The 121,896-nt window shown below is 42.9% G+C and overlaps 3 protein-coding genes and 1 non-coding gene across 6 annotated transcripts in view; 3 read left to right on the forward strand and 1 right to left on the reverse strand.

The window, feature by feature from the left end:
* LOC138975330 (putative transporter SVOPL) overlaps positions 1 to 58,040 on the reverse strand; it is a 62,989-nt gene extending 4,949 nt beyond the window's left edge. The window contains exons 1-12 of one of the 3 annotated variants that reach the window (XM_070347983.1): positions 57,673 to 58,040; positions 43,851 to 44,840; positions 31,671 to 31,879; positions 11,321 to 11,419; positions 10,045 to 10,116; positions 9,222 to 9,346; positions 7,196 to 7,259; positions 6,490 to 6,615; positions 5,555 to 5,686; positions 4,860 to 5,007; positions 4,020 to 4,097; positions 2,169 to 2,362 (exon numbers count right to left, since the gene is read on the reverse strand). In XM_070347983.1, coding sequence (XP_070204084.1) covers positions 2,169 to 2,362; positions 4,020 to 4,097; positions 4,860 to 5,007; positions 5,555 to 5,686; positions 6,490 to 6,615; positions 7,196 to 7,259; positions 9,222 to 9,346; positions 10,045 to 10,116; positions 11,321 to 11,419; positions 31,671 to 31,879; positions 43,851 to 43,923 — 1,320 coding nt within the window. In that variant the 5' untranslated portion in view covers positions 43,924 to 44,840; positions 57,673 to 58,040. Of the gene's footprint in view, positions 1 to 2,168; positions 2,363 to 4,019; positions 4,098 to 4,859; positions 5,008 to 5,554; positions 5,687 to 6,489; positions 6,616 to 7,195; positions 7,260 to 9,221; positions 9,347 to 10,044; positions 10,117 to 11,320; positions 11,420 to 31,670; positions 31,880 to 40,957; positions 41,340 to 43,850; positions 44,939 to 57,672 lie in introns of those variants that run through there. The other 2 variants (XM_070347984.1, XM_070347985.1) reach the window with 2 other exon arrangements.
* On the forward strand, positions 22,754 to 28,851 carry LOC138977377 (uncharacterized). The gene is made up of 3 exons (XM_070350273.1): positions 22,754 to 23,020; positions 27,230 to 27,381; positions 27,935 to 28,851. Exons 1-3 carry the CDS (start codon positions 22,858 to 22,860, stop codon positions 28,229 to 28,231), a joined length of 612 nt encoding a protein of 203 aa, XP_070206374.1. The 5' UTR covers positions 22,754 to 22,857; the 3' UTR covers positions 28,232 to 28,851.
* A 958-nt stretch (positions 58,041 to 58,998) lies between the features above and the next one.
* Trnad-guc (transfer RNA aspartic acid (anticodon GUC)) lies at positions 58,999 to 59,070 on the forward strand. Its single transcript has one exon. It is a non-coding gene; the product is annotated as a tRNA-Asp (tRNA).
* A 1,381-nt stretch (positions 59,071 to 60,451) lies between these two features.
* Positions 60,452 to 121,536, forward strand: LOC138975333 (uncharacterized). Its single transcript, XM_070347992.1, has 35 exons — positions 60,452 to 60,646; positions 62,294 to 62,503; positions 62,867 to 62,947; positions 63,504 to 63,656; positions 64,612 to 64,778; positions 65,863 to 66,120; positions 67,321 to 67,586; positions 68,364 to 68,556; positions 69,092 to 69,223; positions 70,092 to 70,431; positions 71,116 to 71,426; positions 71,625 to 71,768; positions 73,517 to 73,745; positions 75,464 to 75,852; positions 77,519 to 77,823; positions 78,489 to 78,627; positions 80,480 to 80,719; positions 81,621 to 81,824; positions 84,105 to 84,336; positions 85,354 to 85,664; positions 88,253 to 88,409; positions 96,803 to 97,059; positions 98,768 to 98,953; positions 99,505 to 99,930; positions 103,260 to 103,509; positions 105,111 to 105,313; positions 105,663 to 105,935; positions 107,492 to 107,829; positions 108,757 to 109,073; positions 111,433 to 111,682; positions 112,742 to 113,003; positions 115,214 to 115,728; positions 117,470 to 117,771; positions 119,501 to 119,671; positions 120,242 to 121,536. The coding sequence occupies exons 2-35, from the start codon at positions 62,302 to 62,304 to the stop codon at positions 120,355 to 120,357; spliced, it is 8,319 nt and encodes a 2,772-aa protein (XP_070204093.1). The 5' UTR covers positions 60,452 to 60,646; positions 62,294 to 62,301; the 3' UTR covers positions 120,358 to 121,536.
* Positions 121,537 to 121,896: the final 360 nt, after the last annotated feature.

Here is a 121,896-nt window from a genome sequence, read left to right on the forward strand (position 1 = left end):
ACGCATATATATGCACGGATCAACACTCACACACACACACACACACACTCACACTCACACACACACACACACACACACACACACAGCACGCAGGGGCGGATCCAGGGGGGGTTCTAGACACCCCCCCCCCCCACCCCGCATCCTAAAATGGAGAGAGAAAAAAGAAGAAAAAAATGAATATAAAGGAAAAATTATGGCTCAGATTGCACCAGATTGCTCCATTTTCCTTGTTTTTATTTTCCGTGGACCCCTATAGGAGCCGGCCTTCCTTGTCTAAATGACGGTTTTGGAAGGTAGTTGGGTAATTTGTTGGCTCAGGTTGCACCAGATCGGTCAATTTTCCTTGATTTGATCAACAACAACAAAACATTTAAATTAACTTTCTGGAAGGTGTACTGGGGAAGTTTCTTGGCTCAGAATGCACCAGATTGCTCCATTTTCCGGCGGGGCATGCCCCAGGATCCCCCAGGAGGTTCGGGCGATTCGCGCCCTCAACTTAACGCTTCGCGTCGTCGATCTGTCCATAAAAAAAATTGGAATCCCCCCAAAAATGATGTGATCCGCCCCTGGCACGTGTTGCGACAATAATCGCTGGCCTGCAGTGTTCGCTGACAACGTGTTTTGGTTGAGGTCACGTGGGTGTGGCTTGAAGTCGCGTGAGTTTAGAAAAACACACACGTGTGCTTTAGCGACCACTACAAGCATTCAACAGCGAATTGTGGCTCCGATGTGCGTATTTTCGAAAGAAAATGGTGTCATGCAAAGCGCACAATGCATAACAAACACTTCAGAGTTAGTTGTTCGTCAAGTGGGCCGGTAAAGTCGGTCAGCAGTGTGCACTATTTCCGCCTGACTATCGTGGGCGCTAACTCTGCCACACCGTTTGACAACCCTGACAGAGTTATTTCTGAACATTGTCTATTTTGTTTGTATGCCTATCCCTAGGGAACATTCAGGCAATTTGCGCGTGCGTGCGTGCGTGTGTGTGTGTGCGTGTGTGTCCAGGCATAGACAATGTTCGGAAATAACTCCGTCAGGTTTGTATGGGTTGTCAAAAAATTGAGTAGCCAACCTTGCCTTTTCAAGGACAAATACATTCACACGTGCTCCTATCCACCTGTTTCAGACACATCGTCTCGTTGCCGTGATTGGCAGCTCCAATGTTTGTCCCAGTAAAACCAAGAGTATTCACTCTTTCGCAACCCGTACAAAACCGACTGAGTTATTTTCGGAATTTGTCTATTCCGCCTCACTGAATAGGAAGCTAACTTTGCCACACCGTTTGAACATCCTCACAGAGTTATTTTCGGAATTTGTCTATTCCGCCTCACTGAATAGGAAGCTAACTTTGCCACACCGTTTGAACATCCTGACAGAGTTATTATCGGAATTTGTCTATTCCGCCTCACTGAATTGGAAGCTAACTTTGCCTCACCATTTGAACATCCTCACAGAGTTATTTCCGAACGTTGTCTATTTTGTTTTTATGCCTATCCCAAGGGAACAATCAGGCAAATGTATTGTTTGTGCCCAGCCCTTGATAAAACTCAGCCGAATTTGCTACACAAACGATAACAGCTCAGGCAACTCAACCCAGGAAAGAAAACACATATTGGAATCCTATCTTTTAAGTTTCTTGACGTATATGTTTTAAAGATTCCCATATCCCAGCCCTTTGGTGTGGCTGGGGGGGGGGGTGGGGGTGGATTGGTCCTGTGGTTTTTGATGGGTTTCTTTTCTCCATGTCATCGTATGCTTTTATCTAGTCCTTAATAGGCACTCCAACAAAGGCCTGTAGGACAGGAAGCTGCACCAAAAGAAAGAGAGAATGCTTACAGTCCTGTAGGCTAAATATTTCGCCTCTTAAGGACATGATATGGGTTATATAATAATTTGAGTTTTTACGCCCTCACGGCTTTTGATGAGATACACAAGTGTATGCGTGTTTATGTGGTATCAGCCACCTGCACTTATGGCAGAATGACCGAGGTCTTTTGTGTGCCATTGTGGTGACACGGGGGTGGGATATGGCTTCAGTCTCTGGGTCTTCGCATAAAGTTGACCCGTGTCCGTCCCCGGCCCGAATTCGAACCTGCGACCTTCCGATCACAATTCCAGTGCTCTACCAACTGAGCTACCGGAAGCTGCACCCATCTCTCACAACTCACCTCCAACGAGTAGAGGTAGACCCAGCTAAAAGTGGCAGCAGAGAAACCCCTGACCGCGAACATGAAGAAGGTGAGGACGCCGCGGCTGACAGGCAGCTGCATAAGGGCAAAGAAGAGGCCCGTAACGGACAGGTTGATGGTCCCCGTCAGTTTCCTCCCTACTGTGTCAATCAGTAGAACATTCAGTGGAATACCTGACAAGAGAAAAAGAATACAGTGAAACACCCTTTTTAAGACCCCCCCCCCCCCAATTTAAGACCCCACCCCCCCCCCCCAATTTAAGACCCCTTCCCTTGTAAGACCGTGTTTTCTCAGACTTTCTCCTCCTTTATAAGTTTTGATTTTTTTCTGATTTTTTAAGGTCTTAAAAGGGGGGGGGGGGTCCATTCGACCAAAGCGCGTTCAGTTTGATATCTCAAGTTAAAAAGAATACTTGACAATGATTGGTTCTGCGTAACTGTCACTTACTCTTGGTTTACATGTCGTATGCATTTAGAACGCTTACTTCCTGTAGAGATATATTGTGTGTCTTTACTTCACATAAGAAGACAGTGTCATGATGTCACACAAACACACGTACGACTTCCTCGTGTCGACCATGCTGCACGCCATGTGGTGTGTGTCACTTGTTTAATAACGCGCACATATCTCACCACAAGGAGACTCAAGGCGCACTCATACACGTTCTTTCGCATTAACAACTCAAGCACATTCATATACACTTACGCATAAATTACATGAAGATGACAAGGCAACAAACAAACAGAGACACGGCACTCAAAAGTAAGCATGAAAAAGAAAAGAAAATTTCAAATGTTAGCAATGGACAAACACAACGTTCCTTCTACAGGTTAGTGTGGACATTTGTATAATTGCCTGTTCTTGTTTCTCAGACATTTGTATTATTGCCTGTTCTTGTTTCTCAGACATTTGTATAATTGCCTGTTCTTGTTTCTCAGACATTTGTATAATTGCCTGTTCTTGTTTCTCAGACATTTGTATTATTGCCTGTTCTTGTTTCTCAGACATTTGTATAATTGCCTGTTCTTGTTTCTCAGACATTTGTATAATTGCCTGTTCTTGTTTCTCAGACATTTGTATAATTGCCTGTTCTTGTTTCTCAGACATTTGTATAATTGCCTGTTCTTGTTTCTCAGACATTTGTATAATTGCCTGTTCTTGTTTCTCAGATCTTAGAATAGTCCTTTGCCTTATTTGATTAAGATTATCAAGAGAATAGTATGCCAGCTCTTGACGCGTGTGATTTAAAACAGCATCTCGACAGACTGCATAAATAATCTCGTCGCACCAACTATACTTCAAGACAATGTTATAGACGCAGCACTTTCTAACTATCAACTTGAATCACATACTTACTGTTCAAAACATAATGTAAAAAAATGTATCTGTCTTTCAACGATCCCCCCCCCCCCTCCCTCCCTCTCCTGAAAAATGGAACATTAACTTACACATAAGATATAAAGTATTCTCACACAAGGAAGATCAAGTACAAACACACATTCGGAAAGTATACACACACTTGAAAGATACAATATACTCACACACAAAAGCTATACAAGGCTCACACATAAAAGATAAAAGTATGCTCACGCATTAAACATAAAGTATATTCACACATAACAGATAAAGCATAGTCACAAATATATGGTAAAGTATATTACACTTGAAAGATACAATATACTCACACGTAACAGATCAAGCATACTCACAACTAAATGGTAAAGTATATATTACACATAAAAGATACTGTATGCTCACACATAAAAGATACAGTATGCTCACACATAAAAGATACAGTATACTCACATATAAAAGTTAAAGTATACTCACACATAAATTCACCGAGTGTAGAAAAGATCATAGTATGGTAGTCATCACTTGTCAAGTATGCACATTTGCAATTGTTTTCTGAAATGCCACCATTTAGTAAGTTTCAAGCTTCGTAAACTCAATCACTATATTCAAAGATTAACCTTAGGAAGTTTAATCATCTTCTCTTGTTTTTGAAGATAAAAAAGATTGCTAGCTGAAAAAAATATGCTGCAGAAAAATAAATTTAAAATATCTTGTGTACATATGTTTTAACATTTTATGCATTAGAACTTTGACAACAGTAATTACATATACCCAAAACGAAATGATCCTGTTCCAATATTTTTAAAAGTTATGCTTTACAACAGAATTAAAGAAAGCATTACAAATTGTTACTGCAAAGAACTTTGGTACTTTACTTTTAGCAGATCACTGCCAACTGACAGCAAATTGTATGGTTACACGTAGATAACATAAAAGGGAGCACTTGAAAAATGCACCATGTTCAAGTCAAGGAAAGATCCACCAAAAATGTTTTCATGTCAACAGAACATTAAAAGATCCATTGCTTGTTGAACAGCTTATTAGGCCAAAACAAAAATATGTTGGTTAAGGGTAACCCGACCGACCCTATTTTTTCCCGCCGATCCTAACACTTTTTCATTTCTAAAAAAACCAAAAACTTTGGCACGTTTTGCGAACAACTATTATAAACGTTCAATACAATTCAAAAGCTTGAAACAATGGTGTTTGTGATGTTTTCATATTATTATGAGGTCAACGAAAAAAAAATCAAAAGCCTACCTACACATAATGTTTTGGTCACGTAACCCTAAACCACTTTTTTTGGTGTCTTACCTTTAGCGCTGTTGACAGTGAGGAGCTGTGAGCTGACTAGCACCATTCCATAGTAGGAGAAGGCCGTCCCAAACCATAACAGCCACAGTTGTAACGTGCTGCGTAGATATTCTCGAGAAAATAAGTCTAGGGGGCGCCCTAGCTGCTTCTGAAATTTCAACAGGGAGATATGATTGAACTATAAACGGTACAGGTGGCGTTGTTTGTGATTCCCTGGGTTTTGTCTCGGGCACGTGATAATTTTAAACCATTTCTGCTTCTGGGTTTTTTCTTTTTCTCTAATCTAACAAAGGAAGCATATTTACATAAAGTAAAGTTCAATTTTAGCGACCCAAATTGACTCTCCGTTTTTGCTCCGGCAACATGCACAGTTAGCCATGTGGTTACGTTCCTTGCACACGAAGCAAGATTTACTGAATGAATTGCAAGTATAATTTCTAGGTGCTAGGTCGAAATTATACCTTTTTAATACGATATTACTTCAGGAACAACAGTCTGACATAGCTCTCTTTGTCTGAAGAGTTTGGCGACTTGCTATATTTTCCTCGACTGCACCTTTCGCAATATCTTTTTACCGAAAACTTAGTGCTAAAGCTTCGTGCGGCCAGCTTCGCGAAGCATACTTTACGTAGTCGACTTCGCCCAAATAAGAACAGGCTTTAAGAGTAAGAAACAGAGAGGTGTAGTATTCTCACCTGCACGGGGGGCTCCAACAGACGACCTGGGGGTAAGATGGACTTGTTGATGACCGCTCCACGCTTCAAGATCTCAGCCGCCTCCTTCGTGCGCCCTGCCGCCACCAGGTAGCGCGTCGACTCCGGTACGCACTGCACGATGCATGTGTAGGTGTAATCTACTATTTCAAGAAATGATTCATATTATTAGATATTCATATTGATATTCATATTGATATTCATATTGATATTCATATTGATATTCATATTGATATTCATCTCTCTCTCTCTCTCTCTCTCTCTCTCTCTCTCTCATTCTCTCTCTCTCTCTCTCATTCTCTCACTCGCTTTCATTCTCTCTCTCACTCTCTCTCACTCTCTCTCTCTGTCTTTGTCCCTCTTTCCTCACTACAGACTGTGCAAACACAATGTTTAGACCCCTTTTATACACCAACTACACACACAAAATCATCAGTGTCATTTCCTCCCGACACTGTATACCTTCAAAGGGTACTTGTACTTGACGTGGCAATCTCGCAACGTCTTCGGACTGAAGACTTCTTTCGCAGGGGTCACGTGACAACTGCTCAAATGAAGGTACCCCCAGAATCGACCCGACAAAAATACATCCACAAAATTCAGAATAGACAAAATTCAGCAATTTCTACCTTCAGAAACAAAGTGCAGTCATAAAGGAAAGTCCTTCGAGAAAAAAAGTTATACGAAATAATGCTTCGATCGCTTGATGAATACGATTTTTAAGATTTTACTTCAGTAACAACGGTCTTTTAAATACGATTTTACTTCAGAAACATGAGTCTGACATGACTCGCTTTGTCTGAAGAGTTTGACGACTTGATATATATATATATCTTCCTCGACTGCACCTTCGTCCGTATCTATCTATATATATATATCTATCCAGGTACTTCAATGCAATCTCCTTCGCAACTTACCAGCAGAAAAGCGGCAGCCACAAGTACTGGTACTGAGGAGAAGACCATGAGCCAACGCCAGCCAAGCGTTGGGATGACAACCGACGCCATCAAGACCTCTATGGTAACGCCAGTTGCCCAGAATATCTGAAAAAGAGGGAGATCGATGATCATCTCTTTCTTTTCTTTGTCATTAATTTCGAGGATGTTAAAGTCTCGGGTGGTGTTTTTTTGGTGGGGAGAGAGGGAAAGAGAAAGAGAGAGAGAAAGAGAGAGAGAGAAAGAGAGAGAGAGAAAGAGAGAGAGAGAAAGAGAGAGAGAGAAAGAGAGAGAGGGAGGGAGAGAGAGAGAGAGGGAGGGAGGGAGGGAGGGAGGGAGAGAGAGAGAGAGAGAGAGAGAGACGGACAGAAAGACAGACGGACAAAAAGACAGACAGACAGACAGACAGACTGAATGACAGACAGACAGACAGACAAACAGACAGACAGGCAGACAGACAAAATACAGACACAGACAGAGAGACAGAGAAAGAGAGACAGGCAGTCGACAGACAGTGTGTGAGTGTGTGTGTGTGTGTGTGTGTGAGTGTGTGTGTGTGTGCGTGTGTGCGTGCGTGTGTGCGTGCGTGCGTGCGTGCGTGTTGGTGTGTGCGTGTGTGTGGGGGTGGGTGGAGGGAGGGGGGAGGGGTCGTAAAAGAGCGATTCCAATGTATCAACAGATCGTATACCTGTGTCGACAGCATGAGTTTGGCCCTGTACTTTGAAGGCAAATACTCAGCCAGCAAAGAAGACCTGAAAAAGTACACGACAATAGACTGATTAGACGATGATCGGAAACCACTGTCCGTGTCGGTTTGTTTGGTTTGTAAAATAGTTATTTTTCTTGGGAACATTGAGGGACACTTCCACACGTGACATTATAGGCCAATCACCAGCGAGGGTCGTGTCTCTACACTTGGTAGGCATCATAGGCCAATGCCTAGCGAGCCATACGTGGACGAGTAACAGGCGTGGGAAAAGTCATGTGCGAAAGCTTTCCTCAATGTTTCAGAGAGAAGCTACTCTTTAACTTTCTCAAACCCGACAGATTTATTTCCAGAATTCATCTATTCCGGGAATACCTCTGTCGAGGTTTTATTGGCCGTACGTGGAAGACTTGCGTCCCTTTGAAAAAGTAATTGAATTTGCTTGAGTTCGTGTCCTCAATAATTGTTTCATGTATTGTATTTTGAATAACATTTCGTTCAAACCAAAATGTGAGGCATCATATCGAGTGACCAATGCACATCGCAGATCATTATTTTCTGTGACTACTAGATCGCTTTCTTCGGCTGGTCAGCGGCCTGTGTTTGTCTCGCTTTTTCTTATAAGGGGCACAACTCTTCTACAGTCTGTACAAAATCAAAAACAAAAACAGAGTAATTATTCCTGAACATGGTATATTTAGCTGCTATGAATTGTAATTCGTACAGTACGTTATCATAACACATATATATCTGGATTCTTTTCTTTTCTTTACTTTTCTGTCCTTTTTATATTTAGTCAAGTTTTGACTAAATATTTTAACATCGAGGGGGAATCGAAACGAGGGTCGTGGTGTATGTGCGTGTGTCTGTCTGTCTGTCTGTCTGTGTGTGTGTGTGTGTGTAGAGCGATTCAGACTAAACTACTGGACCGATCTTTATGAAATTTGGCATGAGAGTTCCTGGGTATGAAATCCCCGAACGTTTTTTTCATTTTTTTGATAAATGTCTTTGATGACGTCATATCCGGCTTTTCGTGAAAGTTGAGGCGGCACTGTCACGCCCTCATTTTTCAACCAAATTGGTTGAAATTTTGGTCAAGTAATCTTCGACGAAGCCCGGACTTCGGTATTGCATTTCAGCTTGGTGGCTTAAAAATTAAATAATGACTTTGGTCATTAAAAATCTGAAAATTGTAAAAAAAAAATAAAAATTTATAAAACGATCCAAATTTACGTTTATCTTATTCTCCATCATTTGCTGATTCCAAAAACATATAAATATGTTATATTCGGATTAAAAACAAGCTCTGAAAATTAAATATATAAACATTATTTTCACAAAAAAAATTTCGAAATCAATTTAAAAACATCTTATTCCTTGTCGGTTCCTGATTCCAAAAATATATAGATATGATATGTTTGGATTAAAAACACGCTCAGAAAGTTAAAACGAAGAGAGGTACAGAAAAGCGTGCTATCCTTCTCAGCGCAACGAATACCCCGCTCTTCTTGTCAATTCCACGGGCACTGCCTTTGTCACGGGCGGTGGAGTGACGATGCTACGAGTATACGGTCTTGCTGCGTTGCGTTGCGTTCAGTTTCATTCTGTGAGTTCGACAGCTGCTTGACTAAATATTGTATTTTCGCCTTACGCGACTTGTTATATTTAGTCAAGTTTTCATTTTTTTTATCACACACACATGCACCCGCGCATGCACGTACGCACGGACATACTCTCTCTCTCTCTCTCTCTCTCTCTCTCTCTCTCTCTCTCTCTCTCTCTCTCTCTCTCTCTCTCTTATCTCTATCTCTATCTCTATCTTTATCTCTCTCTCTCTCTCTCTCTCTCTCTCTCTCTCTCTCTCTCTCTCTCTCTCTCTCTCTCTCTCTCTCTCTTACAACACCCATACACTGAAACACAACACGCGCGCACGCACACGCACGCACGCGCGCGCACGCACACACACGCACGCACACACACACACACACACACACACACACCGTCTCACCCCTGTGTGGATCCACCCATCCCACAGCCCACCAGGCCTCGCAGCAGCAGCATCCACACGTACGTGGGACTGAAGGTGGCCAGAAAACCGAAATATCCAATGGACAGCGTCACGATTAACAGCGCCTGGGTGGCAGAAAGGAAAGACCACATAACAAAGGGAAATAAGCGATGAAGGAGGACAGAAAACCGAAATATCCAATGGACAGCGTCCAACAAAGCTTGGGTGGCAGAAAGGAAAGACCACATAACAAAGGGAAATAAGCGATGAAGGAGGACAGAAAACCGAAAATGTCAAATGGACAGTGTCAGCAGGATAGTACAACAGCCAAGCCGGTTGCTCTCAATCTGACTTTTTTTTTTCACAAAGAGATTTTGCAACCAAACAGAGTGCCGTGTTCGGTTCTGTGGTTTTCTAATGAACAGATGTGACATGATTTCATTGTTGATGAAATTTCTCCTCTGTGACAACTCTTGCCCCTCCCCCCTCCCCCCCCCCCCCCCCCCCCCCCCCCGCCCACTCGAAGAAAATAAGGAGTAATTGTGTGTGTGTGTGTGTGTGTGTGTGTGTGTGTGTGTGTGTGTGTGTGTGTGTGTGTGTGTGTGTGTGTGTGTGTGTGTGTGTGTGTGTGCGTGTGTGTGCGTGTGTGTGTATCTGTGTCTGTGTGTGTGTGTCTGTGTGTGCGCGTGTGTCTCTGTGTTCCTGTGTCCGTCTGTCTGACTATCGGTCGGGTCGGTCTGTCTCTCTCTGTCTGTCTTTCTTTCAGTCTGTATTTTACCAAATCAATTAGTTAAAAAAAACAAAAGAATAAAATGAAACTCACAACTTTCCTTCCGTGTTTGTCCCCCACCAGACCAATCAGGGGGGAGCTTATCCCCATGCCTAGAAATACAACCTGCACACACACACACACACACACACACACACACACACACACACACACACACAATTATGTTCGTAATGTCATTCATGTTGCTGTCGTATGTACACGCAACAAGATCTCTTCTCAATCTGTCTGTTGCAAATACAAAATACATTATGCATGCAAACATCTGTGCAAATACAAACCCCATGCACTTACCTATACTCAAACATCAAAGAAAAGTCTATCTATACAGGATCGAAAACATGCACACTTGCATGTTAGGTGTCAAAAGAATATAGACATTTTATATCCACACTCGAGCTGTTACACAATCAAATCACACAACATCCATGACATTTCAAATAGCAGGGATGCCGTTCGGCGGTCGGCGAATTGGTACAAACAAATTCCAAATCGCCAAAAACGTGGGGTTTTTTTCTTTCGTAATTCAGCCGAATTCTTGTTGTTTTTGATGTTGTTGTTTTTGTGCGGGCTTGCGTGTGTATGTGTGTTTGCGTGCGTGCATGCGTGCGTTTGTGTGTGTGTTTTCACAATAGAAAAAAAGGTGACGTGAAGGACTGTCACTAAAACCTTAACCTGAAACGTGTACCAAAACCAAAGCAAAATATAACTTTTTTCAGAAACCCAGAAGTGGTCCACCATTCTTGTGAATTGTACACTCTAAAAGGAAGTTAGTGTTCCACTTTTGAAAGCATTTCTGTAGTGTGTTTTGCGACACATTAGGCACACACAAAAATAGTCTGTTTACGGTAACTCGACCGACCCTATTTTTTTCGCGCGACCCTAGACTTTTTTTTTGGCATTTGGGGAAAAAAAAAAAAAAAAGCAAAATAACGTAAAAATATGGTTTTTTGGAGAAAAAAAAAATCCCGACCTACCGACCCTAATTTTTGGGCCTATGTTACCGTAAACAGACCTATTTATTTTTTTGGCCTTACATAGTTCTACTCGCCAAAGAGGCACACGAAATAAACAGAGTATTCACAGATAAACACCATGCGAGCGTGCAACTTTTGCCAGGAGAACTATATATCATCATAATAGTTCTACTGGCCAAAGTTGCACGGGTAATGTTAACTTCTGAATACTATGTTTCTATTATGTGTGCCTCTTTTGCGAGTAGAACTATGTACTATTTCACAAAGTGTTCAAAACTTGTCACATAAAGGTGTTCAACAAGTGGAACACTTGTGTGCAGAGCGTGTGCACTGACCGTGGTGATGAAGGCCACTTTCCACTCGGATAGGTTCCACTCGCAACGCACCACTGGAGACAGTACGGACAGTAACATCATCTCTAAGGCGTCAGCAGCCTGCAACATGCAATCCGTGACAAGGTCAAATACCCAAAGGGAAGTAAGCGCTCTAAATGCATACGACATATCAAATAACCAAAGGGAAGTAATCGCTCTTAATGCATACGACATGTGTAATAGAGTAAGCGAGAGTTGTACGGAACCTTTTCTCCTGGCACCTGAGAGAATAACAAGCATTGAAATGAACAAGCGACTTTCATCCTCAAAAAAGGATGATCACCGCAAGCTCATATGTAATGGAGTAAGCGAGAGTTGTACGGAACCAATCTCCTGGCACCTGAGAGAAAAACATGCATTGAAATGAACAAGGGACTTTCATCCTAAAAAAATGATGATCGCCGCAAGCTCATATGTTCATCACATTCTCCAAGGCACTATAACTAACGCGGCTTACGTACCAGCTTTTATTCCTAACCGGACATAGTCCTTAGATCAAGACTGGCCGGTTTTGACAAGGTCGGTTAGTTGCTTGGATGGTGGCTTGCTTGCTGTTTCAACCCCTTCACCACCACCCACAGGAAGGAAGCGTACCGAATTTCACATAATTGGGGAAAATAGAGTAAATTAAACAAAATGAAAATGATATATGGAAGGACTTTGCTTGCTTATTGTCACGCTCATAAGATAAATGCCTATGTCATTTTGTTATGTTTTGAGAAAAACGCAAAACATTTATTTGGTTTCTGCCTATCTCATTATAGATATAAGTTGCAAACTGCCTATCTCGAGCTGTTACCACGGGATTCACGTGAGATAAAGAGCTGACAGCAACATTTTAAATCGGCACAACTGCAAAACAACCCCCCGAACGCTTTTGCATACCTTCGCAATTTCCAAACAAGTCATACCTGTATCCAAAAATTAGTGCCTTACTCAAAAAAGGACATCGGCAGTTTTGCTTACGTTACCGTGGCAATGGTTTCCGATGGTCTGCGAGTTTGTACTCTCTAACACATGACATATACCCTTCCAGTAGCTTCCCCTGTAGTCTCACTTCACAAATGCCTGACACTGAGTTAGGTATTTTTCTTATGAGCGTGACGTTATTGTCTTGTCATTGCTGCGACCATCTTGCAGACATTCTGAGAAAAGTCTGGACAGCATCATTACGTTTAGTCAAGTTTTGACTATATGTTTTAACATAGAGGGGGAATCGAGACGAGGGTTGTGGTGTTGGTGTATGTGTGTGTGTGCGTGTGTGTGTGTAGAGCGATTCAGACTAAACTACTGGACCGATCTTTATGAAATTTGACATGAGAGTTCCTGGGTATGATATCCCCGGACGTTTTTTTCTTTTTTTCGATAAATGTCTTTGATGACGTCATATCCGGCTTTTTGTAAAAGTTGAGGCGGCACTGTCACGCCCTCATATTTCAATCAAATTGATTAAAATTTTGGCCAAGCAATCTTCGACGAAGGCCGGACTTCGGTATTGCATTTCAGCTTGGTGGCTTAAAAATTAATTAATGACTTTGGTCATTAAAAATCTGAAAATTGTAAAAAAAAATTAATTTATAAAACGATCCAAATTTACGTTCATCTTATTCTTCATCATTTTCTGATTCCAAAAACATATAAATATGTTATTTGAATTAAAAACAAGCTCTGAAAATTAAAACAATTAAAAATTATGATCAAAATTAAATTTTCGAAATCAATTTAAAAACACTTCCATCTTATTCCTTGTCTGTTCCTGATTCCAAAAACATATAGATATGATATGTTTGGATTAAAAGCACGCTCAGAAAGTAAAGCGTGCTATGAAGCACAGCGCAACCGCTACCGCGCCAAACAGGCTCGTCACTCTCACTGCCTTTTGCACAAGCGGCGGACTACGTTCAATTTCATTCTGTGAGTTCCACAGCTTGACTAAATGTAGTAATTTCGCCTTACGCGACTTGTTTTGTTTATGTTGTTGTTGTTTTGTCTCTTGTTTTTGCACTTTTAAGGCCGTTAGGTCGAGGTTCTTGTGAACGTTTTGTTTGTCTTGAATTAAACGTTCCAAAATGATACCTTGCTTGGTTGTTTTTTAATTTTTTATTTTATTTCTTGATTTGGAACGTAAGCAGTCTGTTTGTTTGGGATTATTTGATACAACGAATAATGTAACAAAAACGAATAATGTAACAATTGTTACATTATTCGTGGCGGATGTAGCTTTTCCTTGAAATTGCTATCGAGATTATCTCTATAAATATAATTCACCAGGAAACACTAGACTGATAATTATTGTGATTCACACAAATTCGTGCGTAATGATGCGAATGACCCTTCACCCAGTGAGGTCAAGAACAAAGGGTTTATAAGAGTGTCCAGGAGAAATTATATTTGCTTTCTTACATTCGAGGTTTATCTTATCGGGAGACTCCGGATAAGAAATATTTTTCTCTTATCGGAGGAAAAACAAATGTCATCATATTTTTGGAAATGCATTGCATTATATGCCCGCAGGCAGGTGCATGAATGTGTATGTGATAGTGAATATTTATGTTTGTAAATGTGCGTGCGAATTAATATGTGTATTTTAATGTGTTATTCCCGACTTGTAGAAGGGTTTGGGACATAGCACATGGTGGCCGCCATTACTAGCCTCGGCTTTCCCATATATGTGTGTGGGGCTTCAAACCTCCTCTTAAAATACACGTGGAAAAAACATGTTTGGACAAGAATTAAGAGTTTTGTTTGCTTGTTTTGGGGTGTGTTTTTTTCCGACATCAGGTCCAATCTGTTTCGTTCTGGAACGTGTTCTTTTCTTTGAAGATATGTTCCTAAACCTTTATTCGTAACTAAAAATGTGTCTAGTTTTTAAAGGAGTTTCATATCGATACACACCGACACATTATTATTTTTGCAAGCACAAGAAGAGTAATTGCTATCTGAGTGTAAATATTCAGAATTATGTACAATACCAATGAATAATTATACAAATTAGATTGTTGTTTGCTTTTTTTAAGATATAATTTATTATTTGTTTGTTTTACCAATATTTTTGTTTGTTACAGGAATAGAACAAAAGGTCAATGAAATCTATTTCTCTAACACAATACGAGCAATGTTAAATCTGCACTATGGGATTTACCCATTCTAGCAACAGAATATTTATGGAATGTAGTACGAAGGCTACCACAACGCAACAGTCTTAATCTTGTTTCTTTCATTAAACAAGTAACATTGTTTTTTGTACAAGCTCGAAACCGAATTTATATTTCCAAAATAGTGCTGAAATAGGTTTGCCTACTGTGTTTTGTTAAGGATTATTCGGATCTGCAGGGAATTCATGAAAAACGTTTGACAGCAAATGTGTGTTGTTAACCTGTGATTTGGACCAAAAAAACATTTTACAAATCACGTCGAACCTAAAACCGCGATTTGTAAAAATGTAAAAATGTAATAATATCGCATTCCACAAAGTAATGCATGCCTTTTATTATTATTAATTTTTCTTGTTTAGAGCCTCTACGCTGAGTGGTGGGGGTGGTTTTAGATCCACATCCCATTTTGGTGCAATCCCATTTTGCCGCCGTCCCATTTTTTGCCCCATCCCATTTTCGCGACATTTCACAAGCCAAGCGTCATTTTACTAACATGTCATAACAATAGCGCGACATCCCATTTTGACACCATATCCCATTTGGCCGCCATGCCGTTTCACCGCCATTCCATTTCGCCCCCATCCCATTGTCGCGACATTTCACAAGCCAAGCGTCATTTTACTACCGTGTCATAACAATAGCACGACATCCCATTTTGACACCATCCCATTTGGCCGCCATCCCATTTTTGATTTATTGGTTTAAGCGTGTTTTTATTAATTTCTTGTATACATGTTATATACAGTAACAACATTAAGAACGTTAACAAGCAGACTGCTTATGGACACGTTCCAAAACTAATAATCAATACACATTCTGATAACAAGACATGGCGAACAAGTGATAACGTCAACCTTTTTCTTTCAAAATATTTCATAATATTTTATACAAATAAAGAGAGAGAGAGAGAGAGAGAGAGAGAGAGAGAGAGAGAGAGAGAGAGAGAGAGAGAGAGAGAGAGAGAGAGAGAGAGAGAGAGAGAGAGAGAGAGAGAGAGAGAGAGAGAGAGAGAGAGAGAATGCTTTGCTACATCTATTGCTGTCACTGTTAATATAATATCAGCCGAAGCGATCAGTTGACATAACGTAATCTTGTACAGCAGAAAATATTTTCATATTCAAAGATATAGTTAAATCAGTATTGCCAAACAAAAGTGTTTTGCAATCCAGAGCGTACGTTGGTAGACTATTGAATAAAATGGTTCTATGTTCGTTAAATTTTGGACAATGTAACAACAAGTCGCGTAAGGCGAAAATACAATATTTAGTCAAGTAGCTGTCGAACTCACAGAATGAAACTGAACGCAATGCAACGCAGCAAGACCGTATACTCGTGGTCCACCGCTCAGCTCACGGCATAGGCAGAGAAATTGACAAGAAGAGCGGGGTAGTGGTTACGCTATGCTGCATAGCACGCTTTTCTGTACCTCTCTTCGTTTTAACTTTCTGAGCGTGTTTTTAATCCAAACATATCATATCTATATGTTTTTGGAATCAGGAACCGACAAGGAATAAGATGAAACTGTTTTTAAATTGATTTGGAAAATTTCATTTTGATAATAATTTTTATATATTTAATTTTCAGAGCTTGTTTTTAATCCGAATATAACATATTTATATGTTTTTGGAATCAGCAAATGATGGAGAATAAGATAAACGTAAATTTGGATCGTTTTATAAATTTTTATTTTTTTTTACAATTTTCAGATTTTTAATGACCAAAGTCATTAATTAATTTTTAAGCCACCAAGCTGAAATGCAATACCGAAGTCCGGGCTTTGTCGAAGATTACTTGACCAAAATTTCAACCAATTTGGTTGAAAAATGAGGGCGTGACAGTGCCGCCTCAACTTTCACGAAAAGCCGGATATGACGTCATCAAAGACATTTATCAAAAAAATGAAAAAAAACGTCCGGGGATTTCATACCCAGGAACTCTCATGTCAAATTTCATAAAGATCGGTCCAGTAGTTTAGTCTGAATCGCTCTACACACACACACACACACACACGCACAGACAGACAGACACACGCACATACACCACGACCCTCGTTTCGATTCCCCCTCGATGTTAAAATATTTAGTCAAAACTTGACTAAATATAAAAAGTGTTCAGCATCTTCAGGGCGTACTCCACACGTGCATTCTAAATTATCAGAGTGGTGTTGGTTAACAAGGTATTGTTGCAAATCGCTCATATTTAATCTCAACCTGCTGTGAAATATGCCTTTTATTATTATTAATTTTTCTTGTTTAGAGCCTCTACGCTGAGTGGTGGGGGTGGTTTTAGATCCACATCCCATTTTGGTGCAATCCCATTTTGCCGCCGTCCCATTTTTTGCCCCATCCCATTTTTGCGACATTTCACAAGCCAAGCGTCATTTTACTAACATGTCATAACAATAGCACGACATCCCATTTTGACACCATATCCCATTTGGCCGCCATGCCGTTTCACCGCCATTCCATTTCGCCCCCATCCCATTGTCGCGACATTTCACAAGCCAAGCGTCATTTTACTACCGTGTCATAACAATAGCGCGACATCCCATTTTGACACCATCCCATTTGGCCGCCATCCCATTTTTGATTTATTCTTCTTGCCAAGCGTCACTATACTACGTTATTCAACTAGGAAGACATTCCGTTTACGCGAAATCCCATTTTTGCCACAATCCAAAATGTCGCGAAATAGGGATGGCGGCGAAATGGGATGACGGCAAAACGGCATGGCGACAAAATGGAATGTGGCGCTAGTGGTATGTCACGGTGGTAAAATGACACTTGGCCTGTGAAATGTCGCGAAAATGGGATGGGGGCAAAATGGGATAATGGCGAAAAGGGATTGCGCCAAAGTGGGACGTGGAGCTAATGGTACATGACATGGTGGTAAAATGACACTTGGCCTGTGAAGTGTCGCGAAAATGGGATGGGGGCGAAATGGGCTAACGGCGAAACGGGACTATTAGATTCCTTGACTTTGGGGTAGCGCGACTCTGTTACTGCTAGCTTTCCATTGGGAGGAAGCGACCCGAATTTCCAAGCGATGGAACAAAAAAGTAATGACTTTTTTTTTCTCAATAGATCCCTTCACTTTGGAGATGATGAGTTAAATATCGGGCGCATTTACGTGATTTGTAAAAGTTTTACATTTTTACAAAGCACGGGTTAACATGTGTGCCCAAAAGTGGGTATCCGATTGGCTGCGGACCTGGGTGCACGAAGCGGGCGTTCTGATGGGCTGTTATGACGGTTTGCCCGGAGAGAGAGAACGAGAGAGAAAGAGGGAGTGGGGGGTAGGGGTGGAGGGGGAGGGGGTAGAATCAGAGTATAACGGCGTGTGTCTATCTGTCTGTGCATGTGTGCGAGTGGCGTCACTGATTCTGCAAAAAGCGTGCATGCCATGTGAGTGACATGTGATTTTTGAGAGTGGATGCTAACCCTAACCCGAGACTGTATTATGAGCTATTTTACACTTTTTCTAATCTAAGTCTAACTTTTTCTAAGTTGAAAAAAGGGCTACCCCCGAATAATGTAACAATTGTTACATTATTCGCTTTTGTTACATTATTCGTTGTATCAATTATTGGCTATGTTTAAGTGACTTTTTTTTTCTCGCCTACCAGCCGGCCCGCCGCCCACACCACCGCCCACCAGACTCTTGCGGTACTTCCTTTGTTCGTTGCTTAGTTGATGTCCCTCCCTCCCAAAAGCAGTTCACCCCAGCAGTACCCAAGATTTTACAGCGTGTTGACAAACTACGCGCAAACCAATAACAGCAGTACCCAAGATTTTACAGCGTGTTGACAAACTACGCGCAAACCAATAACAGCAGTACCCAAGATTTTACAGCGTGTTGACAAACTACGCGCAAACCAATAACAGCAGTACCCAAGATTTTACAGCGTGTTGACAAACTACGCGCAAACCAATAACAGCAGTACCCAAGATTTTACAGCGTGTTGACAAACTACGCGCAAACCAATAACAGCAGTACCCAAGATTTTACAGCGTGTTGACAAACTACGCGCAAACCAATAACAGCAGTACCCAAGATTTTACAGCGTGTTGACAAACTACGCGCAAACCAATAACAGCAGTACCCAAGATTTTACAGCGTGTTGACAAACTACGCGCAAACCAATAACAGCAGTACCCAAGATTTTACAGCGTGTTGACAAACTACGCGCAAACCAATAACAGCAGTACCCAAGATTTTACAGCGTGTTGACAAACTACGCGCAAACCAATAACAGCAGTACAGGGCCGGATCAGTAGGGTTGTTGGGGTGGGGGGAGGGGCGGGGGGGGGGGGGTGTGAGGGTGTGCTAAGTAAAGCTAGCGAAGCGACCTAGACAAATGAGCGAAGCGACCGAGATTCCCAGGGGGTCCGGGGGCATGCCCGCCCCCCCCCCCCCCCGAAATTTGTTTAGTCCAAAGAAACCAAACAAGGCTATCTGAGCTTAGAAATTGCTCAATCTGTCTTTTTTTTCTCCCCCTTTTTTGGGGAAAGCAATTTCAACTTTTTTATGTTACCATTTTCTGGCATGAGAATAACATTTCAATAATATGCAACGGCTTTAAAACAAAACAAACAAAAAGGCAGGGGGGGGGGGGGGGATGAGCCCCCCTCGCCCGGTGTAACACGAAAAAATTACTCCCACGAGATATTTACTCCGGAGAAAAAATTTCGTACGAAAATGTTACTCCCCCGACGAGTAAATAACGAATAAATTACTTCTCCCTAACACGAGCAATTTAACTTCCCATGCCGGGCGTACGACATTTTTACTCCCTTGTCCCCTGTTTGACTTGGGACACCTCATGTCCCTAATAGGTTCTTATCCTGTGAGGACGTTAAAACTTAGGTAACTAACTGTTAGACTTGGTGGTGGAAGGGGTGGAGGGAGGGTAGCGCGACATTCGTTTGCGCGAGATCACATATTGGCGAAATTTTTACTCCGGAGTAAATTTTTCGTGGAGTAGAAATTTCGTGTTACACCGGCCCTGCAATATGAAGGTTAGTGCCTTGGTTGCTGCTCTCCCACACTCAAATCTTTCAGTGTATCGACCAAACTACTGTCCGTCAGTTGGTCTGCTACTTGCTTGCTTTGTGACTCCGTTGCGATAAAATGGTCAGAAAACGTGAACCTAATTCTTCGGTAATTTATTTCGAATATGTCCGCTCCTTTTATTTTTTTCATTCTCTTCATCTTTCTTTCTTTCTTGACTTGACTTGACTTGATCAGTGGTTGATCTGTTCACCGTTCCAAAGTTGATGAAAAAAATACACAAAAAGGTGGCAATGCGCGCCGGTGTAAAAAAGAAAACAAAAAGAAGCCTATGTCATGATCTGGCAATCTGGGTCATATTTTGAAGGAAGATGTTGCCAGTGTGCGTCCAATCTACTTTTGAGGCTGTTGACTGTGGGAGCAGTGACCACTGAGTCGGGCAGACTGTTCCCCACTTTCTTTCTCTCTTTCTTTTATTCTTCGCATTGGTTCTTTCTTTGCACTTGTCAATGTGAAGGAAATCACGAATAACACTGACAGGCAAAGTTTGACAGTGATATCCTCCACGCTTTTAGAGCGCTAACCAGAGATAATAACGTGACGTAGCGAAGTGTGTTGCAGTACTGTGAATTCAGCTCACTGACCGAGAGAGTTGATGTTGTAAATCGCAACGAAGATATCGTTACACTTAACCACTGTCCAGCGACAGGGAGGGGTTGCCACAGGAATCGACCGGGAGAAAGGAAGCCCGAGTAAACCACTTAACAGGTAAATGGAATAAGCATTTGAATATCGCTAATGTTTATCGCATAAGTTGAATCGACTAACACTGTAAACTTTAAACATAGCAGACCGATATCTAAGACAAGATGTCCGCTATTTATGTTGTGCAGTGCGTTGTGTAACCGGTCGGAAAGGAAGATAGTGTCCAGATGACAGCATGAAGGATCTGAGAAGCCGCCGGAATATCACGCCTATAGACCCGCATAGTTGAGATTCGACGGGATTTCTAGAAGCTAGTGCACGGTTATGGTTGTCCGTATAGTTGGACCATAGAGGTCACAGGGCGATAGAAACTGAGTAGACCGAGGTCGCCAGTAGAAGGAATGAGTAGTTAAATACATTTCCTATAGTAAACGGCCTTAGACGCTGTGTAATTCTGTGTATGAACAGAGTACAGATATGTATACAAGCTCTTAATTACTTAAGATAAGGAATGTTTAGTAGACAGAGCAGACGGTGATTTAAGTCTGCCGGAATAGGAACTATAACTGGGTTTTTTTACTACACACGACCCGTGAGTCGACACCCGTAAAATAGATATCGTGTGCCTATGAGTTCACGGACTGTTTGTGTTTTTCTCTACCTAAGTGAAGGATAGAGAGTTTTGATAGTGAAATTGTGTACGAGAGTGTGATCTCGAGTTGTTTTTGACTACAAAACTGTGAGTACCGGATTTTCGAATACCTAACATTTATGTTCATGATTGTGTGTATCTGTGTGTATGATGTCATAGCCATATAATACAGTGGAAAAAACTGTCCGGGGATATCATACCCAGGAACTCTCATGTCAAATTTCATAAAGATCGGTCCAGTAGTTTACTCTGAATCGCTCTACACACACACACACACACACATACACACACACACAGACACACATACACACACACACACACACACACACACACACACACACACACACACACACACACCACGACCCTCGTATCGATTCCCCCTCTATGTTAAAACATTTAGTCAAAACTTGACTAAATGCAAAAAGAGATTCCACGCAACTGGAAGAGTGCAGGAGCGACAACGTTCTGGTCGGCCCAGAGTCACCACACAAAGAGAGGATCGCTTCATTCAGAGGCAGGCCATGCAACAAAGAATGGCTACGGCAAACAACATTAGGCAACGCCTACAAGCTACCACCAACACTGTTGTTAGTGGTCAGACGATCCGAAACCGCTTACACAACTTTGGCTTGCGTGCAAGGCGTCCAGTCCGAGGAACAACCCTGACTGCTAATCACCGAGCTGCTCGCCGAGCCTGGTGCACTCAACATGTGAGGTGGCAACGTCAGCAGTGGGCTCAGGTGTTGTTTACAGATGAGTCCCGCTTTTGCTTGGAACCTGCTGATGGTCGCATCCGAGTGTGGAGGCGTCGCGGAGAGCGCTTCGCAGAAGGCGCTGTTCTGGAACGACAGCGTTTTAGCGGAGGCTCTGTGATGGTCTGGGGAGGGATCAGCACACGTCTAAGGACACCTCTGTACCATGTAGTGGGCAACTTGACCGGTGTCCGCTACCAGAATGAGATCCTGCAACCCCTGGTCGTTCCAGCCCTCCAAGCGATCGGCCCTCGTGCGATTCTTCAGGATGACAACGCACCTCCCCATCGCTCTGCAGCTGTCAACACCTTCATCCTGCAGGCCAGGGTCAACAGGATGCTGTGGCCAGCCAACAGCCCGGACCTGAACCCCATAGAGCACATGTGGGACGAGGTTTGTCGTCGGGCACAGCAACATCACCCTCCTCCTGCCAATCTGGGTCAACTGCTACAATGGCTCCAGCAGGAGTGGAATGGAGTTCCCAGAGCATGCATATGCAACCTGATCCACTCCATGCACCAACGATGTGTTGAATGCCTGACATACAACGGAGGGCACACGCGTTATTGACATTGATTCACATTGTTGTGAATTCCATTTTCGAGGGTTGTCACGTTTGACACACTCTAGCTAAATTGTCGCTACCGCGTTCGATCTTTGCTTTGTTTGTCATTACTCCTTGGTTGTTCAATTATATAATTTTTTTTAAATGAAAGAATTCGGTCTTGTCTGTTTTGTGTGGCGTGCTTGTAAAAAAGTGATCCTTAACTTTTTTTGAAGAGTGTACTTAACCCTTTCCGATTTTTCTTTTCGCAGAGACAGCGAGAGATTCACAATCACTTTCAGCTGTTGGAAAAAATGTGAAGCGATTACGGCCCTTTGTTTAAAAAAAAACCCATGGCGTAATGATACATTTGACGCGGTTGTAGACATACTCTTGATTCTTGTCAAAAAACACCGGAAGTTTGTTGTCCCCCCCCCCCCCCCCCCAACAAAGGGGTAAGCCGAGACTAATAATGGCGGCCACCATGCAGTAAGTCCCAAACCTTACTGCAAGTCGTGAATAGAAGTCGAAAATAGGGACAGCAGCACGATGTCATATGCCAGACGTCATTCGCATAATGACGTCAACGTACGGCGTCAAAGCTCCAAGCAACCCGTTGATCCAGTCAGGCCTTGGGTTTTTTCCACCCTTGTGTTTGATACACAGGAACTTTTGCCACGATGCCGAAGGGATCGAACAATCGACTCGGCGGTAGGTTGCCAAAGTTCTTGTCACGCTACAGCACTCCTAAGGCCAAGCAAGATATCAAGAAATTGTTCGCACAATGGATTTTGGTGGAGGTACGAGATGCGGGACACAAAAAGAATCTCATCTGCCCTTGCGGTAAGTTTCCAGAAAACCAATACGGTTGTACTAATTGTGTCCAACATGTTTGCAGAGGCAGACCGTTACATATTTAGGTCTTTTGTTTGCCTTATCTCATCCGTGCAGGGTGAAGCTATATACAAAGTGGAACTGTGTAGTACACGCAGTGACTGCCGCCCTATGCTGACTCATCTACAACAAATCTGAAAGTGAAAGAAAGAGAGAATGCTTTATGTCCTACAGGCTAAATATTTCGCCTCTTAAGGACAAGTTATGGGTTATATTATTGGAGTTTTACGCCCTCACGGCTTTTGACAAGTGTATGCGATTGCGTGTTTATGTAGTATCAGCCATCTGCAAGTAGGGCCTAAGCTTTATGGCAGAATGACCGAGATCTTGTTCGTGTCAGTGTTGTGACACGGGGGTGGGACATGGCTTCCGTCTGGGTCTGCACATAGAGTTTACCCGTGTCCGTCCCGGCCCGAATTCGAACATGCGACCTTCCGATCACAAGTCCAGTGCTCTACCAACTAAGCTACGGGGCCCCCTGATAATGAGATGGGACGCTTAAAAAGCCGCGAGGAAAAACTTGTTCCAGTCCCTACCACATGTAGTACTACTAGTAACTACTACATATTCACATCAGCTGTTGACTGTCTAAATAATGCTGCCTTATAACTGTAGACCTAGCAGCACCACTCGCTATTTTTACACCCCCGGTATAGGGGTGTGTATAGGATTCGGTCGATGTGTTTGTTTGTTTGTTTGTTTGTTTGTGTGTTTGTGTGTTTGTGTTCGCATATAGATCTCAAGAATGAACGGACCGATCGTCACCAAACTTGGTGAACAGGTTCTATACATTCCTGAGACGGTCCTTACAAAAATTGGGACCAGTCAAACACACGGTTAGGGAGTTATTGGTGGATTAAGATTCTACAAGGACTTATAGAGGGACATATTAATGGTCAAAGGGAAATAACCTTCTCAGTTGACGGGGGTGTTTTTCCTACCTCGGAGGAATTTCTTGTTCTAACTTGTTTTCAACAATCAACAAAACAGCAAGGGATTGTCAAAAAGAACTTTTTATTTTTATTTTAGAACACTTTGCTCGGACCTCTGTGCACTCTTTCCCGTTGCGACAACAGACTTTATTCCAGAATCACACACTGACATAGCGTCTGACGTCTGCTGATAAACCAACAGACAACGTTTAGGACGTCCAGGACAGTTTTTCCAAGATGTCTAGGGCTAATTAAAAACAATTGTCATCATTTTCACGAGTTTTCATTCACAAACACCTGGGAAATAAATCTCATGTTACCCATGCAATAAATCGAGGTGGTGAATGGGTTTGAGCTTTCAGGTGAAACGTGGATTGTCAAAGTAAAAGCCAATCAGGCTGATTGTTTGATGTGTGGAACCATCGCAGCTTTGGATTTGTGTTTCCGAGGACAACGATTGTAAGCATTCACTCTCAAAGACCCAATCAATGTTGATAATTACTGCGGCGACTCATGGTCAATTTGCAACTTATCTCTGTAATCGCAAAATCCACAACGAAAAGTCATAAACACTTAAAAAGAAAAGAAATATGCTCAACACTTACTGAACTCACACGTATGATCGCAGTTCTGTAAATTTTCAGACTGGAAGAAAAGCGTCAACAAGCTACGTTTGACGTCACATACAAGGTTGACGTGTTATCTCGAGCTACTGTGACGATGCTTTGTGGCCCGGAGTTGGATTCTAAAAATTCGTCTCCCTGTGGGTTATTGTGCATTTTGTTGCACAACCAAAATGATGACAAAAACGATGTTTGGTGGCTTGTCGTCAGACCAGCATTTTGTTGTTGGTCCTCGGGGAGCATATCGCCTTTTGTCTCATATTTATCAACCGCGGCCTTCGGCCTTGGTCGATAAAGATGAAACAAAAGACGATATGGTCCCCTTGGACCAACAAAAAAGCTGGTCTGTCAACAAGCCACCAAACATCTTATAATGTTCAACAATTGTACAAGACTTTTGAGAATACTTACGCCTCGCTTATATGTGGTTGGCAACTACCGAACGAAACCTGCATGTGTCTCCACACCAGATTCGTTCGACGGCTAAGCACGCATACAATGCGAGCTGTAGCGCATAAGCAAACTTTGCTCGTCTGTTGATTGATAAGACATGGAGAATAATGAAACAATTTAAGAAAAGAGAACAAATGAAGCAAGCAAGTTTTATGGCCAAATACAGGGTAGGGGTGATTCGATACCTCGCCGGTTTACTCGGACCAATCATAGTTTGTGTTTGTTTTTTAAATGCAGTGTAAATGAATGGTACGTTGTTGTTGTTGGTTGTTGGTTGTTGTTGTTGTTGTTGTTGTTGTTGTTGTTGTATTGGGGGGGGGGGTGTATGTGAATGGGATGTGGGGGGGGTATGTTTTTCCCTTTTTACATTTAGTCAAGTTTTGATTAAATGTTTTAACATAGAGGGGGAATCGAGACGAGGGTCGTGGTGTATGTGTGTGTGTGTGTCTGTCTGTCTGTGCGTGTGTGTGTGTGTGTAGAGCGATTCAGACCAAACTACTCGACCGATCTTTATGAAATTTGACATGAGAGTTCCTGGGTATGATATCCCCGGACGTGTTTTTCATTTTTTCGATAAATACTTTTGATGACGTCATATCAGGCTTTTTGTAAAAGTTGAGGCGGCACTGTCACACCCTCATTTTTCAATCAAATTGATTGAAATTTTTGTAAAGCAATCTTCGACGAAGGCCGGACTTCGGTATTGCATTTCAGCTTGGTGGCTTAAAAATTAATTAATGACTTTGGTCATTAAATTTAAAAATCTGAAAATTGTAATAATTTTTTTTATATATAAAACGATCCTAATTTACGTTCATCTTATTCTACATCATTTCTTGATTCCAACAACATATAAATATGTTATATTTGGATTAAAAACAAGCTCTGAAAATTAAAAATATAAAAATTATGATCAAAATTAAATTTCCGAAATCGATTTAAAAACAATTTCATCTTATTCCTTGTCGGTTCCTGATTCCAAAAACATATATATATGATATGTTTGGATTAAAAACACGCTCAGAAAGTTAAAACGAAGAGAGGTACAGAAAAGCGTGCTAACTGCTATGCAGCACAGCGAAACCACTACCGCGCTGAACAGGCTCGTATTCGTCAGTTTCACTCCGTTTTGCACAAGCGGCGGACTACGGTCATTGTGAAAAAATGCAGTGCGTTCAGTTTCATTCTGTGAGTTCCACAGCTTGACTAAATGTAGTAATTTCGCCTTACGCGACTTGTTCTTATTTCTTTTTGCATCGCCTCGTTTTGTTGTTCTCGCAAAATGTGATACAACTGTTAATACAAAAAGACTCTCTTCTTTAAAGGGATTATATCTAACTAAAAAACTGTCTCAAATCTAAGACCTATACAGTTCAGGTTAGGGGTTGTAATGATGTGACCACACACCAGGAATACCTTAAATAAAACGTTTGAGCGCTGATTTACTCAAATTGAAAACGGCTGTTTTCAGCAGGAATCCCAGACTGTAAGTGTAATTCTCATTGTGACGCACTTAGCGCGAGTCCTAATATTTGTCCTACCTTTCGTCCCTGAGTATTTTATGCGCTATTCCTAGATATACAGATTTGAAATTGAGACGAGAGCTACAAAGTTCGGTTTGGGAGTTGAATAGATGAAAACACACACGAGGAAGGTCTTAAAATTAGTGTTTGAGCGTTCTATATTTCAAATCTAAATGCTGTATTTGGTAGTCATAGCAGACCGTAATAATCTCCAACGGACAGTGTGTTTGTTTTTGTTATGCGAAGCGTTTTAGCCCTGTATGGCACGGAATGTGCATGCGTTGGCTAGACTGTAGGTTTGACTTTCTCAATCCAACAGTCTTAATCTGCTTTGACGAATGGGCATCTATAAAAACTAAATAAATAATGATGACGACCGGAAGTCCGGACTCCTGACAGGAGAGCTGGGCGAAACAACCCGCTCGCTGATTAAAATTCATTTCATTATTTGGCATGGATTCGGAGCAGTTTTGAGCAAATCAATGTTGGTGTTTCTAAATTACAGTACAGCAAATGTCCCTTGACCTTTTCAAGGTCCAAATCGTCAGAAAACTGTCCAACATGGCGCCTTCGGTATACTATCTTTAACGTTCAATGCCACCATGTGTCTTTTTTTTCCCCGGACAGGCCGCTCGGGTCTGCGCTACCTGTGCTTCATCCGCAACGTGGAGACCAAGATCCAGACGTACGTTGGCTCCACCTGCATCCGTCACTTCTGCAACAAGATGGTGCCCAAGCTGCTTAAGCTGCTCGAGTCGCTCTCCATGCAAGGGGTGACGGTGAGTGTTTTTCCCACATTAGGCACACACAAACATGTGTTCTTGTTCTTCTCACCTGTAGTCTCTTGTTCCTGTTGTGTTTCCCGAGACAAGGCCGAACAAAATAAAGGTCGGTTATTTTTTTCTTCTTTTTTACATTCAGTCAAGTTTTGACTAAATGTTTTAACGTAGAGGGGGGGATCGAGACGAGGGTCGTGGTTATATGTGTGTGTGTGTGTGTGTGTGTGTGTGTGTGTGTGTGTGTGTGTGTGTGTGTGTGTGTGTGTGTGTGCGTGTGTGTGTGTGTGTGTGTGTGTGTGTGTGCGTGCGTATAAAGCGATTCCGAGAAAACTACTGGACTAATCTTCATGAAACTTCACATGAGAGTTCCTGGGTATGATATCCCCAGCATTTTTTTCTTTTTTCGATAGCTGTCTTTGATGACGTCATATCCGGCTTTTTGTGAAAGTTGAGGCGGCACTGTCACACCCTCAATTTTCAACCAAATTAATATATATATAACAACCAACATACCTACATATCTATCTAACCCTGTCTCCTCCTCCCCCACCAGGGCAAGTACCTCGGCAAGGCGGGCAAATTCCACAAGTTCCAGCTCAAGGACAAGGCCAAGGTGGTGAAGTACTACAAGCTGCTGTCGTCATTCTTCAGCAAGCTGCCCGTCTACCGACAGAACGGGGTGTGGGAGATGCGGGTCGCCAGCTCCAAAAGCCGCGTCCCGAAGGACAAACTGCGTCCGGGCTACTGGTACAACCTCAAGCTGGGACCTGTCACACGCACGGGCATCAATAACAAGGGCAGGCCCGCACTCATGTTCTTCGCCGACGGGATCCGCAGCTCTCGCGGTTAGAGAAGAGCAGGTGGTGGAGCGAGAAAGAAAGGGGGTGGGGTGGGGGCTTAGAACTCGAAGGGTTAGCCCGAGGTTTTTTGAGTGGCAAGGAGGTAGTTGTAGATTCAGAACTTATTGGCCCTGCTTGGTGTCATCACTGAACAGGGAAGGAAGAGGTCTTTTGAGCGACTGTCAGCAACATTTTAACCTGCTTGCTGTCGTTCCAGACCCTGGGGAAACACGAGGTCAATTTTACAGCCCCGCTTGTTGTCATTCAATAACGAAAAAAAAAGTCTTGTTTGTGGCTGGACATTAGTAGTACTGTGGTCTGATGACCACAACTGACCTTCATTTCTAAGAAAACGGGAATGCATTACACGCATCACGCAAGAACCAATTTGTGAACTCACTTGAACAGAACCCTTTTAGATAATCCTTTTGACGCGACCCAGAAAAAGACATATTTATATTTATACATAAAAGACAAATCGTAGTCACAAATTGTTTTGAATATGTACTTACATATTTCTTCCCTGGTGCGGCTATAGGCTGCTGTTGAAGTCATATTTAAGAGCATTTTTTGAAATGCTCTTTTTTAAACATCTAGTTTTTAAAATTTAAATAAAGATATTTTGTTTGTATCCAAATGTTTGGTAAACAATGGTAAATATGCGTGTGTAAGTCCGCGCGTAAGTGTGCGTGTGTGTGTGTGCCTTTGCACGTGCGTGCGTGTGTGTGTGTGTGTGTGTGGTGTGTGTGTGTGTGTGTGTGTGTGTGCATGCATGCGTGCGTGCGTGTGTGTTAGGGTGTTTGCTTGTGTACGCGTGCGCTCACATTTCCAAATGTTCTTCCATACAAAAGCTTTGTTATCTATAAAAGAAAAACCAGACTAAGTCAACGACTTAAAGTTGCCACCTGGAGATACTGGCTCTATGTGTGTAGCAGTTTGCATACATGTCTTTTGGCTATTTGGGTGTTACAATCTATGACAATGTAAAAGGTTGATTAATAGTAAACTGTAGTTTCATGATATCCTAGCTTGCGTACATGTAGATAATAAATGTATCCTATTCTTCTACGTTCCCGATTGTATGGCCATGTTGGGTTTGATGCGTGCATGCCTGGTTTTCTCCTGTAGATGGGTGTCGGCACAGAAGGTCTGCCCGCTGTCCTCAGCCAACATGCTCCGTCTTCATGGCAGCTCAAATTTTTTATCGAGGTTCTCTCCTCTAGATCCGCCGTGTTTCGCCTAGGGGCTTGCGCTGCCTAGTTGATAGGGTCACCTCGTAGAGGATGTGGTCATAGACCACGCACGGTCGGTCTTGGGATAGGGAAACGTTATGCTAGTCCGGAGGGATTACGCCACAATGGCCACCTCGCGAAGACCCAGGGTCCTAGACTAGGGAGGTCCAAGGGGGAGCACCGGGAGGGCTACCCCTCTACCCGCACCTCCAACACAATCCCTTCCCCTGGTAGCTTCATCCCCAAGGAGGAAACAAAGCTACCTGCAACACCCCAAATGTATCCTATGACTTTGTCATTATCTTGCAAGAGGATTATTTGTTTCTGCAGCACTCCGTTAGTATAAAATGTAATTCATCGCCAATAAGCGTAATTTCAAACCATCTCGATCCCCAAGAACGTCCAAAAATGTTGTACTTCCATAAATTAAAAATAGCTTTCTCCCATATCTGAGATGTATAAGTTACAGCTCCGTCCATCCATGGTATCGCCTGATATTTTGTCGAGACTGGGTCAATGAATATGATGACGTCACTCGAGGCTCTGCCGAGAGTGACGTCATTATATTCTTTCACCCCGTCGAGACAAAATATCACGCGATACCATGGATGGACGGAGCTGTAACGTATATATGGCATGACCAAAGTAAAGAGAATTTGTCATGGGATGTGGAAACAAATCATTGGAAATTCACCATGGGCAATCAACCCAAGCCTAGAAGTTGTAGAACTATATTTTGTTTCAGTCTTGGCAAGGCCAGTTTTGTCCAGTTCCGGAAAAGACATCATGAATTCATTCACCCTGCCGAGACGAAAAAAACAATTCCATGGATGAAAACGTATAAGCTTGTTATCCCGTGACGCATAAAAGCTAAATTTTGTTTTGAAATGTCTTCACAACGTACAGATAACTTATAACGACATAATCGCCTTCACAAGACAGGAAAAACGCACACTTTGTTTTTCGTCTGCTACAAATCTAGTCTTGTTGGTTGACGGAGAGAATAAAGCTTCAATCGTACCTTCATCAACAGGAATAAATGCTCAATCCGCTGTCAGTTCGCAACTGAACCTTGTTTTTTTTTCTTTAACTTTTTGGTTAACATTGAAACGGCAATCCAAAAGAGTGTTTCAGCTGTTTCAAGACACAGGCTTAGCTCCTTCTTTTGAGTTGCTTTTCAGTCTAAAATGACACCGGAAGCGAACAAATTGTCGCGTATACTGTCGTCACAAAAAGACGTCATGACAAAGTTACACGCAAAGCGAAAGAGACTTTGACGTCATTTACTTTTGTTCGGAATTTTCCGTCTGTTCCTAGCTTGTCAGTGAAGACCTGACGTGAGTAAGCTTACCCAAAACGTCTTTGTTCTCTATTCACATTGCAGCTGTGAAATAATCAGTCTTGTGTCTCGGTCGTGTAGGTACAGAGTTTGCTTCTGCAATCATTGTGTTCGTGTTGATGACGGCTTCATAAGACAAATCAGCGAATCTATCGTAAGGAAGACGTTTATGTACAAATCACCGAACCCAACCCATTTTTTGTGTGCATTTTTCTGAAGAATAAACTGCATGTGGTTAATTTCATCCGTTTAATGCTTGTCGAAACGAGCCATAAGGCTTTAGAATAAAAGATTTCACGCATTGCTTGGCCATCTGATCACAGATGAGGTCGTAGTTTGTAGGTTGAATCTATGAATCGGCCAGAGATATATCTGCATTTCTGGTACGACCTTCCAGATTATCAACAGCAGGTTCATGGTCGGAATCAAGAGGTCAAATTTGCGTGGCTCCCAATCATTTCATAAAAGATTTCCATTTTCTTGTTTCTGCGGCTGCGCAAGTTATTTTGCCTAGGTCATGGCCGAACTTTAGGCCTACGGAGAAATATCGCTGGATATTTTCTCCCTGGATTAACAGAGACAAAGAAGGGAAGTCATGCTGTATAGAGTCATATAAAATGAAAGAACAGCGTCCCAAATTTATAGAAGCTGTTGCAAGGTACCAAACGTTACAACCGTGGTGGTGTGTTACTTAAATCCGAGGCAAAATCGTGGTGAAAAGAGATCATTTGTACTTTGAAATTCGACTCATTCCGTAAAGTTTGTTTGCACGTTGAATAATACAGCTAGCATTATCTGGGACATGGTTCTTGAATTTTATCTAAGATGGTTAGCTGAACTGTGATGACTATATGGACTGAGTCTTCAACAACAACTTACTGTAATTGTTCCTCCAACAAAGTACACAATGAGCTGAAATCTCCCGAAGCCTATGGCTTCCACTGCTTCTTCCACCGTGTACGTTTTCTCGTCATCTTCTTCCTTATTAGTTGACGTTTCGTCCGTGTACTTCATGACGTCATTCACAATGAGGTCATCCTCTCCAGAAACGCTTCCACCGCCTTCGTTGTCGCAGAGGCTGCCGACCCCTGAAAAAACGAAAATGAAAAAAATATTATACAAGTCGCGTAAGGCGAAAATACAACATTTAGTCAAGCTCAGTCGAACTCACAGAATGAAACTGAACGCATTGCATTTTTTTCCGCAAGACCGTTCACTCGTAGCATCGTCTGTCCACCGCTCGTGGCAAAGGCAGTGAAATTAACAATCCAGAAAAGCGCGGTAGCGGTTGCGCTGAGAAGGATAGCACGCTTTTCTCTCTATTCTTTTTAACTTTCTGAACGTGTTTTTAATCCAAGCATATCATATCTATATGTTTTTGGAATCAGGAACGGACAAGGAATAAGATGAAGTTGTTTTTAAATCGATTCCGGAAATTTAATTTTCATTATAATTTTTATATTTTTAATTTTCAGAGCTTGTTTTTAATCCGAATATAACATATTTATATCTTTTTGGAATAAAAAAAAATGATGAAGAATAAGATAAACGAAATGTTGGATCGTTTTATACAAAAATAATGTTCATTAATTACAATTTTCAGATTTTTAATGACCAAAGTCATTAATTAATTTTTAAGCCTCCAAGCTGAAATGCAATCCCAAAGTCCGGCCTTCGTCGAAGATTGCTTGGCCAAAATTTCAATCAATTTTATTGCAAAATGAGAGTGTGACAGTGCCGCCTCAACTTTTACAAAATGCCGGATATGACGTCATCTAAGACATTTATCAAAAAAAGAAAAAAAATCTGGGGATATCATACCCAGGAACTCTCATGTAAAATTTCATAAAGATCGGTCCAGTAGTTTACTCTGAATCGCTCTACACACACACACACACACACACACACATACACCACGACCCTCGTCTCGATTCCCCCTCTATGTTAAAACATTTAGTCAAAACTTGACTAAATGTAAAAACCAAAATCGACAGAAACTGGCCGCTAGAAATAGGCTAACCGTGATCTTGCAACCGGTGATTTCCAATATCACTGTAATTGCACCGATTAATATCTAAAAATACCGTAGACGCAATCAGCAGCCAGTCTAGCACCCCGGCTGATATTTTGTTGGATAGTAGCTGTTGCGTAATCACTGCATTGCTTGACCAGCATTGGCTGCTTTGCGTTTCAACCCGACCGGTTTTAGTAGAAGTCAGGACTCGTACTTGAAAACTAATATTGGTAAGGAAAAATCTTGGTGCAAACACTGGGAAGTTATCTGCCGTCGACTATTTCCAATAGACGATACATGTATAACTCTGTCGTGGTGCTTTTTTTTACTCACCTGAGTAATTGGTGAGTATTAGGATTCATATGTGTTCGGTTGTATGGCCGGCCGTGGACAAAAAACTTAACGTTGAGGTTATCTCGGAAGTTTTTCAAGCTAAACCTCTGAAACTCTGCACACTCTTTGAGTTTGATGATCTCACGAAGCGAACCTAATTTGGTTGACCCTCGTCAAATCTGGGGGTCACAGCGGGGTCATGTTCGTTTCATAAAAACTGAACGTTGAGGTTATCTGGTGTTTTTGAAGCTGGAGCTTTGATACTATGCACACATCTAGGGTTTCATAATCTACCAACTTGACGTAAGTTTGATTGACCCTCGTCAAGTTTTGGGGTCACAGGGGGTCATGTGCGATTCATAATAACTCAACATTGACAAAATTTCGGGCATTTTTAAACCTATAGCTTTAAAACTTCAGACACTTCAAGGGTTTGATAATCTACTGACGTGACCCTAGTGTGGTTGACCCCCGTCACATTTTATGGTCACAGCGGGGTCATTTTTGTAAAAGCTTTACATTGATGTTTTCTCAGTTATTGTGGGAGCAAACGCCTCCAAATTTCAGGATATTGTAGGTGTTAGTGATCATCAGACATGACCAAAATTTGGCTTGTTTTCATCAAATTTTAGAGTCCCAGCATGAAAATGTTTGCTGGAAAAGATTTTCACCACTGAAAATATCCACTGAGCTATCAAGGATATAAGTCTTGACCTCAGCAAGCTATGATGTCATTTGTTTGATTTGGTCACACTCTTGGCCAGACACTCTTGGTTATGACAATCATAATGTTTTTGATATCATAGTGCCAGAAATGAGGTCACTCACGTGTCTGAGTATTCATATTTTGTCTGGGTTAGCCAAAACTGAATTTGGGAAAGAAAAAGAGTAATCATAAAAAAAATCTCTTTTTTCAAAAATAGTTTGGTTGATGTTGCGAATATGGTTTGAATATATGTGAAATATTCTTAGGGTTGAATAGATTGATACAGGTCACATAAGGATCAATTTGTGTCAATCAGTCGGGCGTGAAAGTTCTCTTAAAAACAAATTTATGAAGCTGGAACAGCTTTTTTTTTTGGGGGGGGGTGGAATAGGTGGAATAGGTGGTGGAATCCTCTTTTTAAGACCTACAAAACCCTAATGGACATGACGAAGGAGAGTCGTATAAAGCATTTGCTTTTCTTGTTTTTATTAACTTGAACTACAAGGCTAATCAAACTGGCCTTAATACTGAACGGTCTTTCTTTCTTTCTTTATTTGGCGTTTAACGTCGTTTTCAACCATTCAAGGTTATATCGCGACGGAGATACTGAACGGTCAAGGGACGTTACCCAATAGTCTTAGTATGACAGGTGGACATTTAGAGCGTGAGAACTTCACAGTTTGGCTCAATTTTATGGACCAAGATGCTAGAAAACAGTCCCAACAAGAAATTCCTCCGAGGTAGGAAAAACAACCCCGTTGGTCAAATTCAAAGGGAAATAACCATTCTCGCTGCCACCAACTGAGAAGGTTATTTCCCTTTGACCATTAATATGTCCCTCTATAAGTCCTTGTAGAATCTTAATCCACCAATAACTCCCTAACCGTGTGTTTGACTGGTCCCAATTTTTGTAAGGACCGTCTCAGGAATGTATAGAACCTGTTCACCAAGTTTGGTGACGATCGGTCCGTTCATTCTTGAGATCTATATGCGAACACAAACAAACAAACAAACAAACAAACACATCGAGCGAAACCTATACACACCCCTATACCGGGGGTGTAAAAACAAAGTTTGGACCGTAACTAAGACCGAATGACTGAGACAGTTATATCTGAGCATCGTGTATTTTGTTTTCATTATTTACACTATCTCCTGAAACAGAAAACACTATACGTTATTTGTATTTTTGACCAAAACAAGTTATTTTACACACATCGAGACAATCAGTGTTCTACCGAAACCGCGCCGAAACAACGACTGTCGAGATCAGTGTAAAACGTCATATTTAGATCAAAAATACTAGTAACATGTATATATCGATCGATTTTAGTTAGAATTCCTTTTATCCCCGAGTACGCTAGTACTAGGGCTCAGCAGACTTTAATTGTCTGTGTGTGTGTGTGTGTGTGTGTGTGTGTGTGTGTGTGTGTGTGTGTGTGTGTGTGTGTGTGTGTGTGTGTGTGTGTGTCTCGACTTAACAGCTTATTGCTGGGAAACTACTGGGCGCAGCTCGTTCAAAAGTTGATACACTAACTTGATAATAGGTCCGATTGATCGTATTAAAACTTCATAATGTTACCTGGGACCTAAATGCGAAATAAACCACAAAAAAACGACTTGGCGGTGGGAGGAATTCGCGGTGCAACAGCCAGCCAGGCAGTCTGATAGAACGGTGCAAGGTCTCGGTGTGTGTGTGTGCGTGCATGAGTCTGTACTCGTGTGTGTGTGTGTGTGTGTGTGTAAGAAAGAAAGAGAGAGAGAGAGGGAGGGAGTGAGGGAGAGAGAGAGAGAGAGTGTGTGTGTGTGTGTGTGTGTGTGTGTGTGAATGTCTGAAGAGTACTCGGGTCCAGCGCGAGCGTTTTTTATTATGTACGACTGGCTGGACGCCCACAAACATGTAGTCTGGGCTAGCCGCCCATATGAGAACCTTGTCAAACTGATGCGCCTGTACCCAAAACGCCATCCGACACCCCAGACGATACAATCCCCTACCTGGGTGCGAGGACACACATTTTCGGTGATTTTTCGATTTCGCTGACATCTGTTTCGAAATAGCGGATTATCTGAGCTCCCTGGTAATCGATTTGCCAGACAGAAAGAAATAGCATGGACAGCAGTGTCTGTAACCACCCCCCTCCCCCTTTCTCTTTCTCTCTCTCCCCCTCTCTCTCTCTCTTTATCTCTCTCTCTCTCCCCCTCTCTCTCTCTCTCTATCTCTCTCTCTCTTTCTCTCTCTCTCTCTCTCCTCTCTTCTCTCTCTCTCTCTCTCTCTCTCTCTCTCTCTCCTACCTCTCTCTCTTTATCTCTCTCTTTTTATCTCTCTCCTATCTCTCTCTCTCTCTCCTATCTCTCTCTTTATCTATCTCTCTTTATCTCTCTCTCTCTCCTTATCTCTCTTTATCTCTCTCTCTCTCTTCATCTCGCTCACTCTTTATCTCTCTCTTTGCCTCTCTCTCTCCTATCTCTCTCTCTCTTTATCTCTCTCTCTCCAATCTCTCTCTTTATCTCTCTCTCTCCTATCTCTCTCTCTTTATCTCTCTCTCCTATCTCTTTCTCTCTTTCTCTCTATCTCTCTATCTTTACCTCTCTCTCTCCTATCACTCTCTTTATCTCTCTCTCTGTCTCTCTCTTTCCTATCTCTCTCTTTATCTCTCCTATCTCTCTCTCTTTACCTCTCTCTCTCTCCTATCTCTCTCTCTCTCTCTCTCTCTCTCTCTATCTCTTTCTCTCTCCTATCTCTCTCTCTCTATCTATCTTTCTCTCTCCTATCTCTCTTTATCTCTCTCTCCTATCTCTATCTCTTTCTCTCTCCTATCTCTCTCTCTTTATCTCTCTCTCTCTTTATCTCTCTCTCTAATCTCTCTCTTTATCTCTCTCTCATATCTCTCTCTTTTTATCTCTCTCTCCTGTCTCTTTCTCTCTGTATCTCTCTCTCCTATCTCTCTCTCTTTCCTATCTCTCTCTCTCTCTTTATCTCTCTCTCTCTCTCTCTCTCTCTCTCTCTCTCTCTCTCTCTCTCTCTCTCTCTCTCGTCAGGTATTGTGTGCACGCCGGATAAATAGATACAGCGTGTTTTGCACTCATAACACAAAAGATACGGTCCTCATAACATGAAGTAGGGTGGTAGGTCTTGAAATAACAGTGCCCGTATTCAAAAACTTCTTGAAAAGTGTTGCTGTTAGAAACCAAAACCTTGCATTTATTTTAAAGCTGTTTTATTGATATGATATGCATCCAAGCACACATTTCGTGTAACAGAGACGTGGACTAGCTTATGCTCAGTGCACCTTGTGATTTTGTTGACTCTGCATGTAAAAATGACGGAAATAGATATATAATTCAAAGTTACTAGTTCGAAAATACAAGGATACGACATGCATTACTTGCATGTTACAGCTCTCTTTAAAAACAAAAACAAAACTCGCTAATTATCATGAAAAAAAGATTTACTATAAAGCAGGATTGGAAGAAGAGACTGCAGGATCAATTTTATGTATGATTGTTGCACCCTTTACAAGCAAAAACACAGAAATACTCAAGAGCTCATAAAATCGGATCAATCACTTTTTTTTTTTATTTTTTGTTTTCATTTTCATTACTTTATTGTCCCATCCCTGGGAAATTCGGGTCGCTTCCTCCCAGTGGAAAGCTAGCAGCAACGGAGTCGCGCTACCCAAGTGTCTGCGTGTTTAGGTGTATTCAGCCACCTGCACTTATGGCAGAATGACCAAGGTCTTTTACGTGCCATTGTGATGACACGGGGGTGGGACATGGCTTCCGTCTCTGGGTCTGCACATAAAGTTGACCCGTGTCCGTCCCGGCCCGAATTCGAACCTGCGACCTTCCGATCACAAGTCCAGTGCTCTACCAACTGAGCTACCGGGCCCCACTTGTTCAGATATACGTCAAAAACGCCACAATAGTCCCTCATACACCTTTCAATTTCGCACAACTTCAGCTGTAGATGAACTCGCTAAATATCATGAGAAAAAAAAGATGCACTGCACTCAGCAGATTTTTGTTGCGCTCTGTACAAGGAAACAAAATGATACTCTTTCTTTTCTTAAACAAACACTGACTCAACCGCTGAGATAAGATCAGGCAACTGCTCATTGTAAACTATCAGGTGAGCGATCCAAGGTCACTTTTCATATGAAACCAAATTAACGCAAAGATTCATCCCAGCTAGGGGGGAAAATCAATAACACTTTCGACCCAAGCAACATCTGGCAATTCCCTGTATAAGCGTCCTAGATCTTCTTGGTCGGACGCTTAAAGAGACAAGAGTAGAGATATATTTCAAATGATGCAATCGAAACCCCTGAAAGTGCTTTAATCGCTCAGCTAAAGTGCGATTCAAATATTTAAGCCCATGACCTTAAAAATACATTCCTATACCTGAAACTTGGCAGATATACACCAAACACACACTCACAATCAAGTACTTTGACAAATTTAAAATGTGAAGACAAACGCGTGAGTATATAGTGACAAATTGGAATTTGCTCTACAAAACGAAATGTTTCACTCGCCATCCGAAAAGACGAAAAACTTAATGTTGAAAATGTCTCGGATGTTTCCTGTTGTTTTTGTTTTTTTGTGTTACTTTGTTTGTTGTTGTTGTTGTTGTTGTTTTCAAGTTTGAGCCTCCAAATTTCACATACTGGTAAGTTGTGATAATCTTCAACCACAAAAACAGTTTGGTGTTCTCTCTCCAAAATTCAAGGTCACAGCGGAGTCATGTTCGCGGTATAAAAAAAAATATTTAAAGGAACATTACCATTTAAAAAATGTTTTTGGAGAAACATCTTGGAAGCTTCACACACTTCCGAGGTTGGATAAATTTCAAATATGACTAAAGTTTGATTGATCCTTGTCAAATTCCAAGGTCACAGAGGGGTCATGTTTGGGTAAAAACTGAGAGGAAAATTACGATGTGAAAATAAGTATAATTACACAAAACCATTTGTATGTGGGCTGACTCAAGCCTGAAGAGTCAAAAACAGCTCCAACGGAAATAAAATATGTAAGTTTGTACCTGCCGACGGTTTGCAGCCCGTAACTCGACAGTTTAATACGACTTAATATGTCACTTGTTCCCCAACGCTGTGACATGTGCCAACAGCTGGCGAGATCAGAGATAGAAATAATTTCTTATATCATGCTCAGCTGGATACTATATGTGTACTTTGCTTTATAAATGGGCAACACTATAAGCACTAATTAGCAATTCAAGCTTTGATTCAGGGTTAATTATCTTCGTGATTGGTGTCAAAACATACCTAGGAGTTCATCTAAAGGGATATAAATTACAGTACTAAACTTCTTTTTTTGGTGCATAATGAACTCCGCCGCACGGCCAGCTTTGCGGCATCCCTCGGAGAGAGACTCTAAATCGTGCAGTCTGTCGAACACAGAAGAAGAAGAAGATGCCGCAAAATAGTTTCCACTATGGTCAGGCTTCTTTAATGTTAGAACAGACAATGTTCGGAGATAACTGCGGAAGAGCTGACCACCCCCACCCCCGTGTCCATAAGCATTTTGCCTGTTATCGTTCTATAACATGTTTTTGTATGAAACGTACGATTGTATATATAGCAAAAGTGATAAAACACGCTTAACCCAAATGATAAGACTTGTATCGAACGGTGTCACTAAAACTCGAAAAGACACGAAAAGACGCGAAAAGACACGAAAAGACGCGAAAAGTCACGAAAAGACGCGAAAAGACACGAAAAGACACGAAAAGTCCTGGTACATGTAACTGTTTTTAGTCTAGTGTTTGTAGTTTATGTTGCCGATCGCTTTTATGTTTTGTGTAATCCCATTATTTCTTAACTAACAGTGTTGGTATTCGCTAGCCGTGTCCAGCCAGCTGCACACAATTCACAGTCTCCTTTGGGTGAAGGAAGTCCTTATCTGTTTGAAGTGGGCGGTCATTTGTGAGACGCTCGCCATAAACGGATAGCTTGGGCCCCGGGTGTTCGTACTGTAATGTGCCGCCAGCTTGACTGGGTATGTTGGGGGAACTTGATCGGCGTTTTGTCAAGTAGATGTTAATTCCTTTGTCGGATCGGATGGATCGAATACCAGCTCAGCTGGCGTGTGGTCAGTTGCGTAACTTTTATGAGTTACCCGGGGTAGCCGCTGATAACACGTTCGTGTGGGAATGTTTGATGCGCTCAGATCAAAGCCTCATTTAAGAGATAGCGAATTCCTTTGAATTTGATACGAGAAGCGTGTCAACTGGGCTCGAATGTTTTAGTCTTTACCCCCCCTCCCCCTCCCTCCTTTCTTCTTGTCTTTAACCAATGGAATGGCTTATCATCTTAGAATGTTGTGTTACTAATAGTTACTGAGATTTGTAATTGGATGTGTGTGACTAGCTAAAGTTTAATAATGTATGTGCATGCTAGGGTGTGAAAGAGAACGGAGAGAACTTTGAGAACTTCGGAATAGTTTGGACGTATTTGGTTGTGAGATCCACTCCAATAAAGTGACACCAACATCAGCATCAAACAGGTGTGATTGTGAGCTGTGAGGAGGTGATTGTTACAAGAAGGTGTGAATGCACTGTGTGAGTGTCAGTGGTGAAAGGGTCAAAGGTGTGTTTTCGTGTATTTGTGCGTCTTTTCGTATCTATTTGCTGTCTTTTCGTGTCTTTTCGCGTCTTTTCGCGTTTTTCGTGTCTTTTCGCGTCTTTTCGTGTCTATTCGAGTTTTAGTGACACCCGTATCGAAAACGGTATTTTTTCTGAACATGATTGACACAGTGACACAGTTATCTTATAACTCAAAATGTAAGGTGATATGGCTTTAAATGCGTAAAGAGTGGACCGCACCCCCCCCCTCTCCACCGCCACCACAACCAACTGTTAAGACCCTCTTTTCAGATGTTATTTCGCATTGTCTGTAAATTTATCTCCGTTTTGATATATATATATATACCTCCTCTCCGCATTTAAAGACCTGATTTTCTAAGATTTCATTTGATCTTAAAAGGGCAGAACACTTTAATTCCCAAAGCAACACCTGACACCTGTAATGGCAAGAGCTCTGTCATTGAGGTTTTCCAATTAGAGACTGACAAAAGAATACAAATCAAACTCACCACGCGAAGAACACAAGCTGTCGTAAAAAGTTCTGTTCCGTCACAACATTGATTCGCACACGACAGCTGTCCAGAGTCCGAGTCGATTTAGAAATGGAAACCAGCACTGACAAGCTGAACACACACGGGCAGGTTCAACCCTGGACTGAGCTATACTATACACACATGTATAGCCAGCGGCCAATGCAATCACACACACACATGTAATTCACTGGTAGACTGGTAACGGTACACTTGGTCAAACTCAACACTACAGCTATACTAAGCACTCAGAGGTACACAAACTTGGTCAACTGAACAACTTTGTGTCAGAAGAAAAAGTGTGCCACGTCACGCGTCCTCAACTTTCGAGCCTTTACAAAAACACACGCATCTCACCCACTGAGTTACATGCCTTGTATGGAGAAAGTCAGCGGTTACGCCCCACCCCTAGCCGCAAGGCACATAAATGTACACACGGCGCAACGCAGAGGTTTTAAAGATACCGTCCGTCCCGTAATAAATCATTCACTGAGAGAGGAGAGAGATAAAGAGAGAGAGAGAGAGAGAGAGAGAGAGAGAGAGAGAGAGAGAGAGAGAGAGAAAGAGAGAGAGAGAACAAAAGAAAGAAAGAGAGAGAGAGAGAAAGAGTGAGAGAGAGATAAAAAGACAAAGAGAGACAAAGAGAGAGAGAGAGAGAGAGAGAGATAGAGAGAGAAAAAAAGACAAAGAGAGAGAGAGACAAAGAGAGAGACAAAGAGAGAGAGAGGCGGACGGACGAACAGACAGGCAATCAGACAGAGAAATCAGAGCGACAGATAAAATAATCTTTGCTGTCGTGGTTCATGGACTAAAAAGTCATAATACTTTTGATATAAATTAATCAAAGTTTTTGAACTACTGCAATTGTATGTACGTAGCCTTGCATGTATATTTTCAAATTGCAAGGTGAAGCCATTTGTAATTATCTAACCTAAGGTCAAGAGGAATCGTAGCAAGATCATTCTCGACACACTCGAGAGATGAGTGAATTTCAAACATACAATGCTTTATATAAGTAATTCTGATTGTAATAAGGGAAGCAATTTATCAATTACAAAAGACATTTTTTAATTATTTTCCTCGATCAATGTCTCTGTTGTGACTAAATAACCTGCAGGAACACTACACTGGAAAACTGATACATCTGTCTGTCGGTCGGTCTGTCCCAGTGTCTGACCATTACTGTCTGTATCTGAGTCAGTTTAGAAGGCCGGGGGACTTTTACGCACCTCGGCTTTACCCTTTTCTTTTATAATCCAGCTCAGCTTGGAATTTGTCACACAGCGAAAAGTTGTTTTTCCGCTCAGAATTATCGTCTAAGTTTCTATCGCTGACATTTCTAGGCAATGTTCCATGTCATGATATATCAGAGAATACAGCAGTTATAGCCTGTTGGATTCCAACGCTGTTGTTATTCAGGCGTTCTCCATTTCATTCTTATGCCCGTTTTTCACTAAAGGTTACAAGCCATGACATTTTCGGATGTCCTATAGGGTCATGTTACGCAAACGGCACCGGTAGTGATTGTTTCAAAACTAGAACAGGCTTCACTACATATATATGCGAAAGTTGTTTGATTGAGTCAGTGGTGCTGACTTCAATACTTAGGCTTTTTACATTTAATCAAGTTTTTACATTTAGTCAAGTTTTGACTAAATGTTTTAACATAGAGGGGGATCGAGACGAGGGTCGTGGTGTATGTGTGTGTGTGTGTGTGTGTGTGTGTGTGTGTGTGTGTGTCTGTCTGTCTGTCTGTGCGTGTGTGTGTGTAGAGCGATTCAGAGTAAACTACTGGACCGATCTTTATGAAATTTGAAATGAGAGTTCCTGGGTATGATATCCCCAGACGGTTTTTTTTTCATTTTTTTGATAAATGTCTTTGATGACGTCATATCCGGCTTTTTGTAAAAAGTTGAGGCGGCACTGTCACACCCTCATTTTTTTAATAAAATTGATTGAAGTTTTGGCCAAGCAATCTTCGACAAAGGCCGGACTTTGGTATTGCATTTCAGCTTGGAGGCTTACAAATTAATTAATGACTTTGGTCATTAAAAAACTGAAAATTGTAATTAAAATTATTTTTTTATAAAACGATCCAAAATTACGTTAATCTTATTACTCATCATTTTCTGATTCCAAAAACATATCAATATGTTATATTCGGATTAAAAACAAGCTCTGAAAATTAAAAATATAAAAATTAAGATTAAAATAAAATTTCCGAAATCGATTTAAAAACAATTCCATCTTATTCCTTGTCGGTTCCTGATTCCAAAAACATATATATATATATGATATGTTTGGATTAAAAACACGCTCAGAAAGTTAAAACGAAGAGATGTACAGAAAAGCGTGCTATGCAGCACAGCGCAACCGCCACCGCGCTAAACAGGCTCGTCAATTTCACTGCCTTCTACGGACTACGGTCATTGTGAAACAATGCAGTGAGTTCAGTTTCATTCTGTGAGTGTAACAGCTTGACTAAATGTAGTAATTTCGCCTTACGCGACTTGTTATTATATATTGTATTCTCATGAACAGCTCAGATTTCTACCACTTAATAAGGCATTACTCTTTTTCTCTACACACACATTGTCATACACACGCGCGCGCGGCACACACGCCCGCGTACACACACACACACACACACACATGCGCGCACACACGCCGCGCACGTACACACACACGTGCGCGTACACACACACACACACACTCACATTGTGACATGCACACGCACACACACGTACAAGACTCACGAGTCAAAAACACCTCAAACCCCATCCACCCCCCTTCCCCCTCACACACACAAACACACACACACACACACACACACACACACGTTTATTCTCACACAATCACATCAAATTCATACCTTCTTTGCTGTTGCCATCTGCGCCCGATAAAGGGAGCCTACTGTAAGACACAGCGTCGAACCGTCGAGCCATCGTGGATCCAGCAGTGATCTTCAGCTCAAAGTTGGTTGTCGTTCCTAATCTCTTTCACTCCCAGTCGACCCACTCAGACGATCACCATCACAGAACACTGACAACTGAGCTCACCACGGCAACATGGCCACGAGTAAAACAGAAACTATTCTTCAAGCAGTGTCATCTCAAAGAGAAAAGTCTTCATCAGTACAGGAGGAATAACAGCGATAATGTTCCAGCTCCTCAGTATGGCGCACACCTCTCCACACAGATTCCAATGGTCAAGAAATCGTAATCATGTGACCTTTCAAGCATCCCAACAGTGTCATCTCAAAGATCAAAGTCTCCATCTAGTGGAGAACGAATGATTTCTTTCCTTGTTTTCTGGCACGCACCTCTCCGTGGAGATTCCTTTGGTCAAGTTAAAGACGTTGTGCACGCGTTATTTTTCAAGCGCCCATATTATGTCTTCTCGAACTCCAAGACTAAAATGTTCTGCCGGGATGTCTGAGGGGAAAAGTCCTCATCCTTACGGTGCAGTAAGAACTAAGGGAGAGGGTTGCCATCATTTTGAATGAAGAAAATGTATTTTGGGGTTATTTTAGGGAAAGTTTGAAAAGTGATTATATTTACTTTGTGAATTATTGTATTTTAATTACCAAAATGACCATTGGAAAATTTAGATATGGGAAAAAGTTAGATTTGGGTGTATTATTGAAAACTGAGCTGAACATTAGGAATAAATTTATGTTATGATTACTTTTATGTATTTATTTATTTAAACATATTAGTTTACTGATAAGGTTTATTGATTTAAAAATTTAAAAAAATTAAAAAAATAAAAACTAAGGGAGAGGGTTCTTCGTGGCTGGTTTCAGGCATACACTTCACTGTGCAGAATCCCCAGGTCCAGCAATTCCTTTCCAAAAAAGCACCTGCACAATAAAAGGGAGACTTTAAGTGTCAAAAGAAAGATTATTTTACACGCACACGGATGTGCTGGTTGCTTCCATTTCAATTATAATCTTCTGTCACAAGGACATTGAGACAAAATCCAAGATCATCCAACGAAGCAAAATGAATTAATAAATGCTAGAAAAGAAAAGAAGAAAAAAGAAAAGCTTTTTTTTTTAATTAAATAACAAATTTAAAAATAAAAAATACAATTAAAAGACACACACAATACAAATACAGATGTAACTCACTTTCTTTAGCTGAGTGGGTTTTTTTCTATATTGTGAACAAAACGGCGTACAGTGCACACGTCATTCTGATACACCACATCAAATTGTCCTAGACAAATCGTTACACGTGCTCATATAATATCACACAGAAAATGCATGGCTATGTTATACTTTGTTCCGCCAATTAGATGTAAACATGTTGACAGACTGATAACATTAATTAACTATGCTCTTTGAATTAACGACAATCATGAGCGAACTCAAGCGAAAAGACTCTTTCTCTACCACACATGAATAAAACAAACAAAAATTAAAAAAAATTAAACAAGTTGGTTCATGAACTTTTCATTGTAGATTAAACGAAACATTCACTAGCTTGTGCGTCAACCAAAAGGTAATGTTAACAGAAAATGGACTTTGCTTAATAAATTGATTATTCGTTGATCTCAAGTTACTTGTTAGCCAGTAAAAAAAAGATGATAAGCAGAAAAAGGACTCAGACTATATTTATAAGATTGCAGTTTCCGTGATTTCAAGCTAAGATGGCTAGACTAAATGAGATGATAAGCAGAAAAAGAACTCAGACTATATTTATAAGATTGCAGTTTCCGTGATTTCAAGCTAAGATGGCTAGACTAAATGAGATGATAAGCAGAAAAAGGACTCGGACTATATTTATAAGGTTGCAGTTTCCGTGATTTGAAGCGAAGATGGCTAGACTAAATGAGATGATAAGCAGAAAAAGGACTCAGACTATATTTATAAGATTGCAGTTTCCGTGATTTCAAGCTAAGATGGCTAGACTAAATGAGATGATAAGCAGAAAAAGGACTCGGACTATATTTATAAGGTTGCAGCTTCCGTGATTTCAAGCTAAGATGGCTAAACTAAATGAGATGATAAGCAGAAAAAGGACTCGGACTATATTTATAAGGTTGCAGCTTCCGTGATTTCAAGCTAAGATGGCTAGACTAAATGAGATGATAAGCAGAAAAAGGACTCAGACTATATTTATAAGATTGCAGTTTCCGTGATTTCAAGCTAAGATGGCTAGACTAAATGAGATGATAAGCAGAAAAAGGACTCGGGCTATATTCATAAGGTTGCAGTTTCCGTGATTTCTAGCTAAGATGGCTAGACTAAATGAGATGATAAGCAGAAAAAGGACTCAGACTATATTTATAAGATTGCAGTTTCCGTGATTTCAAGCTAAGATGGCTAGACTAAATGAGATGATAAGCAGAAAAAGGACTCAGACTATATTTATAAGATTGCAGTTTCCGTGATTTCAAGCTAAGATGGCTAGACTAAATGAGATGATAAGCAGAAAAAGAACTTAGATAGGTATTTTTTTGTTTCCGTGATCTCAAGCTAAAATGTCCAGAAACAATTTGGTAATAAATAGATAAAGAACATAGATAAGGTATTTGTTGTTTCCGTTATATCAATTAAGCTAACGTGGCCAAAAATAAATTGGTGATAAACAGAAAAGGGACCTAGCTAAGTTAGTTATTTCCTTGATCTCAAGATGGCTACTGAGAGCCAAAGAGTTTGTTCCACTTACCATAACCCTTTTTTTTTTATTTTTTTTTTTATGTGTGTGGTTTTATTTAACGACAGCAGTCTATCTCTTTCAGATTTTATATATGAAAATTGAACTCATTGTTACCCACGCTGTCAGCCCAGTACAAACTTTACTGCACGACAATAAAAATCAGATTCATCTGTGCACATGCAGGCAGCATCAAACGACTAACAACAAATGATAACTGCTGAAAGGAATCCGTGAGCCATATCGGTCGTGGCGACAGCTGCATCATTTTGTCAGTCTGTATCACTATTCTGTCAGACAATACAATGGCTGCCAGCATACCATGATTGTTGTTAATCAGGGGCGGATCAGTTGCTTTGTAAGGGGGGGGGGGCGCACTTTGAATCGAAAGTGAATGTGATGGGCGCAAAGCGCCCGAAGTTGCTAGGGGGGTCCGGGGGCATGCACCCCCGGAAAAAAATTTTGCCCAAAGAAGCAAAATGGTGCCATTTGGTGCCATTTGAACTTAGAAATGGTCATAGAATCAGCATAGAAAAATCTTTTTTTTTCTTCTTTTTTTTTTTTCTTTTTTTTTTGGGGGGGGGGCACGTGCCCCCTGTGCCCCCCCCCCCCTCGTCCGCCCCTGTTAATTGTCAGTGTCACGGTCTACCTCGTCAGAATGAAGTACTAGTCCAGGCATCTTAGCCACTTTAGTGAAGGGAACGTTGAAGTGACAATGACTAGGTTTAAAATGTCCCTTATCAGAAAGTTCAACCTCAGTCCTTTGATGTTTATTAAACACATTTTCATATAAAGTTGGCGCTTCATACGGAAAAATGGCTTTGAAATTGTCCCAAATCCTTCTTTGGGCTCTGTAAATGTCGTTTGGGGGTATGGTTGTAAAATGGTATCTACTGGTCACCCCAATGTATAAACTGAAAACTCTTTCTGCACCAGAACACGCAGAAAGGATTGTATCTGCCTGATGTCTGATGCTTTTCAAAATCCCCAACCACTAACACCTTCAAAACGGACTTTAACTGACACTGTTGTTTTTCCCTATATAATCCTTACTATTTTTCCGAGACGTCGTCGTGTTGTGTATTTAGCTTGCCACAACCTCATACATGGTCCTAAAAGTTAAAGTTGAAGAAAATACTAAAGATAAATGAAAAAGCTGACGCAGTGTCATTCGCACCGTGAATCCCCCCATGGGAACATACTAAAGTCTGGTTCCAAATAGGCTCAATTTCCTTCTATTTCTTTGTATTTCTGCCTCGTAGGGGTAGGGGTGTTCAAACCAAAGGCACCTTTAAACCAAAATTCAAATCACACATCTTACAATACTAAGACACTCAGCAGTAAAAGGGTGTCTGCTGGTAAAAAATTCCAAACAATCCTAAAAGTACTTCACTACTAAAAGTGCTTTTAAAAAGAGCCGTTATTTTTCCCTCTATATTCAGTATTGTGTTTTCTGCGAACATGTAGTCTATTTAGATGGTTGTCGTGTGCACTTGAGTTGCTAAAGCGTTTTCAGTTGGGCATATGTCGAAAAGCAAAGAATTAGCCCTTTGAAAACCATCAGAACTGTCACACAAAAATAACATTTACCTATCTCACCAACTGACCAAACATAGGGCTTTTCCTTATGTATTATGTATTGTCGTGTTTTTTGTAGCATACTTGTGAAAACAGCCACCACTGTTGTAAATGATACTTTAAAGAGCATTATTTCATTTTTACAGTTGAAGGACAACATGGACTGCCGTATATTACAGCTGTTTTACAATCAGCCAAAATTTTCTTAACAAACGTATGTTAAGAACAACTCCCACAGTGAAATTGAAGGAAAACAAATTGAAAATCCCCCTGCCATAGAGGAGCTAAAGAATCAACAATAAACGACTGCATGGATAGCTTGATGCACGAATGCATTGCGGACATGTTTGTCTCCAACCAAGAGAAAGTTCCAAAAAATCCCTTTTGTGCTTCTTATTATACAGTGACGTCAAAGACAGCCTTTTCTGCTGTTCATACATTCAGGGGTTATGGTTACACTAAACGACGTAGTTGTAGCCATACTGCCATCCAGATTTATTTTTTCCTTGCGAGCAGTCACAGGGTGTTTGTGCTGTCTGCCAACCGTTAGATGACCCCGCCCAAGTCTGTTAAGGGACCGTTTGACCGTTATAGAACGCGTCTTTTTGATTTTTTGGCACAGTTGGGAACGGTTGATTTTTATCCCTACCATTGTTTCCAAACATTATATAGGAATGTTTTGTGAACAACGGATAATAGCCGCTACTCGCATGTGTAGCAAAAGTGAGCGTACATACTCACCCTGGTCGTACAGCCGTTGTCCGTTGCCCGTCTTTATCTGTCTGTACTGAACATTACCTTTGGATATTTCTCCAACGCTATGAAGTGAAGAAACACCAAATGTTGCAAAATGTTGTATGACCCCAAGAGCTCAAAAAAGATACTTGAGAACCTTGACCTTACCATAAGGTCAAGGTCACAGGGAGAATGAATGTGGTCTAAAAACTGCAAAATTTCACATTGTGCCAGTTTTCTGGAAAACAAATTAAAAACAGCGGGCTTAGTTTTGTATGGTATACAAGAAAAAGAAAGCCTTAATTATCTTCTGATACCATTTTGGTTGACCTCGCTTCAATGTCAAGGTCAGAGGAGCCCTTCAAAGTTGAATTGTAGACATATTTTGATGTGAGCTTGCCCCTTTAACTTTACTATGGACGATATCTCTTACAAACTTAAACACTGAGTGGGGCGTTTGTTAGAATTTCATAGTGAGCCACATCTGGTCACATATCGTTAGGGTCAAGGTCACATTGACCCCTATGAAAAATGTGACCAAGCCGGGTAAAGAAATCCATGTGTCTTGGTAAAAAATCTTAACAAAGCAAAGCCCATGCGACTCTCATGCTTGACCTTTGTCTTAAAGTGACCTTGACCTTCAGGTGACCTTGAAGGTGAAGGTCTAACAACTGAAGCTGGCAAGGACATTGTACACTATTAGAACTGTTTTACAGATTTTTCCTACCAAATTACACATGACCTTTGGCCAAGGTCAAGATCATCAAAGGTCACACATCACAAGGCTATCAATTCAAGACATAGGAAGCATAAACATACTTATTGGCACTTTCTACAAAGAGACATTGTCACTTTTAGTGATTCAATTGCCCGTTTCAGTCACATTTCATAAGGGGCAAAGTGACCTTGACCTTGATGATATGTGACTAAATGTGGCTCAATATCAGTATATAACATGTGCCCCACACAATTATGAAGTTTGAAAGATTTTTTTCATAGTTCAGGGTCAAGGTCACTTCAAAACATGTATACAATTCAACTTTGAAGGACTCCTGTGACCTTGACATTGAAGCGAGGTCAACCAAAATGGTTTCAGAAGATAAGGCTTTCTTTTTCTTGTATACCATACAAAACTAAGCCCGCTGTTTTTAATTTGTTTTCCAGAAAACTGGCACAATGTGAAATTTTGCAGTTTTTAGACCACATTCATTCTCCCTGTGACCTTGACCTTAAGGTAAGGTCAAGGTTCTCAAGTATCTTTTTTGAGCTCTTGGGGTCATACAACATTTTGCAACATTTGGTGTTTCTTCACTTCATAGCGTTGGAGAAATATCCAAAGGTAATGTTCAGTACAGACAGATAAAGACGGGCAACGGACAACGGCTGGACGACCAGGGTGAGTATGTACGCTCACTTTTGCTACACATGCGAGTAGCGGCTATTATCCGTTGTTCACAAAACATTCCTATATAATGTTTAGAAACAATGGTAGGGATAAAAATCAACCGTTTCCAACTGTGCCAAAAAATCAAAAAGACGCGTTCTATAACGGTCAAACGGTCCCTTAACAGACTTGGGCGGGGTCATCTAACGGTTGGCAGACAGCACAAACACCCTGTGACTGCTCGCAAGGAAAAAATAAATCTGGATGGCAGTATGGCTACAACTACGTCGTTTAGTGTAACCATAACCCCTGAATGTATGAACAGCAGAAAAGGCTGTCTTTGACGTCACTGTATAATAAGAAGCACAAAAGGGATTTTTTGGAACTTTCTCTTGGTTGGAGACAAACATGTCCGCAATGCATTCGTGCATCAAGCTATCCATGCAGTCGTTTATTGTTGATTCTTTAGCTCCTCTATGGCAGGGGGATTTTCAATTTGTTTTCCTTCAATTTCACTATGGGAGTTGTTCTTAACATACGTTTGTTAAGAAAATTTTGGCTGATTGTAAAACAGCTGTAATATACGGCAGTCCATGTTGTCCTTCAACTGTAAAAATGAAATAATGCTCTTTAAAGTATCATTTACAACAGTGGTGGCTGTTTTCACAAGTATGCTACAAAAAACACGACAATACATAATACATAAGGAAAAGCCCTATGTTTGGTCAGTTGGTGAGATAGGTAAATGTTATTTTTGTGTGACAGTTCTGATGGTTTTCAAAGGGCTAATTCTTTGCTTTTCGACATATGCCCAACTGAAAACGCTTTAGCAACTCAAGTGCACACGACAACCATCTAAATAGACTACATGTTCGCAGAAAACACAATACTGAATATAGAGGGAAAAATAACGGCTCTTTTTAAAAGCACTTTTAGTAGTGAAGTACTTTTAGGATTGTTTGGAATTTTTTACCAGCAGACACCCTTTTACTGCTGAGTGTCTTAGTATTGTAAGATGTGTGATTTGAATTTTGGTTTAAAGGTGCCTTTGGTTTGAACACCCCTACCCCTACGAGGCAGAAATACAAAGAAATAGAAGGAAATTGAGCCTATTTGGAACCAGACTTTAGTATGTTCCCATGGGGGGATTCACGGTGCGAATGACACTGCGTCAGCTTTTTCATTTATCTTTAGTATTTTCTTCAACTTTAACTTTTAGGACCATGTATGAGGTTGTGGCAAGCTAAATACACAACACGACGACGTCTCGGAAAAATAGTAAGGATTATATAGGGAAAAACAACAGTGTCAGTTAAAGTCCGTTTTGAAGGTGTTAGTGGTTGGGGATTTTGAAAAGCATCAGACATCAGGCAGATACAATCCTTTCTGCGTGTTCTGGTGCAGAAAGAGTTTTCAGTTTATACATTGGGGTGACCAGTAGATACCATTTTACAACCATACCCCCAAACGACATTTACAGAGCCCAAAGAAGGATTTGGGTCAATTTCAAAGCCATTTTTCCGTATGAAGCGCCAACTTTATATGAAAATGTGTTTAATAAACATCAAAGGACTGAGGTTGAACTTTCTGATAAGGGACATTTTAAACCTAGTCATTGTCACTTCAACGTTGTTCTCTAATATGCCTGGACTATACCCCTCATTCCTGTCTAACTGTTTCTCTGAACGTTTTAATGCGCTGTTAGTTCTGTCCCGTGATTTTCGGACGAAATTATGGCGAATGGCATGGTATGGTAAGGGACTTAAAACGATTGATTGAACCCTTGCATTGTAGACCAGTTGCTTCCCCTGCATAGCACAAGCTCTTAAAATTGCAGTGGCTGTGTGTCCTATAAAGCAAGTACGCGCACGTGCGTGTGTGTGTGTGTGTGTGTGTGTCTGTGCAGGGGCGGATTAGGGGGGGTTACAGGGGTTCCGGACCCCCCCCCCCCCCGGGCTGTCCAAAAAAATTAAGTAGATGTGCAACGCCAAGGCACTGCATACCCCAGCGAAAGACAAACCTCTCTCTCTCTCTCTCTCAAACACACACACACACACACACACACACCCAAGTTACACACGTACACACATACACACTCACTCACACGCACTCACTCACTCTCTCACACACACTTCACTGTACACACAAAACACACCCCCATACGCACATATAGACAGACGGACATACACACCTTTACAAACAAACACACATACACACACACATACACTTACGCACACGCACAAACACAAACCAACCCACCCACTCTCTCTCTCTCTTATACAAACAGACACACACCCACACAAACACACACACATGTACATACGCACGAATGTACGCACGCACACACCCACAGACACACACACACACACACATTGACTCACACAAATCTCATACACACAATACACACACTCATACGCACATACACGGTTGGCCTAGTGGTAAGGCGTCCGCCCCGTGATCGGGAGGTCGTGGGTTAGAACCCAGGCCGGGTCATACCTAAGACTTTAAAATTGGCAATCTAGTGGGTGCTCCGCCTGGCGGCTGGCATTATGGGGTTAGTGCATGCTAGGACTGTTTGGTCCGGTGTCAGAATAATGTGACTGGGTGAGACATGAAGCCTGTGCTGCGACTTCTGCCTTTTGTGTGGCGCACGTTATATCTCAAAGCAGCACCGCCCTGATAATTATGGAAACAAACAAACAAATACGCACATAGACAGACGGACACACACACCTTTACAAACAAACACATATACACACTCATACACACACAAACATACACACAAACTCATGCACACACACACTCACTCACACGCACTCACTCACTCTCTGACAAAAAACTTCATACACACAAAACACACACCCATACGCACATATGGACAGACGGACATGCACACCTTTACAAACAAACACACATACACGCACACACATACACTTATGCCCACACACACACACGAGTACAGACTCATGCACGCGTGCGCACGCACACACACACACACACACACACACAAAAATACACACACACCACACACATACGAGTACAGACTCATGCACGCGTGCGCGCACACACACACACACACACACACACACACACACACACACACACACACACACACACACACACACACACAGTAACACTAACACATGTGCACAAAATGAACACAAACACACACACTGCACGAGAGAGAAAGACTACGGGGAGGCATGACGTCATGATGCATTAATTGACGTCAAAGACTTTCGACCGTGACGTATTCTTCTTACGCGAGCTTTATCCATAGACTTGGAAACTACGGAATTTCTACCCGTCCAATGCGGCCTGGGGTGGCGTTTGCTGAAAAAATGGGGGCGCCTATTTTACCCACCGTATTTTTGTTAGTATGGTCCCCATTTTTGGTGAACTTCCATCTCCAACTGTAGCACGTAGCCGGGCACAACGAATCCTTCTTTATCATGTATTATTCGGTGTGCACATTTCTCAAATCGATTACAGTATAGCGTTCACGGGATACCTCCAGCTTCGCTGGGATAAAAAAATTAATACTAACTTTAAAAGAAATAATCAGTGGCTAGCTGCTGACACCAGTTGATCATGTTTAAAATCAAGGATAAGCCATAAATTGTTCATAAAATAGCTAAAAGTCTTCAGCTTCTGGGGGGCAAAGACCCACAGACCCCCCAACGGGGCCTTGCCCATGTACACCACAAGGGGTGTGTGTGTGTGTGTGTGTGTGTGTGTGTGTGTGTGTGTGTGTGAGTGTGTGTGTGTATATTTGTCAGTGTGTGTGTGTGTGTTGTGTTGTGTGTGTATGTTTGTCAGTGTATGTGTGTGTGTGTGTGTGTGTGTGTGTGTGTGTGTGTGTGTGTGTGTGTGTGTCTGTCTGTCTGTCTGTCTGTGTCCGTTTTTGTCTGTCAAGGTTTCTCTGCTGTCCCGTCTGCCTTTCTGCCTGCCTGCCTGTGTCTTTGTTCCCTTCAAACAAGCTGTAGAAATATACAAACTACATTTCCTAAAGGCCCGGTCACACAGCCCAAACTGAGTCGCGTAAACGCATGAATCACGCACGAAATTCGATCCTTACGCGATACATGCGCGATTTGCGCATTTCATCAGTTTGTCTGACGTGGAACCTCCGTAGTTGTCCGCCGATGTTCGCCGGATCGGCGCTTTACGCGATTCCAGGTTTTGAGCAGCTCAAAACTCGGCTTCGCGTAAGAGTTTACGCAGTATTGCGCTGTTTTACGTAATTTCTGCGTAGTTTGCGTAGTTCTTACGCGAACAATGCGCGAAATATGCGTGGAATATCAGTGATCGTTCGCGAAAATGTTGCCGCTATCGCGTTCATCGACGACTTTCCACTGACGATTAGCAGACATATGACGCATGTTTCGCGCTTGTAACACCTACGTATCATTGAAAATCACTGAAATTTTTTTATATACGTGGTTTTCCGTGGACCTTTGCGTGCCTATGCGCTGTAGTGCGTGGTTTGTTAGTGATTTTTGCGTGATCTTTCCGTAGTTCTTGCGCAATTCATCGGTGATTTTCATCGCGTAAATCAGCGAAAATGGTAAAATTCTCGACCGACAAGCACGCACAACCAAATTTTATGGCGTGATTCATGCGTTTACGCGACTTTTGGGCTGTGTGACCGGGCCTTTAGTTACTCTACCAACCAAGTCAATAAAAACAATGTCTGCCGCACCTTCACAGACTCATATGTGATTAATATATATTCAGTCAATACACGTACGCGGCTTGCTTTTTAGCGCATTCAATAATAAAATCGTAATGTCAGCTATCTGAGGCCATGCAGTTGTTCAGAATATTGATTGAACCGGCAGTAAAAAGTAATGTTCACGACACAAAGAAAGATAGGGGGAAGATATCATTTTGTGATATAATACATGATGATGCTGCGACTTAGTAAGCATAAGAATGCATGCGTGAAGATCAGAGGATCTAGGAATCCTTACTGAGATGATCAATATATTTGTCGGGTGTTTTTTTAAATTGTTGTTGTTGTTGTTGTTGTTGTTGTTGTTGTTGTGGCTGTTGTTGTTGTTGTTTCTCCAGTTGCTTCTGCTGCTGCTATATTTTCAGTTGTAATCTACTTTTTCTGTTGCTGATATTATCCCAACTTTGCCGTTGTTCTGATTATGGTGGTGGGGGTGGTGCGGGTAAAAACCGCTGGAATATGAGAAGGACAGCATAAAATGTTCAAGTATTCTTCTTAGTCCAAAAGTAAAAACGTTAGAGAGATAACAGTACAGACAAAAGTGGCACTGGCACTGGCAGAGCTGACTGTTTCTATTAGTATTGCACTTTTCACAGATAAGGGCTGTGGTAGGCTACGTCTCCACGAAGTGCAACTGGCTGATAACAAACCTTGGTAGCGCTACTCTGTTACTGCTAGCTTTCGACTTGGAGGAAGCAACCCGAATTTCCGAACGATTGGACAATAAAGTAATGACAACAAGGACAGTGAAATCCGAAAAGAGTACAAGATCAAGACGGTCAGGTAATTAATGCTTAAATGTTACTAACGAGACCCTGGTCGTTCTCTGATGCTTTTTGTATTATGCGTCCTACTCATTCAAGTACAGCGTAACCTCTTCTCAGACATAAACTTGATTTGTTCACAACCTCTGCAAGTATACCCCATTCTCAGACTCCCTCATTTTCAAGAGCTGAAAATGTTACTATAAAAAAATATTTAAAAATATTAAAAAACAAGAAATTCCTCCGAGGTAGGAAAAACACCCCCGTCAAAGGGAAATAACCTTCTCAGTTGGTGGCAGTGACTGAGTGAGAATGGTTATTTCCCTTTGACCATTAAGATGTCCCTCTATAAGTCCTTGTATAATTTTAATCCACCAATAACTCCCTAACCGTGTGTTTGACTGGTCCCAATTTTTGTAAGGACCGTCTCAGGAATGTATAGAACATGTTCACCAAGTTTGGTGACGATCGGTCCGTTCATTCTTGAGATCTATATGCGAACACAAACAAACAAACAAACACATCGACCGAATCCTATACACACCAAACAATAACTCCCTAACCGTGTGTTTGACTGGTCCCAATTTTTGTAAGGACCGTCTCAGGAATGTATAAAACCTGTTCACCAAGTTTGGTGACGATCGGTCCGTTCATTCTTGAGATCTATATGCGAACACAAACAAACAAACAAACACATGGACCGAATCCTATACACACCCCTATACCGGGGGTGTAATAAAAGAACAAGGGGAGACTGATTTTTGGAGGTCTTCTGCAAAGTGGGGTGGTTCGATCATTATACTACAATGAAACTGTTCGAGTCTTCCTCACAAGAATTATTACAGCTAGAAGTGAACAATTGCACATGCTTATGTCTCGGTTCATGACTGTTTCACAATACTGCCCGTGACAGGCTCACAGTAAATTAAATAAATGAGACTGTGGCAAATTGTCACGTTACTGTCAGTCTCCACACTGACATAATTAGCACTGATTACATAGAGAATAGTACATGGCTTGCTGTGTCGTACCAGATTTACACGAGTTGTTTTTTAAAATATTGAACTGCGAGCGAAGCTGTTCACTATTTGAAAAAGCAACGAGTGTAAATCTGGTACGACACAGCAAGCCATGTACTATTCTGTTTTTACCATTTCATTCCAATAAATCTGATTTCGTGTTGATATTCACTCGAAGCTGTAGCTGGCAATATTACAAATTTAAGACTTACTCCCGTCTGCAATCAGACGTGATGAACCACCCGCTCGCACCAATGAGTGGCACCATACCGTATCAGTAATGAGTGGGTAACAGATTGTTGTATCGTTGTTTTGTGTGTGTGTGTGTGTGTGTGTGTGTGTGTGTGTGTGTGTGTGCGCGCGCCGCGTCAGAGTGTGTATGTGTTTGTGTGCGTGTGTGTGTGCCACGGTTTCTAAACTGAATACTCTTAGCAGTCCCTTCGTTCTTTCACGTGGCCGACGTAGATTTCCGTTTATACAAGTCAAACTGTGTCTTTCGAGTCGTTAAATCAGTGGCAAAACCCCACAGGGTCCATACATCGCAGGTACTGGCGGCTGTAGTGGTATGTCACCCCAAAGGGTTTTCGGTTTTTCAGTGGTCGGAGTAGACGTGCAAACACTGAAATAACTCAATGACCCTAGCCGGGAAGTTTTTTTGTTTTGTTCAGTGTGGACTGAGTTTATACTAGATCAACGAGGCCGAAAATCGAAATATGACCACGGCGAAAGATGAAATCGTCACACCGGCTTAGCCGCTTTTGAGACATCAATATTTACTAGTATCTTCAAGTTTTGTCAGTATAGCCATCAACTTACCTTCAACCAGTGTCAGTGATATGTCCAGGGCGGGAGTAGAGTCTGCCGAGAGGAACACTATTAAGCTGCGGTTTTAGTCAGCTTTCGTCAACATGGAATTCAACGAAGCAGAACACAAGGCAGGTACTACACTGTGACACACAGCCACAGGTGCCACATACACACCTCCCGTGCATATCACCACCGACGGCACCGCTAACACGGCTTGTACACACACACACCTTCAGTAGTAGGAATCCACCACGAAGCATCTGACACTCAGTGATCAACTGCACAAATTCACGAGTTACAAAAAAAACACCTCCGGAAGATCGCAACACTACATTGAGTTGAAGCCGGCAGAAAGAAAAATACACCGAAGAGCGTAGAGTCAAGAACTTGACTCTTGACCCGCTTACCACCTGGCAAACGGCAAATCAGTCTCTCCGTCACGCATGAGTGCCCGTATGACACTATAGAAACCCGTTTGGCTCATCAGTAACCAATACACGTGTAATAAATAATGTATACACGTGTAATAAATAATTTATACACGTGTAATAAATAATTCATACACGTGTAATAGATCATTTATACACGTTTGTGAATTATTTCTTACACGTGTATAAATTATTTCTTACACGTGTATGAATTATTTCTTACACGTGTATAAATTATTTATTACACGTGTATGAATTATTTCTTACACGTGTATTGGTTATTTATTACACGTGTATTGGTTATGAGCCAAACGGCTTTCCATATGACACAGACCCTGTCAAGCGCACATCACATGCACTACCACTACGTAAGTGCACAGACCGTCGGGCCGTATGACACTATAGAAACCCGTTTGGCTCATCAGTAACCCGAATACACGTGTAATAAATAATGTATACACGTGTAATAAATGATAATTTATACACGTGTAATAAATAGTTCAAACACGTGTAATAGATAATTTATACACGTGTGTGAATTATTTCTTACACGTGAATAAATTATTTCTTACACGTGTATTGGTTATTTATTGCACGTGTATTGGTTATGAGCCAAACGGCTTTCCATATGACACAGACCATGCACTACCACTACGTAAGTGCACAGACCGAGCAGGCGAGTCCGCTATTCAGTTCTTCACTTCACATGCATTGTAGTCAAGCCTATACAACCATATTCCAACTGCTTGCTTCGTGTGACCTATTTTTTTAGGCTGTCATCATTATCCGAACGAAGACGTGACCGAAAATCGGTAATCAAGCACATGTGCTTGTGTGGAAACATGAATAAAGACGCACTTAAAAAGTAGCGAAATATAGTCATAAAAATCTTCTCTCGTATCACCGCTCCTCGGTAGTATAGTGGTCAGTATCCCCGCCTGTCACGCGGGAGACCGGGGTTCAATTCCCCGCCGGGGAGGTATTTTTTTTCCATCCATGATTTAATTTTCAAATTTTTCATTCTCAGATTTATGCACAAACCCCACAATCAGGTCACAAAGAAATATTTCTTTCCACCCTGCAACCAATCACACTGGCAGTAGCTATTTTTTGCTTAAACGTTTACTCATAAGGCAAAAAAAAAAAATAGGTGTGGTTACGGTAACATAGCCAAAAAAAATAGGGTAGGTAGGTAGGCAATCACTTTTTTTTTTTAAACTTTTTTTTCTAATGTGTACAAATTAAACCTACTTGACAGGGAAATAAGTGTGCGACACGGGCGCTTTCGCTTTCATTGCGTTTTTTGCACTCCTTTTTTATTTATTATTATTTTATTTTTTTTGGACAAATGTAATAAAAAGTTATAGGATCGGCCCCTAAAAATAGGGTAGGTCGGGTTACCGTAACCACACCTATTTTTTTTTTAGGCCTAATGTATTGTGAAGAAATATTAATAGCTATTCAATTTCTCAATGGGTGGTTATTTATTTATTTCATTTTATTTTGTATGCACCATTCATATTTTCAAGTCACAGTAGTAATTTCCAAGGAAAGATTTAGAAAGAAACACAAACATTGCACAGCGAGTGAAACTGTGACAAGTGGACACAAATCAGCCATACCAGGTGGTGTTAGTGTTAAATCACAAGAAAACTATATGTCAAATTTTGTCCAGGCTATCCAGCCCCTATTTGTGTTTATCCTGCATTTCAGCAGGGACCTATATTTAGATAGGTCTATGATTTCAGGTACTCAACATGCAACAGAGAGAGAGAGAGAGGCACTGAGGGAGACAGGGAGAAAAAGAGAGGAAAAGAGAGACTGAGAGCTCGAGAGAGAGAGAGAGAGTGCATCAGTTTCTTCACAGTATGATTGTGTGTGTGTGTGTGTGTGTGTGTGTGTGTGTGTGTGTCAGTGTGTATCACAGCCGGGTGTGTATGTGTGTGTGTTTGTCAGTGTCAGTGTCACTGTGTGTGTGTGCCGGTGTGTGTGTGTGTGTGTGTGTGCCGGTGTGTGTGTGAGGATGTGTCAGTGTGTGCCAGTCACGTCTGTCAGTGTGCATCTCACGGTGTGTGTGTGTGCACGCGCGCCCTTGTCAGTAGAAGTGGGTGGAGCCGCCGAGCCATACTATCCTCCCGCCATACTCCCGCCATTCAGAAGAGACGACAACTAGGTCGCGACTTCAATGACACTCTGGAAGTAGCCTCCCTTGCAGCATTGTATCTAAAATTAGCTCTTTAGCAGACGACACTCGGTGTGGTGGCGGCTTGACTGGTAGAACTGGTTTGGCTCGCTTTTCATTCCGGAGCGGGTTTCATTCTGAATGTCTTTTCTCGCTATTTTTAGGCCAATGTTTCCGTCAGTCTTCGAACCAACAGTCAGGGTGGGTTCGGTCTGGGTTTGGTTTGGTGTAGGGACTAGCCGGCGTGGTCATCTGTGTTTTGGATTTATTTTCTCTATCGTTTGTATCTCCATGCAAAATTTGCAAGGGAGGAGGGGTTGAAACCAAGAAGGATCTCTGTTGATCAAGAGCAGTTAATCTGCTCTCCTAAAAGGTACGTAGCGAAGCATTTTTAGAGCATTTTAGGTGTCTTTGACACACACATTTATTCACGATGTTTTGATATGTTTATTCTTGCATGATAGTTTTGGTACCCAGAAAGATTTACACAGTATAATTGTCTTTGAAGTTGGAATTCAAAACTGTCCCTGCCAATTGTGTATTTATCATTGTAAATTAAACGTTTTGAGTGGGCTGGGTTTGTCATAGCAAAGTTGTGCTAAATAGATCATGAGTAGTCTATATATATTTGACACACAACAATAATTTATCAATGGCCACTTAAAACTGTTCAGACACAATTATTATGTCATCTCTGAGCAAAGCTAGACTGTCATAGTGTCAAAGACTTGTAACTGTCCATGGACTGAGGTGATTGCATGATTGCTGTATTGACTTTGTATCTTTTTTCTTGATGTGCATTTTTGGAATGCTAACTGTTTTTGCTGTTATCAAGTATGAGCATACACATTAGTTAATTTGTTTGCCACACCTTTTGGCTTTTGAATATGTCATGGATCGAAGATTTCAGTTATATTTTTTTCACATATTTTCATTATTGCTGTGTTTAAAGTGATCAGTATCAACATATGTTGGATTGATACACGTACACTTTCAAAATTCCAACACTTTCGTTAGTCTAAAACCATGCAGTGACATTTGAGGTGAACTGTAAATTATATGGCATGGGTGTCTCTTCTATAACTGTCTTTTATATTTGAACACAGAAGATTTTATATAAATATATATATAAGCTAAACAATAAGCTTAATGACCATTAATATCATGCACATTTAAAAAAAAAATAGTTTCATTGGAAAATGGTCAATGCTTATTGTTTAGCTTATATATATCGCAAATAAAGAACATGTTTTTCTGTCAATACTCTAATGTTTGGCTTGCTGGATGATCAACTGGCAGTGTTCCTGTTGAAACTTATCCTATTTTAGTGCTAATGATCAGTGATTCATATTATTCATAATAATATTCACTACATTTATATATTATATGTCCTAATAATTTGTTTCTCCAAATTTGAGTTTAACTCCAGCACCTCATTAGATCTTTGACTCCTTATAAAGTGCAGATCTGCAGTCGAGTAATGAAATTTAAATTTTACTTTGAAATTGATTGAAATGTTGAACATTAGGCAATTAACAAAACAATCTTCATACATGCAACTTAATCTAAACAGGTCAGAGGATGTGTCAAAAGACTACTGCTGCTACAGTGGAACTGTCACCCCCTTTTAAGACTCCCCCCATTTTAAGACCTTGTTCCATCAGACTTTCTGTTGGAAACCTCTGTACATTTACCCCCCATTTTAAGACCTTGTTCCATCAGACTGTAATTCTGTTGGAAACCTCTATTTATTTACCCCCCCATTTTAAGACCTTGTTCCATCAGACTGTAATTCTGTTGGAAACCTCTATTTATTTACCCCCCCATTTTAAGACCTTGTTCCATCAGACTTTCTGTTGGAAACCTCTATACATTTACCCCCCATTTTAAGACCTGATTTTCTCTTATTTTTGGAGGTCTTAAAGGGGGGTTCCCCTGTAGTAGAAGTGCTTGGAAGCCCAAAATGAACAATGGACATTTAAGAGAAGTATTTTCATAACTGGCATGTATTGTTTAACAGGTGAGAAGATGTGGCAAGGACTACCACTGCTGGTCGTTTTGTGCTGGGTGCCAGACTTGTCCCAGACTCTGACGTTCCGACGAGAGACTTGTGATGCCAGCCGAAAACACGTCAGCGTCCAGACAAACGGGGCCAATGTCCTGCTGGGCGGACTGTTTGACATCCGAGAGCCAGGGACCGGTGGCACTGGATGTGGCTTGCCTAGCACTGGTAAGTGTGTGGCGTTAAAAATCAGGCCTAGGGAAGCCTCTGTTTAAAATTTGTCAGACACACTTAACTGTACAAATATCCAGCATCTAAAGAGTCATGGTTACACAAACGAAATGAGTGTATCATGCATTTGAGTGATGTTCTGTGATCGAGGTACTTTCTTTCCCAGCGGTGTTGTCTAAATAGAAAATGCAGTGCTGTCTAAATAGCAAATGCATCACTACAGAAAGAAACAGCTTACACTCATAGACTCATACCCTATCTTTGAAATCTTTCATATCTCAAAAGTTTCACAGCTGTTTTTCTCTTACATACAGTACTAATTTATGATATTAAAATTGTTGCCTTCCTTTTTTCTTTCAGAATTGATGCAGGTATACGAAGCTGCTCGATGGACAATATCAGAGCTCAACCGGAACAACTATGTCACTGGAGTGAAGTTTGGTAAGTTCACTTCATTTTGTCTCCTGTATGTTACGCTTAACGAGTTGAAAGCCATTGTTACACCTGAAAGGCGGCCAGAAGAACAACAAGAGACCAAAGGAAGCGGATGACAACGGTTGAGGCTCTATGTTCCACTAGCAGCGAAGACGATTATGCGATGTTATCGTTCAACTTTTTCACTCAACTTGGCGCAAGGCAGACCAGTCCGACATGCTAAACAGAACACTGATTTATTCTGACCCAGTCCAAGGAAGTGTTCTTACTTCACAGTGTCACAACAACTTAACTTTTGCCTTTTGCTGTTGCATTTGACCATCCCAAGAGTTCTCTTTGCCTCGTGCTGCAAGCAACTAGCTGCTCCAACAAGAAAAGTCACTGAAAGAATTGAAGCACATTTTGTTGAATGATTCGGGAGGGCTACATCTAAAAGGTTTGAAGAGTCAAATCCCACTCGTAATGATAATGAGGATTAGTAGACATGATAATGATAATAACAAATATGAGTAACAGTGATTAAAAATACGGTTGTTCAATTGTTGTGCATGTCTCTCTCCAGGTATGGAGGCATACGACAGCTGTACCTTGGCGGCAAACGCGTTAGCTGGGGTGCAGGACTTCTATCCTCAGGTTGTTGGTCGAGAAGGCACTAACAGTAACAGCAGTCGTGGCACCTACTGCAGTCAAACCTCACCCACTGTCTATAAACTAGGTAGGCATAACTTTGATACTGTGAACATGAGAGTGTGTGTGTGTGTATGTAAGTGTGTGTGTGTGTTCAAGTGTGTGTGTGTGTGTGTACATGAGTGTGTGAACTTGTTTCTACACTTCTATGTAAACGTGCGTGTGTGTGTGCGTGTGTTTGTTCAAGTGTGTGCATGCGAGTGTGTGAACTTGTTTCTACCATGTGAACATGAGAGTGTGTGTGTGCTTGTGCATGTGTATATGTTCCAGTGTGTGCATGAGTGTGTCAACTTGTTTCTACCCTGTGTCATGAGAGTGTGTGATGTGTGTGCTTGTGGATGTGTATGTTGAAGTGTGTGCATGAGTGTGTGAACTTGTTTCTACCATGTGAACATGAGAGTGTGTGTGTGCTTGTGCATGTGTATATATGTTCAAGTGTATGCATGAGTGTGTGAACTTTGTTCTAACATGTGAACATGAGTGAGTGATGCATGCGTGTGTGCTTGTGCGTGTGTATATGTTCAAGTGTATGCATGAGTGTGTGAACTTTGTTTTACCCATGTTTGATGCTTCTTGTTTGTTTTGTCAGAGGAATGCTGCGATAGTTCTATTTTCATAATAGGACAACTTTTTGACGTGTCTATTCATATCATGGACAATTTGCCAGTTTCGTACCAAAAGGTCTCTTTGAAGGTGTCTTGCATTGCAGTTATCACTGCAGCTTAAGCACTCAGATCAATAAATACAGTGATACCTGTCATGACAGGACACCTTCTAGTAAAGGACACCTTCAATTGTCCATTTGTCTATCAACTCAACAATAATACTTAAACCTTTCGTGTTATGGGGACGCTTTGGGCTGTTTCCAAGGGTGGTCTCTAATCACAGGCACCACAGTAAGAACTTTGTTTAAAAAGCATGAATTACAACTTTCAAGAAAGATTTTTTCCTCCAAGATTCATTCACGACTGCCCTTGTTTCAGGTCTGCTCGGTCCTATGCAGAGCAGCATATCATTGATGGTTGGAGAACTTGCGCCAAATATCCCAGCATCGGTTGTCTCTATGCGATCTTCATCTCCTCTGCTTAGCAACAAGAACAAGTACCCAACCTTCCTGAGAACTGACCAGTCTGCTTCTGTTTTTGCCAGGGTATGAAATTGATTGCTCCTGTGTTTGTTTCTTTGTTTGTTTGTTGCCACTGTTCATCTGTCATAGGTTTTTGTGTGTGATACATTGCCAGTTACTTATTTACTTACTGCCCATTATGCCGGTTGGCATGAAGGGCAGCATTACATTGCCAATCCAGCATGTTTTCTTCTTAGGAATAATTAATCACTGCACAATGTTTTTGATGTTTTGTCTTTTTCCTTTTCTTATGTTGTTCTTTTGTAGTCAGATATTTCTATTCACCGGTCCACACAAAAATCAGCCCGTAAAGTGAATTGTTCTGTTCTGTCATACTTTGTTTTGTACATTCCCGTTTTTATCATTTGGTTTATTTTGTTGTAGCTCACGATCTCCTACATTTTCAGGGATTAAACTAGAAAATTACAGTTCATACTAAGCATATAAATGGATTTCTAATGGTATAGTTGCACTCAGTTGACCACGCATTTTATTCTTGCTTCTGGTATTTTGAGATTTCAGCTGACTAACTTAAGCATCTGAATATGCAGTTTTTGATCAAGTTTAACTATAGCTGCTGATTTGTTCTCATTATAGCCATTACAGTGGTACCTCTGATTAAAGGGATGCCCTTGGGCCCATCCAAAGTGTCCAGGGCAATAATGCAGCTGTACTTTCATAACAGGTTCATTTTGATAAAGTTTTTTATTTTTTCTCTTTTTTTTGTTCTTTCTCTTCTTTTTTTATTTATTTTTTATTTTTATTTATTTATTTTTTAATTTTTAAAGATGTTTTTTATTGTTTTGATTGGTTACTTGTCGGTTGTTTTGCGTCTGTATGTGTGTTTTTTTTCTTCTTTTTTTTTCTCCTCTTTCCTCTCTTCTCCTGCTTGTCCCGACGCTTGTTCCTTCTCCCAGTATGCTCATTTTGATCAAGTTAATAAACACAGGAACAGCAGAAAGTGCATGTCCTTTATTCTGAGGTGTCCCCTATCAGAGGATGGAGTCCCAGGTACCAGTGTATTATATTGTATTTTCTTGAGTTCTATCCCACGTTCAGTCAGGTGGTTACATAACGCCATGTGCTCTTGTCTTGCATTTTGTAACAGGCTGTGACCAAGTTCTTTGATGAACTGGATTGGAAGAAGATCGTCATTGTCTACAGTGATAACGCCTATGGTACCGGCGGCTACATGGAGGTGCTCGGTGCAGCGAGCGCGGCAGGAATCTGCGTCAGTGGTGTCATTGCAGTGCCACATGTCGGCAGTGTCAGTGAATATGAAGAGAAGCTGCGTGGCATTGGCTCATACGGTGCCACTGCTGCTTTGTTCTATGGAAATCCCTCGGATGCTCTAACTCTTCTGCAGGTAAAAAGCAAAACTCAGTGGAACTATATCAGTACAGTGGAACCCCCCTTTTAAGACCTTGTAAAAACTCTGAGAAAATCAGGTCTTAAAAAGGGGGTACATTTACAGAGGTTATAAACAGAAAATGTGAAAAAAAACAAGATCTTAAAAGAGAGGAAGTCTTAAATTGGGGGGCATTATAAACAGACTCTGACAAATGTCACATCACATGGCACATAGACATGTATTCAGGCCACACCCACTGTCAACTCTCTATCTTAAATCCCAGAAAAAATGGGATCCCACTGAATGGGTGTGTGGGGTCTGGTACAGTGGAATCCCCCTTTTAAGACCTCCAAAAATCTGAAAAAAAGCAGGTCTTAAAAAGGAGGGAGTCTTAAAATGGGGGTACATTTACAGAGGTTGTGAAAAGAAAGTCTAAGAAAACAGGGTCTTAAAAGGGAGGGAGTCTTAAAATGGGGGTTCCACTGTAATTACACACCCACATTTTTTTTCTCTCTACCATTTTCTGTTTTATTTATTTAAACAAAGTTCTTTATGTAAACTGTGTCTATGTGGAGAGTGTATGATGTGTGTGCGCATGCATGCATGTGTCTGCGTACATGCATCCACTTGTGAGTGGTACATGTGAGTGCGTGCCTGCGTGAGAGTGTGTGCATGAATTCCTGTGTTAACTGTGTCTATGTGGACAGTGTATGTGGTTTGTGTGTGCATGCATGCATGCATATGTGACAGGGAGACTACTGCGTCACCCTTCACAGCAGACTCTGCAGTTGTCTGCTGTGGAAGAGCGCGAGCTATTTATAGCTCGACGCCTCTATTCTATGTCGCTGTTACCTGTGAATTGTAGAGTTCTGTTTGTGATAGGGTCCGGCTGCTGCTGTCTCCTTGTATGTTCTTGGGAACCTTTGCATACCCTTAACAGTTTTTATAGGGCTATTAATTTACCTCTAAAATTCTCAACCCTGTTTGAATGGCTTTGCCTACAAAGGAGTGATTGTTGTGTTTCGGCAGTCGGTTACATATATCTCTGCCTACCTGCATGTATACGTGTCTGTGTGTGCACGTGAGAGTGTGAGCATGAATATGCATACATCTGTATGCGCTTATCGACCTTCGTCGTGAACTATGACTTGGAAACCCGTTATAGTCTTCCACAACTTTCTTACCATGTGTTTGACATTTTTTCCTACACCTCAGGCTCTTCAAAGCCTTCAGGGACAGACGGCCGTGCGTGATATCAAGTGGCTGTTCGGACAACTCGATATTGAGGGGGATTTCTCAGCATATACCGCAGCACAGGGCGCTATAGTTGCCCAACCTACCAGCTCCGTCATCAATGGCTTCAAAAGCTACTACACGGGACTCAACGTAGGCTCCCCACCCGCTGAAAACCCGTGGCTTCAAGACTGGTTCATGAAGAAGAATCGTTGCAGGCTCTCTGGTGTGAGCTACGCCCCATTCAAGTGAGTAGTACAGACTAGAACCCTCCTTTTAACAAACCCATCTTTAAGGCTTCCACCCTTTTTGAGACCTTGTTTTCTCAAGATGTTTTTTTCATAAACTCTGTAAATTTACCTTCATTTTAAGACTTCCTCCTTTTTAAGACCTAATTTTCTCACATTATTTAGGTCTTGATAAGGGGGTTCCTCTGTTGAGCGGATTCCTCATTTTAAAAACCACAAGGGCGGGGATGTAGCTCAGTCGGTAGCGCGCTGGATTTGTATCCAGTTGGCCGCTGTCAGCGTGAGTTCGTCCCCACGTTCGGCGAGAGATTTATTTCTCAGAGTCAACTTTGTGTGCAGACTCTCCTCGGTGTCCGAACACCCCCGTGTGTACACGCAAGCACAAGACCAAGTGCGCACGAAAAAGATCCTGTAATCCATGTCGGAGTTCGGTGGGTTATAGAAACACGAAAATATCCAGCATGCTTCCTCCGAAAGCGGCGTATGGCTGCCTAAATGGCGGGGTAAAAACGGTCATACACGTAAAAGCCATGGGAGTTTCAGCCCATGAACGAACAAACAAACAAAAAACCACATCTTTAAGACTTCCCCCTTTTTGATACCTTTTTTTCTGAAAAATTTTCTTCATAACCTCTGTAAATATGCCTCCATTTTAAGACTAATCCTTCTTTTTGATACCTGATTTTCTTGAGATTTATGTGAATGTCTGTGTGCATCTGTGTGTCAAGTCTTTATTTTTGCTTGTGCTGATCACCCTTTACTTTTTTGTTTCAACAGTACCTATGCCTTCTGCACTTCATCTACTATAAACCCGGATAATTTCAAGCAGAGTTACTACGTGGAACGGACAATTCTGGCCATCCTGGCGTATGCTGAAGCCATCAGGACTGTGTGTCCGGGTGCCAATGGAGTGTGCAACCAGCTGTCCAGTATGGAACCGCGTGTCTTCCATGACACCTACCTTAGCAAGGTCAGTGGATAATGAAGACCATTATCATGCAGTGTTGTTCACAGACTCTCAGAACAATAGCTCCATAGATTTCCCCAGGTTTTTTTAAAGAACTGGTGTCAGGAGGATGATGATGGCGACGACGACAACAATTGACAGTAACTGTGATGACAGTGATGAAGACCGAAGAGAATTATCATAGTTAGTTGAACAAACTTAAACTTAAAAGGCAACTCTCTCTCTCTCTCTCTCTCTCTCTCTCTCTCTCTCTCTCTCTCTCTCTCTCTCTCTCTCTCTCTCATTAATTCTTTTGTTTTCTCATAAGGAGATGGTGTGGGATTTCCTTGATCTTGAACTTTTTATCTTTTATTTTTATTGTGGGCAAGGGTGTGTTTGACTTCATCATTTGGTATTATGATAGGAGAAAAATATTAACTTGGTATGTTCAGACAACCTTTTTTTGAAAACCTTTGTGGTCTAGAGATAAAGCTTTCTTTATTTTGTTAAATATTTCCATTTTGTTTCAACGTTTCACCTTGATTATTGTATGTGTCAGGTGAACCTTAGATATCCGGACGACTTTTTCATTCCTGAGTTCCGACGTCGTCAATTGGCCTTTGATGTAAACGGGGATCCTTTGACTTCCAGCTTTACCTTCTTCAGCTACGTCAACAGCGCTTTTACCCAGGTATAGTAGGATTGCAAGATTGGTCTTTGTGAGTATGCTTCCAGAGGTGGCCAAATCGTCCGCCCGATTGCCAGGGGCGAGTAAAAAAATCCGCCGGGCTAGTAGAAACCGCTTGGCAGCTCGCCCGGCTGGCCGGTGATAATTGAGGTCAAATGCATAACTTTTGATTGTACTATCGAGTTTTAAAGCCATATAAACACTGCAGATGCAGGAACTTCTGTCGACTGCAAAATCATCGCCAAGTTCTATTGAAACAAAAACGAGACTGTTGCCGCTGTTTTAATTGAGTAAAGAAATCTGACACTCATAATTTGTTGTGTGGTATGTACCGGGCCAGCGAAATTTATGGCGGGCTAATGACTTTCTTGAAGTTACTCGCCCGGCTGGCGAGTTAAAATTTTGAGATTTGGCCACCCCTGGTGTGTATATTCGTATGACAGAGACTTAGCAACAGAGTCCAAATAAACTTTAAAGTCTGAAATTTCAAGAGAGTTTCTCTGTGGTAGGTCTCGGCATTTTGTACCTCATCAATAAACAAGAATGGTGAGTTCTTGGAATGGGGTCCTGATTTGGCCTATTATGGTCCGCTGGACCCGAAAAGCAATAGCTAACCAACTAACAAGTTCTTGGAATGTTTAATTTATGCCAAAACAAAACAATGGTGATTGTAACTTTTTGTTTTGTCATAAATAAAACGTTTCAATAAAGTAGCAGTCTTGTCTTTTCATGTTGAATCTTGGCACATTAGCAGTCTATCTGTTGTTGAAAGCAAGAGTTCAAAAGTGAGAGAAAGAAAATTGCACTTTCTCAATTTTCAAGTACTCTGTTTTAAATCTGCAGTGAACGATTTCACTCTGTCTCTTCACAGTTTGCAACGTACGACAACGGCAACCTCGCCATATCCTCCACCCCTACTTTCCCGCGCCCTGGCTCCGCAAACCTGCCAACCACTTCTCTCTGTTCGGCCAACGGCTGCACAAACTGCCTGCAGCCTGCCAGGGGAATCACTCTAGCCTACAAACCGGGCGACATCGTGGTTGCTGCTTTGGTGGACGCTCATGAGCCTGACGGACAAGGGCTGAACTGCGGAGAGGTGATTCCAGACCGTCTCATTGACGCAGTCGCTGTACGTTATGGGACTGACAATGCTGGGACTTTGGGGAGCCGTGGCGTTTCCGTGGGATACCTGATTGTGGATGTCTGTCCAGGTGAGCGGAAAGTAGCAGTGGGTGAAAGCTTTGCTGCTGTACAGTCAAACCCCCATTTTAAGACCTCCACAAATTTGAGAAAATTAGGTCTTAAAAAGGAGGGTTTCTTAAATTGGGGGTAAATTTAACAGAGGTTATGAACAGGAGGTCTGAGAAAACAGAATCTTAAAAAGGCGGGAATCTTAAATTGGGGGGGGGGGGGGGGGTCGGGTCTTAAAGGGGGGATTCCACTGCACAAGAAATCAGTTATTGGTTGAATGCACAATCTATTGAAAGAGAAGGTGGGATAGGGATATCTCATACGTTCTAACATTTGTTAAGCACAGATCACGTTTCCTTCAAAGTGAACACTTCACTTTACACAATAAAAGGGCGCTCTCTCTCTCTCTCTCTCTCTCTCTCTCTCTCTCTCTCTCTCTCTCTCTCTCTCTCTCTCTCTCTCTCTCTCTCTCTCTCTCTCTCTCTCTCTCTCTCTCTCTCTCTCTCTCTCTCTCTGTGTGAGCATGACCGAGGATTGGGGTAGCACGCACCTGAAACCGCTCCCACTGAAGAGGCAGTAAATTGTTAATTACTACAAGATTACGGTTTCAACAAAGGATACATCTTGATGCAGAACAGATGTCTTCAAGATCACCGCATCAGAAAAACTTATCAGCCCTGAATCTTTCTTCCCTTCTTATCCAGGCCTGACGGCAGCACAGAGCTTCCTCACCAACCTACTGGGAGGCTACAAGCTGTACACCGATGCCAACGGCAACATCATCAGCACCAGCAACATCGTGACATTCCTCGACATGACCCGCGAGGACACCGCCTGGAAGATTGCGCCCATTCTGTCGTCAGTGGGTATGCCGCAGATCCGCGTGGCATCGACGAGTAAGATGCTGCTGCGTAACCCGGAGTATCCGCTCGTAGTCTCGGCTGTGCCGTCTGAGGAAACTGTGCAGCTGGCTATTGTACAGATGCTGTCTGTGCTGAAATGGAACTACGTACAGGTGTGTGTTTTGATTTGTGTTAATGATGTCTGACTTTTTCTCTCAGTGTGTCAGTGTGTGTGCGGTGTGTGTGAAAATCATCACTTATAAATAAAATTTGAAAATAAGAATGGACAACTGACAGTCTTTTCATGTTTCCTGTTTTAATCTCCTAAAATTACTGTATTGAACTAACATCCATTTTCTGCTGTTTTATAGATTATATCAGAGGCCGAAGGAAGCTACTACAGAGCTGCAGAGAACTTCAGACGGCTGGCCAGTCGCATGAAGATCTGTGTGGCCATGTGGTCTACTTTTGGTATGGACCCTGTTGCCACTGTCAATCGCCTACGAGACGTTCAGGTAGGTTTAGATTAGATTTTTGTTTTAAGTTATTGTTTGATATATATGTGGTTGGCTGCAGTTGTTGGCATGATTTTCTCTCCAGGGAAAGTGTTTTTTTTTCTCCCCTTTTAGACATGAAAGTAGTATGTATTGATTTGGTTCTCCTGATTCTCTCTGTCTGTTTCTCGGTCTGTTTTTAATTTCTCAGCCCCCCCCCCCCCCCTGACAGAGGCATATGACTGCCTGAATGGCAGGGTAAAAACGGTCATACACGTAAAAATCCACTCGTGCAAACATGAATGAACCTTGGAGGTTCAGCCCCTGAATGAACAAGAAGAAGAATTTCTTCTTCTTCTTCTTCTTCTGCGTTCGTGGGCTGAAACTCCCACGTACACTCGAGGTTTTTTTTGCACGAGTGGAATTTTACGTGTATGATCGTTTTTTACCCCGCCATTTAGGCAGCCATACACCGTTTTCGGAGGAAGCATGCTGGGTATTTTCGTGTTTCTATAACCCACCCAACTCGGACATGGATTACAGGATCTTTTTCATGCGCACTTGGTCTTGTGCTTGCGTGTACACACGGGGGTGTTCGGACACCGAGGAGAGTCTGCACACAAAGTTGACTCTGAGAAATAAATCTCCCCCCCCCCGAACGTGGGGACGAACTCACGCTGACAGCGGCCAACTGGATACAAATCCAGCGCGCTACCGACTGAGCTACATCCCCGCCCAGAAGAATTTCTCAGCAATGAAAAATTAAGAAAGAAAAATAACGGTGTGCGGAAAAAAAAAGATAGGTAGCCGTTTACTAACTGGTCTCTTTTTACATTTGGTCAAGTTTTGACTGAATGTTTTAACGTAGAGGGGTGAATCGAGACGAGGGTCGTGGTGTATGTGTGTCTGTGTGTGTGTCTGTGTCTGTGTCTGTGTGTCTGTGTGTGTGTGTGTGTGTGTGTGTGTGTGTGTGTGTGTGTGTGTGTGTGTGTGTGTGTGTGTGTAGAGCGATTCAGAGAAAACTACTGGACCGATCTTCATGAAACTTGACATGAGAGATCCTGACTTTTTTTTTGTTTTGTTTTGTTTATAAATGTCTTTGATGACGTCATATCTGGCTTTTTGTGAAAGTTGAGGCGGCACTGTCACCCTCTCATTTTTAAACCAAATTGGTTGAAATTTTGGTCAGGTAATCTTTGACGAAGCCCGGACTTTGGTATTGCATTTCAGCTTGGAGGCTTACAAATTAATTAATGAGTTTGCTCATTAAAGTTGTCATTAAAATCGATTTTTCACAAACCGATTTAAAATTGATTGCATCGTATTCTTCATTCTGAATCTAAAAATATATACATATGTCATGTTTACTCTTAAAATGTGATCACAATTAACAAAAATAGATTAATTAGTCTTACGATTCAAATTTAAGAAATCGATCCAAAAATGATTTCATCTTATTCTTTATCATTTCCTGATTCCATAAACATATAGATATGATAGGTTGTATTCAAAACAAGCTCAGAAAGTTAACAAGAATACAGAAAAGCGCGCTTTCCTGCTTAGCACAATACGCTACCGCGCTATTCTGGCGTGTTAATTTCACTGCGTTTTGCACGTGGGAGGTGAGTGATTTCCTTCTCGCGGGGATTGACGAAGCTGTACTGTCTTGGTGAAAAAATACAGTGCGTTCAGTTTCATTCCGTGAGTTTGACAGCTTGACTAAATGTAGTAATTTCGCCTTACGCGACTTGTTCTTCTTCCATTTGCAGGATGCTCCAATAGTGGTGGTGTTCGGCACAAGCTCACACTTCAGGTCCACCCTGGAAGCTGTCAAAACCGTCACCGCCGCTTCGCAACGTCAGCTGACCTTTGTGTCGGGGTCAGAAGAGTTTGGGACGTCGGACAATGTGGTCGCTGGATATACCAACGAGGCTAGGGGTTCCATCCTTCTGCAACTTGCTCAGCGCGCAGATACTGGGATGGATAGCTGGCTCTCAGGTAGGTTTTTGTATGTGTGTGTGAGAGAGAAAGTGTGGGCGTGCCTGTGTGTTTGTGTGTGACAGTGTGTGAGAGAAAGTATGTGTGAGAAAATGCGTGCGTGCATGTGTGTTTGTGTCTGTGTGTGACAGTGTGTGAGAGAAAGTACGTGCAAGAAAATGCATGCGTGTGTGTCTGAGTGTGTGTGCATGCATGCGTGAGAGAAAGTATGTGTGAGAAAATGCGTGCGTGCATGTGTGTTTGTGTCTGTGTGTGACAGTGTGTGAGAGAAAGTACGTGCAAGAAAATGCGTGCATGTGTGTGTGTGTGTGTGTGTGTGTGTGTGTGTGTGTGTGTGTGTGTGTGTGTGTGAAGGGGGATGTATATGATGGGATTGGATGGCTCTCATGTTAGGATGTGTGTCTGTGGCAGTAAGTGTGTCGGTCTCTGTGTTTGTCTGTGTCTGTGTGAAGAGGGTGTGTATGTATCTACGAGTACATGTATGTGCATGCGCATGTTGGGATTGTGGTGTTTTCCATGTGTAAGCATGTGTTGTGCAAGCTTGTTCTGCCGCAGTAAGTGCTATAAGGTGTCCCTTAATGGGAGCTGCCCTCATCAGAGGGGCCATATACATGTATCAGGCATGGGAATTGTCCGCTGAAAGGCAAATTTCTGCCAAAATATTTTTTTGTTTTGCCGAAGAAGCAAAAGTGTCCGCCGAAAAAATAAATGTGGGAGGCAAAAATGGTTCTAAAAACAGAATTTAATGGCAATCTTGGAGCTCAGATGACACCAACTTGCACCATTTGGGTTCTTTGGAGAAGAAAAAACCCGGGGGAGCATGCCCCCGGACCCCCCTTCACGCCGTCGACTTTGCTATTACATGTACTTACACATTGTCAGCCTTTTTTACTTTTTTCAATTCCCATGCCTGATGTATTTCTATTCTGATTGACACATGGGGTAATTTGGGGGTTGTGACTGGACGTCTCACACAGCCCTATTTCGTCGATCAGTCCACATGTTGACAGAAGTCCTACCATTTAAGACCTTGCTTTTTCAAATGTTCTGTTCAAATTTCTGTGTAAATTTACCTCCATTTTAAAACTCCCTGCTTATTAAGACCTGATTTCTCGTATTTTTGAATGTCTTAATCAATATGAGGCTTATATCGCGCGTATTCCTTGGGTACAGTTCTAAGCGCAGGGATTTATTTGTTTATTTTTTTATTTTTATTTTATGCAATTTATATCGCGCACATATTCAAGGCGCAGGGATTTATTTATGCCGTGTGAGATGGAATTTGTTTACACAATACATCACGCATTCACATCGGCCAGCAGATCGCAGCCATTTTGGCGCATATCCTACTTTTCACGGCCTATTATTCCAAGTCACACGGGTATTTTGGTGGACATTTTTATCTATGCCAATACAATTTTGCCAGGAAAGACCCTTTTGTCAATCGTGGGATCTTTAACGTGCACACCCCAATGTAGTGTACACGAAGGGACCTCGGTTTTTCGTCTCATCCGAAAGACTAGCACTTGAACCCACCACCTAGGTTAGGAAAGGGGGGAGAAAATTGCTAACGCCCTGACCCAGGGTCGAACTCGCAACCTCTCGCTTCCGAGCGCAAGAGCGTTACCACTCGGCCACCCAGTCCTTAAAAAGGAGGTTCTACTGTAGCTGTTAATATTTTCATCTATTTACCCTGTGTCTCATATATCTCGTTCTAGGTTTGTCCTTGTCGGAGATTGCCAGTGATATGTTCCTGGCTGAGTGGTTTGAGGAAAAAAATAGGTGCTCCTTGACAGCTGCAAGCCGTCAGAAATTCGACCTCGTCTGCAGCAGCACCCTCACCATCAGTCAAGGTGACGTAGATCAGGGTTATGCCCCTTACATCATCCGGGGGATCCGATCTGTGGCGGAAGCAGTCAACTCTGCTCTGGACACCACCTGCGGCCAAGGAACCACAGGACTTTGTTCAGGCTTCAGGAGTTTGCCTAAGACGGCCATCGTCAACTCACTCCGCAACTCAAACGACAACACCGAGTTCAAAATCATGGATGGAGAGGGCATGAGCGATTTCAACTACTTCAACTACAACAACGGAGGATTTACCAGTGTGAGTAGAAAAGATACACATTTTCAAAACAAAGTGCCGTTTTGTCACCTCTTGTGTATGTAGCGGGATCCCCCTTTTGAGACACCACCCATGCACCCCCTATTATTTTAGACTTTCCGTGTCCAGAGATTCTTTTCATACCATCTGTAAGATTACCTCCATTTTAAGACTCCATCCCCTTTGAGACCTCATTTTCTGGTGTGGGGGAGGGAGGGGGGGTGTTTATTTCATAAAATGTTTTTTTTACTGTATGTTCCACTAAAGTTTCTGCAATAGACTCATTTGCGTTGGCTGTTTAATGTCTGTCCAGCTGTCACATGCACAGATTGCACCAAGATTGTCACTTCTGGCATTTTACCTCTTCGGTTTGTTTTGCATTTCTTTGCCTGTAATATTTTACCTGTTTTGTTTGATTGAATAATGAGGATGAAAAGTTACATTTCAGCGCTTCTTAATTCACTCAGGTGCTGGAAGATTAGTCTTACATAACTCCTACTTACTGTTGTCTGAACAGTGGAACCCCCCTTCTAAGATCCCCCAAATTTGAGACCTCCCCCTTTTTTAAGACCTTGCCTTTTGAGATTTTCTGTTCATAACCTCTGTAAATTGACCTCTATTTTACTACTCTATCCTTTTTAAAGGTACTGAACTTGTCAAATCCAGGTGCACGGAGCCCCTGGGGCTTTTAGTCATACCTCAGGCAGCTATCCGTTAGAAGAACTACCAAGTTTCATTGACTTGCACCCAAAGAGTCAAGAACTGCGATTTTTTTACGATTTAATTTTGTACTCGGACCCGGCTGGTCTTGACCTATTATTGGATCTAAATTTAGATCAGGTAGATCACCACATCATGCACAAAAAGACACGTCACTAGCAAACTATGTCAGACTGATGAGTTTGTGTAAAACAAAATGGAGGCCGGAATCACTCAAGTTGAATCGAACTCCGACCAAACACCAACGTAATAACTAGGTTAATTTATGCACTCGCGTGAACAAGAAACTGTCGAGCTTCACAGATGTCGTCGTTGGGTAGTTGGCTCACGTAAGTGTAGCCTATGCGATGATAAACTTTGTCTGTCTGTGCGTGCGTGCGTGCGTGCGTGCGTGCGTGTGTGTGTGTGTGTGTGATAGAAACTTTAACATTTCCGAGTCTATTACGTCTCGGTCAAAAGTGTTTGACGTGTGTGATAGAAACTATTTGAAGACGTCACATTATGACGTAAGAGGGTTAGACGTCACGCAAAGGAATTACTGAAAGTCTCGGTCATTGTTATTGTGAGCGGGCCGAGACTAGTTGGCAGATCCAGGGTCTCGCTTTCTTGCACAGTTTCACCTATGGCTATGCTTACTGTGTGTGTGTGTGTGTGTATGTGTGACGGAGTGATTGAGTTTGTGTTACTGTTTGTCGATTTCATACGTGAGCCTTGAAGGCTTCGCCTCTTGTTTTGGGTTTGTTTTACTACCATAGGAGGATTTTTGAACTGTAAATGCACTCAGCTGCAACAAAAACGCAAAACGAAGGCTGTGAGCTGCACTGTGCCTTTAAGACCTGATTTTTTTAGATTTGTGGAGGTCCTAAAATGGGGGTTTCACTGTATTTTAAGCGTTTACTCCTTCTAACTTCTAAGTGATGTGAGACAAGGGCAAAATGATTGTTGACAGTTTGGGACATTCGACACGGACACTCGACGCATCACAAGCCTGTTGCCCGCTGGCGTCATAGTGGGGAACGGGAACTCAGCCTCCATGCTAAACACCGGCTGCACCGGTCGCTGCGCCCAGTGTCAGTACGCCTACAGCTACCAGGAGTTTGGCTATATGCCAGGCGATTGGCTCATCGCTGGAACCTTCTCCATCAGCGACCCCGGCCCGGAGGGTCAAAGGCCGTACGTTTGCGGCGACGTGCGAACTGAGATCGGATTTCAGTACACTGCTGCTGTGATGTTTGCTTTGGATCGTATTAACAGGTGAGATTATGCTTGTGTTGTTAACAACCTTGTTTCGATGGGTTTGTAGGGACAGGGACAGATGTAGCTCAGCGGTTAGCACATCTGGCTTGAAAGAGAGTGTCACTGGTGCACATGTAGGTGCTTTCAGGATTTCTTCCTCTCCACAAATGAAACTACGTTGCATGCAGGCTTTTGGTTAGATTTACACCATCCATGTGTGCACGGTGTAAAAAGGTCTTAGCTCATGTCAAAGACAAGTCTTTAGACTTTGAAAGCGCAAACATATCTTAAAGTTGTGTTGAAAGAAGGTAGTCCAAAGAATACTGTGGTTCAAAGAATACTGTGGTAAAGCCATTAGGCCACCAAAATAATATACATATTTGTTTCCGATGAAAAGACGAAAAAACAAGGGTCGGTTTTCATTGAAGTTTTTTTTGTTTTTTTTTACACAGGCGCATATGGCTTGTTTTATTGGCCAGAAATCGTGCAAGCTGTGTCCCCTTGATGTCAGAGCTGAGTAACTTTTCTTGTAAAGTCTGCAAAATAAATTTTTCTCTTTTTGTGTTCTTTTTGAAGGGTCAACATTTTTTCTAGGATTAGGAGAGAAAAAAATTGGGTCAGTCGGTGAATCAAAAACATTGAATTTTTATCTTGTGCTTATAACTGTGTTATCTGTTTTACAGTGGCCGAGGGAATGTGAAGCTGAACAACGTCAGGCTTGGTGCTCTTCTCATGGATCACTGCAACAACGAGCGACGAGCGTACGGACAGGTGGCAGACATCTACTCTGGTCTGACGGAACTCACCTGGCCAGAAACCATGGTGAGATCAGGGGGATGCTGTGTGTGTCATTACGAGTGGAGTAGTATTTCACAGACATATTTTGAGGTTCATACCTCCTGAGTTAAAAGGCAGAGGTATTCTGACATACCACCTGTAAAAAGGTAAATTCACCTGGCCAGAAACCATGAGGAGATCAGGGGAATGCTGTGTGTGGGGTAGTTAGCACAGTATTTCACAGACATATACTCACGGAATAAAATAACTTAACATGTTTTAAAATTTAATATCTCAAAATCGGAAAAAGTTGCAGGAGAGCGGGGTGGTACGATCATAGAACCATCAATTCCTGAGAAGAGGAAAAAAAACGGAATGTTCTCGATTGCTTAGTTTTTTCACAATTGGTCCTCAAAGACGCATGGTGTCATTTTGGAGTTTACTAGACTGACGCCTAAGCTTGCCGACGCTGCCGACAGCCAGTGCACGCTGTGTGTGCTGCAAACAGGTAGGCCTGCACTCTTTGACTCTCGGGGCACGTCTACCCGTACTTGAAACCTGCAAAAGGTCTGCTGCTGATCCACGAATATTGCATGAAAGTACTGCCTTTGGTTTGTCCGTTTGTTTGTGAGTGAGAACAACTCACTAAAATGTTTCTTTCTCTTTGCCCAAAACTGTCCACTCTGTCTTTCTCTTTCACCATGCCACGAACGTGTGTGAACAATAGACTCGTCGCAATAGGGATGTTGAGAGGAGGGATGACTTATACTGATGTTGCTAGGAGATTCGGAGTGACCAGGCAATCAGTTGCCTTGTGGCGAAGAAGGTACCAGCAAAACAACGGTAACGTTCGAGACCTGCCTCGCCAAGGACGGCCCCGTGTCACCAATCCTCAGCAAGACCGCTTCATTAGGGTGCAGCATCTGCGTAATCGATTCCACCCGGCTACTGTGAAATGAAATTTGTTTTGTTAATAAACGTATTGAGGCTAACCTTCACTGCTCCTGTGTAATTTAATTGCGGCTGCGATCAACCAGTGCACGCACAGTGCTGTCAAACACACAGTGCTAAGTTTGTAAACTCCAAAATGACACCATGCGTCTTTGAGCTCAAATTGCAAAAAAACGGAACAAGCCAGACTAATCCGGTTTTTTGCCCATAATGAGCAATTGAACAAGCTTTACGTTGGTACAAAAATCACTCCTGTAACTTTTTCCGATTTTGGAGATATTAAATTTTAAACAATGTTAAGTTATTTTATTCCGTGAGTATATTTGGAGGCATCATACCTCCTGTGTTCAAAGGAAGAGGAATTCATACCACCTGTGAAAATTTCAAGGGGCCTGAATTTGCACGAAAGTTGTTTCACAAATTTGGCAACATTTTGCGTTTTCATTTCACATACGGTGTAGTTTGACAGTTTTTTAAAAGGACTTACACAGCCCTAAACTTGGACAGATCAGTAATACTAAATATTACTGTTGCATATGGTAAAATAATCATGTAACCTATGTGAACGATCATGTAAATGTTGTGTACTCTATTTCACTTGACAAGAACAAGAGCAAACACTGTGTTGTCTGTACTATCCTAGAAATTTGCCTTTAGGCTTGTCAGTTAAGATACAAAGCAAGAAAGCAGGCATATGCAGAGCATGATTAACATGTTACGTACATTTATCTTTCTTGTTTTTGAGTCCAGCATGGTCGTTTCTCTTCCCAGGAGCGGCATTAGATCCAAATGAACAAACATGTTCCATACATTAAACTTTCTTGTTTTTGAGTCCATATCAGCACAGTTATTTCTCACCCCGGGGCGTCATGAGAACCAAATGATAAAACGTGTTCCATACATTAAACTGTCTCGTTTTTGAATCCATTTCATTTCTCTTCTCCAGGGTAACGCGTCGTCTCGCTTCATGTCTTCGGACGTGCTAGCCTGGTTAACGGACACCACCGCCAGCTCGCGTGAAGCGGGCGAAATCCTGCAGCCGTTGGGCGTGAGCATTGTCAGCCCTTCCGCGACTGCCGCGTCCTTGATGAACAACCCCACGTTCTTCCGCACCGTCCAGGGCGACGCCACCACCGCCATGGCAATCGTCAAACTCTGCAAGACCCTGGGCATCTCCTTCATTCAGGTGAAAACTGGAGGTTGCATCTGACGCACCCAACACACTACGGTTGAACCCCCCTTTTAAGACCCTGTTTTCTCAGACTTTGTGTTCATAACCTCTGTGAATTTACCCCCATTTTAAGACTCCCTCCTTTGTAGGACCTGATTTTCTCAGATTTTTGGAGGCCTTAAAACAGGGGTTTCCACGGTAACTGGTGTCATCAGGGCTGAGGAAGCACGAAAAAGTTACCACCCAAACGGGAGCCACCGGCCTACAGTGTCGGATTGGTTGAAACTGGGATGTGTTGTGATTTCAACGAATCAGAACCCGCAGTTTGTTCTCTCTCATTTACCGGCACGGTTGGCCTAGTGGTAAGGCGTCCGCCCCGTGATCGGGAGGTCGTGGGTTCGAACCCCGGCCGGGTCATACCTAAGACTTTAAAATTGGCAATCTAGTGGCTGCTCCGCCTGGTGTCTGGCATTATGGGGTTAGTGCTAGGACTGGTTGGTCCGGTGTCAGAATAATGTGACTGGGTGAGACATGAAGCCTGTGCTGCGACTTCTGTCTTGTGTGTGGCGCACGTTATATGTCAAAGCAGCACGGCCCTGATATGGCCCTTCGTGGTCGGCTGGGCGTTAAGCAAACAAACAAACAAACAAAAATCCCCCCAATGTAAGACTCTTTGTCTATTATTAATCCCCTCTTTAATCTAAGACTGTCTGTTAATAAGCCTTTGTAAATTTAACTCCATTTTAAGACTACCTTCCGTCGCGATATAACCCTTCGTGGTTGAAAACGACGTTAAACACCAAATAAAGAAAAGTAAGACTACCTCCTTTTTAAGACCCTTTTCTTTGATTGTGTATGGTCTTAAAAGGGTTGTTCCACTTAATACTAATGAAGAATGATCTCCCGTCTCTATCAGGCTGTGTATGCTGCCGACGACTACGGCCGTGAGGGTTTCAACACACTGACCAACACGGCACGTCAGGAAGGTATCTGTGTGATCAACTCCTTTGAGATGGTCGAGGGGTCCAACGCCAATGAGATCGTCTCCAAGGTCTCTGGCGGCACCACCAAGGTCGTCGTTCTATTCTTGGGAACCAGCACGACCAGAGCGTTTCTTGAGGTCAGTTTTGTGTTGGAAGGTTTGGGTTTGGTTGGTTTGGTTGTTGTATTCTGTTTGTTGTTGTAATTTTGTATTTATGTCTGTTAATGTGTAAATTAAAGCGCGGAGAACACGATTCTTTCTGGTTCGTGCTAAATAAACTCATTATTATATCATATTCTTATTATTTTTGTGTGTGTTTTATTGAACTTTTGTTAAGGGTCTAGCTGTGTGTGTTTTATTGAACTTTTGTTAAGGGTCTAGCTGTGTGTGTTTTATTGAACTTTTGTTAAGGGTCTAGCTGTGTGTGTTTTATTGAACTTTTGTTAAGGGTCTAGCTGTGTGTGTTTTATTGAACTTTTGTTAAGGGTCTAGCTGTGTGTGTTTTATTGAACTTTTGTTAAAGGTCTAGCTGTGTGTGTAAATGTATGTCTGGCTGTTCGTGTTTGTATCTGGCTGGGTTTTTTTCTTTTTCAAAGCATGCAGCATGATTTTATTCCTTGTCACTTTCACACAGTAAAGCTTGGCTTTCTTTGCTTATTTGAGGTGGAAAATCAAATTTATTTTAATAGTTTGGGCAGTTTTAACGAAGACAATGAAAAGAGCGAGTGAAGACGCTCGACTTGTCGATTATAGTCATTGCGGCCTGAAACAACCAAGAACTAACAAATATGTATATTTCTTTCGAATACATCACCTCAATTTAACTAATAGGAGTTACCTTACTTACGAGTGCTAGACTGAGAAGCGTCCTATGTTACAAGTAATAGATTGTAAACAAGGTCGCTAACTCTAGATTTCCGTCAGTATACCATTAGGGGAGTAGTCTCCCCTTGTCGGTAGTACCTCTCCGCACATGTGCCAATGCCCATAATCCCCAGTAAAAAAATACATTTTTTTTCTTTATCTTGTGGGGGAGTACCCTCTCCCTAACCTCATTCTCTCTGCAAAGTAGAGATGTTGCCCTTCAACGTAAACAGCTAGGGATGCTGTTGTCAGCCATTCATTTTACAGTGGTACCTGCGATGAAAGGACACCCTTGGGGCAAAACAAAAGTGTCCCTACATTGCAGGTGGCCTGTCATGACAGGTATATTTTGGTCGTGTTGATAGACAAAGCGACAACGTAAATTACCCTTTCTTCTGAGGTGTTCTCTCATGGGAGGGGCCTACCATTGCAAATACCACTGTTTTGAATTTGTTGTGTTTTCAAGAAGTGAATACTACAGCCACGACCCTAACAAGACAGTGGTCATCTTTATGTAGAATGGGTAGTATTTGTCCGTTTTTTATGTTCTACGTCAAGAAGTGGCTATTGTTACCAGCACGATTGTCAAATGAATGTACGTTGTTTTGTGAGTACAGTGAAAACTGTCAAATACGGTCACTGGACTTAGCGGACACTCGCAGAATACGGACAGTCAGTCTCGGCACGGACTGCTTTACACTGTAAAACACCTGTACGTTACGGCCACCTCGGCATTACGGACGCGGACACGTATTTTGGGTCCATAATAAGTGTGTGCGGCCAGATCAAAGGCATTGTGATAGCTGGGTGGCCTTGTTAAAAGACACGACCTTCTTCCCAGGGGTCAATGACCCAGTTTTTGCCATGAGAGGTGGTTCCCCTGTCATATCTGAGAGAGGAAACACTTCCTGCATGGGGGTCAGTGACCGGTCAGTGACCGAGTTTAACAGAGTGGAAATCTGTGTGTGGGGCCAGATCAAAGGCAGGGCAGTACCTAGTAGCTGAAACATGCATTATCACAAGTTTTTAAACTCAGGCATGGTACTGAAGGAATGGCAGTTTCAGCTGAAATAAAGCCGGGGGTCCAGGGGGCCGCTCAGGCGACTTTTTACTAATTCAAATGTGTTTAGTGCCCTCTCCTTGAAGCTGAGAGGGATATAAGTGAAAGATAACAAGGCTTGAGTAAGAAAAAATAATAATCTCAAGTCAATCAGCAGATTTTTTTGTTTTTTTTGTTTGTTTGGATTTTCGTTTTTGAGAGTACCATGCCTGAAACTTGTTTTACAACAGTCAATATTAAATGTTTCTCTATTTAATCTAAACAGCTTCTGTTTTTCTTATAAATGTACATGTACATGTGCAGTACTCTCTCTCTCTCTCTCAACTTGACTTTGTCGCGTTTACTTGCACCTGTCTAATAAGGACACCTGCAGAATAAGGACACTTTTGTCTGGTCCCAAGGGTGTCCTTATTTGACAGGTTTTACTGTATATATATAAAAAAAAAAATTTTTTTAAACAAAACAAGTGGTCATTCTTCATCTGTACTTTTCAGGAAGCGTCGCTGCTGACCGGCAATGAACAACTGACCGTCATCTCCCCCGAGCCCCACACAAACGTGGTCAACAACATCCCAAACAGAGGCCGCCTCGTCAACCTCCTCAGCCTGCAGGTGCAGGACCAGACCATCGCTGAGTTCAACACCTACCTCAACAACATCGACGCCAACAGCGACAACCCCTTCTTCGCTCGCTACTACATGAAACTGTACACCTGCAACCTCCCAGGTTGGTTCTTCTGGTTCATTTTTGTCAAGTCCACCGTCATAAAGATTTGTGTGATATTGTATTTTTGTTGTCGCGTAATATAACAGGCATGAAAATTCTCCGTATTTTCCGTATTTTTGAAAAAAATAAACCGTATTTTTTTTTATTTTCCGTATTTTTCTGTTTTTTGGTTGTTTTTTTTGTTTTTCCTAGTCATAGTTATAGTAAAATAGTTTTGGGGCCATGTTTGAATCCAATTTTAAGGCTCAGATAGCCCCAGATTGCACCAAATTGCACCCTTGAAAAAAAAGGACCCCCCTAGAAGTCTTGGCGCTTCGCGCCTGCGAAACTTGGCGCTACGCTCCTTCGAATTTTTTTTTCAGTATTTTTTTTTTTTTCAGTTTTCATGCCTGATATAAGCTATTTGCTTGAGTTCGTGTCCTCGTTGCATACTGGGAATTGTTTCATGTCTTGTATTTTGAAGCAAACAAATTTTCCTTGCTTGTGTCTTCCCTGCATACGCCTTAAAATTGAGATAGTTGATGTCTGCGTCCGCCCCGTGATCGGGAGGTCGTGGGTTTGAACCCCGGCCGGGTCATACCTAAGACTTTAAAATTGGCAATCTAGTGGCTGCTCCGCCTGGCGTCTGGCATTATGGGGTTAGTGCTATGACTGGTTGGTCCGGTGTCAGAATAATGTGACTGGGTGAGACATGAAGCCTGTGCTGCGACTTGTGTCTTGTGTGTGGCGCACGTTATATGTCAAAGCAGCACCGCCCTGATATGGCCCTTCGTGGTCGGCTGGGCGTTAAGCAAACAAACAAAACAAAGTTGATGTCTAATTTAGTGTTTGTTTGTGCACTTACATGACCGCTGGGTCCATATATTTGTGAAGGTAACGTTTTGTTTTGTCAATAATTAAACGTTCCAACAAAATACCTTTCTTGTCTTTTTATTCTGAATTTTGGAACGTTGGCAGTCTGTCTGTTTTTGGAACACTTGTATTTTGAATCAAATGTTTTTTAAACCAACCTTCCAGGCTACTACATGTATAACCGCCCCTGCACTTCCACCAATAACATCCAACCAAGCCACTTCGCTCACTCCACGATCAACGCTGTGTACGCTGTGGCTGGCGCCTTGCAGGATACTCTAGTCGAATTCTGCGGGAACGGTTATTCCGGGGAGTGTCCTGCGTTCCTGCAGTCACCTAACACCTACAGCCGCTTCGTGGAGAATCTGAAGACAGTGCAGTTTGACGACCTGGCCAACCGCCAGTTCCGCTTTCTGGACCGAGAGGGCAATGTGGTGTACGATGTGCTGAGATACGATGGAGGGCAGTATAACACGGTAGGTTGTTTGGAGTGTGTGTGTGTTGTGTCTGTGTCTGTGTGTGCTTGTGTGTGCATTAGGTTTTTTGTGTGAATGTGTCTTTCTAAAACAAAATTGGAGTGTGTCATGGATTTTTGCTATCTTTATTTTTCTAGTTTCTTGTCAGGAATTTCTCTGCACTGGCTTATTTTGCAATACCGTAAAAGTCGACCTATAAGACGCACCTGGGTATAAGCCGCACCCCCCGATTTTTAAAATAAATTCAGAAAAATCCATACACAAGCCGCTCCGGCATACAAGCCGCGCCTAGAAGCAAAGTTCAAGTCAAGAAACATCGAAAGTCAACGAAAAAAACCCACACACACACAAAAACGAACCGGCTAACTTGTCAGTTTTGCACTTTACTTTCAGCATCAGATGTTGAGTGATTCACAGAACTCTGGACTATTAAACTGTCCTCTCGTCCTGCACACAGCACCTGTAGTTAGTTCTGTAAATCACTCAACATCTGATGCTGAAAATCCGCTGAAGTCGGACTCCTCAGTGTCGGAGATGAACAAGTTCAGAATGGCTTCTGGCACAGAGTCACCGGAAGTGTCACTCTCGGCCCCACTGTCAGTGGCTGTCGTGTTGTCTGTCGCGTCGTCTGCTCCAGTGATGATCTCAGCCTTTCTGAAGCCGTTGATGATCGTTGACTTTTTGACAGCATCCCAAGCTTTCAGGACCCACTGGCACACATCTGCAAAGGTTGCTCTACGCATGCGGCCAGTCTTTGTGAATGATTTCTCGCCATCCACCATCCACCTCTCCCACTCATCCCTCATCACCACTTTGAAGGGCCGGTTCACACTGATATCGAGGGGTTGCAGGTACTTTGTTGTGCCACCCGGGATGATAGCGATGATGGAGTTGGTGGCAGTGACTGACTTTTTGACCTTCTCAGTGATGTGTGCACGCATGCTGTTCATGACTAACAGAGCTTTAGTGCGACGGAAGAAACCCCCTGGCCTTTTCCCATAGCATTCTGTCAGCCAGGTGTCCATCATCTTCTCATCCATCCACCCCTTCTTGTTAACCTGCACGACGATCCCCTTCGGAAACTTTTCTTTCGGCATTGTGATTCGCTTGAAAATCACCATCGGCGGACGCTTTTCACCCGAAGCCGTGCACGACAAAACACAGGTGAAGTGTGTTTTTTCATGTCCCGTTGTTTTCAGTGCCACAGAAGACTCGCCCTTTTTGTTTTCTGTGCGTGTCAATGGAAGGTCAACGGAACCTCATCCATATTTATGATGTTCTGTGGGCCAATCAGATTCTCAGCTACCTGCTCTTGTGCGTAGTTTCGAAATGACATCATTTTCTCCTGGAAGTCTGGCGGCAGCTGTTGGCACAAAGTTGTACGTGCACGCAGTGACAGACCTTTGCGCCTCAAAAATCGGCAACACCAAGATTGACCGCCTTTGAAGTCGTCTATCTTCAGACGTGTTGCAATGGTGCGTGCTTTCAGACGAAGCTGAACAGTTGAAACACCGCGACCATCCGCACGTTGTGTGTTGACCCAGTCCTCCATTTCGTTTTCTAATTGTGGCCAGCGTGCCTTGCAACCACGGAATGCTTTTGTGGATTTCTTGCATTTCACAAGTTCGCCTCGTTGCTTTCGCCAACGCCTAATCATGCTTTCATTGACGCCAATTTGTTGAGCAGCAGCGCGATTGCCTTTTTCAACAGCCAAGTCTATGGCTGCAAGTTTGTAGGCTGCATCATAGGCCTGCCTCCGTGTTTTCGGCATCGTGGTTGTACGTTGCTTTGTTTTAGGAGATGTGCGTGTTGCTGTTCTCTGTAGTAGCAATGCGAAGTGATCGATCAAAACCGGTGTATGCCAACCCATTACTGTGTGAGTTATTGTCATGCTTCAAACTTCCGGAAAGAAGGTGAGTGAGTGAATTGAGGTAAACACAGCTGATTCAAGGCCATTACACAGCGGCGATCCAACTTCCGGAAACTAGGTCACTGAGCGAAGTCGGATACACGCCACTGATTCAGAAAAAGTCATTCATAAGCCGCACCGCCTTATAAGCCGCAGGGGTCCATTTAGGAAAAAAAAGTCGCGGCTTATAGGTCGACTTTTACGGTAGTCATTCACAAAGACCTTCGTGAGAAATTTAACTTAAAACTACAAGAACAACAACAGCAAAAGGAGAAGTAAAAAAATACAAATTCAAAAAATAGTACTTTTCATTGAAAAAATACAACTTTTCTTTGCAAAAATAGTACTTTTCTTTGAAAAAATACTACTTTTCATTGAAAAAATACTACTTTTTAAGGAAAGCACCTTATAAATCAATACACATGACGCCAAACAAATGTCAGGTATGAGTTCAGAAATCTGTCGGATGAGCATGCGGATAGTTTCAGCTGGGTCATTTCCAACATGTTTCAGTCACCGCCTGCAAACAGACCAACATTTTCAGTACCCGTCCAGTTGGTATGGTACGCGATACATTTACTAAATCATGATTGGATTTTGTTTTCCCTCCAGGTTGGATCTTATGGGGGAGCTTGATTCATGTACTGTAAATCATGATTGTATTTTATTTTCCCTCCAGGTTGGATCGTACGGGGGAGCATCTTTGACAATACCCAACCTTCCCCAGCTGATGGCAAGCTACAGCTCAGTCACATCGGAGTGCTCTGCCCAGTGTGCGGAGTGTATCTTCAACCAAATGGAGTTCTCTCACACCCCTGGAGACATCTACTTGGGAGGTTTGTGTGTTAATGATAACAGTACAGTGGAACCCCCCTGTTAAGACCTCAACAAATCTGAGAAAACAAGGTCTTAAAAAGGAGGGAGTCTTAAAGGTGGTTGTCTACATTTTTGCTTTTTTTCAATAATCTTATGGTTAGATTTCGATACAAAGTTATGTCAGAGAAAGTAATAGAAAAAAAATATATGTAAAAAAAGATTTTATTTTTGGGTAGCGTGACTCACGCTTCCAATATTTTGTTTTCTGTTTACTGAGAACATGTGCTTTGCCTAAAAATACTGACCAATCAAATTCATGTCACTATGCTTATAGCCATGCCCAAACAAGTGCAGCAACAGTTTGACACTGGAGCGCTGTCCACGCTTTTTTTAAACGCACGAAATGCACGGGATTTGAGAGGAGTTTTGCGCTTGGCATTTTCCAAATAAGGATATCCTACTGTGAGTACTTCGCTGGAATACAATGAATTTTCAAACGCCTACACTGGCTTCGTCTTCCCTGATCGAAAGGGGGTGTATTGTTGATAATTGTAGATAATAGACTCTGCATTTTAATGGTCAAATGGCGATTTCGGTATAAAAATGTAGACAAGGACCTTTAAAATGGGGGTAATTTTACAGAGGTTATGAACAACAAGTCTAAGAAAACAAGGTCTTAAAAGGAGGGAGTCTTAAATTGGGGGGGGGGGGAGGGGGGCTTAATAGGGGGGTTCCACTGTAATGAAATCATTGGGGGCAAATCCTACTATAGTTCTTAGCGCCAGTAGTGAATATAGTTCTTAGCGCCAGTAGTGAAAGAAAAGACACTGAAGCGTGTTTAACCATTCAGTCAATCACTTTTGAACGAAAACAACATTGATTTTTATTGAGTGGACAGTGCAGAAAGCCCAGATCAGAGCTATAATCCTCATTGGGATGTCAGTCATTTGCATTATTACATTGGCAAAGATAGCTTGCGCTGCGTGCAGAGACACGATGTTTGGTAGTGATTGAACAAGATAACATTGTTATGTACTCACCAGAAACATGGACAATCAAACATGAACAGGAACACGTTGATTTTCCATGTCTCTGGTGAGTACATTTTTATTGTTATCTTGTTCTAGTTCTACTCACCTCTAACGTTTCTATTCTGCTGCTGATTGGCCTACATACAATGTGACGTGTAGCTTGCCTCACTATTACCATGGAAAAGCAAGAAAAAACAATGGAAAGCAACTTTTTTTAAACATACAAACTTGAAAGACTTATTTCTGAACATCGTCTATTCTATCGACCACAATGTATAGAGAGGAATTGGATCACCTGAGAGCGAACGCGGGAAATCGTCATCGACCGTGTGGTTTTCGTCAGGTGCGCTTTCCTTCCGAACCTTTTCTCTTCAGTAACTAGCATGCTAATCCCTTTCCTCTCTACAGGGATGGCCAAATCGTCCGCCCGGTCGCCAGGGGCGAGTAAAAAATCCGCCGGGCTAATAGAAACCGCCTGGCAACTTGCCAGGCTGGCCAATGAAAATTCTGGTCAAATGCGACCATTTTTGGTTGTAATCTCGAGTTGTAAAGCCAAATAAACACTGCAGATCAACTTTGGTATCAACCGGGCCAGGGAAATTTCTGCCGGGCTAGTTTGTTTGTTTGTTCGTTCATGGGCTGAAACTCCCACGGCTTTTACGTGTATGACCGTTTTTACCCCTCCATTTAGGCAGCCATACGCCGCTTTCGGAGGAAGCATGCTGGGTATTTTCGTGTTTCTATAACCCACCGAACTCTGACATGGATTACAGGATCTTTTTCATGCGCACTTGGTCTTGTGCTTGCGTGTACACACGGGGGTGTTCAGACACCGAGGAGAGTCTGCACACAAAGTTGACTCTGAGAAATAAATCTCTCGCCGAACGTGGGGACGAACTCACGCTGACAGCGGCCAACTGGATACAAATCCAGCGCGCTACCGACTGAGCTACATCCCGACCCCTGCCGGGCTAGTGACTTTCTTGAAGTTAATCGCCCGGCTGGCGCCTTAAAATTTTGAGATTTGGCCATCCCTGTCTCTACATTGTGGTCGATAAAACCACAATTAGACTTCACTTACTAAGGTAAGTGCGTAATAATTTTGTAACTTGTGCCCGATCTCTAACAAACACCTATTAAATAACATATTCTTACTCCGAATCACATTAGCATTGAGTCACCTGAGATGCTTATCACTGAAAAACGCTTACCCGGCTAAAAATTTTAAAGGGAAGCAACCCCATCACCAAAACGAAAGTGAAAGTAGCTTTGGTAGTGGGCCAGCACACTGGGAGTTACCTCCCATACGGGTGTGTGCCACGTCACTTCCTCTAGGAACACGTGCCTATTCTCATACGTCTTTTTCACCTCGGAGAGGACGGTTCACTTTTTGACGCTCTGTGGCTGACCTTGTGTGTTTGAGGACACCCGCCGGCCACGTTACCCAGCTTTTCTGCTCGCCTTGCCTACAGTTTGGTGAGCTCGTTCCCGTTTGTTGTTGGTTGTTTGCGCTGTTTTCGTTACTGTACGTTGTCCGTTTTTTGCGGACTTGTGTGTCAGTGACTTGCGTGTTTCGCCATTTTGTTGTGTGAGTTAGTTAGCTAGCTCGTATGACTTTGCTCGTAGCTCTGCGTGCCCCTTTCTGTGTTGGGCAAGTGTAGCTATAGTATTTTGTTGACGCGAAAGTGTGTGTGTTTACTGTGTTTTCAGTCGTTTAGACTTATGTTTCAGTAAATTTTTCGCGTTGCCACGTGTTGTTGACTGGCGTGTCAGTGACTTGCGTGTTTCGCCATTTTGTTGTGTGAGTTAGTTTACTAGCTCGTGTGACTTTGTTTGTAGCTCTACGTGCCTCTGTTTTTGTGGGGCAAGTGTAGCTATTGTAATTTGTCGACGCGAAAGAGTGTGTGTTTACTGTGTTTTCAGTCGTTTAGACTTACGTGTCAGTAAATGTTTTTCGCGTTGCCACGCGTTGTTGACTTGGTGTCAGTTACTCGTGTGTTTCGCCATTTTGTTGTGTGAGTTAGTTTACTAGCTCGTGTGACTTTGTTTGTAGCTCTACGTGCCTCTGCTTTTGTTGGGCAAGTGTAGCTATCGTAATTTGTTGCCGCGAAAGTGTGTGTTTTTGCTGAGTTTTCAGTCGTTTAGACTTACTTTCAGTAAAATGTGTTCGTGTTGTTTACATGGATTTGACAGCATGTCTGATTCAGACAAGCGCTGTGGCAAGTCGGACCCCAAGGGGAAATTTAAGCCTTAGGCTTCTTCTTAAGCAGTTTTACTTGTACAGACCAAGAACGTAGCACTTTGTTGTCTGTACCTATTTCGGCCCCTAGCGCTGTTACTACTTCTGCTATCTTTTGCGGCGCCTAGCGCTGCTGTTATGTCTGCTCCGGTTCTCTACTACGGAGACTTCGTCCTCGTTGTTAGCACCTGTGCAGGGTGCGTTGGTTCCTTTCTGTTTTAGACACTGGTTCCGGAAATCCACAGCTTGGTGCAGGCAGAGTTCCAGCGTTCCGTCGCCAGTTGTTTGGCGTTTCCGGCATCTGGCAGTGACGTCCGGGCGTTGGCTTCCGTGTCTTTGCCTTCCATTTCCGGTTTGGAGCAGCGTCCTCCTTCTTCAGCTGCGGCTGGTAAGCAGAGCTGGTCCGATAGCCCTCGTGAGGCGCCTGGACGTTCTCTCTCGGGAGACAGCTCTTTCGCTTCGGGTCACGACCGATACCATGCTGATCTTTCATTTCCGGCGATAACCTACGAGGCCCCGGATTTGATCGAACAGCGGCGGCAGTCGGTTTCGGCTGCCGCATTTCCGGCACTTGCCGGAAGTGATGATCCGTCCGCTCCGGCACGCTACGGCGGTCGCGGCAGGATGGAGTATTCACTGACTTCCGGTCCTTCCGGATCGCGAAGTCAACCAGTGCAGCCTTCGTTTCCGCATTGCGCGTCGGCTACACTACCGGCAATCGCCGGAAGTGATGATCCGTCCACGCAGGCACGCTACGGCGGCTGCGGCAGGATGGAGTATTCACTGACTTCCGGTCCTTCCGGATCACGAAGTCAACCAGTGCAGCCTTCACTTCCGCATTGCGCGGTTCCGACGGCTACACTTCCGGTTTCGGCCGGACACGCTGCTTCCTCTTCTGGTGCTTCCTTCCGGATACCAGTGGGTGGATTCCAGCGTACGCCTTCCGGCCATTTAGTGCCTAGGCTTGAGCAGGCATCACTCCACTCTGATGGGGGAGTGACGTCAGCTCATCCAGCTCCGGTTTTTGCGGATGGTCGTCCTGCCTACCCTTTACCTTCACAAGGTTCTGGGCTGCAGGATGATGTTCGTGCACAGGCATTTCCGGTTTCCGGTTTGCCAGGGCATGCTTCTGCTTCCGGAACTGGTGTTTTTGGTTTCAGTGCAGCCTTCGCTTCCGCATTGCGTGGTTCTGTCGGCTGCACTACCGGCACTCGCCGGAGGTGATGATCCGTCCACGCAGGCACGCTACGGCGGCTGCGGCAGTATGGAGGTTTCACTGACTTCCGGTCCTTCCGGATCACGAAGTCAACCAGTGCAGCCTTCAATTCCGCATTGCGCGGTTTCGTCGGCTACACTTCCGGTTTCGGCCGGACACGCTGCTTCCTCTTCTGGTGCTTCCTTCCGGATATCAGAGGGTGGATTCCATCGTACGCCTTCCGGCCATTTAGTGCCTAGGCTTGAGCAGGCATCACTCCACTCTGATGGGGGAGTGACGTCAGCTCATCCAGCTCCGGTTTTTTACGGATGGTCGTCCTGCCTACCCTTACCTTCACAAGGTTCTGGGTTGCAGGATGATGTTCGTGCACAGGCATTCCGGTTTCCGGTTTGCCAGGGCATGCTTCTGCTTCCGGAACTGGTGGATTTGGTCATGGTTCCATGTGTGACTATTCTGATGCTCCATCAGTGGTCAACGAGGAGTCTCGGGGTGTGTTTCCGTCGAAGCTCAAGTCTGTTCTTGACATCGCGGCGGAAGTAGCGTCTCGTTTTTTCCCCGAAGGGGTGGTGGCTGCGGACTCTTCCGCTCCGTTCGTTCCTTCGGCCATGGCGGACTTCCGGCCGGTACAGGAAGAGGTTTCTTCCTTCCGGTTCGCCGAGTCTCCGTCAGTGGCTTACCAACTTTCGCATTCGCTGGTTCGTCCAGCACATGCGGGGAGTGGTATTCGGCCAGTGCCTGTTCCGTTACTGCTTCCTTTTGGTCCAGTTCCGGAATCAGCTCAGCAGTGGGTGGCGTCGGCTTCTCAAGCCTCTTCCTTTGTGCCTATGGGCAATAGGAAGCTTAGCTTGCCCACTCAGAGCCAGAGCTGGCTGGTGTCTTTTGCACTCCCTAGGGCTACCCTTCCGGTTCCCCGGGAATTGCTGCCTCTTCTGGCTAAACCGATCAGGCATGATCCGGTTCTGCCGGTTTCTGAGGCTTCCCTCCTCTCTGCTGAGGAGGTTGGACGTTGGCAGATCGAACTGTCCTCCGTTGCGAAGACTCTTGTTCGGACTCTGTTTCGGGCATTGATCGATTCGCTGGTTCCTTTCACTCTCAGTGAGGAACAAAATGCGGACGATGTCTCTGCGTTTTTTTTTTTTACCGCCTTGGCCAAGGTCAAGGAGGAACAATTGCGTCTTTCCTACCTACAGTACACCCAAGCGGTCCTCTGTAGGAGGGATCTCTTCCTCTCGCAGTCCCAGTTCACGGAGCTGGCTACTAGGGAGACCTTGAGAGTCTCCCCGGTGAATCTCACTTCTGTTCTCTGGCAATGGATGCCAGCCAGAAGGGGATTCAGTCGAACAAGGACAGTCAGTTCCTCGACTTCACTCTGCAGGGGGTGAAACAGTCTAAGCCTTCTAAGCAAAGCAGGCTCAGACATTGTCGAACCTCAAGCCAGCTCAGAAGTGGCAGGCGCTGCCGGTCGCTCGTGGCAGGAAGAAGAGGACGGCATCGGGGAGGGGGTGTGGCGGCTCTGGGAGTAAGCCACACCTCCAATGAAGCGCTCCCGATCTCACCCCCCTCCCGCCTTCCACCTTGGTGATGGCGGGAGGCCCCTCCCGTGCGCTTTCCCGTTGGATGTCGGTAGTAGACAGCCAATGGATCGTGGGAGTGGTGAGATCGGGCTTCCGCCTGCTCTGGCGGGAGGTAAAGGCGCCTCTTACCCGAGTGCTACCGCGGTTCAAGCCCCTCTTCTCGCAGGAAGCATGTTCCGTCTTGCAGTCGGAAATTGCCTCCCTGGAGCAGAAGGGCGCGGTGGAGAGAGTTCGGGTCCATAGCTCCCTGGGATTTAAGGGCGTCTTTTCGCCGTTCCCAAAGCGTCAGGAGGACGGCGTCCCGTGTTGGATTTATCTCTCCTCAACACTTTCTTGAGTGAGATAAGTCAAGATGGAGACGCCAGCCTCTGTCCGAGACTCTCTCCGCCCAGGAGACTGGGTGACCTCGATCGATCTCACGGACGCATACTTTCTTTCTTATGCATCCGGCTGACCGGAAATGGCTTTGTTTCCGGTGGGGAGATCAGATCTACCAGTTTCGCGCACTCCCTTTCGGGATGTCCCTCGCACCATGGATTTTCACCATGGTGGTGAGACAGGTCTGTGCACTGGTGAGGTCCTAGGGTATCCGCCTGCGGGCTTATCTGGACGACTGGCTCATCATGAACCAGTCCCAGAGCGGCTGTTCGCAAGATACCCTGATGGTTCTTCGAGAATCCAACTTGTTGGGGTTCTCGATCAACCGGGCAAAGTCGGAGCTGACCCCGTCACAGACATTCACTTATCTGGGGATGTCTTTCGACACGGTCGCGTGGACTGTCCAGCCTTCTTAGAGAAGGGTGGACAAGCTCCAAGCTCAGATTCGCTCCACTTTGCCTCTCCTGATGGCTTCCATCCGTCTGGACTTGGTGGCTCGCTCGCTTAGAGCGTCCACCTCGTCAGTTTATGCTTCCCACCGGAAGGCATGGACTGCCTGGTGTTCAGCTACAGGGGTGAGTTCGGTGGCTCCGCGCTCTATTCAGGTCGCCAACCGCCTCTCTTTCATGTCTTCGCAGGGCGCTTCAGGCTCCTCGTTGAGGGTCCGGCGCTTCGCTATCTCGGCGACTCTTTAGCAGATCGGTCGGTCTGTTCGAGTCGGGGGCGTTATAGCTGCAGTCATTAAAGGGGCTGCTTTTAAGGAAGCTAAAGCTCGTTTGCCCGCTCCCAAGTGGGACTTGTTTTTAATCCTGGAATTCCTACGTTCTGCGGATTTTGAGCCTTTGAGCGAGGCCATTCTGTTCAATGTCACTCGCAAAGCGCTGGTTCTTCTTTTGTTGGCAACGGCCCGACGGGGTAGCGAGGTCCATGCCCTGTCGGGTCAGCCTGGAGATATCTCCCTTTAGTCGGACGGTTCCGCATCTTTGCGTTTCCGGCCCGATTTCCTGGCCAAGAATCAGTCTCCGGGGCAGGCCTCTCCGCTGGTTAGAGTCAAGGCTCTGATCAGCGCGTTGGCCCCGGATGACCTTGATTCGGTCAATTGCCCTGTGAGGGCTCTTCGTCTGTACTTAGCCCGGACTCAGCCGTTTCGGTCTAGTTCTCAGAAGTTGCTGTTTATCTCGCCCTTTTCTAGGCGCGAGTAAGATTTGTCGAAGGTATCGTTGGCCCGGTGGGCTTCCTCGCTCATTAAGCAAGCTTATGAGTGGAGTCGCACAAAGAGGGGGGGGGGGGGGTCATGCCCTCCTTGCCACTTGACTCGGCCCGAGCCCATGAAATGAGTGCGTGGGCATCCTCTCTGGCAGTACTGCGCTCCAGATGTCTAGAGGAGGTGCTGACAATTGCTTTTTGGCGTTCTGAAGATGTTTTCATGAACTTTTATCTTCGGAACGTCTCGGCTCTTCGACAGGATGGCTCCAGGGGCCTTCCAGCCCTCATAGCAGCAGGTCAGTTCCTGTCCAGAACTTGATGGTGAGTTTTGATTCATTTCTAGCCCACCGCCTTGTTGATGTTATCTGCTAATGTGATTCGGAGTAAGAATATGTTATTTAATGGAAAATTTCCTAGATAAATTTTCATTTAATTAATATACTTACCCGAATCACATACTGTATTCCCTCCCACCTGCCCCGCGTATGGTTTTAAGATTTTTAAAGCCGTATGAGAATAGGCACGTGTTCCTAGAGGAAGTGACGTGGCACACACCCGTATGGGAGGTAACTCCCAGTGTGCTGGCCCATTACCAAAGCTACTTTCACTTTCGTTTTGGTGATGAGGTTGCTTCCCTTTAAAATTTTTAGCCGGGTAAGCGTTTTTCAGTGATAAGCATCTCAGGTGACTCAATGCTAATGTGATTCGGGTAAGTATATTAATTAAATGAAAATTTATCTAGGAAATTTTCCATTTCTGTCCTTTTAAGGTGTGTTCGACGTCCACTCCAAGGGTCAAGGTGTGTTTGACTGCGGCAACATCAACACGGAACACGGCTTTCAGCTTCTGGAGGCGTTCCACTTCGCCCTTGAGATGGTCAACAGCAACCAGGGAATTTTCGCTGACATCCTCCAGGGAGTCACACTGGGTGGAGTCGGCTTAGACGCCTGTGAGAGCGCCATCAGGGGAGGCTACCTCGTCTCCAACATCAACAACGGCCTGACCAAGCTCGTCCGTGACGGAAGGGTGAGTGTGGAGACATCTAGTGGTTGAGAGGGGTTTAGTCGTCGCACTGACTGCCAAAAATTTTTTTTGAAATCGGTTGGTTTGGGAACTTTTAAAGTAGTTATCACATACCGTATTTGACGGACTACAAGCCGCGACTTTTTTTAAAAAAAAATCGCATTGCGGCTTATAAAAAGATGCGGCTAAAACGTTACCTAAACTTGAATAGCATTCACCTAATGGAAGTCGCCGCGGATTTTCATTTCGCTCGATTAGCGATTACCGGTACTTTATTAGCTCTCTACTCAAGACTCAGCGCTTTTCTCTTTCTTTCGTGAATCTTCGTTTGTCAACAAGTCGTCGGGACAAGATAGCGTACAGAGAAAGACCGGATGTATCAGGATCTCGCGCGCGCGAGATTTAGTTTTTTTGTGTCTCGCGATAGTTGGAGGAGCGAGAGCCGCCATGTTGTGTTTTCGTCTGCTCGAAATGTGCGCAAAAGTCGTAAATCATCCCCAAAAAAGCTTATTCCGGGCGGGACTACATGTGTGTGTTGGTTACAAATTGTGTGTGTGATATTTTTCTTCAAACTTTTTCACTTTTCTTCTTTGTTTCACTTGTTTATTCTCGGAGCCGATTTCGCCAAATACCGTACTTTCGTTTGCCTGGTTGTTTTGATTGATTGACACGATCTGATTATATTTTTTTTAATATAGTGACGCGGCCTATACGTAGTTCGTCCCAATTTTTTTTTTTAAAGTCGGGGGTGCGGCTTATAAAACGGTGCGTCTTGTAATCCGTCAAATACGGTACTTGTATTATCACTGTGCAATGCTAGAGTTAGTTATTGTAATCTCTGTTTGTGTGTGTGTGAGTGTGTGTGCGTGCGTGTGTGTGTGTGCTTGTGTGTGTGTGTGTGTGTGTGTGTGTGTGTGTGTGTGTGTGTGTGTGTGTGTGCCTGCACGTGTGCACGCGTGTGTTCCGTGTATGTATTTATAGAAAGAATTCAAAATTGACACAGAAAAACTGTGTTTGCAATCAGGTGTGCAAGTGTAAATATACCGAGAGGCATAAATTCCGCAAACTGAACTTTAAAAAATCACAAAAAATCAACTCAGTGGTGAATGTTTTCAATGTTTGAATATTTTATCTATTGGCCATGTTAGTGTTTATAAACCTTCGCTTTATTGATTTTGAATAGAACATCATGAAATGACAATTTTTCAAAACAAGTGACTGAGTCCAAGCGCAATGATTTTGGAAAACGTTCAGTGTTCATCACGTTCAATGCTTTGGCCAGCTCTAAGCATCCCAATCGCTTGCTGTCTCTCTCCTTCATCAAGTCGTGGCATGATTGCGATATCTGATACAGCCAAACAGCCAGTTGCATTTTATAGGGCCATACACTATCTTTTTTACGTTATTGTCTCCCGTTCAGCCCATTGTCTTTATTAGCACAGTGAGCTGTGGCTGGATTAGCAATACTGCAAAGCGCACGCTGACAGCGTGAAACATTTGCTCCGACACTCAAGATGTCAACTACAAATTACAGGTTCAATTTGATTTTCGTTTGAGAGCAAAATCGTTCAATGCACTATTTGCAGAATTTATGCCTTTCAGTATACATGTATGTGTGTCTGTGTGCGAGCCTGACAGCCTGCTTGCACGCCTATCAACGTAGTGTACCTTGCTTACCTTTATTTACCTGTATGTTGACGCTGTTGTACAGGAGATCAGCCCAGAAGAGATAGACGTGTACATCGGGTCATACAGCAGCGACAGCTCCATCTACCTGGCCAGGATTCTGACCGATCTTGAGACCCCTCAGATCAGCTACGCCTCCACGTCCAATACTCTGGAGAATAACCTTATCTACCCTTACTTCTTCCGCACCGTGCCCGCCGACGATAAGCAGGTGAGAGAGAACAAGACGTTGCCTTTGATGGTTTTGGGGTGTGGAGTAAGACTGTCAGAACGAGCAGTCATGATGAGTCAGGAAAACAAGGAGTGATCAATAGTAACATCGGAGTTAACACTTTTTACCCCACCTATGTTGACCAAAGTTTTTTTAGCCGAGACCAGCTGTGCTGCAGCAGGTCACTCAGAATTGTAGTAGCTGTGTAAAAACTGTATCAACACGCTGGAATGCAGGCGTTAGATTGACGTTACAAAGGAAGCGACTGAAGCTAACAGTCTGAGCAAATACACAGGTTCAATCAATAATCAACAACCAGGAGTCTATTTGCAACAGGTGGAAAGGCGGAGAAAGCTGTGTTCTTCAAAAAGAAATTGCCTCCCCTGTGATGAAACTCGAGCCTCAGATTCCCAATAAATTCCAAATAAAGACCCTCCTTTTTATGACCGATTTTTCTTGACATTTTCAAGGTCGTTAGTAGGAGGTTTTACTGTAGTATTATTAGTATTATTATTAATTCAGGTAAATATTTCCACCTGCTCTTCCCACAGGTACTTGGCATGCTGAAATACCTGGACCAGAACAACTTGAGGTATGTCCAGCTGCTCTACACAGATGACTCCTACGGACTGCAGGGTATCAACCAGTTCGACCTCCTTATCCGCATGCACAACTTCTCCATCTGCGTTGCCCAGCGGGTCGTCTTCCCCGAAAGCGGGGTCGTGTCTCAGGAGAGCTCTGATGATGCCGTCGTCGACCTTCTCCAGAAACCTGTGGCCAACACTGTGGTCATTTTTGCCGGGACAAACTACATCCGCGCCTTCCTGGAAGCCGTGCAACGCTCTCCTGCCGCCACGCGTAGCTTCAAGTTCGTCGGCCCGTCAACGTGGGGTGCCAGTTACGCCGTGACGGAAAAGATCCCGGAGGTCGGCAACGACGCTGTGACCTTTGCCTTGGACTTCCAGGGTGGTGTTGGGGTAGGTTGGTTGTATGTGTGAGAAACAAAGGGAAGTAAGCGGTCTAAATGCATACGACATACGACATGTGCCATAGAGTAAATAAGAGTTATTTATTCGTTTGAGATTTTTTTGTATGTATGTTATTTAGTGTATTGTCCTCATGCATGTGTGCACAATCCGCTGTGTTGCCCATGCAGGCGCACATACGAATTACCGCAAATTCTGTTCAAATTACTGATTCATGAGATTGCAAGACAGTACAGTACAAACACGCTCGCATATTCTGTTTGAGTGACTGGTTCATGCGAAAGCAAAGCGGCAAATGCTAAAAAAAAAAAAAGGAAAAAAAAGATTATTCATACCATAAATTTCATCTCAGTTTCTTCTTGAATGGGGGAACACATTATCAACGCCAGATATATTTAGTATTGGCTTTGCAGTGTACATGCATGTAAGCATAGATAAAACAGTCAAACTATTTCCTGTCCGGCTGACGATCTGAGCAGGTGAAAATCCACAAAGATCATTGCCAGCCTCAGTGATACAGTTGAATCTCCCTTTTACCCCCACCCCACCCACCCTCTTTCTTTCAAGACCTTGCTTAGGCCAACAACAAAAATAGGTCTGTTTACGGTAACATAGGCCCAAAAAATAGGGTCGGTAGGTCGGGATTTTTTTTTTTTTTTTTTTTTTTTTCAAAAAAACCATATTTTTACTTTTTTTTATTTTTTTTATTTTATTTTTTTTTCCCCAAATGCCAAAAAAAAGTCTAGGGTCGCGCGAAAAAAATAGGGTCGGTCGGGTTACCGTAAACAGACTTTTTTTTTTTGGCCTTATTCAGATTTTCTGTTCATACCTTTTGTAAATTTACCCCCTCATTTATATTCCCTCCTTTTTAAGACCTGAATTTCTCCAATGTTGTGAGGTCTTCTTCTTCTTCTGCGTTCGTGGGCTTAAACTCCCATGTACACTCGTGTTTTTTGCACGAGTGGAATTTTACGTGTATGACCGTTTTTTACCCCGCCATTTAGGCAGCCATACGCCGTTTTCGGAGGAAGCATGCTGGGTATTTTCGTGTTTCTATAACCCACCGAACTCTGACATGGATTACAGGATCTTTTTCGTGCGCACTTGGTCTTGTGCTTGCGTGTACACACGGGGGGTGTTCGGACACCGAGGAGAGTCTGCACACAAAGTTGACTCTGAGAAATAAATCTCTCGCCGAACGTGGGGACGAACTCACGCTGACAGCGGCCAACTGGATACAAATCCAGCGCGCTACCGACTGAGCTACATCCCCGCCCTGACTGAGCTACATCCCCGCCCTGACTGAGCTACATCCCCGCCCTGACTGAGCTACATCCCCGCCCTGACTGAGCCACATTCCCGCCCTGACTGAGCCACATCCCCGCCCTGACTGAGCCACATCCCCGCCCTGACTGAGCCACACCCCCGCCCTGACTGAGCCACATCCCCGCCCTGACTGAGCCACATCCCTGCCCTGACTGAGCTACATCCCCGCCCTGACTGAGCTACATCCCCGCCCCGACTGAGCTAGATCCCCGCCCCGACTGAGCTAGATCCCCGCCCCGACTGAGCTACATCCCCGCCCTGACTGAGCTACATCCCCGCCCTGACTGAGCTACATCCCCGCCCTGACTGAGCTACATCCCCGCTACCGACGGAGCTACATCCCCGCTACCGACGGAGCTACATCCCCGCCCTGACTGAGCTACATCCCCGCCCTGACTGAGCTACATCCCCGCCCTGACTGAGCTACATCCCCGCCCCGACTGAGCTACATCCCCGTCCCGACTGAGCTACATCCCCACCCTGACTGAGCTACATCCCCGCCCTGACTGAGCTACATCCCCGCCCTGACTGTACCACATCCCCGCCCCGACTGAGCCACATCCCCGCCCTGACTGAGCTACATCCCCGCCCTGACTGAGCTACACCCCCGCCCTGACTGAGCCACATCCCCGCCCTGACTGAGCCACATTCCCGCCCTGACTGAGCCACATTCCCGCCCTGACTGAGCCACATCCCCGCCCTGACTGAGCTACATCCCCGCTCTGAGGTCTTAATGGAGGGGTTCCACAGTACAAATATTTCAGACACCTTGTGCATTTATGTATACAGTGGAACCCCCCTTTTAAGGCCCCCCAATTCAAGTCTTCCTCCCTTTTAAGACCTTGTTTTCTCAGACTTTCTATTCATTATAACCTCTGTAAGTTTACCCCCATTTTAAGACTCCCTCCTTTTTAAGACCTGATTTTCTCAGATTTTTTGAGACCTTAATTAAACGAGGGGTTCCACAGTACAAATATTTCAAACACATTTTGCATGTACAGTGGAGTCCAGCTATAACGAACCTGGGTATAACGAAATCCCGCTTTTAACGAACCGCCATTGATTTCCCGGCAGACAGCCTTCTATTTCTTACTTGTTACTTTCTGGCTACAACGAACCTTTTGAACTCATTTGCATAACGAACCCCTCTTATAACAAACACGTTTTCATCGCCCCAGAGTCGTTTTGTCTCTAAAAGTCACAAGGCTACAACGAACTGATGTCAATAATTCTCTCCAAAGACAAAAATACACAAACACAAGTAAAAGTATACCGGTAACAAACGGTCGAAGAATGAAAATAAGCCGCACATCAAAGGAAGAATACAGAGTGGAAATATGTGTGCTCTGTGTGTGCGGCGAGATCAAAGGCAGGTCCATTGTGATGCCTTGACACTGACCTTCCCAGGGGTCAATGACCCAGTTTTAGATATGAGAGGTGGTTCCCCTGTCATATCTGAGAGAGGAAACACTTCCTGCACCGGGGTCAGTGACCGAGTTTAACCAATGGGGCGGTCTCTTTGATGTCTTGAGAGGAAACATGGCCAGGGTAGTACCTGGTACATGTAGCTGAAACATGCATTATTACAAGTTGTTTGACTGGTACTCAGGCGGTCTCTTTGATTTTTTTCTTTGAGGAGGAAAAAAGTCGCGCCTTATGACCCCGAAAATACGGTACATGCTTTTACACGACTTTTTAAATTTTACTTCTAAAATTACAGTAAAGTGAACATTTGAACTATGCCTCTCTATGGATTATATTATGAAGCTGTTGAAAACATGCAGAGATTGTACTCTCCAAGGAAAGATCGATGGGACGATCATTAATTTTGAAGGTGAGTGGGAAAACTTGTCTTGAGGCCATTTAGGGTTGAAAACTCTACAGCGAATTACTGATATAACGAACTAAAATGTATCTCCCTTGAGATTCGTTGTACCCGGACTCCACTGTATGTGTACTTTGCATCTCACGCCTTCTCCCTATCCACACTCCAGGGATTCATGAATTCCTACCTGGAGCTGCGCAACCCCACAAACGCCGGGAACAACCCTTGGTTCGAAGAGTGGTTCCAGCACATCCTCAACTGCTACACCTCCCCCACCAACAACGGTCGTTACCCGGTGGCTTGCAGCTCTAGCGCCACCCTTGGGCAGAAGGTGGTTGAAGACCTGGGAATTCTTCACGTCATGAACGCTGTCTACTCTGCCGCTTTTGCTCTTGACTCGACTCTCAAAGAGAAGTGTGGTGAGTAGACAATTTCAATTTTGATTTAAAAAAGAATCCAGTAATCGTATAAAATATATCAGGGCTGTTCCTAGCTTGCGTTTCAGTGTGAGTTAAAAATAGCCCGGCAGAGAGAATAGCTTGGTTACCAACAGCTGCAGCCAGCACACTGTTAAGCTCGCTTGCCTGTTATACCCAACTGCTTCCGCGCTATACTGGGAGATTGGCCTTCTCTGTGCATAGCCATGAGAGAGATACTAGCTGCTGTGTTATCTCTGCTGTGAGGAAAGGATGGGTGCTAGAAATAGCCTGCAGCTAAAGTAGCAGAAATGAAGCAATGGGAACAGCTGTGATAGTGTTACAGGGTGACAGTCAGTCCCCCCCTTACACAGAAACAGCTCTGCACTGATAGAGTGGCCTCCCAGCCTTGAGTATGAGCATTTTATAGTAGCTCGTATGTTTCTTGTGTGGTATTAGACAGCTTACACCTGTCGGATATATAGAAAGCTGTTTGTGATAGGGTCTGGCTGCTGTTGTCTCCGGGTATGCTGTTGTCTCCGGGTATGCTCTTGTCTCCGGGTATGCTCTTGTCTCCGGGTATGCTCTTGTCTCCGGGTATGCTCTTGTCTCCGGGTATGCTCTTGCCAACCTTTGAGTTCACATAGCAGTTTTTATGCAAACAATTGTCTGATGCAATCAAGAGCAGTTAGTGATTTCTTTTCTGGTTATTTTCGTATACGAAATTGTAAAACATTGGAAACTTCTGGTTCACACGAACACTAAATATTTGCATGTACGGATTGGATAAGTTGTACAAAATTATTTTATTAATACTTTTTTGATCAAATTAATTTATCCACAATATTAAAAAGTAAGATCACCACTATTCTGGATGATTTTTTTTTTTTTTGAGTCACTTGAGAAAAAGTGACTCTATGTAATCGGTCAGTGTTAGTCTGTCCGGCCGGCCGTCCGGCCGGCCGGCCGTAGACACCACCTTAACGTTGGACTTTTCTCGGAAACTATCAAAGCGATCGGGCTCATATTTTGTTTAGTCGTGACCTCCAATGACCTCTACACTTTAACGATGGTTTCGTTGACCTTTGACCTTTTTCAAGGTCACAGGTCAGCGTCAAAGGAAAAATTAGACATTTTATATCTTTGACAAAGTTCATCGGATGTGATTGAAACTTTGTAGGATTATTCTTTACATCAAAGTATTTACATCTGTAGCCTTTTACGAACGTTATCAGAAAAACAAGGGAGATAACTAGCCTTTTCTGTTCGGCAACACACAACTTAACGTTGGGCTTTTCTCGGAAACTATAAAAGTGACCGGGCTCAAATTTTATGTGAACGTGACTCATTGTGTTGTGAATAGCAATTTCTTCCTGTCCATCTGATGCCTCATATAATATTCAGAACTGCGAAAGTGACTCGATCGAGCGTTTGCTCTTCTTGTTTTTTTAAATAGGGAAGGGGGTTGAGAGGTGTATTTTTGTATTTCTAAATGATACCAACACACACAAGCATGCATGCAACACAAATACACATACTCACATGTGTTCTTTTAACGAAATAAGGTACAACCTAAAAATGTCCCCTGTTGTTCGGTCACACAGGCGAGAACTACGCAGCAGTGTGTGAAGCCTATCGCAGCAACAAGCAAAGACGCACCAGTGTCCGCGACAAGCTCGAGATGGTCAATTTCACGGATCCCACCGGCGTAGAGTTCCGCTTCATTGACCGTGCAGGCAATAAGGGCTACAAGCTGTTCAAGTTTGCAAGCAGCCCGCTGGACAGGAATGACTACAACCGTCTGAATGTGAGTGAATGTCTTCAGCCGTTGTTGGTTTTTAAGAGAATGACTACAACTGCTGAATGCGAGTGGATGTCTTTGGTCTGTCAATTCTTTTTAAAGAACAGAAAAGAAAAAAAGTGTGATTCCTAGTTTGCTAGCAGCTTGCTACACATGAATGACTACAACCGTCTGAATGTGAGTGAATGACTTTGGTCTGTCTATTTTGTTGAAGAAAAGAAAAGAAAAATTGGTGCTTCATGGCAATTTTGAAAGAAGCGTACATCCAAAGCTAGGACATGATTTTCTGAGGTCTCAAAAGAGGGTTTGGTCTACTTTTGTGACCAAAGTTTTTCCATCATTTTGCTCTTTCTAGATTGGCAACTTTACCAGTGACAACAAGCTACAAGTCAACATGGCGCTGGCACCGAAATACAACGGAAGCTGCGAGCGCAAGGATGCCTGTGTGGAGTGTCCTACTGTCCGCAATCGCGGGGTCCGTTACGCTATGGGAGGAGACCTGAACGGCAAGGCGACCATCGTGGGGATCTTTGACGTGCACCAGCGCGGCTCGGAGCTGTATCAGTGCGGCCCCATCAACATGGAGGGGTTCTATCAGTTCCTCTCCTTTTTCTGGACTTACAACGAGGTAGGGAATCGTTTGCAAAATAACATTTCCCAAGCAGTTTTGACAAGTTTGAGATTTTTTATAATTAAATATTATAAATTAAAAATGTGCAAAAGCTGTACAATCAGAGTGGCCCAATGAGCATTCAGGGGTATCTATAGTGTGTTGCCTTTTTCGGGACTTGGGCAAATTAGGGGTTAATGATCGTCAACGGCAAAATGAGACTTGCCATGTTGTTGTTGGAAGTCATCTTTACAGAATAAGAAAGGGAACAAAATAATTCAGTATATGGAAGGTGTTGTAATCGCTGCATGTCTAGCGACAATCCGTTGGGATTCCTTTGCACTTACATCAGCCGTAATCCATCCTTTCACAGAAATACAAATCATTTAACCTGTTCGCTGGCAGCAAAGATTTTTTTTCAAAGAATTCCCTGTATTTACCTGAGTTGAAAACTTACAAGGTACCCTTGATGAATAATTGGATACACCCCACAGGCACACATTGTGTGTTGTTCTTCTTCTCTGTTGTATTTTTTCTTTCTTTCTTCTTCATCATGGGCTTAGACTCCCACATTCACTCATGTTTTTAGCACAAGTGGATTTTTACCTGAATGACCGTTTTTACCCCGCCATTCAGGCAACCTACGCCGATTTCGGGGGAGGCATGCTTGGTATTTTTGTGTTTCTATAACCCACCGAACTCTGACATGGATTACAGGATCTTTTCCGTGCGCACTTGGTCTTTTGCTTGCGTGTACACACGAAGGGGGTTAAGTCACTTGCAGGTCTGCACATAAGTTGACCTGGAAGATCGGAAAAATCTCCACTCTTAACCCACCAGGCGGCAGCGACCGGGATTCGAACTCACGACCTCCCGATTAGGAGGCTGATGTCTTACCACCACGCCACTGCGCCCATCAGTGAAAGGGTTAATCTATGCTTTCTCAGAGAAAAAGAATCTTTAAATTCTATCCTTTCACAGAAAAAGAATCATTTACAAGCTCACAATCTTCTCAAAATTCATTTCAAGTTGTACCAGCAGTAATCCATCCTTTCACAGAAGAAAAGAATAACAGTCTTTTACAAAATGCAATACAGGTTGCAGAAGCCGGTAACATTCGCTTGCAGAAGAAAAAAAATCATTTCACAGAAGCAAAAAAATAACAGCCTTTTACAAAATGCATTACAGACTGCACAAGCCGTAAATTCCATTCTTTACCAGAAAAAAGAAACATTAAATCTATCCTTTCCAGATCAAAGAAACATTTAATCTATCCTTTCCAGAACAAAGAAACATTTAATCGATCCTTTCACAGAACAAAGAAACATTTAATCTATCCTTTCCAGAACAAAGAAACATTTAATCTATCCTTTCACAGAAAAAAGAAACATTTAATCTATCCTTTCACAGAAAAAAAGAAACATTTAATCTATCCTTTCACAGAAAACGGAAACATTTAATCTATCTTTTCACAGGAAAAAGAAACATTTAATCTATCCTTTCACAGAAAAAAGAAACATTTAATCTATCCTTTCCCAGAAAAAGTAATAAGTTTTTTACTAAATGCATTTCAGGTTGCACAAGCCAGCAACATTCGCTTGCTGGCTCTGGACACGTGCTCCAACAGTATGAGGGTGGGGCAAGACTTGTACGGCCTCCTTAAGGACGGGGAGTTGTGCAACACCGAGCCTTTCGACATGGGCAGGCTGGGCTTGGACAACATCAGCGGCGTGGTGGTGACGGGCGAGGAGAACACGATGGCGGCAGCGCGCTTGTTGGAGCCGCTGATGGTGACGTACATGAGCGCAGATTCCGTGTCGCCCCTGATGGACAGCTACCAGTACCTGCTTAGGGCCCGAGCTCCGTGGTCGGCCTTTGCCAGCATCCTGTCCAAGTTCTTGAAAGACAGCGGGTGAGATTTCTTGTATTTTTGTTGTTGTGTTTGTTTGTGTAACCAAGTGCAGGGAGCACAACTATCACCTTAATTTGAAGGTAAAACCAGTCGAACATATTTGAGATTTTAGAGCTAGTTTCTTAGCCCTGCAAAATCTGCTGTGAGTATGCAAAGTTCCCTTGAGCATACCAGGAGACAGCAGCAACCAGACCTCATCACAAACAGAACTCTACAATTGACAGGTGTCTAACTGGCGACTGACGTACACGAAACGTCGAGCTACTATAAATAGTCTAGGCTCAAGGCGTCAAGGCCGGCAGACAACTCACACTTGCTTGATTGATTGCTTAATTGTTTGATTGTTTGCGCGGTTATTTTTAGGCTGGATATCTGCAGTTTTTGATCTCGAGTTGGGTTGCTGGTGGAAAATTTGTCTGGAGAGTTGCAGAGGAAGAAATTGGTGTAGGATAAGCTTCAATGTGTGTGAATCTCTCAAGGTTTATCTAAGCGATGGTTCAATACTGACAAAGAAAGGTCTATATCTGTTCATTTTCTAGCCGCTAAGGCATCTAATTTAACCCTATCGTGATGCTTGAATGCGTCATGGGAGCCGAGACTGCCCTACACATTCAGAGTACAGTGGGACTTTCCTTTTCACACCTTCAAACATCTGAAAAAATCAGGTCTTAAAAAGGAGGGAATCTTAAAATGGGGGTCATTTTGCAGAGGTTGTGAACTTAAAGTCTCAGAAAACAAGATCTTAAAAGGGAGGGAGTCTTAAAATGGGAGGTCTTAAAAGGGGGGTTCCACTGTATCAATGTTGCACCCTTGTTGGTTTAAGCAAAATTGTATTCAAAATTCATGACATGAAACAATTGAAAGTATACAACTGGGACACGCACTCAAGCAAATGCTTGTTTTACCTGACCATTTTTGTTGATGCAGGTGGACCTACGTCAACACCATGTACTACGCCAGCGGACTGGGCAATGAGGAGTACATCGCCTTCCAGAAAGCCTCCACGGACAGCGGAATCTGCCTGGGCGGAGGCCTAGCCATTCCAGACGGTGCTTCCGACAATGACATTCGCACAGCCCTGGCAGAGCTTGATTCAAGCTCTGGAGCGAATGTGGTGGTGCTTCTCACACCTCCAGCGGTGACCATGAGGATTCTGAGTCTGGCGCAGGAACTGGGGATCGCTGATGACTACCTGTGGATCTTTGGCATTGACGACCCTCAGGTGCTCAACATCATCCCTGCAGGTGAGAGAGAAACATTTTTAATAAGATTTCAGCTGCAAAGTTTGTCAATTTTTGTATACATTTTTCTAAATCTAAACAACGAAGTGACTGTGGTAAGATGAACAAAGTTAAAAAACAAAGGAATACTGTACTCACCAATACAAGAACGGGACAAGACGATACGAATTTTCGCTTATGGAAGCTTCATCAGGAAAAACAAGAACACAAAAGACAACAAAAAGCAGACGCAACACGGAACGAACAAGGTTTGAAAGAAAATGGAGGGGAAACACGCAAAAAAGGGAAGGAACTCTAGGAACGGAAATGAATGAAAGGGGAGAGAAGTGGTTGGATGATGTCATGGGCACAGGCATACTAGACTAAAAGTGATACACATTCATAAAAGGGGGGTGGGGGTGGGGACAGAGGAAAAAAAATTAATAAATAAATAAATAAATAAAAAATTTAAAAAAAATAAATAAAAAAATAAAAAGGGGGTAGGGGGGGGGGGAACGTACGCACGCACACGCACACACACACACACACACACACACACACACACACACACACACACACACAACCAAACACATGAAATCACACATAAACACACACACACATGACATTCACACTCAAACACACACACACACACGTACTGTAAATCCACAGTATGTTTGGGGAATACAAGTACATCACATTTTCGCATTCAAACCATCAGGTGTGGATGTGCCCAGGAATAATATAAAATCGGACTCTACTTGTTTTCTGTCTGTGGAGGTGCTGTACATTTGCCAGACACCTTTCACACGTGCATCCAGGGAGGTGTGGTTGCTGCTGTTGAAATGTTGGGCAACAGACCTACAGCGGCGATGCCGAATATCTGCCAGATATTGCACTAGCCGCAATCTCATCTATGCCATATCCTGTCTCAAATGTCCCAAAGTACTCTACATTGGTGAGACCGAAAGAACCCTCTCTACCCGCTTCACCGAACATCTGGCAGATATTCGGCATCGCCGCTGTAGGTCTGTTGCCCAACATTTCAACAGCAGCAACCACACCTCCCTGGATGCACGTGTGAAAGGTGTCTGGCAAATGTACAGCACCTCCACAGACAGAAAACAAGTAGAGTCCGATTTTATATTATTCCTGGGCACATCCACACCTGATGGTTTGAATGCGAAAATGTGATGTACTTGTATTCCCCAAACATACTGTGGATTTACAGTACGTGTGTGTGTGTGTGTTTGAGTGTGAATGTCATGTGTGTGTGTGTTTATGTGTGATTTCATGTGTTTGGTTGTGTGTGTGTGTGTGTGTGTGTGTGTGTGTGTGTGTGTGTGTGTGTGTGTGTGCGTGTGCGTGCGTACGTTCCCCCCCCTACCCCCTTTTTATTTTTTTTTATTTTTTATTTTTTTTATTTTATTTTATTTATTTATTTATTTATTTATTTATATATTTTTTTTTTTTTTTTCCCTCTGTCCCCACCCCCACCCCCCTTTTATGAATGTGTATCACTTTTAGTCTAGTATGCCTGTGCCCATGACATCATCCAACCACTTCTCTCCCCTTTCATTCATTTCCGTTCCTAGAGTTCCTTCCCTTTTTTGCGTGTTTCCCCTCCATTTTCTTTCAAACCTTGTTCGTTCCGTGTTGCGTCTGCTTTTTGTTGTCTTTTGTGTTCTTGTTTTTCCTGATGAAGCTTCCATAAGCGAAAATTCGTATCGTCTTGTCCCGTTCTTGTATTGGTGAGTACAGTATTCCTTTGTTTTTTAACTTTTTTACATTTTTCTAGTCGGCAAAAAGGATTTGATGGATGAACACTCCCAAAGCACTTTTTACGACAAAAAGTGTCAGGTTGTAAGACATTTTTGTCAGGTAAAAGTTCTAGGTCTTTAGTTGATAGTAATTTTTGAGAAAGTAACAAGAACTTGTTTTCAAGAATCCAGTGGATGTAGGTGACCAAATGACACCAAAAGAACAAAAGTCACCAGGAAGGTTTCTCCTAGGTAATGCATATGTTGATATTGTATCTGTTTGAGGTTTGTTTTTTTTGCGGACATATACTTCAAAGTACCCATCCTCAAGCCAGCAGTGTTAATGTTAAATCTCTCCTCAAAGTACCCATCCTCAAGCCAGCAGTGTTAATGTTAAATCTCTCCCGAAAATGGTGTGTGGCTGCCTAAATGGCGCGGTAAAAACTGTCATACACATAAAAACCCACTCGTGCAAACAATGACGAGCGTGCGTGGGAGTTTCAGCCCATGAATGCTGAAGGAGAAGAAGGTGTTATATCTTTTCCACTTCATTTCTTTCACAGGCACCAGTTCTCAGGACATTTGCATTGGTGTCCTGTATCTTTTTAAACTCATTTCCGTGGCAGGTGTGTCCTTCCAAGCACTCATCCTCAGGCCAGTAGTGCCCCCTCAGACCGACTTCAGCACCTACGTCAGCAACCTGGAATTTGACCCCAACCACCCAGACCGTAACCGTGCGGCCATTCCAAAAGTGTGGTGGGAGGATGTGTACCAGACTGTGCTCCGTTGCCGTTTGGCGGATGCAGACTACCCCTCACAGTTTACTTTCCCTTGCGCAAGAAATCTCACAATTGGTGGCATGGATGTAGGCAACAAGTGAGTAGCACGACATTTCATCTTTTCCTGTACGCTGGTACATTGAAACTTTTGTTTTAAGGCCTCCAGAAACCTGCAAAAATGTGACCCTCCACCACGAAATGAGTCGCATGTCACCTTTGCATGATTTTCATATTTTTACATTTTCCTAAAGAGTTTTTCATGCTCTATCCAGTGGTGAAAACCGTTTTAGAAAAGAGCGAAAACTGTTTGAGTTATAAGCCTGTAACTAAGGTGACCCTCACACTATTACCAGACACTCCCCGGACTTATATTTAGCCTAAAGCAGAACCGCGTGAGGTGACATGCGACTCATTTCGTGGTGGAGGGTCACAAATGAGGTCTTCTTGTCGTTCGCCTAGTATGATGTCTTGTAATGGAGGGAGTCTTACAATAGAGGCAGATTTACAGGCTCTCTGAAGAGAAAGTCAGAGGGAGTCTTACAATAGAGGCAGATTTACAGGCTCTCTGAAGAGAAAGTCAGAGGGAGTCTTACAATAGAGGCAGATTTACAGGCTCTCTCAAGAGAAAGTCAGAGGGAGTCTTACAATAGAGGCAGATTTACAGGCTCTCTCAAGAGAAAGTCAGAGGGAGTCTTACAATAGAGGCAGATTTACAGGCTCTCTCAAGAGAAAGTCAGAGGGAGTCTTACAATAGAGGCAGATTTACAGGTTCTCTCAAGAGAAAGTCAGAGGGAGTCTTACAATAGAGGCAGATTTACAGGCTCTCTCAAGAGAAAGTCAGAGGGAGTCTTACAATAGAGGCAGATTTACAGGTTCTCTCAAGAGAAAGTCAGAGGGAGTCTTAAAGCACAACGCACACACATGCATGCACACATATGCACTCACGAAAATTCACGCACGTGCACACACACACATACACACAAGCAAAGTGTTTGTAATTTGAGATCAGTTTTGATTATATTCAGTCTCTTGATTTACATGTCCTGAAAAAATCCTGAACAAAGCCTTATCAATCAACGCTCAGTTTCTGGTCAGTAGGCTACAAGGTACCCTTCAAGGTTACCCTTTAACTCAATTATTCACATCTTGTTTTCAGGTCAGTGCACTACACATACCTAGCCACGGCCTTTTCCGCACTTGGGTTCGACAAATTCTACGAAGATTGTTTGGGAGGGGAATCTGTGCAGGGATGTCTCAGGCGTAGACAAAAGCCTCGTAAGGACATACGAGATGCTGTCTTGAACTATGTGCACGCTAATGGTTTTACCTACGAGTTTAACAAGCCCATGCGCTATGTGGAGACTGACTACGATATCTTTGTCGTGGACGTGGAAAACGGCATGGTCAAAGGGGAGCCGGTAAGTGAAACCATGTACTGGTTAGGTTCAATAGAATTATTAACTAACTGTCCCCACTTTCCTCATTTTGGACATTTCCATGTTTCATCCATATAATATTTTAAGTTATTGAGACATCTCAGTGCACAAAGGGATTTATAGAGCAAATCGAGAACACTCATTATTGAACGAAGCGCATAGCGCTGAGTTTAATAATTATTTTCGAGATTTGCTCTATAAATCCCTTAGTGCACTGGGATTGTTTCAATAACGATATTGTCGGTACCGCCATAGAAAAAAGAAGATACAGCACGCACATTTTGCTACGTGCATTTGAATAGGCATAACTGTGTGGTCAGGTCGTAGAAGATCTACATTTGTGTGGGCTGTCTCAAGTGTGTCGTGCTTTCGTCACACACAAACTCTTGTTTTAATTTCTGTTGGTAAATTCCAGTGTAGCGTTAAGCTAAACAGTGATGATCTTTCAGAGAGACCTCATTTCAACTTGGAGAAAGGACTGTGTTCTTAGTTATTTGCGATTCGAAACCTCCAGTCAAGCTTCGACGGATTGACTGTGCAGAGTGACTCCCCTTGAATTGACTACCCCCCGAAGGACTCGACGGTTAGCACATTTTCAAAATAAATGTGGCATGTTTCCCGTGTGGTATCTTCCCTCATCGGGGAGTCTGGTACTAAATATGTACGGTAAGAATGCTCTGAACCCTACACGTATTATATCCCCATCGTTTTATCGTTCACATTTGCCCAACATGTTAATTTGCTGAGCGGGGTTTATGTCGTCTGCTAGGCTAGGGCAATCGAACCACTGCAGTCTGCACTGAGTCTGCACGCATGAGGCAGGCTGGTAATAAGTCTTATATATGGTAAGAACGTTCTGAACCCTACACGTTTTCGATTACGATTGTTCTTGCCTTGAAATAATAATTCGGAAACCATTCATTTACTGAACTGATGCAGTCGTATTTCAGTGTAGTCTGCTACGTATGACAGAGTCGATCGAGTCAGTCTTCCAAATGCTGGTCTAAAACTGGTACGTTATCGGAATAACACTTGTGTTTTCTGTTAGCCGCTGGGAATTGTATACTAACTCATCATTTGGTAATGTGGATGATAGGCTACATGCCACTAACACGGCATATGAGAAGAATCTATGCTAGTCGGCAAAAATGAGATGAAACACAGCGGCTTCTATTTTTAGATCAGTGGCACAGGCACATGCAATCTGTCAGAAAAAAACCCACTTCTGCTTTGATTGAGAAGCAGGGAATTTATGGTCATTTGGTATTGTGGAGAATATAAGCTACATGTCATTAATTAATTCTGAGGATGAGAGCACAGTCTCGCTTAGGCAAAGGGCGGAAGAATACGCTCTGTGGAAAAGTTGGAGTGCGCTAACAGTTTTAGCGCATCGCCATTAGCCAATCAACTGGTTCACATCAGTCATGTGACACCAGTACTTACTGACAATTAATATTATGTTTAGAACAATTTGTTATTAACACATGCTTAAAACTGTTTTGTCTTCTTTGCAAGTTACAGTTAGACACAGTGGGGTCAAGTTTGGGTTAATAGAATCTTGTCATTCTATCTGATGTTTTCGAAGCTTAATTACATCTGTGAAACTTCCAACAATTTTTGGATGACTTCCGGTCATGACTTAAGTCTTGTTGGTCCTGATCTTAATTTCAAGACACCATAGCATCGAGTTAGGGACAAAATGTATAATGCATGTTCACTAGAACCCCCCTTTTAAGACCTTACAAAATCTGAGAAAATCAGGTCTTAAAATGGAGGTAAATTTACAGTGGTTATGAACAGAACGTCTGAAGAAACAAGGTCTTAAAAAGGAGGTTGTCTTAAAATGGAGGTAAATTTACAGTGGTTACGAACAGAACGTCTGAAGAAACAAGGTCTTAAAAGGGAGGGAGTCTTAAATTGGGGGTCTTAATAGGGGGGTTCCACTGTATTTTCACTTTCTTCAATGTTCATGGAGCTAGAGCAGCAGATAATTTGTTTCTAATTCATACTACTTATGGCAAAGGTGAGTCGTATAAGCATTTTTGCTTTTGTTGTTTAACAACATGGTCTCCAATGTAGAGTCATATGGCCCGCCTACAGCCATGCAATAACATGTTTGTGCTGGGTTTTAGGAAATGTAGTCATATGGCCCGCCTACAGTCATGCAATAACATGTTTGTGCTGTGTTTCAGGAAAAGTACAAGACCTACTCCAGAGGTTCCTTCACTCCCTACACTCGTCTCCTCCAAAAAGAATCCGTGTGCCAGAACACTGACGGCTGCGGCTGCAACAACATCAACCCCTTCGCACAACCCCAGACAGGCGATCAGTTCAAACCCACGAGTCCCCGCAACTACTACAAGTACAACTCGAAACTGGAGCAGGTGTACGAGTGGCCGGTGTGGGCCATCGTCATGGGCGTTCTCACCTGCCTGGGTCTCCTCGTCACCATCATCGCCTTCATCTACCTGATCATCGCCTACCCCATCAAGGGCGGGACGTCGGTTCTGGGCTACCTGACCATGATCGGCATCATGGGAATTTACGCCATCAACTTCGCCTTCTTCCTGCACGCATCAGACGCCACGTGCGGCGCGCGGCGGTTCGTGATGGGCGTGGTGTACACCATCGTGTTTGCGTCGCTGCTGGTGAAGGCAGTGGACAACTGGAGGTTTGCCAACATGGAGTACAGCAACAACCAGTACAGGTCAGTTGATGAGCGCTATGCGTTTTTGTGCAATGGTTTGAGTTTGGGTTAGTGGCTGTGTCTGTGCTGGTATGAATTTTTTTTTAAATGTTTTGAGTGTGTGTTAGTGTCTGTGTCTGTGCTGGTACTTTTTTTTTTTTAATGTTTTGAGTTTGTGTCTGTGCTGGTATGATTTGTTTTTAATGTTTTGAGTGTGTTAGTGTCTGTGTCTTTGCCAGTACACTTGTTTTGTTTAATTGTTTGAGTGTGTGTGGGTGGCTCTGTCTATGCTAGTATACTTTTCTTTTGCAATGGTTTGAGTGTGTTTTAGTTAGTGGTTGTGTCTGTACACTTTTTTTGTTTGATGTTTTGTTTAATGATTTGAGTGTGTGTTAGTGGCTCTGTGTCTGTTCTGGTACACTGTTTTGTGCAATGTTTCTGTTCTGGTACACTGTTTTGTGCAATGTTTCTGTGCTGGTACACTGTTTTGTGCAATGTTTCTGTTCTGGTACACTGTTTTGTGCAATGTTTCTGTGCTGGTACAATGTTTTGTGCAATGTTTCTGTGCTGGTACACTGTTTTGTGCAATGTTTCTGTTCTGGTACACTGTTTTGTGCAATGTTTCTGTTCTGGTACACTGTTTTGTGCAATGTTTCTGTGCTGGTACACTGTTTTGTGCAATGTTTCTGTTCTGGTACACTGTTTTGTGCAATGTTTCTGTGCTGGTACACTGTTTTGTGCAATGTTTCTGTTCTGGTACACTGTTTTGTGCAATGTTTCTGTTCTGGTACACTGTTTTGTGCAATGTTTCTGTGCTGGTACACTGTTTTGTGCAATGTTTCTGTTCTGGTACACTGTTTTGTGCAATGTTTCTGTGCTGGTACACTGTTTTGTGCAATGTTTCTGTTCTGGTACACTGTTTTGTGCAATGTTTCTGTGCTGGTACACTGTTTTGTGCAATGTTTCTGTTCTGGTACACTGTTTTGTGCAATGTTTCTGTGCTGGTACACTGTTTTGTGCAATGTTTCTGTGCTGGTACAATGTTTTGTAAATGTTTTGAGTGTGTGTTAGTGGCTGTGTCTGTGCCAGTACTCTTTCCTAATGGCATGTTTTGAGTGTGTGTTCGTGTCTGTTCCGGTACACTTTTTTCGTAAATGTTCTGAGCTTAATCCTTTTTTCTTTGGCTGCTGTAAGTGGTGAATGACAATGATGATGGTACCTTAAGCTTATGATATTAACCATAATGATGTCCTAATCGGGAGGTCGTGAGTTTGAATCGCCGCCTGGTGGGTTAAGAGTGGATATTTTTCCGATCTCCCAGGTCAACTTATGTACAGACCTGCTAGCGACTTAACCCCCTTCGTGTGTACACGCAAGCACAAGACCAAGTGCGCACAGAAAAGATCCTGTAATCCATGTCGGAGTTCGGTGGGTTATGGAAACACGAAAATACCTAGCATGCCTACTCAACGAAAGCGGAGTGAAGCTGACTATGCTCTCAGAGTATAGTGTGGGGAACCCAAATGGGCAAACGAGCTCACACGTAACCAGAACATTCTGGAACGCTGAACAAGAAGAAACCAAAATGATGTGATGATAATTTCTTTATGATGATGTGATGATAAGTTCTGCATGACAGTTAATGATAATTTCTACATAATGGTATGATGATACTTTCTTTATGATGATGTGGTAACAAATTCTACATAAAGTAGGTGCAATCAATTTCTACATCACACACCTGTGTGTTACCTTTGTGCAGAGGAATCACCAACTCGTGCACACTGTTCCTGATGGCGCTGGGCATCATCCTGATCCAGTGCATCATTCCCATAGAGTGGCTAATCCTGGTCCACCCGACCGCCACAAAATATACCAGCGCCAATCTCCATGACTACTGGTGGTGTGACCCACACGACTTCTATGACGTCAGCCTGGTGCTGTCTTTCATCTTCGTCATCTTCATCGTCATCTTGACCGCCATTTTTGCAGGGCTTGCTTGGGATTCCGAGCAGAACAACCGCGAATCCCGCTGGATTCTGGTGTCTGCCATTGCCACTGCAGGTAACTGTGTAACGACCAACTCATACTATTTCACACTGCAGTCCTACCTGTCTTGGCCACTGCAGGTAACTGTGTAACGACCAACTCATAGTTATTCACACTGCAGTCCTACCTGTCTTGGCCACTGCAGGTAACTGTGTAACGACCAACTCATAGTAATTTACACTACAGTCCTACCTGTCTTGGCCACTGCAGGTAACTGTGTAACGACCAACTCATAGTATTTCACACTACAGTCCTACCTGTCTTGGCCACTGCAGGTAACTGTGTAACGACCAACTCATAGTATTTCACACTACAGTCCTACCTGTCTTGGCCACTGCAGGTAACTGTGTAACGACCAACTCATAGTAATTTACACTACACAAGGATGGCCAAATCTCACATTTTTAACTCACCAGCCGGGCGAATAACTCCATGAAAGTCACTAGCCCACTAGAAATTTTGCTGGCCCAGTACATACCACAGTTCATGCATCTGCAGTGTTTATATTTTATATGGCTAAAAAACTTGATAGTACAACCAAAAGTGTTGCATTTGACCAACATTTTCACTGGCCAGTCGGGCGTGTTGCCAGGCCCAGTACATATCACAGTTCGTGTATCTGTAGTGTTTATATTTTATATGGCTAAGAAACTTGATAGTACAACCAAAAGTGTTCCATTTGACCAAAATTTTTAACGGCCAGCAGGGCATGTTGACAGGCCGTTTCTACTAGCCCGGCGGATTTTTTACTTGCCCCTGGCGATCAGGCGGACGATTTGGCCATCCCTGCTAAAGTCCTACCTGTCTTTGACGGCCACCTCTTCTTTATGATCACCTGCTCCCTACAACTGCCCCAAAGGGTCCACAAGTGTTTTAATTTTTTTTATTTTTTATGTTATTCACCTTTCTACATCGACCACCTGTCTGTAACAACCACTTTGGTTTTGTTTCTTTGGGTAGTTGGCGGGGATATAGCTCAGTTGGTAGCGCGCTGGATTTGTATTCAGTTGGCCGCTGTCAGCGTGAGTTTGATCCCAGGTTCGGCGGAAATTTATTTCACAGAGTCAACTTTGTGTGCAGACTCTCTTCGGTGTCCGAACCTCCCCCCGTGTACACTACATTGGGTGTGCACGTTAAAGATCCCACGATTGACAAAAGGGTCTTTCCTGGCAAAATTGCTTAGGCACAGTTAATAATTGTCTACCTATACCCGTGTGACTTGGAATAATAGGCCGTGAAAGGTAAATATGCGCCGAAATGGCTGCAATCTACTGGCCGTATAAAATTTCATCTCACACGGCATCACTGCAGAGCGCCTAGAACTGTACCCACGGAATATGCGCGATATAAGCCTCATTGATTGATTGATTGATTGTTGTTACAGACAGGTTCGACTGTACCATACTTCTGTTTGCCATTTAATGAATCATTACAAGACTGTTGCGGGTAGAAATGGGCAAGTGCAACGCTTTCAGACTCTCTACGGTCGTAATTTATCAGTGAGCATCTAAAGGCCCTCAATCAAACTCTGTGGTTTTATAATTAAAAAAAACAAGAATTGTAGGTTATTGGAATGTTTAATTATTGATAAAAAAAAGTTGGATTTACAGTACGTCGACCCAGTACTTTCACTTTTTCTGGTTTGGGATTTCTGTGGTTTTATGTGTTGAGCAACGTACATTTTCTGCAGTCAGCAAACTCCTACAGAACGTAGCACTGACATCAAGTTTTCTTATCTGCGCAGGTTGTTTCCTGGTTTGGATGATCGTGACAACGAATGCGTTGCCAGTTTTTCGTGACCCAGCCATCGCTATTGCCAACTTTATCAACGCGACGCTCCTCCTTATCTTCATCCCCCTTCGCAAGATGCACCTCCTGTGCCAATCCAACAATGAAAAGCCTGAAGAATTTTCTGGTGAGTTTTTTTGTTTTTTTGTTGTTGTTGTCTCATTGTTAATCCTGTCAGTGGAATCCCCTTTTGAGATCGCAAAACCTGTAGCAAATTTAGGTCTTAAAGTAGAGGTCTTAAAGTAGAGGTAGTCTTAAAGTAGAGGTAGTCTTAAAGTAGAGGTAGTTTTAAAATGGAGGTCAATTTACAGAGGTTATGGGCAGAAAATCTGAGAAAGCAGTTCTTTAAAAAATTAAAAGAGGGAGGGGGGGGGGGTCCTAAAAAGTGGGGATCCATGTACTGTACTACACATTACTGTGTAACTGAGATGACAATGATTTTTCTGTACATCAGTTTTAGGCATCTTTATTGTTAAATCTTGATATTCTTCAGTCCACCTTACTAAAGCTGAAACATAACAATAAGCTATGCTATTTTGGACTCTCATCATAAGGACGACAGTTTAAGACATGGATTTTTAAAGGATTTAACAGATGTACAGAATCACAAGAACGAGGTACGTACTTTCTCAGTAGGCTTCCATCTCAAGAAGAAAAAAAAGCTTGCTCAGTGCCACATTTGCATTGTGTGTTTCAGAGTTTGATCAGCAGTATGGCAATGGCAACACGTACACAAACGAGTCTTACAACCCAGAAGACGATTATACCTTCGGGCCGATGGACAAGTCAGCAGATGATGAATTCATTGACTGATCGAACTTCATCTGTTATTTTTCTTCATGTGTCTGTGTGGAAGTGCCAATTGCAAAGATATTAAACTGACACACAACCACAGATTGGTTTCTCAACAGAACGTTACTGTATATTTCTCATCGGAATTCTCTGTGCATTGTTGTATTGTTTGCCTGCTTCAAATCATAATAGCTGTGTGAATGTTTGTGTGTGTGGATTTTGGCTCGACCATGTCTCAAGGTGCTAGACTTTTTTCCCTCTCTCTGTATGCGGAGCAATGAGGAAATAAAATCTGCTGATTTCTTGAATTAGAATTCAAGTTTGGAAGTAAAATTTTCGCAGATGTATTATTAAAACTTAGAACAGTAGAGAAGACCAGGAAAGCATGTCTATGGAGAATTTGATTTGTTATTGTTTAGTTTTTCTATCTTGAAACTTCCAAACGTTATTCACTTGAGAAAAAAATCTTCCCGTGTTTCAGCAACATACATATTCCTTTTTGTGTGCCATTATTTGCATGTCAAGAAACATTCCATGTCTTGCAGAGATACTGAGTGGCAGTTGATTTTCACCATAAATCCTGTTTGATTTTGTTCCGATATTGATCCTGTAAATTGTCTAGTAGGGACAGAATTGCACAAGCAAGCATTATCTGTATGTAAATTTTAAACTTAAATACTTATTGTTACAATTGTGGTTGTGAGATAGGCCGAACACTGTTGAGGTCAGGATAATTATGCAAAGAAATAAGTTAGTGTTGAGTCTGTAAAATTGATGAATTCAAAGCAGCATGGGTGGGATTCTTTCGGTATTTTTTTCTCTTTTTTTTTTCGGTTCAGGATTCATGACAATTTTCAGTCCAACCCATGAAGCAGAGTTGCTCTTTTTGATCTTTCGGTTTTTTTAATCAGTACAGGAGAAAACGAATGATAGATTGTTTTCTGAAAGGTTGCTTTGCTTTTCTGACTGCCTGGTGAACGAGAGTGTGTGAGATTTTATACTTTTCTTTAAATTTATTTGACCTTTGCCACTGTTCATTGTGATATATATCAGTAAATTGTAGATGGTTGTGTACAATTCAGTATATTATAAACAATATAGATTGTTCGGATTCCTGCATCTCAACAGACTGTTCTACAATATATTCAAATCCTTATTGACTATGTTTTCTTACCCAAAAAAATATTTTTGTACAATTTTTGTGACAGATTTGTTCATTTTTTGTATTGGTGGTGCTGTGCCCCTCTCTCTCTCTCTCTCTCTCTCTCTCTCTCTCTCTCTCTCTCTCTCTCTCTCTCTCTCTCTCTCTCTCTCTCTCTCTCTCTCTCTCTCTCTCTCTCTCTCTCTCTCTCTCTCTCTCTCTCTCTCTCTCTCTCTCTCTCTCTCTCTCTCTCTCTCTCTCTCTCTCTCTCACTCTTACTCTTACTCTTACTCTTACTCTTACACACACACACGCACACGCACGCACACGCACATGCACTCGCATATAAACACATATTGTTTGCATGTTGGAAAACATGTACTTTGTATATCATTATACTATCAAAACCTTCTTTTATA

Source organism: Littorina saxatilis, linkage group LG9 (assembly GCF_037325665.1).
Source record: "Littorina saxatilis isolate snail1 linkage group LG9, US_GU_Lsax_2.0, whole genome shotgun sequence".
Taxonomy (NCBI): Eukaryota; Metazoa; Mollusca; class Gastropoda; order Littorinimorpha; family Littorinidae; genus Littorina; species Littorina saxatilis.

What these genes read in the sequence shown, in the direction of transcription:
- LOC138977377 (XM_070350273.1), top strand. Translation starts at nt 22,858, where the DNA reads ATGCCGAAGGGATCGAACAATCGACTCGGCGGTAGGTTGCCAAAGTTC. An exon ending in GAATCTCATCTGCCCTTGCG is followed by an intron (nt 23,021 to 27,229) that starts GTAAGTTTCCAG and finishes TTCCCCGGACAG; the next exon opens with GCCGCTCGGGTCTGCGCTAC. An exon ending in TCTCCATGCAAGGGGTGACG is followed by an intron (nt 27,382 to 27,934) that starts GTGAGTGTTTTT and finishes CTCCCCCACCAG; the next exon opens with GGCAAGTACCTCGGCAAGGC.
- LOC138975333 (XM_070347992.1), top strand. Translation starts at nt 62,302, where the DNA reads ATGTGGCAAGGACTACCACTGCTGGTCGTTTTGTGCTGGGTGCCAGAC. An exon ending in ATGACACCTACCTTAGCAAG is followed by an intron (nt 68,557 to 69,091) that starts GTCAGTGGATAA and finishes TGTATGTGTCAG; the next exon opens with GTGAACCTTAGATATCCGGA. An exon ending in CGACCAGAGCGTTTCTTGAG is followed by an intron (nt 81,825 to 84,104) that starts GTCAGTTTTGTG and finishes TGTACTTTTCAG; the next exon opens with GAAGCGTCGCTGCTGACCGG.